The 121896-nt window shown below is 40.8% G+C and overlaps 6 protein-coding genes across 9 annotated transcripts; 3 read left to right on the top strand and 3 right to left on the bottom strand.

Annotated features, from left to right (window-relative positions):
- The first annotated feature begins 11855 nt into the window (after positions 1-11855).
- Positions 11856-48281, top strand: tsc22d2 (TSC22 domain family 2). Its single transcript, XM_041935636.1, has 3 exons — positions 11856-14127; positions 45200-45251; positions 45811-48281. The coding sequence occupies exons 1-3, from the start codon at positions 12524-12526 to the stop codon at positions 46114-46116; spliced, it is 1962 nt and encodes a 653-aa protein (XP_041791570.1). The 5' UTR covers positions 11856-12523; the 3' UTR covers positions 46117-48281.
- A 4431-nt stretch (positions 48282-52712) lies between these two features.
- rubcn (rubicon autophagy regulator) lies at positions 52713-76484 on the top strand. Of its 2 annotated transcripts, XM_041935773.1 has the most exons (21): positions 52713-52939; positions 55136-55289; positions 55910-55993; positions 56976-57135; positions 57399-57505; positions 57894-58119; positions 58665-59090; positions 61042-61134; positions 61414-61529; positions 61735-61933; positions 64407-64514; positions 65462-65536; positions 68751-68811; positions 69020-69152; positions 69336-69481; positions 69979-70043; positions 70353-70591; positions 71157-71218; positions 71343-71496; positions 71662-71755; positions 74540-76484. In XM_041935773.1, exons 1-21 carry the CDS (start codon positions 52902-52904, stop codon positions 74674-74676), a joined length of 2877 nt encoding a protein of 958 aa, XP_041791707.1. In that variant the 5' UTR covers positions 52713-52901; the 3' UTR covers positions 74677-76484. The 2 variants fall into 2 exon arrangements, with proteins under 2 accessions (XP_041791707.1, XP_041791711.1); XM_041935777.1 differs by lacking the exon at positions 65462-65536.
- On the bottom strand, positions 76013-92288 carry LOC121605432 (5-hydroxytryptamine receptor 3A-like). The gene is made up of 18 exons (XM_041935337.1): positions 92242-92288; positions 89760-89907; positions 89433-89477; positions 89202-89311; positions 88720-88889; positions 88317-88477; positions 87762-87972; positions 86675-86965; positions 85384-85594; positions 82882-82943; positions 82087-82247; positions 81955-81999; positions 81663-81769; positions 81186-81355; positions 80799-80959; positions 79684-79894; positions 78776-78985; positions 76013-78016 (listed from the first exon to the last, which is right to left on the bottom strand). Exons 1-18 carry the CDS (start codon positions 92286-92288, stop codon positions 77709-77711), a joined length of 2829 nt encoding a protein of 942 aa, XP_041791271.1. The 3' UTR covers positions 76013-77708.
- A 1786-nt stretch (positions 92289-94074) lies between these two features.
- On the bottom strand, positions 94075-105564 carry LOC121605430 (5-hydroxytryptamine receptor 3A-like). Its single transcript, XM_041935336.1, has 19 exons — positions 104796-105564; positions 104562-104616; positions 104138-104304; positions 103756-103800; positions 103522-103628; positions 103129-103298; positions 102681-102844; positions 102030-102240; positions 101286-101477; positions 100985-101169; positions 98887-98950; positions 98189-98352; positions 97915-97959; positions 97389-97495; positions 97038-97207; positions 96683-96846; positions 96093-96303; positions 94492-94701; positions 94075-94358 (listed from the first exon to the last, which is right to left on the bottom strand). The coding sequence occupies exons 1-19, from the start codon at positions 104820-104822 to the stop codon at positions 94075-94077; spliced, it is 2742 nt and encodes a 913-aa protein (XP_041791270.1). The 5' UTR covers positions 104823-105564.
- A 154-nt stretch (positions 105565-105718) lies between these two features.
- LOC121605728 (receptor-transporting protein 2-like) lies at positions 105719-107459 on the bottom strand. The gene is made up of 2 exons (XM_041935778.1): positions 107216-107459; positions 105719-106329 (listed from the first exon to the last, which is right to left on the bottom strand). Exons 1-2 carry the CDS (start codon positions 107362-107364, stop codon positions 105999-106001), a joined length of 480 nt encoding a protein of 159 aa, XP_041791712.1. The 5' UTR covers positions 107365-107459; the 3' UTR covers positions 105719-105998.
- Positions 107460-108757: 1298 nt separating this feature from the next.
- dynlt2b (dynein light chain Tctex-type 2B) lies at positions 108758-113090 on the top strand. 3 transcript variants are annotated; one of them, XM_041935800.1, is made up of 6 exons: positions 108758-108867; positions 109286-109419; positions 110124-110193; positions 110790-110853; positions 110953-111044; positions 112391-113090. In XM_041935800.1, the coding sequence occupies exons 1-5, from the start codon at positions 108821-108823 to the stop codon at positions 110998-111000; spliced, it is 363 nt and encodes a 120-aa protein (XP_041791734.1). In that variant the 5' UTR covers positions 108758-108820; the 3' UTR covers positions 111001-111044; positions 112391-113090. The 3 variants fall into 3 exon arrangements, with proteins under 3 accessions (XP_041791734.1, XP_041791732.1, XP_041791731.1); XM_041935798.1 differs by having other exon boundaries at positions 110953-111049; XM_041935797.1 differs by lacking the exon at positions 112391-113090 and having other exon boundaries at positions 110953-112376.
- Positions 113091-121896: the final 8806 nt, after the last annotated feature.

Genomic DNA, 121896 nt, shown 5'->3' with positions numbered 1-121896 from the left:
AGGATTAAGTGTGCTAACAACTCAAGAGTCTCAAAAATGATCACAGGATTTCAAACGCTTCACCTGATCCATTTATATCTCAAAACAAGACCAACTGTTTGCCTTCAGAGATCATTTTCAAAAAGCTGAGTTAGCTGTAGTGTTTAGAGGCTTAATGCAGATGCAAGAAAGGAAGAATAAATTGTTAAATTTTGCTGTACATTTGGTCTTATCTGTATGGATTTGGCCTCAAACGCTGCATTTTATTGATGCCATTTTCTCCTTAAAGGCTCTCGAGTTATGTAGTATCACACATAAAGTTGTGGGACTCACAAGACACAGATATTTAAAAAAGAAAGTCAGAATCATACCAGCAGAGGCTGAGATCTGATTTTCTATCTACAGAATGCCTCCAAAAATGCTAGATCCTATCTTCTGCCGTCACTATAATTATAGTTTCACAGCAATGCAGTGATCTTAACTCAACTTTGAAGTATTTACCGGCAGCAATTGTGAAGACAGTACTGGACAACAAATTCAATCATAATAGTTAGAACAAGCTGAGATTCTATAAAAAAGACTTACAATAAAGATGTTGTAAAAAAAAGGAGAGTTCCCACAGTAACAAGGAAAATGGATTCACAAACATATTGTCTAACTAAGTGTCAAATTGGTCACCTTGTGCTTCACATCAGGAAGAGACAAAGTACCACCAGAGAAAGATGAACATGAAGTTCTCATAGAAACTACAGCACAGTAATTATGGTAAGCATACACAGAGACCACAAGCGTAAAAGCAAAAAGGAATGAGATACATCACATCAGCACTTAACTGAACAGTAATTCAACACTTGCATAGAATGTTGCATTAGCCTCACACAGCCACGGTGATGGCCAGCTGTAATAAAAACAATACCTACAGATAATGGTCCAAGAAAGGCATGTGGGCAGTAGATAAAAGATGCTTGTTAATATTTGCCTGGTCACAGATATGACAGGATGTTGGATGAAACAAACTGCTGATGACAGACTTTCCTACGCTTCCCACAATGCCACCAATAAGGTATTTCGATCAGAGCCTCCTTGCTTTCTAAATGCCTACATTTCTCAAACCAGACACCTACAGGTTGAAAAATATCTGTTAAAAAGCCTGAAGCCCAAGTGGAGATCCCCCTAATGATGTCATCTGGGTTATTTTTTGCTAAATCTGGATAGCACCTCCCGGGGATCCGAAGACATGATACAGCTGTCTTCATAGGGTGGGTAATCCACCCTGTGATGAATGAACTGAACTCCATGTGTAAAATTGGAGGAGTGGCCCTTTAATCTAATGGCAGGCTAACTATAAGCAGTGTTGGGTCCTGCACATGCTCGCATCTATCGCACCATATGGACCAACACGACCTGTCCCATTTGCTCATGTCCAGGCTGGACACTTTGACACCCACACCACCTCTCACCCTAGACTAAGCCTCCTGATGGCCCAGCTGGCCTCATAGACTCTAAAAAGACAGCAGAATCCCCTTCAAGCCTGGCAATTAAGAAAGTAAGTCACTCAGGATTTGTAATGTAATGAGCAGATTAAAAGATGGAAGCTCACCTGCTATTGTAAACAGTAGGGGGGGATTATGGCCTGTCAGGTCAAAGGTCATAGGAAGGAGTTAAACTTATAATACTGGCAGGAGGGGAGCAAGAGAGGACGGCTACATAACAAAATGGAGATGTAAGGATATGGTTTTTGCATTGATTTTATGCTATTTTGTGATCGTAGGTCTGTATGTTTCATTGTTAAGCCCTTAAGGTCATTTAAGTTAACTATCAAAGTGTAGTACATTAAATCATTCAAAGGTCACAGCTGTAGCTGCACTACCACTTACAGTGGTTAAACACATATAATGTTAATGTTATTTTGAAATCTAGCTCGCACAGACAATATATGCATTTTGCTCCAGGCAAAACCTTTCGTCATTGTGGGCGGTGATAACCCACATAGCAAGTGCAGGCACTTTTAGGAGCAGTTAATCAAGGTGGAATGACATGAGCTTGAACGTATACTCCTTTACTTTCCCTGTTATCTCCACAAACACTGTTACTATGGCTGCTGGCAAATTCACATGAAAGGAATGACACTAAGTAAGAAAGTTAAAGGAAGGGCACAGCAGTTAACTGCTGCACAAACGAGGACGAATGGTAGCAGCAAAGCATGTTTTCATTCAGTCTGTGAGATTGTGTTTGTGCATAAGAGGATAATACAACCACATCACAAGGTCAGTGCTAACATTCTGATGTTTAACAGGTATAATGTTATCCACATTCACCGTCCGAGTTTAGCGTGTTGACATGATAAAATTAGCCAATTAGCACTAAACACAAATTACAGGCAAGTCCATCTGATAGTCCATCCAATGCAACATTGTCATCTTTAGGGCCACGCTGTTACCGTGGCAAAAAATTCAACATTAGGCTACAGGAATGTTCAATATCTACTGTGAGCGTTATTGTCAGTCAGACTTTGTTAACAAATGCAATAATAATTGAATCAATTAAAATGTTTGTGATGGATAAGTAAAAGTAAAAGTATTATTAGTTACAGTCAGAGGACACAAGCCACACAGCCCCCAGTCTTGAACTTGATGACTTCAGAAATAATAGATGATTTTTAGTTGTTTTCTTTTCTTTCTTTTCTGGGTCAGGGTTATGGTTATCTGACCCCCTGATCTGGAGTACTTGCTTTAATTTTGAACCCACTTGTCTCGTGTCATCCTAACCAGCGAGCTGGTGCCACCTCTCGCTGCAGCCCTGCAGCGTGAGCACCATATTAATGCAGGTGCTGAGTTCTTTGTAATCTGTGCTTCAGGGGAACAAGGAAATTAGCTGCTGTTTCAGTGGAGTTATTAAGTTTCACCTCTTGACCTTTTATAGTGATGATGTTTGGAGCAAACAGGCAGGGACAGGTGAAAACCAGTGGTGGAATGTAACTAAGTACATTTACTCAAGTCATGAATTTAAGTAGAAATTCGAGTTACTTGTACTCAACTTGAGCATTGCTATTTTATACAGCTTTACTTTACTACTTTTACTTTATATAGTACATCTCAAAAGCAAATATGGTATTATATTGTTTTTCTTCTCCACAGTTGTCTGACAGCTTTCGTTACTAGTTGCTTTTCATGTCACAGTTTCTCATGCCCTTCCTGTCCATTGAAAACCATGAAACTCCTTTTCATTTGTGTTTTGAGAAAGCTATCCTAAGAGTCACGCTAAACAAACGACTGGCTGGGAAATGTATTGTCACAAAGATGAAAACAGGGCTGTTTTTGAAAAGTTAACTTTTTAGAGATAAAAATAAATAATGATTTTATAGTCTATGGTGCACTGCCACAGATTAAACTACCCAACAGTACATAAAGTCGCTAAAATGAGCTCAACCTTAAACAACCCCAACCATGACCACTACTTGCCGAATGCTTACCCTAACCTTTACCCCAAAATTTATTGATTTACATTATGGGGACTTCCTTTTTGTTCCACTAAGAAAGTCAAGTTCCCACAATGTGACGGTGAAAAAAACAGATTTATCTACTCTCAACATGAGTAATACAGGTTCACACACACACATGCATGAAGGCATGCTTGTACTCACGAACACACACACACACACACACACACACACACACACACACATACACACACAAAGGTAAAACCTGTGCATGTAGGATTCAATAATCTGTTTTCTTGATGCAAATAATTTCCCAAGAATAAGATATTTTCTAAAACGATTCTGCTGAATGATTGAGATAAACATCTGACCCCAAGCACGGAGTGGGAAGTCACGTCACGTCTACGTTTCCACTGAAAACGTTTCTCCTATTTCCTCATAAATACCTCTTTATACCTACTCTCTGTTCAGACACCTGCATTACATCATGCTGTAGCTTCAATAAAATACCAGAAATCCGAAGAGGAAACAGTTCAAGTGGATTTTAGATTTGCTTCGGTGTTGTTTCGCTTCATATTCCTGTGAAAATATACATGTTCAGTTGCATGTGGGTGTGTGAACATACATTTTTGTTTCCATGCCTGGTGACACGTTTCCTCATTCATGAGTCACTATCTCTCCTTCCCACAAACACACACTTGATGTGTCTGAAGAGAGATAATCTTTTAGGCCAAGTGCTTGAACAGGGGAGATTCATTTTGTTTTCCTCTGTCGTTGCTACAGTTTCACGCAATGAATCAGAGCTCTGTCTCATTCAGGATTACAGCAAAATCTGTCCTCACCAGGAATGTTGTTTCACCTTTTCTGCATTTATTTTCCACAGTTTTCAGTGTAATTGGCATTATTCTTTGTATTGTAAGGGTTTTAAGACTCCAAGGCCCTGAACTTTGTACTCCTTGGTTTTGATAGCTTGTGATTTTGGTGATGAGGGAATTTAAACATATTCTAATGTTGCTCTCATTAGAAATTGTGCAGGATAGGATTGTTGGTGAAATGCATGAAATGTAAAAACAAAATTTGTTTTTAAGGACAGATCCATGTTCAGATCTATGTTTTTTAAAAACTCTGCTGCACACAAATTAAAGAGACAAAGGAAATTTCTGTAGGTCTGCACTTTATTTTTAAAGCAAATTTCCTTTGCAAGGGAATGATAAAAAATGCAAGGCTACACAGGTTTTAAAAACGTTTAAAAAATGTGGCACAGATTTCATACTTAGAGGAAGTTTGTTCCACAGTCTGGCAGCTAAAAGACACAAAGCACAATCCCTCTTTGTGCTAAGACTGGGCACAAGCGGTCCCTCAGCGGTCTGATGAGCATGAAAATTATATGAAACATAAGTTGTGGTCTCCACAGTCATTTAACCCATATGAAAACCCATGTATGTGAGATTTTGAACCACTGTGCTATACAGCGCTCTCCACCCCATCACCCATATTTTTGAAGACTGGAGACTTTCAGGGTCTAATCTTAACTGTTCTGGAGGCGAGTGGTGGCCGAACTTTGTTTTACTAAGATAATGATGTTTTGTCCTTTAATATGTCACCAATCTGTATCCTTCCTGACAAAGGTTTGCTGGTATATCTGGAGAAATTGAAGTTATAATCTCCAAGATTTTCATTTATATGAATAAATGTTAAATCACAATGGTGATTGAGCCCATGGCCCACTGATGAAAGTATTGCAATGTTTACATATTTGCAGTATTACAAACTTGGTGACATTCCCAGAACAAATGTGTATTGAGCAACTGCTAATGCAAACCAAACATTTCCTACTGCTGCAGCTTCACAGTAAAAGCGCTTAACTGGCAAAACATGAGTTGACTTTCATTATGATGTAATCACAGGAAATGCAATGTGTTTGCACAGATTTGCACTTACCACAATTGATGAACAATGGACAAAACTGTGCCATCTTTTTTGTCATTTATTGACAGTGGATCAGTTAGAAATATTGCAGGGGGTGATGGAACAAGAAGGAGCCACGGTGAGCTGTTTGAATGAAGAGCTGCTGGCGACAGGCTGCACACCTCCAACTTCTCAGCAAAATAACCAGCTAATTTCAGATTCATGGTGCCCTTTACAACCTTTAATGTACATTTCTCTGTGTAAACTTTAACCTTCTGTCTGACCTTCTCTCTGGTCTTCTTTGTGGCATTGAATGCCTGTATTTGTGCATATGTTTACCACATTAATTAAATTTCTTGCACTTTTCTGCATTCAGCTATTCCTAAAATACCTAAAATGACTTCATTAAAATGATAACCTTCATTGCCCAGTGAATCATCACCTCCAGGTGAAAGATCTTGTAATGTGATGGTGTTATACTGAAATACTGAGTATTTACTTTCAGTTGCAACTCCTGTGCCAAATGGATCAAAACGAAATAATGCTTTGGTGGTCTTACATTCCTCTATAAGTTTTCTACCAGTAATATACAAGTGTGTTATATATCTGCAATGTCATATGGACTAGGAGTGTAAAAAGAGTTTGCTAAGCGTCAAAATATTTTCATGTCTGTTGGAGGATGGTTCCTCTCTGCTCAACCACACGGGCAGACACTGTTTATATTACTGCACATTTGAATTAAGTCTATGTTTAACTCACATAAAGCATTATATAATCTCAGAATATTGTGTAATAACTGAAGTATGAATCCCCCAGTAGGCTACCTCTGAAGGAATTCATGAGGTAGTGTAAGATGTCAGGATGAACATGCATACCTCAGCTGAAAAATAGACCTGATGATCTCCAAAAATACACCAGACTTTAACTCAGAGTTTGTTCTGTGAATCATGTATATTTGGAACTAACAGACAGCTTATGTGGACAAAAAAAGGACAGAGCTGCACCTTGAAACACACACATGTGACGGTAATTTTACTTTATTTAACACTTACTTTTATTAGCAGTCAGACACAGGGAAATAAAAGGTCCAGGTGAAAACTAACAAGCCAGTGTGTGTTTTCTCTGGTAAAGGAGCCCAATAAACCTGACACCATGCACAAGGTTCACGTGCATATTTTAATATTTCAGTTTGAGGTTGGTCAAGCTGCCCTGAACCAACCCCTTGTACCCTTTCCTCAGGGGAAGCCCTTCTTTTAGCGAGTGCTGAGTGATGTTTGGTCAGTCTGTTTGTTGATTGTGCGCTCTCGGACCCCACAGTGCTTTGCTAAAGGCCAGAGGTCTCGCAGGTTGGGCTGCTGAAAGTGACCACTGGCTTGGACCCCAGGCCCCAAAATACAGCAGTACAACACCAGTCTTGTTACTGCGGTGGTACACTGAAAGTGGACCCAGCACGTTGGACTGTGACGCGCCGCAGCACAGCCTGGTAGTCTTCGCCCTCAGACCAGGGTAAATAAACACAACCAGCTACACAAACACTTTGGCTGGGGCTGGGAAAGCCCACGCACAGGCCGTCTAAGTATAGAGAGGGCTGTTGGAGCTGATGTTGCAACATTGTTTTTAGAGTGACTTGTTTCCAGGTCCGTTTGGAGAGGACTAAGAAGTAATGTTTGACTAATAAAAATGAAATTGAAATAATTTAAAAGCCTCTGCTATATGAGGTATGTGCCACTCAAAATCAAATTACATGTACTCATCACAGTAATTTAGTCTTCAGAAGATCTACTTTTAAGTATTTTTCCTCAGACTTAATCTTTTTTACTTATATAGTGTTCACATAAATTCAGTTTTTTGATGTTGTATTGTCTACCTCTTTAGAAAAAGTAGGAATAAAAGATCGATTGGTCTACTGTGTGTTAATTTATACTGGGTTGTTTTCCATGACTTCTGTCTTATCAGAGGACTGCATGAAATTGTTTTTGTCAGGCAGACCTTGTGAATCGGCACCCGGACATTATGTAACTTTGTAATTCAATGATTTGTCAGTCGTGCCAGGGGAATAATACAGAAAAGCTATTTTCAACCTCACTGTTCATCACCCCTGTAATAACCTTTATGAAGATACTATAGCTAATTGTATTGCCCTTTCTCACGCAGTCATGTAGTTGTCAAGATCAATAAACTGCAATGAATACAAGACAGAATGGGAAGGTGACCCGCTGGTTTCCGTGATGTAGCAGAGATGTCACAGGTTTGATCAAGGTTGTCTCCTTTCCTGACAAAGGGTCCTTGAGCAGTACACTAAACCTCACATTATTACCCTCTTCTTAGCACAGTCCTGGGTCTTTGTATTTTTACTGCCATTGTCTACAGCTGCAGTTCTGCATTGTGCTGTGGATGGTCTAAGGACAGAGGCTGTTATATGTTGTACAAATTGTAAACCCTCTGAGGCAAATTTGTGAATTTGGGCTCTAAAAATAAATCTGAACTGACTGTGTGTTGCATTCAAAACCTGGCTACACTGTACACTGTCAACTGTGGCTGTGCGAGCCAAAAATGAACCAGACATGTCGACACCTTCAGTTTTACTCTGAACATAGAAGGTCAGATTTTGTTCTGAACAATGGTGGAAGGTAATTTTCTCAAGTACTGTACTTAAGTACAACTTTAAGGTACTTTTAGATCCATGTATTGCTTCTACTCCACTACATTTATTTGACTGCTATTATCACTCATTACTCTACTTTATCCTGATGAAAACTGTTGTGCAGTTGCAGTACAAAGTAGTAAAGAGTGCAAATACATAGAGTAAGAAAGAGTACCTACTCATTGCATGTTTACTTAAATTTTTATGCAGGGCTTTTAGGCTACTTAATGGAGCCGTTTTTAAATCACGCTTTATCTGAATATTTCTTCCATCACTGGGTTTGAATGAAACAGACAGCTCCAGAAACTCCCTGTGTTTATTACAATTTCGACTTTTCCATTTTTCTTCACCTGTCATCTTTTGTGAAGCCAAATTGGGTGGACATTTTCTTTAGAGTATTTCTGACACATCTGCCTCTATTGTCACAGCAGGTACACCGTCCTTCTCCACATTCTCTGTACTCTGCATCATGTATCTGCCCAGACGAAACAACAAGACTAAAGAAAAATCAGAGAATGTATAAAAAAGTAATTTGAATAATTAAGAAAATTATTGTAAAACAAGATGAAGAATAAAACCCACTTAATCATAAAAATAAGATAAAACTGAAGATGAAAATTGAAGCATCAGAGGTCTCCAAACTCTCTTATTCCTTACAATGGCAGTCAGCAATTTGAGACTTAATAGACGAGAACTCAGGAAGTATTTTGCCTTGTGTGCACACTCCAAGGCATCTGAGGCAAACAAGTGCAACAGAGTCTCCCAATTTTCTGCTGGACACAGATTCACCACTGGTCTTGATTATCATGGTCAGTTGTATCAGATGCTGCACTTAGGTCTAAGAGAACAAAAACTGGTGGGGGCAGTGTTGAGTGACTGGTCAATAGTGGAGATGCATTGTTTTGTTGTAGACAGTCATGGCTTCTCTGTATAAATTACAGTGAACTGTGAGCCAAATTTTCCTTCATTTCTTTTCAGCTGCTCGACAGATTCAGTCAACCTCTCTTTATCCAGGATGTCCCACAGTAAAATATTTCTGCAGTTCCAGATCTGTGGTTGAATCCAAAAATGAATCGCTTGTTTTTTGGCTTATAGTCTTACTTAAAATTTTGAAATGTGTCTCTGGTTTTTCAGACACCGCTAACTAGCAGATAAACGGGTCAGAAAACATATCTTTTATGGCAAAGGTAAGTAAAAAACATCTTTACCATGATCAGCTCTCAGTCAAACATATGATAACACCATGACCCATTTATTTTTCTTTGTGTCATGTGTTGATCTTATGACAAATTGTCCTGCAGTCAAGCGCAAGCCTTGCTGGCCTTTACTGAAGCAGTAGTCACAAGTTCATTGCTAATGAGTCACCATCAGGGGATAAAGTCATTAATACAGCGTGGATGAAAACAGGTAAATGCCATTTATTTTTGACAACATTTCCTGTAATTCAAAAGGTTTCACCAGTTGTATTGGTGGTTGGGAGTCCAAATCATTTCAGCCTCTGTGGGACATTCACACCTTACATATTATGAGAGCTGCTGAAATCACGTATGAGTCATATGAATTAAGGTGTGAACAGTAAAATCACCTGGGCACTATGTCAAGATGGTTCCCTCTGACACACCTCTTATCAAGTATGTGTCACAGGACCCAACCTCCTTAACTTCCGTTTCAAACGTGTGTCATTTCTGTACAAAATATTTCTATCCTTGGATGAGAAACTCCTGTACTGCTTTTGTGTGTTTATGTATTACAAAGTGATAAGCATTCATTAAAAGGCGGGTGAGTCATTCTGGAGGAATATCTCCTCACGGTTCCCTCACTGTCTGTTCCGTGTGTACGCTGAAAAAAATAAACTTTTTTTGTACCCAGCCATGACTGTAAATAGAGAATGAAGTGGCTCAGACCAAGCCACACAACACTGTTCCAACCAATCAGCAACAGGTGGTGTTTGTGCTTGCGCACTGAACAAGAAGGGGAGGGGAGACAGGGGGAGTAAGGGACAGTAAATCTGGCATGCTAACATGTAATCACATTGTGAAGAAGGAGATTTGGCAATATCAACAATCTTTCTCCAGAATGGTTCACCCCACCTTCAAGAATTTGATGGAACAACACAATTATAGTACACTGATAATGATATATATGATAATAATGTAATGTAATGACAAATCTTGTTTCATCCTTCCAAAGCAGGACAAGGGATCAAAAGTCAAATAACAAATTCAATTGAAGGAAAGTACAGTAATCCCACATTTTAAGTCTCTGGAGCAAGTCAAACTGTGAGGATGTATATAGGAATGCACAGCTGAAATCTGTGTCGTGTATATTGGCCTCTAATGACAAAACAAATGCAAGAATCAACATTAAAGCTGGAGGGAAATGCAGTCCAAATGATGAAATGCTGCAAAGACACAGACAAGAGTGTATATGTATTAATGCTTGAATATGCCGTGTTTTGTGCCGTACCCTTAGGGGTCAACACAGTCATGGGCCATATATATGAGGCATTTCCTGCTTCCTTGACATGAATGGATATAAAGACTGGCCACCAGCCAAATATGATTATATTGTACTGGAGATTCTGTCTGTTTCACTGATTTGGCAGAAGAAAAATCTGTGGTGAAGCAATGCTTTCTGTCATCGTGTTACTGGATGGCAGGTTTGTTTTTGAATGTCTTTCAGCACTTTCAAACCAGCTGATGCTGGTGACTAACAAGCAGCTGAAAAGTTGATTTTTACTGAAGAGAAATTAGTTAGTCTGGTTTGACAGAAGTAATAACTTGTTTTAATGCTTTACGCATTACATTAAGTTTAACATCAGATTTTCATTTTCTTACAGCAACACTAATGTGAGATGATTTTGTCTATTTTGTTTGATTTGGAGTTTAGTTCCTTTTCTTGTTCTATTTTAGTTTATTATAAATTAAGCTATATGGTTGTTATTTAAATTCTTATCTAGCATCTTGAGTGTCATTATGTTTAGTTTATTAGCGTGATTTGGTAATAAAGCAGTTTGATCTATCTATCTATCTATCTATCTATCTATCTATCTATCTATCTATCTATCTATTCGTATTGCTGACCTCCATGTGTGCACAGTGATCAAACTGAAACACTATTATTAATTTCACAATATGACACAAACCTGGGCATTCATAAAGACTGCATTCATGACTGTCATGCCCGTAAGGTAGCAGTGTGCCAAGTAGGCTGTGTCTGAATAGGATACGGCCTCCAAGGTTTCCCGGAGATAAGTGATTCATTCAAAAACAATTCATGCCGTGACTCAGTTGATTTAAATCACTCGCGGCTTGTGGCTGCGATATTATAGAATGAATGTTTTAGACTTTAATCCTAGATAGAAACTGAATTTTGCAACAGAGATCAGTTAAAACGATGGACTACCTCCAAAAAAGGACAGTTACTTCTGTCAAGCAAGTTTAGACGATTTAAAGGGGCATTGCTTCACATGATGGCGGATTAAAAGCAGTAAACACAAATGTATACTTAACATTTAACTTATAGACTCTATTTGTAATTCGTGAAGTTATCTGAATGTATAATCACCAAATTATAATATTAACATCATCCAAAAACTAACATCTGTCGGCAGCTGGCGAACTCTGTACGGCTTCTGTCGGGTGGGACGTTTACCGGAAGTGACGACGAGACATAAATACTGTTTAGATGCGTAAAATTAATTTTGATAATTTGAAATTCTTCACAGTCCTAACAGCTTATCAAACAGTACACAAGATAAAGGTATGTGGTGCCGTTGATTTTTAAAATATATTTTTGAGATGACAGACAACTAGTTTGACCTCCATACCCAGGATGCACTTCGCTCTTGCCATCTTGTCGAGTGTGTCGGGTTAGAAGAGCGGCAGGCTGGAGTTAGCTGCAATATTAGCTTACTGCCGCTGTGGTAAAGTGGTTATCTGTCAGCTAGCTGCTAGTAGCAGCTGCCAAAAGTGAGCTGTCCACACAGCGAGAGGCAAAACTTCGCCAACTTCGAGACGTTTTCTCTGTCAACCGCTGGATTTTAGGTTCTATTTGACAAGCCAATGGATTTATTTACATCATGATGTCGCACATGCTGGGACCGAGGTAGGGAAAACTAGCTAACAGCAGCTAACTCAGCTAGTCGGCGAGAAATACACAATATCGCTGAGAGACAAGAGTGGGCTACGAGACCGGGCCCGCCTCAGACTAAAGTGCCGGTGGCAGCTGCTGAACAAGAACTTTGACAAGGGCCTATTTGCAACTCCGCTGTCGGGATACAAGGAGGGCCGAGCGGGTGTCAGAGAGGCCGAGTAGGAGAGCAGCAGTCCCCCGTGTGCTGTGGCCGGACACCGCGGAACGTTTCGGGAGTTTCGTAGGGTCTGGCCCCGGTTGTGACACTTTTCTCCGACGAGAGAGAGGAAGAGGAACGTTATGGAAATGTCTTGTGACGGTACGTGTCTTTGTCATATCCCTCTGCTGTGAATTACTTCGCAAGACATTAGTCCAGCACTTCGTTTCATCTGGGAGCAGACTTGACGCAGATAGTCAACATGTCGAAAATGCCAGCGAAGAAGAAAAGTTGCTTCCAGATCACGAGTGTAACGCAGGCTCAGGTGGCAGCCAGCAGCATCACCGACGACACCGAGAGCCTGGACGATCCGGACGAGTCCCGGACAGAGGACGTTTCGTCAGAAATTTTTGACGTTTCTCGGGCCGACATGGGTGTGTGTGAGAGGAGTTCATCCGAGGAAACTTTAAACAACGTTGGGGAGCCACAGGAGGGCCAGCCGCCTACCACGGCTCCTGTCAACGGGGGACTATCATATAAAAGTATTGGCACTGGTCGTGTCACCCCACATAATTTAGGAGGAAGTGTGCCTGTGCCAGCTACAGCTCAACCCTTTGTTCCAAGCTCAGCCACCCATCCGTCGACAGTCATCAATTCAGTCCCTGCTGCCACTGCCTCTGCCAATGTTGCCCACACTGCTCCTGTGAGTACCAGCTGTAGTTCCCGTTTCCGGGTCATTAAACTTGACCATGGTATTGGAGAGCCCTTCAGACGGGGCAGATGGACATGCACTGAGTTCTATGAGAGAGATTCAGATTCAAATGTTAATCGAACTGTGGATAGCATAAAGCCAACTGTAACCCTTGATCACAGTATCGACAGGGACAGTGGGCTTGGGACCACTGTTAACTCTGTGGTCACTAGCAGTGCTTTTTCTGCACAGACTTTGGAGAGCACCCTGGACAGTGGTTACTCCGTTGGGCACCTGACCCACGCCCACCCCTCAGAGCCTCTGCAGCAAGGCTACAGCTTGACTCCTCAGATAGGGAGCGGAGCAAGTGCCTTCCAGCCCACAGGGTATACAACTACAGCATCACAGCAACCACAACAGGCTCAAGTCAATATGCAGCCTGTTGCTCCCCAAACCTTCCTCTCTAACAGCCTCAATGGTGTGCACCAAGGTGCCATGCAGCAGAAGTCTCCCATTATGCCTCCTGCCACGCAGGCCCAGCAGTTTGCCTATTCTAGTCATCCCACTGGCCTCACAGCTGGCCAGCCAGACTATCGTCAGCAGCACTTTGGCTCAAGCACTCAGAACCTTCCTATGTCAGCCCTCCCTGTGGGGCCTCCGACCAGCCAGGTACCCTCGCCTCTAATTACCAGTACTGGTCCAGGAGCCCAGGGACTGGGCGGAGAGGCAGGCTCAGCACAGGGCCTCCTGCTACAAGTGGGCAGTGTATCAGCTATGGCCCCCATCCTTCCAGGAAGTGGCCAACAGCAGCATGTCAGCCAGACACAGCCTTCAGGAGGGATAGGCATTGCCCTTGCACCTTCCACGACCACCTCCCACAGCGGTGTCCAGAACGCGCTCGCCACAGTGCCCAATACCACCAACACCCCTCCGGGTGGGGGACTTGTCCAGCCACAGGGAGCCCATGGAGGAGCCACAACAGGCCTTCCATCTGGCTTCAGTAACCAGGCAGAAGATAGTAGGCAGAAGTCTGATGCCCTACCTCAGCCCAGTGTCGGTGTGGTGCCAGGGAAAGATGGTGTGAAGCCTTTCATTGGCGAGGGCCTCAACCTACCCACTCCTGCTGTCAACAGCCTGTTTGGCATCCACATTACCATGAATGTGGATGAGGACAGGTAAGAAGGCATGATACAAACAAAGCCTGGAACATGGGAAGTGTTGTTTACTGCTTTTATTTTTTGTTCGGCAGTGAGCAAACAGTAGTATTATAGTATGGATATCAGTTGGCCTGAGTCTATGATGAAAAAAAGCTAAGGTCTTCACCTGGAGGAGCACTGATAGATTGTTGGAGAAAAAAGATGTCTGGAAGTTTGTCCTCATATTGAACATACTTGTTGCATTCTACAGCAGTGTGGTCATACTTTACACTGTGGAGAATGCCTCTCCCTTCACCACTGCCAAAATTAGGCACGCTATAACTGGAAGGCTTTGGTTGTGCTTAAAGAACTGTAAAACAAAACACACATTTTTCTTAGTTCTGTTTGTAAGTGTAAAGTTGTAGATTGAGAGGAAGGAGGCATATGGGGGTAGTAAACTAGTGAAAACTGGCACTGACAGGAGGAATATTCTCTCTTTGGCATTAATAGGCAACCCACAAAACACTGGATAGTGTTGCCTCTTTTGACACCCTTAGCCCCTCCCTCAAGCCTCCATTCAACCATGCAGGCTGTTTGGGTTTAGAGGGAGTTAACAAGCACTTGGAAAAGTTACAACACATGCAATAGCTGTCTAATGTAGTTGAGAAGGGAATAACTCCCCAAACGTAGGCAATCTGTTTTTTCTCCTGTCTGCTTGGGAGAGACGGTTAGCATTCTGGCATTGTCATCCCAGTCTCGCAACTTTCAAGCTTGTAAATACCGACTCTTCACTTACCTGCAGTACTGCTCTAGTGTACACACTGTAGCTATTTTTAGGGCCTGTCTGATGGCTATCAACACAGCTTGAGCTGAAGTGTTGCCACTCTTTGCCATTCCAAGCAAGCAGTGGAGGGTTGGAGAGGTGGTGTTTGGGCCTGACACGTGCATACCCTGTTCTGTATTTACGTGGGCCTCAGCGTTTATCAGTGTTCTCTGTTTTGTTCTTCAGTGCTTAAGATGAATGGCGAAAAAAGGTGTGTGTACATGTATCTGTGCATGCTTTAGAAGGCCTGATTTTTATTGCTCATAGTCCAGGTGTTCCAGAAGCTTAACATTTTCTAGTGAGAGACTTTATCCCAGCAGCATCACATACAGTATGTGCTGAATGTGCAGAGGGCAGAAACACTGTGTGTTGTCCCTGATTTCATCAATGGAACAGCCAGTGCCCGTTACTAGCCAGTTTTGTGTGTGTATGTGTGATAGAACGGTGATAGAGTGACATCAGTGGCTGTCTGTGTAGCTATGGTGATGCTGGCAGCAGGACAGGACAGGACATGTCAGCGAGGTGGAGAGGACAGACAGACGGGTGCACAGACACACACCTACATCACACACACACCTGTGGCAGTGATAGCAGACACGTAAGCCACTGTGTCTGTGCCAGTGATGACATGGCTGGACTGAATCAGCAGTACGATTTGTGCCTTTAGCTGTGGATATCAGACTCGAATCCTTGTTAGGCTTGTCCATGTCCATGTTGACACATCAGCTCCACAAAGTGTTGACTTGTTCCAAAACTGAATAGGGGTTTAAGCTCCTCCTCCTCCTCCTCCTCGTCCTTCTTCTTCTTCTTCTTCTTCTTCTTCTTCTTCTTCTTCTTCTTCTTCTTCTCTGCACACTTCCTCATTTTTCTATGAGACTGTAGATTGTAGAGACTTGAATCTGCACATATACACTTGTCGTAAGTTAAATAAAAGCCTTTTGAAGTAGGGTGTCATTTGCCACACAGGGCTACTATAATTTAAGTGTAAAATATTATTGAATTAAATTTGATTACCACATTTTGGTCCCATTGGTTAGTCGGCATAAATGTTTTGGCGCCGGTTTTCAAACTTTTTTGAATTGAAATTGCTACATAGCCAGTAATGATTCAGTCAGTTTTTCTTTTTGGCTGCCATCCGTTAAAAAAAAACCCAACAAAGCCTGTGGTATAACATTAAACTGGCTTTAAATCCAGTGGACAACCACTCATTGGTTTGTGTTAGACAGATTATTATATTGCTCCAGTTTACTTAACACAGCCAATAGGGGACACCGCAGAGGTCCAGCTTTCATTTAAATTCAATTTTTAAAATGTTTGTCCTGATTGGTATTGGCTGTGATGTAATAACCATATAACGGCTTCTACACTGAGCTCCTTTTGGTAGATATGTATCCAATCGTCTCTAGAAAGCATTTCATGTGTGCTGAATTTCACTGAATTTGAATTTGGCCTGATCTAATACAGTGCAAGTTGATTCAGTGCCAGACTTGGTTGACTGTTTCAGCCGCCCAAGCTTTAAAAGTGTTGCATTGGAAAAGACTTTCTGTCATTATGACTATTGCTAAAAACCTACCTGATGGTTTTGCTCATTGATCAACACTCGGCATTCTTGGTAACTATAAATCAACCATACTGGACAATAGCATTTTGGAATTCAGCAAAACTTTGAACAGTCATTTAATCCAGAATGAAAACTTTACAATGAAACCTTTAATATTAAGACTGGATAAGTCCATATCTCCTATACACTTTACCTGAATAATGAATAGTAGAACTGCCTTTGTTGCTTTTCAAAACTCTACATGGTTTTTGTCTGCTGCATACATGCACATGTATACACATGCTGAATTTTGGTTAACCTCAAAACTTATGCAGTTTTTAAGTTGGGTTGTGGGGCCCAAAGGCAAGTTGGCAGTCAAAGGCATAATTTTATCTATCATCACTTGTAGTTAAAATGCCTTGTTAACTCATAATGTTCTTGTAAATCTCAGTAAGGACCAAAAAAAATTTTTTTCGAGGAACACACCCCAGTGTAACGGGACACATATTTTCAAACTTTCTCCTCTTGTCAGAGGTGCATTGTTCTGTGCGCGAGCTCAGCCTCATCGACGAATCTGTTCCAACATTCATTGTTTGGTTCTGTTTTGAATTAGAGTGCATCACAAATGTGGAACAAAGCATTGTGGGGGTGGAGCTGAGAGATTAGAATGATTTCCCCTCAGCTTGGAATGATTAGCATCACTGCTCAGCATGCTGCATGTCTGCCAAATAGAGTGATGAATCTGTGTCCCGGGACAAATCTGTCTTCTTCAATAGGGGCACTTGGTCTTTAACTCAGTTACTTCTCCATGGACAGACCACCCGCTCCCCCTCGTGCTGTCTCAATTACAAATGTTAATTATTAATCCATCATTGATTACATTTTTTCAAGCAGAAGAACGTGGTAGCTTAATTGTACAGTGGAGAGAAATGCAGTCTGCCATTGATTCTCGTGCACAATTCATCATTAGATTTTATCCAGAGGAGGAGCGCAAGAACTGACCTTAAATCAAATTGATCAATCGGATTTATAGTTTGAATGAATAGTATAGAAATGATGAATTCTGTACATCCCAAATATCTCTCTGCTTTCATTTCATGTGTTGTTGCAGGAAAGGATCAAGACGTATTATGAGTCATAGGAGGGATATGTAATATTCCCTCCTTTATTTGTTAAGTCATATTGCTCTTTTTGTTATCAGTGCAAATCACACCATGGGTGCACTGGGGTATGATAGCTATTTACTTTTTCCTTGATGGATTTGTATGGTGGTAAAAATCACATTTTACTGTGCTGTCTTGCTTTCTGTTTGACTTTTCCTCTGCTATCTGAAATGTGTACTGGAGGCGTGCACACCCTTCACCCTCCCTTGCTCTCAACAACAGCCTGACACTGTAGGCTGCTGTTTTTCTTGAAGCAGTTTCAGTGACCCAGTCTTACTGGAAAACTGTTTTTCTGGCCTAAAAATTGTAATTACTGTACCTCAGATGAATTATAGTTTTTTGTGACTTTTGATGTTGTCAGTAATGAAGGAAATGAATATTTTGCATGGGTGATGAGAAGCTAGTTTGGCTTTCAAAATTACTCTGCCTAACCTTTGTGCATATATACACATTCACACTTGAGAGTGACCTAGTTCAGCCACAGTCTGGAGTTGGCTACTGAATGAATGCTACTAAATACTGGCTGAAGGCTATTGTTCCCAATCAGTATGGGGATTTGAAACTACCACCACCCAGTCACAAGCATGGTTATACCAACTTAAGTTTGTGTCTGTCAGATTAAAAGACTGCTGCTCATATCAGCAAACAAGCTGATGAACTTGTCGGGAATGTAAGCCAGACCTGCCAAATTTACAAACGTCCTTGACTTGTCTATTAGCCGTTATATGATGTCACAGTTTCTCCTCACACACACTGAATGTCACATAAAGTTGTAATCTGATTGCAAGCTTCATGAAAGGTCAGCTGCAAAGTGTGTGCAAGGTCAACTTGTTGAATATTGTGAGTGGTTCACCTCCAACTGGGGTGGGTGCAGTCGCTCCTGCAGTTGGGAATACAATGGTTCATCTGGTTGAGAGTAATTCATAGGACAAGTCGTCAACCTTTGCTGCTGTTGGCAGCCTTTAAATCAGCCGCCTGCTAATATACGTTAATGCTGGATTGATTTAAAGCTTAGTAGGAGCTTAGCAGGTATCTAGATGGTTAGCTCTTAATGGCTCTCAGCTGACTGTTATTGCAGAACAATATTGTCTTACTTGTCAGCCGAGCAGTAGTGAATGGCCCTAAGGTATACAGAAGAAAGAAAAATTATTATTTTACTCAAAGTATGACACCATGTATGTGTATTCTGAATAGAGCAGGAGAGTGTGATCTGAGACTCAGTATATTGATAACATTTTTTTTTTATCATTGTCTAGCCCTTATTCCGAGGCAATTATGAGGATTGTAGTATTATATGTAGTAGTATAAATGTAGTAGTTTATGAGTTAGAGAATTTTGTCAATTAATTGTTTTCATGTACTTTCTTCATGTTGTCTTAATTTCTCTTAATTGTCTTTGTTGACTAGCTCTCTTAAACAGACTGTCACACTGATGATATTACTGTTTTATATTTCTTATTTGTTTTTGCCTTTATTTAGTTATTTATTTATTTTGAAAAATGGAAGTAACACTTATTCAGCACATTTGTTCAGATGGATTAGTGTTGGGAATGCTGGGCAGAGTTTTTGCCCCCACAGTTGCTCATGACTTTAAAAGCTGTGTGTTTTACAAGCCTAGAGAGACAGTGAAATGTCAGAAGTCTGTGTTGTTATTGACTGATATTCTAAAACTGATAATTTTTTGGACAGAAATATATTACAGTTTTTATATAAGTAAATAGAAAAGTCAGTTTGTTACATATGTACATATATACAACAGGGGACAAAATGTAGCTTTATTTAGTTGTACAAGAGCCTGCCTACATTGTTAGTCCAAATGTGCGCACGTTCTGTAGCGCCTCCACCCAGTTTTACCTCTTGGCAGTTTGACAGTTTAACACAAAGGGGGAGGGGGTTGAGGACAGGGTGGGATTGAGACTCAGGTTTGGGATGGGGCGTACTGTATGATTGTGTGTTTGTATGTGTTGGGGGTTGTCGTTTGGTTGCCACAGTGCCTGGAAACAAGGGAGCAGCTTATTTTCCACAGATAGCTGACCTGCCTGAACTTCCAGGGGACACATTCCAGGAGCCCTGAATGGCTGTGATTGTAGGACGTCCTGGGTTGCGGCCTGAGCAGACGGGTCTGCACCAGCTCTGTTTTTGGGCTGGACCACAGGCCCTGACCTCCTGTCTGTCTCCCTCTAATGTGGCTGCTCTGTCTCTCTGGATCTTGTTTTTTGGCTATCCCGGACTGACCTGTGAACACACTCTCCCTCTGTTCTTCCAAACTGCTGATGCAATTTTTCGCTTCTCATTCACATCATTGTCTTTTCTAGTTTTAATTAATCAAGGGAAAAGCATTCGTTCCTACACAGACCTCTCTTCTCTTCACGTTTAAATTGGGGTGAAAGTTTTGGTGTTGAGCAATCACAAGCATGTTTGTACAAGCCTAATAACTGACCAGCGTTGGCTTTTAATGATGTCTCCTGGAACTACCCTCATAGCACAGACAAAGACGTTGCTTCTTTCTTACACAGAGGCTGAGCAAAACTAATGTCCTCACGCTGTGATGATACAAGTGAATTGTGTTTGATTTAAAAACATGTCAAGTTTGTTATATTTTTCCCTTTTTATAAAATTTCAAAGATCAGAAGGGGCCAGCGGTGTGAGGCAAAGTGGTTGAATAAGTTAGCATAGCAGGACCCACCCTGTTATCTCAGCAAGATGTGGTCAGGGGATCACTTCCAATTAGAGTGGACCTGCCAAAGCAAGTAAACAACCACGCTCCTGGCGGCCTACCATAACTAACTCAGTTTGTGCTGGACGCAAGGCCATTGAATCAGCCGCAGAGTATGTTGCAGGCTGTTCCAGGAATGAGGACAGTGTGTGCGAACTGTTGGTGTTTGTTGTCTTTTCCAAAATGGTCTCACTACAGAACAGGTTAGACCCCCTCTTTTAGGCTGGTTACAGCATGTTAAGTATGCACCAACTCTTTTCTAGCCTTCTAACCAAAGAGAGAACCCGTTGACAGGTCCTTGTTACCAGTGTGTACTCTCTATGTGAAAGGGGGGCTATGTTAGTCCGTTAAACAATTTGTTGCTCAACAGAAAAGTAATGTCATTATTTTACAATCGATTGTCATTCGCTTGTTCCAGCTTCTTAGATGTTTAGAAGTTTTGCTGCTTGTCCACTATATGTTAATTACGTAATCTTAAAAAAGTTCACCTACACTAAGCACCTGTAGCTCTTGGCTGTTTTCTTTTGACATTGACATATGGATACTGTTGTTGCTGCTGACCTAAAACTGCAGCATGGAGTCTGATCTGTTAAAGGACTTCAGTTGGTTTGAACTTTCTGGCAATAAAATATTTGAATGTGTTTAAAACAATACCCTTCCTGACAAGGGTGGTATTTCACATTTTCCTCAAATGTTATCTCATGTATTTCCAATTTTGTAGTCTCTTGGCTTGTTGGTTTACAGTAAAGTGAGATATTCTGATACAAAATTGAGGAAGTGAGAGAGAGAAAAGTTCAGTCTATTTACAGCACTGTTTCTTTGCAAGCATCAGATACAATTTCTGGACAACCACTGGGCACAACTGGCCATGTCTCAAAATGTCTCTTTTTCTTGTTGTCTCTGGTACGTTGTAATGCTAATGCTAATGCTAATGCTAATGATAAGCGGCACTAAAGGGATCAGTAAAGCTGACCACAGATCAGAGCATGGTCTGTAGGAATGGAGGAGAAGATTTGACTGAAAGTCTGTGGGTTATAAATGTTTTCTGCTCAAAAAAAAAAAGCTAAGCAGTCGCTGTTGAAAATGTTGAGCTGTGTGTCGCAGCCATTCAGTCTCCCAGAGTGGAAAGCAAGGACTGAAGACTGAACAACGGGGTTTCAGTGTCTAGGGCCCCCTGGAGCCCAAGATGACTGAATAGTGAGTAATGAGGATGTGTGGAAAGCATGGCAGGCAGCTGCATTTGAGTCATCCATCCTCTCTCTCTGCTCTTGCTAGCTTTCAATTGGTGTCGTCGACCGATCTGGCTGACTGGTGCCCGCGAATGTTCATCTGCTCTCTAGTCCTGTGTGTCTCTGTGTGTGTGTTTGACAGTGACAGTGTGGGATTGGCTGAGAGACTTTAAGAGAGGCTCCAAGTTGAAGAAAGAGTGAATTAAAGATTTTAGGGGGTGCTCATGTTTGGCCTCTTCTTGGCGTCTCCAAGGTCAGGGAGCTTTTTTTTTTTTCAGTGTCTTGTTAATTTCCCAGTCACTGCCTGCACTGTTCTTTTTCCAATCCATCCCAAAACTCTTCTTTAGGGGTTGTCTGTGGATAAGTCCACACACAGTGAGGCAAATCTCTTGTGGGATGAAGTGCATAACTGAAGCAGATCTGGCGTGGCCTGTTTTGGCATAGAGAACCTTCAAGGCTAAGATCTGTCAATTCTGATTATGCAATAATCCTTTAATTCAGTTTTTACTGTCTTAAATTTATGGATGTGTCCAGTGTTTATCTCTCTCAACTGCTGAGCGAAGACTAGTAGACAGTGACACTAAAACCCAGACCAGAACTAGTGTAAGACATTAAGATGCAGTGTAGGCTACGTGCATATGCACTCTTATTTCTGCCCATTGAAGTTTTAAAAACATTTTGCTCATAAAACATATAGTAGACTGGTAACTTAGCAAAACATTCAAGCATTTCATCTGACTCTGAATACCCAATGGAGAATCTATTGGCCTAAGGTGTAAAATGCGCAGAAATGAAAGTTGTAATAAGGGCTGCAATGAACAAACAGTTTTATTATTGATCAATGTTGCCATTTTTTTTAATTATGAGAAAAATGTCAAAGAATTGTGAAAGTTTTCCAACAGAACTTCCTAAAGTCCAAGGTGACGTCATCAAATTACCAAAAGTCCCAAACAAAATTTTGTCTTACTGTCATATCGCAAACAAATGCAGCAAATTCTCTTAATTAAGAAGCTGGAACTATGGATAATATGGCTGTTTTGAAAAATAACATAAATGTATTGATTATAAATTTGGTGGCAGTATAGATACAGTATAGATACTGCCACCAAATAATTCTTAGAGAAAGACACAAACACAACTTGCTCTAAAGGCCAACTGAGGCCATATCTGTTCTAACATCCATGCTGGCAATGCATATTCTTCAGGGTGCTTTTTTTCTGTCTTCAGCTGAGAAAGACGCAGCTTTGGTAAGAACCGAGGTTTCCTGCTTTGCTTTGATGTCCGCTTTTGTATTCTGTCTAACGCTTCCGCCGTCATCTTCTTCCTCCCCTTTTCTCAAGTCAGCTTCGTCTCAAGTGTCACCTCTTGTCACCACTGAACCACTCTCTGCCCACCCCAACTTCTCTAATGTCTTACAATGAGCAGACTTTTGCAAGGAAACGGACGTGAGTCATTGTGGCTCGACGTCCTGATAACGGTTTATTCACTCATTTGAAACAGCGGTGTCGAGCAGATGGTACCTTGGCTTATCACTGAATCAGTTTGGATTTGTCAGAAGTGCCCGAACTCGTCCTCTTTTTCAGCCAGCGAGGCTGTCCAGATGATATCATTTTATCTCCTGGCTCCCAACAAAAAGCTTCCTGTAATTATGTGATTATGTTTAAGTGTGTGTGTGTAACTGCTACCACTTAGGAAATGATCATTCCTTTCATAACTCTTTGTTGAACTTATTACATCATGCTGTTGTGATCCAGTCTCTGTTCACTTGATTTATTATGTAAAAATGCTGCAATGTATACAAACAACTTGTCACTGTGATAGTCAGAGGCCTTCCTTTCTCTTATAGCTTCTTAATTGGCTCTTTTAGTATTGTCAGTCCTTTTTAGCCTCATAAGAAGCAGTCCACATCGGCCATGTTGACCTCCTGGTTAGCACTGTGGTGAAGTGTGATGACTGCTTCATTCTGAACTTTCACACTATCATGCCTCTTCATCTTAGTCAGCCTCTAAGTTTAACATGTTAAAACATTTCACGCACATTCTTATCAGTCTTACAACTGAACAGGAATGCAAGCGAAAAGTAACACATGTTAACTGAAGTGAACTGAGCTATCTTTGTAAAACAACCAAATACCTTTTTTTCTTCATATTTGTGGTTTCTCACCAAAATATCTTGCTTGTGTCCTTAAGATCCATCAACAGTATTTTTGATTTTTGCTTTCAATATCCCGTCTTTCTTTGCATGCTGCCTCTGGAGGAAGTACTCAGCTCTTTAGCTTAAGTAGAAGTGGTAATGTCGTATAAGTGTTAAAATTTGTAACAGTGAAAAAATATTCTGTAAAAATCCCATTTCAGAATAATGTATATCATATCCCTGGATTTGTAATTAGTGAATGTAGTGCATTAATGTCTAAGCATTGCTAATGTTGCAGCTGGTAGAGGTCAGGCTAATTAATAACTGATTTATGAACTGCTGGGTAGCTTAACCTATAATAGTACATTGAGATGTCTTTATTGATTTATACTTTGTACTAATAATCTCAATCTGCAAAGCAACTACTAACTAATGTCAAATAAATGTAGTGGTGGAAAAAATACTTTGGCGTCCAAAATATAGTGGAGTAGAAGTATAAAGTAAAATGGAATCACTAAGTACAAGTACCTCAAAAATATATTTAATTACTTTACTTTTTGTAAATGTACTTTGCCCCTTTGCCACACTCGGCTCTGACTCAGAATGAGGTCATCTTAAAAACTACATACCAAACAGTGGAAAATATTGTGTTACCACTTCCAGTGCTGTCCATGAATGCACCTCAGCAGATACAGCAGCTGAAACCAGGAAGGGCAGTACATTGGCATTTTATCTTGGATTGCAACAAACATGTCTGACAGTGTGGCAGTTCCTGGAGTGTTAATTTGATGGGTGTGAAAGGCCACCAAAGACAATAACACGTACGTCTTGTGGACAATGTGATATTTGATCGGATCTGCTGTGCGTGTGCTGTTGGAACACATACAAACAATACTTGGGACCTGCTCATAAACACATTCTTGCAACATGAAAATACATCACCTATAACTAAATACATCACTTTCTTTATTACCGCTTTCAATGCGACCATCAGTCATAATGGCAAATGAATACTTGATAGCGTTTTGCATTTAGAATTTACATTTACTTGAGTAATGCCTTGTATGCAGGAGCTTTACTTTTTCGAATGCATATTTCATATATTAGTATTTCTAGTTAAGTAAAAGATTTAAATATATTTTCCATGACTACGAAATATGTGCTTATGGGTTAGCATGGCAAACGTTTTTGCAGTAGTACGACATTCAACATTATGATGTACCTTTAGATAAGTGCTGAGAAATGAGATAAAAAAAAAGGAATGGAATTTTTATTTGGACTGAACTAACAAGACGCACATAGTGCAGAAAAGCACAGGAGGGGTGAAGTGTGTGTGATGAAGAAATTATGTCTGGCTCAAAGAACCACTTTTTGTCCAACCTGTCAAAGATGTAAGCCATCTTGAATTGTTATCATAAGCATAAATGCACACAAAGTAAAAGTATATTTAGTTTATAGATGTGGTTCAGAATCAAATCTAGAATGTCGTATCATATCTTCCGACATGATAGTATTGCACTACATTCAGCATCTAGGCCCTCTCTGTGTTATCCTTTTTCCTATACAAAGAGCTGTGAAAGGAATCTTGGAATTGTGTGCTTCCTGTACCAGAGAAAGCTATAGATCAAGGAAAATTTATCTTAGGGCAGTCAACGTAATGCCCACAAGACACACCCAGTGTACGGTATGTAAAAGGAGTTGGTTGTGATTTGTCGCAGGAATCTGCTAGTATTTTGTCTGTGCAGAGATATGAATTCCCAGGCAACCGGCAGCACAACAGCCGGCAAGACCCCGGATCAAAGCCAGAGTATGGTATTGAGCAGTTGCAATGACACTTCCATGTTTGGAAGCATGGCTTCTTCAGGAACCATGCCTTATAACATGCAGGAGTATATGGTAGTGTTGTAATATACAGGTTTTTTTGGATAGAAAATGATAAATGCAGACAACCTGCCCTCATGAAAGCTAGCAAGAAAGTCATGCTTGGTGTCCTGCTCTACACGTCCCTTGTACTTGTCAGATCTGTGCTCTGCAGTTGCCTGGCCTGTCCGCTCAACCCTTGGCAAAGTCACTGGAGAGTGACAGACCAGTGTTGTTACACAGCAGCTGACAAGCTGAGACAGAAAGAGACCTAAGGGCCAGCATGGCAGGGTTCACTTGGCCGCCGTCACGCTTCAGGAACCAATTCTACACTTTGTTTAACTGGCTGAGTCAATGAACTTGAGCCCTGTGAAGTGAAATTGAGCAGATAGGGTGGCTTTGTAGCTCTAGGCTGACGCTATCAGCTGCCACCCAGCTGAACGAGCCACCCCAGATCCTGAATTATACTTACTCGCATCTACTCATGGTAACAATTATGTGTAACCCGAGCAGAAATTAACACCCTCTGCTTACGAGAATGCTCATGTCAGTGTGACATATTTTCACTCATCTTTCACTGACTTTAAATGTTGGCTGGTGTTTGCTGAGGTGTTCAAGCCTGCCTTTAACATCTCCAAAGCTGGAACTGGGATCTTATTGACTGAGGTTTTTAAAGTTGAGTCATAAATACCCCAACAAACTCCTCCTCTCTGCCCTACGTGCTGTAGCGTCCCATAGGAGAGTGGGCGGGGTTGCTTGTCAGTGGTGGTTAGCTGCACAGCTGGGACTTCGCCTGACTTGGGTATGACTGCAGGCTTGGCCCCATGCAGAGGGTCACGTCCCTGTTTGCCAATGAACCTTTTCCCCTCTCTCCCACGGCATCTCCTAATCACTGCGTTATGAAAAGAACTTTTCCAACTGCTGGGTCACATCTCATCCCTCTGTCCAGTTTATTCAGCCTCCCCCCTGTATCTGGCTTCAGCCAAAGGACTTTGTAAATCTATATTGTGTGATGTGCACATGCAGAGAGTTTTGTATGCATGATATGAAGATAAAGATGTAAAGTCACTTGTGTAGGGATGAAGTCTGGCCAACGCTGTGTGCATTCAGCAACATCAAAGAATCAGTTGCAGGAAAAACAACTCCAGGAAAACAACCTGCACTTTAAAACCCACTGTTTGGTCTTTCATGTCATGTTTCCTGTCCTTACATTTTTCAGTCTATGGACTAAAGACCCCTTGTTTTAAGTTATCTTAAAGTGAGAAAAGTGTTTTTTTTCCTGCTTTATATGAAAAGCAGCCGCTCCTCAAGTGACCTGAGGGGGCATGTGTTCATTCATGTGTTCATGCAGCAGCCTTTTCGGAGGCAGCTTAAGGATTGAATGGGGTTTGCAGGCAAAATCCCACTTGAGACTCTATTCTTCATCTTGTGTATGTTGTGCCAAGATTAACCTGTCAGAGCGTAGGGATTTTTATGGGCGTACTTGTTTTCATAAGTTCCTGTTCCACAGCAGGGAGTTGGAACTTCATCAAACCATTATGGTTATGTCATTGTAGTTATATCACATGTAATAGATAGATTAGATAGTTTTTGAATAGGCATTTTATGTTCTGAAAACATTGTCATCATTAATCATATTATGTAATGTCCTAAACCTTTGATACTGCATGTTCTGTTCGTTTGAGTTGGTTTTTTAGTGTGATAAAGGGTTGTGACAGTGACATAGCTTCTCCATTGACAGAAGTCCTGGCTGCTAAATCTCTTGTCAATCACATTTCATGAGAGCAGAGAAACAGTCTCTCAGGCATGACAGCATGGTGCGACTTTACTTCAGGCAACACGCCCAAACATGGGACCCATTTTTTGGCATCTTTTGACTGGGTGGTCACTCAATTGGTCATGCACTGTGGCACAATGTTTGATTTTGCTTTTATGCAAAATATTTCACTGTGCATTGATTACATTTATGATCTGTGTGTATGACTTAAGTCATAAACAAACAAATTCATCATGCAATGTTTGTGCTCTGCTGTAGAAACTTAAGTTATCTTAACTGCATAGATATCTGTCCAGAATGCATTTTAAAAATCACACTCAAAACTAAGTAAATCCTGGAAAAAATGTGATATTGTAATTATAATACTATTCTCAGTCATTACATGACTGTTGAAGCTAGTTATTGCAGCTTTTAATAAGTCATTTATTATTATTGGAATTTTCACATGATAGCAATTTTTAAATTGACCCTGGAACGTGTAAATATTTCAGTCTGATATGTCACTCAATAATAGCTACATCTCACAGTTGTCAGCAAATAATGTCTTTGTTATATTTGTTGTTGTCATATATTTCACCAATTGTTGATTAAATAGTAGTATTATAGGGCCATATTGCCCTACTTGACTGTGACGCACATTTTACTGGCCTTCATTGGTTTAAAATGATAAAAAGGCAAGGAGAGAAAAGTATCAGAATGTTTTTGTGTTGTTTCTGTGACCTGTGCAAACTTGATCAGCAACCTGATGCAATTTCAACGGTTAATAGGATTCTATGAAATGAGTCGTGGAAAATAGACCCAGGCAACGGGTTATGCTTTGATGTTTGTGATCAGAAATGACCTCAAACACTCACCTACCATCTCTTGGATTTTAACGCTCTTTCAGGAGTCACGCAAACAGTGGACAAGGAGTTGCCTGAAGTGGAGGTGCAACAGGGTTTTTTCTACAGAAAGTCACCTTAAGGTCAAGTGCAATCATGTGCTCATCAGTCAAATTGACATGCTAGGTCCTAAATGAATGCCAAAGGGGTGCATGTAAGTTCCCGTCACGTTTTCATAGAATCACTTGGGGATATAAGTCAACCAGATAACAAGCTATGTTTATGAATTTGCAAACCTACCAAACAACATTCTGAGTTTGACCTTTTCACATACGTCTAATTTGACTGCAGTCACTTAAATATTTGCTTCCAGCACCGATGCTTGTTCCAACCGGTCAACTAGGCCAAATTTGTTAAGGTTGCCCATGTCAGAACGTGCCGGGCTGTGTAAAGATGAGTAGTTTGTTCGTCGAGGATCTGATTTATGTTTGATTAGGGCTGCCACTAATGCTCATTTTCATGAGTGATTAAGCTGCAGTTATTTTTATCAATAATCGTTTTGTCTCAGAAAAAAATCAGAAAATAGTGAAAAATTTATCAAATATCATCAAACATGACTGTGAACAGTACACAGGCCAGTATACCGAGAAAGGCCAAACAAAGACACATGGTGAGCCTTTAAAGTGGCGTTTACAGTGATGTTTAGTGTATCCTACCGTGCACTAGATACTAATAAACACACTTTTTCATTTCAGTCTGACAATTTCTGCTGAAGGGGGTCCAGGTGAGGTGACACGCCACACCTCCCTATTTTCCCTGCTTTTCCCTCAGCTTCTCTTCAGATATCTCTGCTTGTTTCCTCTCTGACTGTTGAACTCGTCATGCGTACAAAATCTTTCCCTGTCCTTATAAAAGTAGGTATATTGGCTTGTTCAGAGAGCTGAGCTCACAGCTGCTGTGTTGAAGTATGCTGTTTGTGAGCTCTTTAAACCTGCAGTGTCTAAATACCTCACTAGTGCATGAGGAAACTCAAAGGTCCTGAGCTGCTTTTTGCGGGTGTGGTGGAGATAAATCTGTCTTGGCCTCAGATATGGAAACTTGGCTGCAAGTCACTCTTGTCAGGTCACCAATACAGTAGGGGATGGTTAACCCCGCTTTTCTAAATGAATTCCTTTCTCCTGACTGCTTTTGTTTTTGGTCCTCCAGGGTCTTGTTTATAGTGAAACTGTTCACTTTACTATATTCTAGACCACCCCTGCTCTTATTGTTGGCCAAGCCTCCCTTAGAAAGTTTTACATTTAGGGTGCAGACAGAGGGGTAGACAGCAGGAGCATGCACTTGTTCAATTCGCAAACTGTTGACACGTTTCCCTATTTGTTTCTTGTTTGTGGCCATTGGTATTACCTGAAAGGTGTTTCTTGCACCCTAGTCCATGGCAATCTGTATATTTTTTAAAACATTTTTAATTTCATGGTCTCTTTGCAGTTAAATGAAAAGCTTTTAGTATCAAAGCATTAAAGGCAGATCAGAACAAACCTTACAAGTGAAAACAAATCTATGGCCTCAAAATGCACATGGTCATAAATGCTAAAAATGTTTGCAGTCATGTTGCTTAAAGGCACTTTGTTTTTGAATTGTTCACCAAGTAAAGTTTATTTGCTGCGTATAGAGTCTTTCTAGATCAGACGTCACAAAGTGCTTCACAATGAAAGACATAAGACATGAAGCAAAGACATAAATTACACACATATTAGTAATAGATAAAATAGAGATAATGCGCTTGAAGAGTCTGAAAAAAATACTTTAAACTATGGATGAGTTGTACAACGTTTATTTTCACATCTCACAAAAGAGCTGTTAATGAGAACAGGTGTTAGTTTAAAACTGAAATGTTTATGTTAAGGTCATTATTTGAGTTTATTTTGATATTATTAGATGAAGTAAGAAACTAATACAGGATAGATCTGAAAGTGACTGACAGTAATGCAACTAGTCAGAGACACTAAGGCAGGCATGTCCAAACTATTCCATAAAGGGCCGTGTGGCTGCAGGTTTTCGTTCCAACCAAGGAGGAGCGCACCAGGCCAACCAATCAACATCAAGGGATCCCTTTGTTATCAGCTAAACACTGAGATCAGCTGATTAATTGATTCCAGCCTGGTGAGCTCCTCCTTGGTTGGAACGAAAACCTGCAGCCACACGGCCCTTTATGGAATAGTTTGGACATGCCTGCACTAAGGGCTGTGACTGTAGTTAGCCTCCTGCTAACTGCTGTCAAGTGCTGTTCAGTAAAAGTCATAAAACACTCGTCACAGTCATCTCAGTTATTGAAAGAACCCAACACATGGAGTCAGGAGCACACCTAGTGTGGGCGGACAGAGCCATAGTTGCAAGAACTTTTGTTGATGCAAGGGGCAGCATGGGGGCATTAAATGTCATCCAGCTGGCATTAACTGTATGGGCATTGCCACATACAGTAAGAGAAGTGTGTTTGCAATTCAAATCTGACTCCAACTTTACATGATCTTCTTTCTTTTATGTGGCTGTATTATATATTTTAGTATATATAGTTTTAGGACTTGGAAAATACTGATATGCCCATAATGCACTTGGTTTTATGTTATCATGTCCTGAAGAGAGCTGGGGAATCTGGATTGTATCATTTCCTCTTGACCTCTCATTGTGGTTCAGGATCTTCCGCTGCTCTCATTCACATTCTCTCTCCCTCTCAAAGCACATCTCTCTCTCCTGCATGTCTCTCTCTCCCCCAGCACACATGTTTCCTTTCCTTTACTCATGTTTCTCCTGTCTCTGTTTCCTCCCATTAAAATGCAGGAACCCGTCCACTGCTTTCTACCAGGCTTTCCGGCCTGCCAGATTACGAGGGTCAAAGCCTGTCAACGATAGGTATGAGCTCGGGTGTGTTTACATGAATGTGTGTGTTGCCTGGCCTGGCTGACTAAACCAGACCCTGCACCCCTTCAGCCCTGCACACCTTGCAAGAAATTGTCCATTTTGACTTGTTGTTAGGTTTTTATGGTCATTTTTCTTAAAACGTGTCAAAAACGTGAGACGTCAGTTTCCAGAGGAGTTTAATTTGTTTTGGATTTTTTTTTAAACAAATGAAATCTTTATTCAGCTAGCATTGTTTGCAATTTAAACTCAGTGTTCAATGAGATTTCCACCTGACCTCAGCTGCTTTTAGTCTTTAGAGATCGACCGAAATGGGTTTTTCAGGACCGATACCACTTATTAGTTGTTAAGGAGGCCGATAACCGATTATTGGAGCCAATATTCATTTGCAGTGAAAGTGTAAAAATTGGCGTAAAAATGTTGAATAGTACAAACACTTAACTTTGTTTATATGCATAAAGCATGTAACAGATAGAAATTAAATAGCTCCAGTAGTGCATGGAGTTCTTAGACTCAGAAGCATCTCTTATAAAGGTGAATAAAAACTTAAATAAAAAGCTACCTGAAATGTTTCCACAGTAAATAAAGTAACATTTTAATATAACTGAAATTACTTATCTTTGTTTTAAGTTCAAACACACCAAAGTACATGGCGTTAACAAGCTCAGCAGCAACTCTTGTAGAGTTAAATAAAAACTTATTTAATTGCTCCCTGAATTTTATACACAGTAAATAAAGTAAAATGTCACAATAACTGAAATGACTTTCAGATAAATCACTCCTGAATTTAACTCCCTCACACACACTTCTGACTAGCTTTTAGCGTAATGTTATGCTAAAAGCTAGTCAGCGTTCATGTCAGCGTACTTCCCTGCAACAAAACAAGACTGAACTGAATTTCTTACTCTCTCTCACAATCACACGCACAGGCTTCTACTATCACGGACTGTTTCTACATCGATGTTGGATGTACTACGAGCTAGCAAAGCTGCCGCTCGTGTTTACTCCGCTCTTAACGTTACCTTATTGTCATAGTCGTGAGCTGTAGAGTTTTTCATGTGACTTTCACGCAAACACACACCATTCTCCACATTACATGCATTGTCCCAATTGCTAATACATCGTCTGCTGAGCGTTTACAGCCAGATCGGCGAACTAATGTCATGGTAAAAACTAATCAGCCTCCACCTTAGCGTGCTTCTCTATAATAAAACAGGTGAATTTGAGTTTGAGTTTTTTACGCGCTCTCTCTCAATCACACACACATGCTTTTACTATCACGGACTGTTTGACCTTCGATATTATCAGCAGCCTTCTTTCAAGTAGTTCACAGACATGTCAGGAGGAACTACGAGCTAGCAGAGCTGCCACTAATGTTTACTCCGCTCTTACGTTATTCTGCTGCACACTGTAACGTTAGTAGTAGTTGTGAGATGTAGAGCACTGGGATGTTTAATACAATTTCGTTAGAGTTTTCTGCGTTTACCTTCTACTCATGTGGTTGCTCTTCGGCTGCATCCTAGCCGAAATAACCCTGTTTTTAATTGATTTCTTCCGTTGGATTTAAAAAAAGGCCGATACAGATATACGTCAGAACTCCAAATATCGGCGCCAATAATCGGTCGATCACTACTTTAGACCCATATTAGACTTTTTTACACTTGCACTCTCTTTGCATGTTTTATTCATTTGTTTGACTGTGCTAAAGAACCACTAAGTCTAAAATAACTTCAGACCTGGTATAAGTGGAGAGATTCAGTAAGTGAAAATAGTTCAAATACCAAGCAAGTAAATGTAGCACACTTTCCAACAGAGGGGCAAAACAAAGAATGTGTCTGATTAGATTTTAAATGCTGTGTCATACACATTTCTACTGTTCCTCAGATTAAATGCCAGAGGACAAAAAACTGAATGTACTGAAAAATTATCACATGAAGATTTATAGGTATTGGGGAAAAATCCCTCCTATCAGTTACTTCATTGTTGTGTTCAGAAACTTGCATGAATAAATCATTATTTTGCCCTATTGGCTGAATTTCTCCCCTGTTTAAAGAAAAACAGCAGTTTGAGACCAGCTACTGAACAAAATGACTTGTCAAGCTGGACATTTCAGCCACTGCGAGTGTGTAATGCATGGAAAGAGCATTTTCTGACACTTTCTGTGACACCTTGAGTGTCCGCGATCTGCCAGTCACAAGGATGCGGTGCTCAGGTTTCGTTTGCCCCCGTCACATGTGCAGCACATTGCCAGGGGCTTTTAGCACTGCAAATAGCAGTGACAGAGGTTGTGTTATATGACATAATATTCTCTGAAGTCTGTTTTGTATGTTCAGATGAGAAGCTGGTGATTGCTGACTCAGGGAATTGTATTTTGAAATTGAGTTTTGTATTTTAAGAAGTCCTCCTAAAGCCAAAGAAATGGACAGCATAGCTGGAGCTGCACTACTACTAACTAACCTGTCATGACTGTTGCACTTCTTGTGTGAAATGCTGTCAGCTAAATTAAGTTAGCCTAACAATTCAAAGCAAAGTGCTTCCCTTCATTTACCTCGCCACAGTCAAAAATCAAGAAGTTTGACATCAGACAAAAATGGGACAAAAACGTCAAGTGAATTCACGTAGCATTTCTTCCCTTTTGTTACACATACAAATACTTCTGATGGCGTTATACTACCCTCTGTCATTTTGAGTTTTGAATAACTGAAATGGTTCATTTCTTAATGTCCTTTTTAAAATCCTCTGTTTGTCTTTGTGAACTTCACATCCTGTTGCTATCAAATGGAGTTCACTAATATTTGGACTGCATATTTGATTTCTGGCATTTGCTCATGATACAGAACATACTGTGCGTGGTTATGGAGTAAATGAATGGCTTTATTAAACATTTCTAAATCCCACAGAGGGCAGGCTGCATTATCAATGGATTGTTAATCATTATAACACATGTGAGTACCTTTCGAGTGATGTTAGTACTGTAGGAAAATGCGTACTAGGTGGGTTTGACTTGGGTTGAAATATGTCTGTGGTTTAAGTGGTTTCTATGAGTCACGACCATTTTTGTTCCCATTGTGCTCTCTTATGGAGGCTGTTTGAGGTCTTGACTCTCTGCCAAGGATATTTAATTGGCTGCCAACAAACAGCGGCAAACAAACTTTGGAGTTAAGGTGGCAGCACATTTTTCATGTCGAACATGTGGTTGGCTTGTCCATATGATAATGTCTGATCAAAGAAGTCCAAGGCAAGTCCTAGTTTGGCTCCAAAGAATTATTTCGATTATTATTATGGATTATTTGTGGAAGTCCCAGGGCATTGGCAAGGAAATTAGAGTTATTTCAATTTTGACTTTTACTTAATAAGTCAGATTTCAACACAACGGGACAGTGTGTGACGGTGTGTTCTAGCTAGAGGATTCACATGAGATCTTTCCAAGCCAATCAGTAATCAACAAACTACTACTACAGCCCATGGCTGTTCCTGGGACAAAACCTGTCTCTCATCTAAATTAATCCTTTGAAGAAATTTTATATTTGGCAGCACTTGAAATAAATATTTTTCAAAAATGTTGCTCTAAGGGAACTATGTTTGTTACTTTGTTATAGTGTCATTATCATTCATATTGAGGCAAACAGTGTAGTTTATGTGTTTGTCTCCAATTGTTATTTCACAGTTGTGATCAAAGAGATTTGTCACATGCATTATTTGATTTTGATTATCCCGGATCACTGCATGCTATGGCATGTGAATATCGTAGTTTATTTTCGCTTCCGTGATTTGCTACAGCCGTTGGCAACTAAACACAGACAATTAGTGCAGTAAGACAGATGTAACTACAGTGGAACCAGAGTTTGTGTTTGTGTGTGTGTGTGTGTGTGTGTGTGTGTGTGTGTGTGTGTGTGTGTGTGTGTGTGTGTGTGTGTGTGTGTGTGTGTGTGTGTGTGTGTGTGTGTGTGTGAGTAATGCCCTGCAGTGAGCGTGAGATGCACCAACGTCCATATGACCACGTTCCTCTTCAAAGCGAGCCGATCCAGATGAGATGCGGATGTTTTTAATAACAGTAGCAGTTATGCAAGTGTTAAGCGTTGCAGCTGGCAAAAAAAAAATCAGCACTTCTGTTTGTTCCCCGTCCAGCTCATGTTTGCCTGTGGGCTCTGTGACTAACAGTGCAGCGTTATTCAGAACTTTTCAACTAACTGCAGGGAAACCTGGAGGAGCCGCCTCATTTCGTCTCCTTTTGTCCTGAGCCTGCTCTCCTGCAAGGTCGGACTTGTTGGAAGTGAAGGGGGGATTGCGCACAAACAGTTTGAGGGCATAAAGGAGCATTCCTGAAAGTGATTGCTTTGTGAAATATGTGAAACCTCAGCTCGGCAGTGCGCCCCCACATTACTTTTTTCATAAACAGCTGTGGTGTTTTGCGCAAGTTTCTACTATGTTGTGGGCATCAAAACATGCTTGCCTGTTTATCTTTACAATGGCACATCTGCTGCTGCTCTGTGGGCTCAAATATGGGTCAAAAAGATTTAGAGCTCATGGAGTAATGGTCAGACTGAATTTCAAAACCAGGGGTTGTATATCACCCTTTGTAAAACCGTGACAACACTAAATTCAAGTTTGTAAATGTGTAGAAAAGATTTGTAGTTGTAGGGAAACATTTAGAATGTTTAAATAAGATTTGTGCAAAACTTTGTACCAACAGTGAGGTTACGCAACAACTCTGAGAATAAAAATGTTTTAGTGAACATCTGGAGACAGATTCAAAGAAGAAAGAACAAGTCTATTTTTAAAAAGTACATTTAAAGTGCAAAGAAGGACCTGAATGATTAACTTCACACACATTGTGGGAACTTCTGCTGTGAGTTTGTAACCAGATGTTTTTTTTGTATAACCTCACCGTTGATATTGGAACTGCAACAATTACATGATTCATCAATTAGTCAATGGACAGAAAATTTATTTGCAACTATTTTGATAATTTTTTAACATTTTGAGTGATTTTCTTGGGAAAAAACATCTGCAATTTTTTTCTACCCAGTTTTTTCACACTTACACGAAGGCTCATATACAACCACAGGTTTTTAAACTGTTTCTGACACTCAAAATCTTATTGACCTTTATTTGATGCCAAACAGCTCTGCTTAAATTTCCTCTTGTTAACAGCTCGCCTTTCAACGGCAACAAGCACGGGATGAATTTATTTTAGCCAAACTAAATTACAAGTTACACTCTGCATTTGTAAACATTCCAGGGAAGCGATTTGTTGGTCTGCTGAATGGAACCATTGTGAGGCTGCGATTGGTTCTGAGTAAAGCAACAGCAGCCCTTTTACTGCCCTCAGTCCACAATGATCAACTTTATGATAACGGGCCATAAAGAAAAGACTGATTTATATTCAAACCGAGCACACCTGATCAGTGGCCACATGCCTGGCCAGTGGGAGTTACTTGATCCATACCAGGTATGCAGCCACTGTTTATGACACAGAAACAAACATTTCATTATTGCGATAGGGACGAGGAGGAAAGTTGAACGTGGGAAAGCTGCAGTTTCACGCTTGATGTGCTGATAGTAAAGAACCTGCCAGTGAACTCCTTTATTAGCTTAATTGGTCATTTTTCAGCAATGTGCTGTTCTCATTCTTTTATTTTTAGAAAATATCAGTGGTTTATTCAACATCGGTTAATGGATTTTTGCCAAATACACTTCTTTTCTTGGCATAGACTCCATTGTAATCACCTTTCCTTGAAAATGCTTGAAATGAAAAGCACACACACACACAAACACACTTTGTAATTGCAAACAGGCTGTGGGGCATATCTTTAGAGGACTTGGCCCAATTCAATTTCAAGGTCTTTCTCAGAAGTGCACACAACAGTAAGTACATAATTTTGAACGGATTACTCAGCGGTTGTACAGGAGGCCGTCCCCTCCAGCAAAATCACTAACTGCAAAGCCTTGATGGACATGACGTGACTTGACATTGTGCAGAGCTCTGATCTCAAACTTAACAAGCCCTTTTCAGATGCAGGGAGGAATTGATGGATGAAGATCATAACCATCAGAGATTTTCACCGCTAAGCTAACAGACCTCGCGTCTCAAAGACGGCACTGTACGACGTGCCGTTTTCATCCTGTCAACTATCTTTGGAAACCTGAGTGACATTTGACCTTTATTTATCCAGGGAAAGTTTGCTGAGCACACATGCCTCTTTTTCAGCATCGTCTCACTTCATACTCAGTCACTTCAAGGCATTCACACCTGGGAGATACCTAATATAACCATAGGCTTCTACTGTTCGCCATTAAACAGCTACTGAAGATGGCCAAATCCTGCACTAGTAGGCACCCAAATAGTTGAGTGGGTTATGCATTTGACCTCAGTTGACCTTCTGGCCACAAATCCCTTATCTTTAAGATAATTGTATCTCTGCTATGTAATGTCAAATCATGACTGAAGCTCAAGCTTTGTGAAAGCCAGACAGACGCTAGAGAGAAAGAGAATGGCCGAGACACATATCAGGCCCAGTGTTTTTGCAGCATAGTGCCTAATGACATTAGTCTGACCCAAACCCTGCACTACAGAGAGGAAGCCCAAATGAGGCTAAGTCCTTGATCCTGTGATAAAAGCTCTGCTGAATACAGAGGCTCGTTAACAGTGAGGTGGCAGGATTTTCCCATTAAAGCCTCGGGAGTAACACTATTACTTTTAACACATTCCACTGGGGTCTTAGACCACGTTTCGGCAAACGAGTGGCTCAGGCCGAATCACTCAAAGAAAAAAAAGTAGTGAAATGTGATATCGAGGCACATGTTACATGCTGAAGATCTGGTTTAAGTTGAACACTGTTTTGGCAGTGATTATTTAAGGCTGGAGGACCCCTGACCTGGATCCCCCACTGTGTTTGCATATGGAGCTTGATGGTCACATTACACTGTGGCTCTTTGTCATTTCTACGGGAGCTGTAGGGGTGGCTTGGCATCCGTTAACAAACATCCTTGCTGGCAGTTATTTTAGCGTCTAAAATAACAAGGCCTTCCATAACACGTTGAAATGAATGTTGATGATCCGCTTTCTCAAGAATTCAGATCTTATCATTGGCTGTCTTAAATCCCAGAGGGCTTTGATTCCTTCTCATGCTCCCTGGTTTCCGGTTCATCCATTAAGCCGTCTGCCTGAGGTGTCCATGTGTTCAGGGAGGACAGGCTGGTGGGCTTTGAGTACGTCACATAGGGACATATGCGCACCGAGATGTGCACAAGTCTGGAGTTTACATAACAGGCGCTGGTGCGAGTGGGGACAGTTCATTCAGCTTGTTTACGAGGAAACTCAGTGGCAGCAGACACATCTACTCATGACTCTGATTTAGTGCTGGAAAAATAAAACGTCCATCTCCAGACGAGAGGTCGCTGAGGTCTGTCTTATTTTATTTAGTCTCCATTGTTTGAGAATGGATCACCCTTTATGAAGACGACACGTCCCACAGTACAACGTACAGCATGTTCAGAACCACATATTAACATACTTCCAGCATCCTGCAATTGTTACCATTGTTTAAAGCATTACAGTGCAGTTAGTCAAGATTCTTTGTTTTCTGAGTCTTTTTGTTCAGTATGCAAATTCAAGTCTTCAAGGGAAATGTGAAGGGTGCATCGCTAAATAGCAGTATGCCTCATGTGTAGTGTAACTTCTTTCCCTCGTGCAATACTCAGGTTTCAGGTTATTTATTTGGATTAGGACAAGCATGTTGGTGGCATGTGTGTTCCTGGTGTCACACATCTTGCTGTGCAAATTGTCATTATACTCACATGTGTTATACAAGTGAAAAAACAACAAAAAACACAAAACAAATGTTTGTTGTATGACAAACTCAGACAAACAGACTCCTATCTAACAATGTACTTGTCAGAACAGTCTCAACACAAAGTCCCTTTTGAAGCAATTTGGGGCTTTTGATCATATTGCACAATCTTCCTCTTCTTGTCATGGAATTGTACTGTGGTTCAAATTCTTTTTTTTTTTTCTGAGCACTTTAAGGAGTTGTCTATGTTTACTTAAAAGATGAGATTTTTCAGTATTTACTCTCAATTTAAAAAAAATGTTTAGTTGATGCAGTCACATAACATTTATCTAACTATTTTGATAATTCATTATTCATTGTCGGACTGTGGCTTGAATGAAACGAGCAATTTGAATGTCGGTTTGGGCTCTAGAAGATTATAATGGACACTTTTAATTCTTGTATATTTTTTACCGTGGAGGTTTCCATGGAAAACTGGACGTGAGTGCTGCCATGATCTGATTTATCTAAGCAGATAGGTAAACATGAGGGGCTCGCAGGTCCCCTGTAGAGAACGCCCTCTTGCAAAAATACCCGCCTCTTTGTTTTCAGAGAGGGTGATCATTAGTTTGAGTGCAGGGTCATACAGTTGTTTGGACCTCTTCAGCAAGTCAAATTGAGAAGCCACTTTCAGTTCTCTGAACCTGAAACTGTTACATGTCCATATTCATTTATAGAGTTTGGCAAACACTACAAAGTCATCTAGTGATGGCATCAAAAGTTTCGCTTGCTAGATCACAACTACAAACAGCAATGAAGGGTCAGAGCGATAGGGACAGCATTCCTGAGACCGCTGAGTGATTTTTGCCTCATCAACAGAAATAATGAGAGGTAATAATTTGAAACAACATGCTCATTTTTGAGCCAGCTTGTAAAATGGATGCTTCTTGTTGACTTCAGCCATGACAATGAATTCCCTGTGATCATTTAGATTTGACTACACTGCTCTTGCCTGGAGCTGCTCTTTGCATCTTCACTGACGCTTTGTGTCACAGCTAATCGGAGCCTCTGCTGACCTCATCTGGAGCAGAAGCTGAACTGCGTTTTTCAAAACGGACAACATGAGCTGGACTAAAGCAGGGATAAATGCATCCGACAGGGAACAACAGTGAGTCGTCAGTGAGCGCACTCCACTGTCGTTACAGCCCCCACCCTCCAGCTATTGTTTTGAAATGCACTTGCAAAGGGGGGGGGGGGGGTTTATCACTGAAAGGTTGAGGTCTAGTTTATTCAGCTGCCTCCCCCCCACAGTGAGTGTTTGTATGCTTTGCGACGGGGACGTGTGCCGGTGCATCTGTGCCCTTAATGGAGAGCACATTGGATTTCTGATGCTATAAAACATCATGTGATAAACCCAGATAGATGAAGGAGACCACACTTTGCTCCCGCACGTGTCTCCCGTGATGTAGAGCCACACATAAAGTCGGACTCAGTAATATTTACATTTAAGGCACTGACTTTTCGCCTTTCTCTGGAGCTGCTTGCAAGCATGTGTGAGCAGGTTGGTGAGACGTGCCCATGGCAAAGCTCACTGAATGGTATCAAACCAAACAATTGCAGTTACAGGACTGTTTTGATAGCTAGTCCTCAGTGAGGAACTTGACTGTGTGTTGTCACAGCGTGATGGTGGCTCTGACACAGATGTCTTGGTTTAGAGGAACTGGCCTCGGGGCCGGAGGGGTCCAGAGTTGGAATGCGCTGCCTTGTGGTCCTGGAGACTTTGTTGTGGGGGGGGACGAGTGCATGTGTGCGCCGCTGCAGTCTGTGGGGAAGGCCCATGTTGAGGTTAACACAGCAAGCGGTCCTTATATAAACCACCACATGTCTTCCTCCCTGAATAAAATGTACACTTCTCTTTGTTTTCCTTGGACACCGAATGGCAACAAATTAGTTTAGTTTTTGTCTCCCAAACATTTCTTAATGCATACTTGAGCTAAACTTTTGTCTTTGTGAACACCAGTGCAGTGTTACAGAACAACGTGAGAGAGAGAGAGCCACCTCCTCATGTTAGCGTAACTAGTTGCAGGAACTAATTCCTAACTTCATGGTGTTTCTCAGCTCAGTTACTAGTGGTGAAAGGTTATTAAGTACATTTACTCAAGTACTGCACTTAAGTGCAAATATGTGGTACTTGTGCTTTACTGGAGTATTTAGTTTCTGCTACTTTCTAGGCTTCTTCTACTGCACTACATCTCAGAGGCAAATATTGTACTTTTCACTCCACTACATTGCAGCTTTAATTACTGTTTACTTTGCAGATACAGATTAACAGTACAAAATGTAATCAGTAAATCATTTCTGTTATTTTTATATCAACGGGGTGTTGTTGGTCCCCAAGGGGAAATTCATCAGCTACCCAGCAGTATGTAAAGTGATGTAAAATATATATAAATACACATGTAGCAGCTGCAACATTAAAGTGGGCCATTCTGCATAATGAGCACTTTTACTTTTGGTGTTTTTAAGTATATTTTGATCCTAATACTTTTGCACTTCTCCATATTTTCAATGCAGTAGTTTACTTGTAACAAAGTATATCCACAGTCTGTTAATACTACATACAAATGTGCATGAAAAATGCTTGTTCAGGTGGAGAGGCTTAAAGAATATGAAGAACAAAAAGCATGCTCCCTCCCTCACCCCCTGTCTCTACTATCTCTCTCTCTCCACCTTCCTTAGGAAAATACCCCCGAGCCCCCCGTCTGATTGTTGGTTTGTGTCTTGTCACCTTTTTCTCAACCCTGGAGTCTGCAGGCCTGTTCTTGTAACCCCCTTCAGGAGTGATCTCCCAGTCACTGGACAAGCTAACTTGATTCAATGTGCGTGTGATAAAAACACATTCCCGGGCCAGACTTGTGGACATTCTTCTCTCTCTTTGTCCCAGATGTGTAAAAGCTTACCTCAAAGGGAGGAATGTCCTCTCCTCGTGCTGTGTATCAGCCTTTTAGCCTGGCGAATCGCTAGTTGTGAGCTGCAACTCATTGTACCCCTGCTGCAGTTTAGCCATATTTTGACACTGTATCAGATGAGGAGAGTTGGCATTAGTAAGGTTTTACTTTTCCCTCACATGTTTTGTTCTTGGCATTGCTCGGGGAAAGAGAGGGGAGCAGAGGAAGACTGTAGAAATGTGGAATGCTGCATTACAAATTTGATTACTTGCAGAGCACATTTATTCACCAATGGATGCAGTGTGACTTTCTTTGGCCTTTCATTGCACTGATATTATCTTAATGTCAGTGTGATCAATAAAAACTTCTCATATGAGCTTCTGTCACTAACATGTTGGTTTGTGAGCTCAATCAGCCTTTTGCATGTCTTTTTGATGTCTTCAAACACAGCTTTGCCAAATTTGCAGCTTGATGTTTCTTTTCCTCTACAGTCTTTACTTAGAATAATCACATTAAAATGGCCTTGGATGGTCAACATCTGGAGCAACGCGACGGAAAAACTCCTCTGGTATATGGAAACTTAATTTGGTCGCAAAAAGTGCCAACTCAAAAAGTGCCACTGTGACAGCCACACCTCTGTGCCAGAACATGCAAAACACTGTCTGCTTTTTAATTAACGTTTAGCCTTTGAATAAGTCGCCCTGTGCCTCTGGAGACGCGGTGTGTAATTTTTTTGGCAGACGGTGGCAGTGAATAATGTAATTTGTACCGGAGTCTTCCTCGGAGCAGACTGGGTGGAGGGGGAGGAGGTGGAGGCTGAACTCCACCCCCTTGTTTTCTCACCATGTGACTGCGGGTTTAAAGCAAACTCGGCTCCGGCTAACAGAGGAAGCGTCTGTGATTGAGCACTCAGAAGAGCCGGAGAGCAGAGACACACTTTGGAGAAACTTTAGAGAACCGGTAAGATGCGCTGCAAAATGAGCTACAGTCTGCCGTGCTCGCCGGGAACCTCGCCGACGTATTCAGGACGTTTGATGTCCTACAGGTCAAGATGCGCCAGGTAATGGGCTTTTATACACGATCTCTGCAGTGTGTTTTACTGTGGGACTATATAACTTTGACTGCGCCGTGCTTCATACAACCTTTTGTTGTGTGGTCCCTCCTATGCTCTGCCTATTTTGTTTTTATTCTTGCTCGTGGTGGCACGATCCCGTGTACTCCTTTGGATACACTTCAGACATTTAACTCTCAGTCATGCAGCTGAGTGTTTCGTGCCATCTTAACATGGTTGAAATCCAACCTGTTCGGTGCCCATTTGCTCTCTCCGAGTGCAAAGTGTTTTGCCATCAGCATTGTGGTATGCAGGTCACGCTCTTCTCTCTGGTTGTGGCACTCCAACATGTTTTCTCTTGAAGTGTGGCATCTGTTCGCAGTATGTGTCCCCCCCTCCGGGCCGGCCGCAGCTAGCCCTACGTGCGATCCAGCACGCAGGACGGACGCTGCCAGCTGGGAGGCTGTTGTTGCTCCATATGATGCTGTTGGCCACAGTGTGGTGATGCGTAATTCTTACTTTCATATGTGAGACTATAAATTAATGCACAGCCTGTGCACAGTCAACTGTGGTTGCTGGGGTTAGCTCATGATTTGATTTTTCCTCTGCAGTTTTCCAAGTTGGGTCTACAAGCTACGTCACATTTACGCACACGAACCCTCGCGTTTATCAAAATTCTAAATTGCGTAAACGTATTTCACACGCGACACCAGTATCTAGTCTGAAGCAACCCTCCATCACTGTAACGTTGAGTCGATCCAGGAAACGTTTTTCTCCACTTTTGAACACTTTGACCTGTTGTTGTATATCTTTTGCCGTGTTTTCTCACTGCACCTCTATCACAGGTGAGTTTAAACCGCTTCGATGCTTCCTGCACGTTCATCTCAGATTCAGGCCAGAGCTCCTTCTAGCGGCGTGAACGCGCGTCGCTCCTTTTTTGTTCTGCGTCCACATCCGAGCAGGGCGGCGATTGTGCAAGACAGCGCTTTTTCAAGAGACGGATAAAAACCCCTTTGTGTTTGTCTTTTGTCCGTGTACTAAATTCAGGAGCTTTGCGTCGCTGTTTACGAGGATCGTGCGCTCGCTTTAGTAAGTTGGTCGTCGTTTTACGTGTAGAGTAGGAGACGCTTTCCTTTCTTTCCTCAGAGCGGTACGAGAGGCGGAAAGCATGCCCTGAAGTGATTATTAACAAGGTGGGATGCACAAAGAAGCCAGAACGTGATGCAGATATGTTTTTACCGAGAGAGAGGAGAACAATGAGATTTTCCTGCTGATGAAAAGGGCTCATCAGCCGCACCCGGCGCGCAGCTCCTGCAGGAGAGGAGCCGCCCGCTCCGGCTCTGATCTCATTACAGTGGAGTCACTCATAGAAAAAAGCGGATACGACCGCGACAGGCTGATATGTCGGTGTTTAAACAGGCTCCAGGTGGATTGTTATCGGGAGATATTTGAGTGAAATGTGTCGGATAAACAGCGCTTCTTTGTGCTTTTGACTTATATTTAAATGCTTCCCTTTAGACAAATACAGTCACGTGTTGTTCCTCACCGCCTGTTTGTGTGATCATGCTCTGATTCATACATGACATATTCAGTTGGACACCTGGTTTCACTGATGAAACACGTCATGTGACCCGTCTGTATTACTGCACTCCTGATGGAAATGTACACTTCTCCGAGTGTGTGTAGCCTCATGCTGACATGTGCTCACAAACGTACCTCCAAAGTGAGATAATATCAGTTTTTAGGCTTTTTGTGTGCATCCACTGTTTTTGTGCATGGTGATGATGATGAGGGCCAAAGATATCTCAGTATATTGACATTTATTGTCCTCAATTGCAAGGATTTTGTGGCTTAATGCAGACTTACTGGAGATCATTGGAGACGTGTTTAAGGACCTTGTTCAGATCAGGAGCCGATGGCTTTTGCATGGTGGAGTGTTTAGCTTGAGACATCCGAACATCTCACCTTCTCACACCGATGCTTTTTCGTGTAAATCTCTGGTACGGCTATTAACATAGTGTTTTTACAAGCAGCAACTTTTTAACATCTCTATTTGCTTTTAATAACCTTGAACAGTGACTCTCTGTAGGTTTTCAAAGCGTTCATCAGCAACACGTTCTGTCAAGTGTGCTGAAAATAGTTTGTGGGTTTTTTTTTTTTTTTTGACTGGGTATTTTGGGTCTATCTCATATCTTGAAAGAGATCTACATATCAGAAATGTGTTTCCCGAAGTACAAGTGAAGTCGACCGGGGTCATGTTTAGCTTTGGCAGTTAAGTGGATGTGAAAGAGCCGATATCAATCTAAAGCACGTGGTTAACATGAGATGAGTATCTTGTGGTTAACTTTTGCTCTTTCTCTCCGCAGTGCATCCGGAGCCAGCGTCGTCGCCATCGATAACAAGATTGAGCAGGCGATGGTGAGTTTTCCACAGATTGGAAGTTCACAACGAATGTGGTCATGTGACACACATTCTCTGCAAGCCTGCATAGAGACTTGTTTCAAAACAAGTTGTCCCATTGCCAAAGCTGAGGGACTGTCTCTGAGACGACAAATGTGAAACTCTCTTGGAGGAACATTTTAATGTGATAATCCATGACAGTTTATCAAAATATTATCAAAATCACAGTATGACCAACATGCAACATCCAAATCACAGGACCTTCATTAAAAAAAGGTAAAATATATCAAAACATACCATTATAAATGAAGAACTGTCGTGCTACAGATATGCCCCCTGCACACAATTCATATTCTCCAGATGTAAGGGAACATGCTTGTTTGGTACAGACCCCAGCAAAGGATCACATCATCATTTCTGTTTTTTTTTTCTTTTTTTCAATGAAAATGAAATGCAAAGCGTAACATAATTAATTAAACAGTTGGGACGACACAGGTGACCTCTTGAAAATGCAGTTGATAATTTCTTTCTTATTATTTTGTGTGTTAATTGTAGTTTTCCTTTTCTTGTCTTTCAGGACTTGGTGAAGAGCCATCTGATGTATGCTGTTCGTGAGGAGGTGGAAGTATTGAAGGAGCACATCAAGGAGCTGTACGAGAGGAACTCGGTCTTGGAGAGAGAGAACGCTGTGTTGAAGTCGCTGGCCAACTCGGAGCAGCTCGGCCAGCTGTCCAGTCAGCTCACCCAGGGCAGCAGCACGCCACCACCGCCGCCGCAGCAGCAGCAACAACACCCACTCGTCACAAACAACAACACCCCTCCCTTGGCGCACCACGAGGGGAATCACAGTATCCCTCATCAGCCTAACATCACGTCGGCGTGATCCCCCTTCCCCCAGTACACACGCTCAAACACACATCACCCACGGACAGGAGTGGAAAATCCTGTCAGTAAAGACAACGACTGCTACCGTCCCCTTAGCTCCATAAAGCAAAAGGCTCGAGTCTGCGTTCAATTTGCTCCATCTGAGGAAAAATCAACAACAGCGACATCTTTGTTTGCCACCAAGAGCCATGCTTCAGTGCGTGCACGTTGCCGTCACCAGGCCTTCACATTATTAAGACATTTACCAGCCCTTGAAAAGTCTTATTCTGTCCCTGTGGTTGGCTGCAAGAAAGGTGAAAAAGGAGGGGCAGGCGGGTGCACACCATAAAACTGCTGCATGCTGTTCTTGTGCAGGAGACGGGGGTCAAAGGGCACAGAGAGCTCGATTTGTTGGGCCAACAAGTGGTGGAAGAGGGTGTTGCCATCCCTGCGAGGGCCCTGACCAAGGTCCTGTAACATCCAGCGGGGATTGTCCTCCGGCAATCCCCACCCCACATCACTCTCTGGCCCGAAAGATGCCAGAGAACCAAGGGGGGGCAGTGGGGGGAGAGCATTCGTCCCCCCTGAGCGGGGGACGACGCCAGCCAGCGGGCACCTCGGCTTGAGTTCAGCGAGTCGAGAGCTTCGGCTTGTTATATGCTGCAACAAAAGCTTGTGTTGTTTTCTCAGAGCCACCGTACTTTGACATGAATCATAATACTTTTACATTAGTTCAGTTTTAGTATTTGCATTTATTTATTTCAGGGCTGCTATTTTCATAATGTAAATGAACAATGTCATGGAGATACTTATTAAAAACAAAAAAGAAACCTTTCTCTTTGGTCTTTTGGTATTTTAGAATCTGTCAGGTATTAAATTTGGTCGTCTCTTGCAACAGGTAGATCTCAGTAAGTAGGCAATAAGTTCCACAATAGAAATTTTTCTCTTCATGAAATAGAGCTAACACTAAAGCCGAGCTTACATTAGGTGAAATCCAGGTTGAATGTATATTTTGTAAAGTGTAAAGTATTAAGAGAAAGGAGGGTTTGTACAGGAGAACACCTGTTGTTAAGATGTGATGGGATGTTTCGATAAAGAAAACTATTAATTTACTTTTTTTTTTAGACTTTCTTTGTCAAAATAAAACAAATTAATTTGGGGGTTTGGTTGGGGGATGAAAAGCTGTGAAAATTGTTCGACCTACTTTATAACCAAAGACGCAAAGCTGTGTAAGTCTTTTTTTTTTTCCATTTTTAAATGCACACTCATACTTTTTTCTACTCTCTCCTTCCCTATATATTTTTTTGTCGCTGTTTTGCATGTTCTGCATGATCTATAATCAAACCACTTTCTTACCTCATGTTTTTATCTAGCACTCTTTATTTTTCTGTCAAGTCGTCAGTCTGTGAATGATCGTGGAAGGATTAACGAAAGAGAAAGGGAACAATGGGCAGAGAGGGTGGAGGAAGTAGACGGGGGTATGAATAAAAAAAGAAAGGAAAGGTGTTTGTGGCGGATGGAGCGGAGGGCCTTGTGCACAAAACAGTAGTCAGAAAAGGAGCCATCTTTTTTTTTTTTCATGTTAATGCTGTGTTGAGTTTCATATGCAGAGAAAAGGTTTTGTTACATTTGCAGGTTTTAATGTATTTAATGAATGCAGCATTTAGATTTCGATTGTAGTGTACCAACACTTTGCTTACAAAGAGAAAAATAAAACTAGACAACATTATCCGCAGGAAAAAAAACGAAAACAATGGAAACTCTTAGACATTTCACACTTCGATTGTGTGTCAGAGCATATTATGGGATGTCCTGTCTGTGTCACGTATTTTGTGCCTCCTGTGCCGTCGTCTGCTGTCGTCAGGCGATCCGGTTTCTTTCTCTGTGGCTTAGAACCAAACCAAAATGCTTGGTAATCGTACAATCAGTCATCTTTCTACAGGATGGACTCTTTGATTTCTTTTCTTTTTGCAAATGGGCTTATTTCTTGTCTCCTTAGAGTATTTTTTTTTCCTTTGTTTTTCTTTCGTTTGAAGGAGATGCCGCGTACATGCCAAGTGTACTGTATGAAAGTGATCACTGAGCCTTGGAGAAAATATCTTAACAATGCCCTTGTAATGTGCTGTTCAGACAATTTTAGTTTTCAGTCAAAAATAAATTACTGTTTTATTAAGAAAATGTCTTCATGTTTGTTTTCTTTTATTCCCCCCAGTCCCCTTTTTGTGAACAGGAAATCCACTCATGACAATTTCATTACATTCAGCAAACAACAAGATTGACTGATCCGTTTCGTGAAATCAGGAGGGTGTTCAGATTGTGAAAGCATACATTGTCTATCACAGAATATAATTTTCAGCAACTAAAAGCTTGATGAGTTGCGAGCCTTTGACAAATTCAGAGAAAGCGGTTTGAAAAACCCCAGGATCCAGGAAGCTGGGTCATGAGATATTCCAAGTATTTCATTAATTTCCTGGACAACATCCGACCACGAGAAAGATATGCAGATAAATGCTAACCACGCCCCGTCGTTAGTGTTAGGTTTAGAACAGGATTTCGACAATTTGTGATTTATTTTATAATATTTTCACCAGTTTACATTGTATTTCAATGTAATGTATTTTCAATATCTTTCCCCCAAAACATCCTAAATGTTGCCATACATACAAATGTATACCAACATATACCACATATCAATTGAATTTTAAAAGTAAAACGGATGGGACAGGAACAGTAGAGGAGAAAAATAACGATTTACGATAAAACGAATTTTTAAAAGTGTGTACGATGTCTTTACACAAAGCGTCCGATTGTGTTTATAATGTTCAACAAAAATCTGACCAATATATCTATGATGTGAATATCTGTAGCTCTATTTTTTCCAGACTTTACCAGTAAGTGTCCACATCATTTCCCAGTCACAATCATATAAAACAGCTCAATTCCTCTTCCCGCACTTCCTCAGAACAGCAGGAGACTCTAATTACACTCCTCTGTGGAATCCGGTTGATGGTTGGAAGAATTTATTTTTCCAGCAGGGAAGTAAATAGTCTCTGCGTGTTCCTTTGAAGGACAAATAAAACAGTGTGCTTTTTCTGGAGGAGGAAAGGAAGCTGACACCTGCGCAGAGGCATGTCTGAAATCCTTAGTGACGAATCAGCTACCTGACATTTCAGGCATAACCGATGCCTCATACTTGTTGAGAAAGGTGGTAATTTTCAAAGCAACTCTGGCATGTAACCTCTCCCCAAACTCAGCTGGCCTCTCTGTGTCCCAGTTTCATTTTTCGCCAAACTGATGGAACCTGTTTCAGATCTTTAGTGTGTGTGAATTTTCAAATCATTGTGGTTTCTAAATCAGGCTTAAACCACTTAAGCTCTAAGTTGGTTTAATGGAAAAGCTTTCTATAATAAGTCCAACTATTCCCAGGCTTCTTCATCAAATGAAATCGGTGCCCATATCTTCTCTCACTGTGTCCACAGCCTGTCTGATCCTTCATCGTGCAACGTTTCTGCTCTTTTCTCTTTCCAGGTCCTGACTCATTGTTGCGTTTGGCAAAGACTCTGACACGTTTGTCACGTCCTAAATCACTCACAAACTGAGTGTCGTACTTGCTCTCCAACAAAGAGAAAATACGTGATCCAGAACAACTCCTCTGTGATCAGCTTCATCACAGATGGAGGACGTCTGAACCACGTCATTGTCCATTGTCGGCTCATTCAGCGTCTCTTTGTGCAGGTCTGCAGTGGTGAAGAGACAGGTGGGTAAACAGCGGCTTCGTACCAACAAGAAAATGTGGTGGCTTCAGAGAAAAGCACTGAGTCACCTCTGATCTTTGGTGATTTTTACCGCCCCACCTTTTTTACCTTTGAATTAGTGGCTTGTTGATACAATGACCGTCACATTTTCTAATGGGAGGGAAGTTTTGTACCAAAGCAGACTGCATATGAAAAAAAAAAAGACTTTTCAAGAGAAGGAAATATCAGCAACTCCCCAAGTAACTGAGTCACAATCCTATCATGTTCTTGCAACAACACCAAAGCCAAAGGCCCCTTTGTCACTTTTATACTCCTCATCAATTCCCAACATGGGAATAAAGTGAGAAGAAAAAGTCTTACCTGCACTTATTTGCACATTGCAGAAGAAAAAAAAGTTGGAATGGACATCCTGGCTCATTTTAACCCCAGCCTGACTGTGGATGGCCTTAGATTTTTGTTAACTCTTTTCATAGAAAGCTTCTATTATTATTATATTAGGTACTATGAAGGCGTGTGTTGTATAACATGAACAAAAGACACCGGCACACTGTTGCAAGCACAAAAACTGGATCAACCGGGCTTTGTGTCACCGTGACAGCTCTTCTTATTCACCTACTTCCCACCCACCGTATGTCTTCATGCTCCAGCAGGTCACAGCTCTGAGTCACAGCAGCTCATCCAGAGAAGCAGGGTGTGTTTTGCACGTCACTGTGCGCAAATACAGTGCAGTAAATACAAGACCATGACTGATGAGTGAATGCTATAGAAGCGCTTCCTCTTGCTGTAACGCGATTATCATCTTATCCTGACATGTTCTGACTCCTGACATGTATTGAATACGTGTCATATGAGCATGTTTGCTTGTATATATTGTGCAGTAGTTAAGGACAATTGTGAAGTAGGCTCCTTATTTCTGTATTTTCATTTTATGCTTGTTTATACTTCCATTCCAGTACATTTCAAATGGAAACAATACACTCATCTACATTTATTTGACAGGTACAGTCACTAGTTACTTTTCCAGATTTGAAATATACATACAAAATCTACAATTATGTCAATAAAATAAGCATTAATGGGCAAAAGTAGAAAAAAATAAAATGACATCAACATGTTGCTATGTTAATTATGAGTTCATTATCAGTACTTCCGTTTTAAAGACAAAACTTCTGCGCTTTTGCTTGAGTAAAATATTGAATGCAGGACTTTCACTCAGAAGTATTTTGACATCAAATGTTTCTTGAACTTGGAATTATTAAATTCATCTAGATGAAGACTTTAAAAACTTGCTATAAGGATTTATTGATGCATCGGTGTTAGAACTGGCTTGCATTATTGTTCAGAATCTCAATTCTAAGACTTCCTGTTCAAGAAATGTACAGCTGACACTCATAGGGGCCACAATATTTGAACATATTTCAGAGTGATGAAATAACATCAGATTTCCCCTCTCTCTGCAAAAAGCATTCACTCGTCATAACTGTGTAATTTTCTTGTCTCAGCATTACCGAACATTTCCAAAGAATCTCAAGTGTCACATAAGTTGACTCAGCCCAGTGGAAGGAAGTCGTATGTAACCACAGCAGTGATTTGTGCACATTGTGAACGTGCTCGTGTGTTTCGTATAGAGAGTTGCTCACCATACAGTCATCTGCAACCGCGCCTAGAAATTACTGCTGACTCGCCACTGCCATCAAGTGCTAAAACTGATTCATGTGAACTTGAGTACATGGAGTTAGCAGAAAATTCAACACTTTGGTGCCATCATGTGGGTATGATATGAAAGTGGGTGCCAAGGTGTTCCAGTACCAGGGCCCTTGTATTGTGCATGATGCTCACTGGCACATGCATGTAACAGATGGAGCCATAGTATTGTTAGTTACACTTGTCCCCATGTCCTCAATAAACCCCCCCCCCCCCCCCCCCCCCCCCCCCAATTAAAAACCAATTGCCTTAAAGATGCATATATGTGAACTGATGGACCAAACAGTTACTGAAAGACTAATTACTCATTCAGGGCAACTGAAGAGATATAACTGCAAGCTGTCGAAGTGGATTTAGAAAAGGAAGATACTGGTGTAATGTCTAGAGTTACTAAAGAAACACTAACTGCAGTGTTACCTGATGCACAAAAAATGAATGATGTGCTATGAGCAGCGTCTTATTAAGTGACACTTAATGGTGATTGGACGGGAAGTTTTTAATTAGATAATGGAGGTAAAAGTAAAAGTGGGACCTGAAATTGCAATTAAGTAGGAGTATGATATTAAGTGTGATACATCCTATATTGCTCCCAGTTGTGATGAATGACATTTTTGAAAATGTGTTATTAGAAATGGGAAGATGGTTATTTGAGAGAGGCATTCTGGGTCATAGTAAAATAATTGCAAGAAGGCATAAATAAAATGTGGGGGGAGAAAAGAGTATGTAAGTTTTCATTTGAACAAGCAAAATGAATGCTCTTCACAAGAAAGCTATTTGAGAAAATACTCATTTGAAACTGCATAGAAAGAACTTTCCCATTCTAAGGAATATATTTTGACTCTACATTATATTGATAGAGAGAACACATGAGAAATATGCAGATTTAGTGAGTGAGCTTTATAGTTATTAAGCATATGAAAATGCACTCTATGTGTAGATTTTTGCTGATGGATCAGTAGATCCACTAACAGATAATACAGGTTCTGCGGTTGCAATTCTTGCAGGTCTCGCAGGAGAGATTAAAGAGTATACCCGAGTATGATCTACATGTAGGAGCTAACTAACTCCAGAAGATGGCAGTAATGCAACACAGAGGACGCCAGGTACAGTTAAAGAAGAAGGAGAACGCCGCCGCCCACTTGCTGATCACAGCAGGTCATGCGGCCTCTACTGTTTTGATTCACAGCTCGGACAGACAGGGCAGTGATGGCGGAAAACTGGAAGTTGGGGTAACTCTTTCAAGCTGCCCTACAACTGGGGTAAAACTTCAGTGTACTAAATAAGACAGAGGTAGTTATCGGGAAAGCTGGCAGCTTTGTACGGTACTCGTTTCCGGCCCGAGGACATGGAGATCTCGGCGGAGGGAGAGGCGGAGGAGCGCAGGTAGGTGACAGCCAAGGCAGGGCTGGTTAATTTACCCGGCTAGCTGTGCGAAGAGTGACTGTGGTTATGTAATCAACAAAACTAGAAACTGTATCTCCGTGCATCTTCTCGCCAATTAAACAACGTCGTCCAATAATAGTTTTTGGAGCGGCAACTTAGTTAAACGGAGCCATTTTAATGTTGTTAGGGAGCTAGCTAGCTAAAACACTGGTGGTTAATGACGCTAAGCTGTGGCTAGGCTAACCTGACATGACATGTCAAGGTTTGACAACCTGGAGCAAACAGCATTATCTGCAACGTTTGTCAACCTGTCCAATATTAAAGGTCAACTAATTGACTAAATACTGAACGTTTGGTTGCAGTAAAGCATTTTGTACAAGTGTTTCCTAAGCGCGAGAGCATTTACTAGATAGCCTCATTGCTAGCTGTTAGCTATCTGCTAGCTAGGTTGTGCTAACAGCTAACTCTAGCTGTCACGTTAAGATGTCAACTGCGAGGTGTCGCTGGTTTTATTGTGAAGGACTTTCACACCGGTAATGGAAATTAAAAACACATAATTGGGTTCGAAATATGGGTCGATAAAATGCTTGTTTATTATTGAACTCAAGCTTACAGAAGACGTTCAGAGTTTTTATATGCATTTGTTGATACGACGAGTACTGGAGTTTGTTTAAGAGGAAATGATACTGGACAAGTTAATTAGTGTGTAGCCTATATACAACATACGCATGGATTTAATATCAGTACTTTGAGTTTTGTATTAGTAGTGCATAAATTCCTGCCTTTTCGGCACACAAATCGTGAAGGAAGTTAGATCCAGCCAATTACACTAATTGATAGATGTGCTGGGTAAACCATGGTAACGTTGGGATCCTCTGTGTTTAATATTTTAAGCTTTAAGATTGTGCAAATGAATTTGTCTGGAGGCTCCTGCAGTAGAACACACATTCACACACCTCTCTTGTTGCATGAATGCACCGCACTCCCCACAATGAGGACAATGTTCTTTAATATCCAGCCTCCCCCTTCCGATGTTACTTAATGTGATGTGATTAGTTAGCTCGGTAGCTGAACTCGTGATGCTGCCTCTAGGCACTACTGCTTTATGTGAAAAAAAGAAGGATTTGTGTTCATAGATGTGCTATTCATAACTTTCATAGTGTTTACTTCTCAACCATCCATCTACTTCTCTATATTCTCTGTCTGTGAAGGCGGTTGTGAGTGTTTTAGAGAAAGAAGATAAAATGATTAGAGACTAGGTGGGTGTTTTGTGCCCTGGAATTTATTTTTCAACCTTCATTTTAATTTGTCTTTTTTGATCCAATAAATAATGCTAACTAATAATAATAATAATATACTGTATAAGTAGCAGATGACCAGTGAAATTATCCTGTGCTTAAATAATACACCCTCAGGTGTTGGTACAGTCTGTCAGCAGACATTTTGTCCCGGTGCTGGAGTTATGTGATTCACTTTCAATAGCATTCAGTTTGATTGCTGACTTAAGGGGAAACAGAGGAAGTCCTGGATATGAGCCAGAGCTTTAAGCCCCTTAGGGAATGTGAGCTGATATGACTTTGGTTTGTTTCTGACACTTGTGGTACAATAGCTTTCCATAGCTGTATCCTAAAGATAAGGTTTGACTCAGCACGTGACTTCTAACTTGTAGTTATGGCAATCAGCGCCAAGTGGCTCCATATAAATTTATGGTTTATAATATATCAGTTGTGAACACTGAGATTTTCCTTGATAACAAGAAACAACTTTAAAGCCTCTAATGCACGCACATTAGAGCCCAGTGCTCTTCTTTAGGAAAAACATAAGCAAGGATAATGTGGGGTAACCCTTCTTCTTATGCTTTGTTAACAGGCAATCTGGACTCTTGTAAACAACTTGTTTGTAGGGAGGGAGTGGAATGATCTCGTTTGTTAAGGCTAGGATGTGGTGATATTGATAACACATTAATTGGTGCTCAGAACTCTCAGTCAGTCACTGAGTTCAGAGGAAAACTATGTTATCCTGACTAAAATGCTGAAGACTCGATTTTTAATTTCGGGAAAAGTATTTTTGTTCATGTGAGTAATGATTTAAGCCACAACACTGCAAACTCCAGCACTACTTTACCTTCTTCCTCATTCTTAAGCTTCCTCTGTTCCCCCTGTCTCACTTCTTCCTGCTGCCCTGTTTTCCTGACAGGAGGGAGCACTGGAAGCTACTGTCCAGCCTGAAGACCACAGTGGAGGGCCTTGTGTCCACAAACAACCCCAATGTGTGGTCACGCTATGGTGGCCTACAGCGTCTGCACAAGGACATGAACAACATCTTGAGCCACGGACTGAAGAATGAGCAGGTCAGAAACCAGGACATCTGATTGATACCACACTCCCTTTTGTTTTTGTTTTTTTTTTTTCTTTTTTGGTCCAATCTATAAGATGATTACTGATCACTTTCTATGTGACCTCCTTGCAGCTGTGGCAGATTTGCAAGCAAATTTAGCATTGTTGCATGTTAAACTTTGACCTGAAACTCTGTGTGGTTAGTTAATGGAAACAACTTGTGTTTGAACACAGAGGAGTCGTTGATTAAAGGTGTGTCCCATAACCCCACAATACCAAACTATCCAAAAACAAACTGCAATATTGGTGTGCTCAGTAATTCCAGATTACCCATGTTACACCTGTGACATCACATTTTGCTTTGTTTGGAAGCGGAAGGCAGTTTTGTTGAGCTGAAATGAATCTGATTACAGCTACAGATGCTAAAACATTGAAAACCATAATATAGGGTAATTCTTCTAACATTTTGATACATTATCCGACAGGTATTGCCAGTTATTATTAGTTGACTTCCTAAAATGCAGGAAAATGGTTCTCTATTGGACATACTCCCTCTCTGTACTCACCTATTGTGCTTGATGATGGTGGTACTCTCTGTAACTGGGTCATGCTAACAGCTGGTTTTGTGCTGCAGGTGTATTACAAGCAGAGAGACTACTGGCCTTTTGTGTGGTGTGTTCGCTACATCAGCCCTCACCTCGCCTCGCACGTCGAACAGGTATGGTCACATAAATGGAAAAAAAAGACTCATAGGATGTGCAAAGCTGACTGTGATAAGCCATTAATCCCATTTAGAAATGTTACCACACATGCTTCTACCCTCTTTTTTTGAGTCATGAGTCATCTTGGTGCTTGTTTTGTTTCAAAGCTTAAAACAGTGTCGGAATTTCTGAGAGCTTTTCATGTTCCATATTTACTGCAAGAGGGGGCTGGTATGTTTCAGTTCTGTAATTTATATTTCCTCATTATTAGGAGAGAATTACTGCTCATTTACTAAGCCTGCAAAATTAGCAACATGTGTTATCCATATGGTGATCAGTTTTATATCTTGGTACTGGATTTGTTTGTTTACTCCACCAACCACTGTGGCACGAAACTAACACTCAGCCGTGTTAACAGAGCAGTGCAACAACAAAGGGATTTAACGTAGTTGGAATCTAAGTATCTTCATTATGGCCTCTGTTCCTGAGCAGCAGGGATCACAGCATGCTGGGCCGTGATGTAATCATCATGTGACGATTGGTTGTTGATACCGTGTCTGTCGTCTCCTAGTTTGGTGCTGATATGTTTTTTTTCTCACTCCTCATCCCACTCACTCAGACTGCCAAGCGTCTCGTCTGCATCAGACCTGTCTCTTCACCATTCCCACGGGGGTATTTTAGACAAATAAGAGTATCATACGATCGTACAGACTGCACTGGGCTACACACAAACAGCAGTATGTTTGGAGTAAATAGGATCCCATGATACTGTCTTCCGCGCTGTTTAGCAAACAGTGTGGCCCAAAACAAACTAGTCAGGACATTTTATTACTTTCAGTGTTGTAAAAAAAACCAAACAAAAACATAAATGTCTTGTTCTTTATATTCAGATAAATAGCGTTTGTCACTCTATGTTGCCACCCTTGCCAACTTGTTTCTCATCTACGTCTCCCCTCACAACATGTTTCACATTTTTTCCCTCTCCCTGTCCGTCCTCAGTTCAGTCACCTGGAGCCAGTACTAAGTAGTGGGATGAAGAATGCTGGTGAAAGCTACAAGGCTGAGCGCTGGCTGCTCCACAGCTTACAGGTTCACATGCTGTCGGCTCAGCTGCGACCTCTGCTCCGGCATCTGGGACATACACGTAAATTCTATAATGGTGAGTCTCACATTAATGCTTCAGTTTAAGATCAACGATGTTGGTGTGAAGTGTAAACTAAAGTGAGAAGTAGCTAAAATTATTCTTTCTGCTTACTAATTCCCTCGTTGTCTGTTCTTCCCCATCTGTATGACTTTCTCTCCTCTCTTTCTTTTTTATCTCTGTGTCTTCACTCGTGTCCCACTCATTCATTTTCTCTCTCATTATCTTATCTCCTTACCCCTCTTTGTCTCTCCTCGTCTCCGGCTGTGTTTGCTTTTCAGATGATTCCTTTCTACTGAGCGAGCCCCATGTGACTGCCATGTTCCAGTGCCTGGAAGCTGTGGAGCAGAATAACCCCAAACTGCTGGCCCAAGTAGACACTGTTGGGGTGGGTCTCGTGAAGTGATTTCAATGCTTGAATACAGTTTGTCTACTTTGTAGCACTTATACGTCCTCCATGGGTCTCTACTTTATTTATTTTGTTTGCACATGTGTATTTATTACTTCCCTTTCTGTTTTTGTTTTCATGCATTATGTTTTTTCTTTGTGATTATTCTACAGATTTACAGTAATTTAAAGTAGGAAATCTGCTTTAGGACATCCAAAGAGAAGGAAAAAATATGATGGTGCTTCATATCCTCATTATCGATCTTTGAGAGGCAGTGTTGTTTTGCCCCACCTGTCGTCGCTTCCTCTTTAGAAGGCCACACAAAACTGAATTTGATTTTGAAACGCAAATGTAAGTTTTTTTTTATCTCTCTCTTGTCACCCTCCAGCTGTCGCCTCTGAAGGGCCCACCATGTCTGGGCCTGTTGAAGAGCCAGAGCCTGTGCGTGTTGCCAGGGGCTGGAGGGGCTTGGAGGAGCGCTGACTCGGCTCTCAGAGGAGAATCCCTAAATCGCAGACTGGCCACTTCCAACTGCTCCCTCCGAGAAGCAGTCGCCACTAGCCACAACTCTGGGAACACTGTGGGGGTCGCATCCCAAAACAGGAACAGCACAAGTGAGGAACAGGTGGAGGGTGACAAGTGTCGTTTTTAAAGGGGTTTTGTGATTTTTTTTTTCACATTATGCCTTTAATGTGTAGTTTCTTCTGATTCAACTGAATGCTTTAAACACTTTGGGTCATGGGGGTTCAAATCTGGAACTTTGTTGTTCCAGTATTTTGCTACATTTGGGTTCGTCTTTGATTTTCGCAACAGAAATTCAGTCAGTCCACAAGATAATGTCAGATCTCAGCACACAGTTAGGGATGGGCCAGACTTCATGTATTGGTCTCTATCTAAGTGAAGGATTTTAAGGTTGTACATTAAGTGAATCAAGTTATCAGTACATAGAGGGCTATAGGGGGTGGGGTTGGGCCACTATGAATGCACTACAGTTTGTATGTGAATAGACTGACTTACTTAACCAAACAGAGGCCTGATTGTTTGTAGATGAGGTCATATATTGAAGAATGTGTTGATGGAGCCTCCAAAACTCAATGTCCTGTATTTGGCTGTGCTTGTGTTTAAGCTCATCTCACCTCATTCACCTATTGTGTTGCAGGCACTACCTCTCCAACCAGCAGCCTGGGAGCTCCCTGGGTGTGTGTGTCCAGGCCAGGCGATAGCGAGCGGGATGTCACGCCCCCTCCGGGCCCCGTCTCAATCCCTTGCATCTCCCTCACAGAGCCCCCCTCGCCCACCTCCCTTCAGCCTGAGGCTGGGGACTCTGGGGAAGGCGACTATGACGATGGTCCGGAGTACCTGGCTATTGGAAACCTTGGCCAGCGCAGTCGCCGTGACTCCCGGAGCTCTACCCACAGCAGTGAGCAGAGCGAGACCCAGGACCAGTCCCTGCAACGGGGTTCCCTGGCTCCGCCCCCACCCAGACGCTCGTCCTTCTCAGAGGGCCAAAGGGGGCCGGGCCGAGGGTCCCGAGGGCACACACGCTCCTTTTCTGACACAGGGATCAATCAGAAACTCAGGAACGGTGAGTAAACGTGGAGGTCACTTGTATGCTAATCGCTGAGCTACTCTCAACCTATTTGTACGTCAGTCATGTTGCATTGAATTCGAAAGAAATGGAAAATTCAAAGAGAAGCGTGGTTTACTAGCAACTTTGTTTGTTAAATAAATTAATTGAAGAGTTAGTGTTTCTATAAATGTCCTCAAAAATCTGTCAACATTGTAGCATCAATATCTTCAAGTACTTACTAAGTATTTACACATTAATGCTGTAGTGCAATCCTCATGTTCATAGACAGTCCAGTTCCATACAAGTGAACACAATATTTGTTTTTTCTGGTCTGATGGAGGCTACTCCTCCTCCTATTCTTAGCCAGAAACAAATGTAGCTTTTTCATTTTTTCCGTTCCATATCTGACTCAGTGCAAACAACCACAAACACTTCTTTAAGTTTCTTGAAGTGATGAGCTCTCGTTAGTGTGCTGCATATCTCTCTCTCTCAGAGGACCTATTCAATGTAACTGTCTGTGTGTTAGAGACCACCACACAGCAGTATAGTTTCTTTCTCTTCATTTGGTTTAGGTGCTGTGGAAAAACACTTATAATTGTTGTGAAAACCCTGATATTCATAAATTGCACTCACATTTTGGCGGTGTCTGTGACAATGAGTTTGACAGTTGATTCTTGTTTGTTTGTTATCAAATTTCACAATTCCATATCTGTTTTCTGCATCATGGAAATCATAGGGCCCTAATTGCGCTGCATGTTCACTGATTATAACATATTATAGTTTGTAGTACTTGTAGTATTCTGATTTTTGGTCAAATGTTTTTGTGAAGTGGTAACTTACTTAAGTGGTAACTTAAGTAACATCCTCTTCCTGCAGGTGAAGGAACATACAGTAGCTGATAAACAGGTCCCTTTTTTGCACAATGTTTGCATTAAATGGAGGTGAGAGTTAGGTGGGAGTATACGTACCTAAACCTACAAGTGTGTATTTATATAAGATGTGGCTAGGCCACCTTCTTTCCCGGAAGTTGCTCACTTCCTGTCTGATGGTTTTAAATGTTTAACATCTCTATTCTCTTTGCTCGCTGTTTCCCCTTCTTGGCTTGAGGTAACTTTCTCTCCTTCTGCTCTATCTCTCCTCTCTCTTTTTACTGTTTGTGCAAAGGAGGGGGCCACCGAAAAATCACCATAATAATAGAAGATCCGGTAGCAGGTTGGCAGTGCAGTTCCACTGTGCTCCATCATTTGACCCCTCCCCACTCTCAGTTCTTTTTTCCCCTGCATGCTGATGAACTCTCATCCCTCTTATGTCAAGTCTTGCCTTCAGCTTATAAAATGTCTTTTGGTGTTTGACGTTCTTGTGTAAAGTGTTTTTGGTTTGTGTTACTCAGGTCAAATTGATGTGGTGAGGCCATGAATCATCTCTTTTATTGTTATGTTACTTTTTTCATGCACACATTTCTCATGACTTATCAGTGGTTTATGGAAGTTATATATAAACTGTGTATAAACATGTTCATTTCATCTCAGCAGTGCTCATGATGTCCTGAAAGGAGTGCTGGCCATTTAGAGTTTTCTCAAATACTAAACAGTCCAAGTGTAAATGTCAATGCATGTCAAGCAAAGCAGGTGTTTTCCTGTATTTGTTCAGTGCAAGATGTGGACATTGAAATACAGCTGTGCAGTGTAAAGCACGATATATCAAGCTTACTCCTGAAGTAAGAGTATATTTTCAATACTTCCCTAATTCAAGTCATTATACTGACAGAGGACAGCAGTCATGCTTTTGTTTGTGCATGCAATACAATGAACCATCTCCATAGATTTATTGACAAAAGACAATGATAAAGTCAAAACAGCCTTTAACCCTGTTTGTGTAGGAATGATGATGCATGTTAAGACTTCAGTATTTATTTGCGGACTTTTAGGTGATAAGAGGCCTTTAACATGGACTATCTGTCTTTTAGAGTCGACAGGGGACAGCTGTATGAAGGACTACAGCCCTTTCTCACCTCAGCGCAGTGATGCCAGCACCTCCAGTTCCCTCTACATGGAGTCTTGTGAGTTTTCTGATTTTCTGCTTGCGGTGCTTAAAAATGTGCTTTTAGAGTTATGCTGTAACCACTGTTGCAGTGAAAAAAATAGTGCAATGGTATAAACACTTGCAGTGATTGTCAGATGTTGAGTCAGAGAAAGTCCCCAGCAAACTTCACTATGGGAGGAAGTTGGACAGAAGATTTTAAATCCCACAGAAACACACTTAAATGCAGAAAATACAAATTTTCTTCCCTGTTTGCGTTTTGTATCATGGATTTTCTGTGAATATCAAATCCCTTCAGATGGTTCCCAGCACAGCAGCGTTTCAGATGGGATGTTCAGGAAGCCGTCAGAGGGTCAGAGCCTCATCAGCTACCTGTCAGAGCAGGACTTTGGCAGCTGTGCGGATCTTGAGAAGGTCAGGACTCAGCTCCTTTGAACTCATGACCAATTCTGACTAGTGTTGGTGCTGCTTTTTACACAAATGAGTGCAGCCCACAGTCTTTACAAATGCGCTTCTTTTTAAAGAAATCGGTACTAAAATTCTCCAAAACCTCAAACTTGAACTTATTATCTTGAACACATTATATCTTCTGATATAAACTTTTCTCTGTATTCTGTAGGAAAACGCTCATTTTAGCATTTCCGAGTCCCTGATTGCGGCCATCGAGCTGATGAAGTACAACCTGCGGCGTCAGGAGGAGGAAGGCGACGAGGAGGGAGACAGCGACTGTGAAATTCAGCAGCTCAAACAGAAGATTCGCCTGCGGAGGCAACAGATACGGCGAAACCGATTGCCGCCCTGCGCAACTTCCCATCACAGTAAGGCAGCATTATAAGCTGTTAAATGAAAAAGTTGTCACCTGTATGGATACATGATGTTGTGGTCTTTTCTTTATGTGATTCTTCATCCAAAAAATTATTAGTTGATTATTTGTGAATATGTGAATGTGCTTTCAGTTACTAGACGTTGGTTGAAAATTGTAAATGTGTGGCATTTCAGTGACGTTCACAAATATACTTAAGCACTAGATGATGAGAGTGACTCCCTCAAAAATTAGTCAAAGGAATGTGTCAACCTTTAATCCAACCACAAATGTCTTTCATTGAGGACTGCCCAACAACCATTGCAGCCACTTTTCCAGCTACCGACTTCCCAACTTTGTCTTAATGGCATCAGATATGCTTTGATATCAGTCATAAGTATTCACCCCCTTTGATGTTTTACCCTTTTATTGCTTTCATAAATCAATCATGGTCGATAAAATTTGGCTCTCGTAACACAAAAAACTATTTGAAAAAACTCTTTAATGTCAAAGTGAAAACAGATTTCTATAAAGTAATGTTAATGAAAGAAAATTATATAAATAAAAAAAATTGTTTGCATAATTATTCACCCCCTTTTAATTTAATGGTCTAATTCAATAGAGGTCCATCAAATTGTTGCCAATAGTCTCACAATTAGTGAAATGAAGATCACCTGAGTGGTGTGGGTGTGTTTCAAGTGATTGAGTTGTAAAACACCTGTGTCTGAAGGGTCCAGAGAGTGGTTGATCAGTATCCCTGGCTACCATTACACCATGAAGACAGAAGAACACTCTAAGCAACTCAGGGAAAGGGTTATTGAGAAGCACAATTCAGGGGATGGTCACAAAAAAATTTCCAAGGCACTGAGCATCCCCCGGAGTTCAGTGAAGCCAATTATCAAGAAATGGAAGGAATATGGCACTTGAGTGAATCTGCCTAGATCAGGCCACCCTCGTAATCTGAGTGACCGTGCAAGTAGGAGACTAGTGAGAGAAGCCACCAAGACCCCTACAACTACTCTGAAGGAGTTACAAGCTTCAGCTGCTGAGATGGGAGAGACTGTGCATGTAGCAACTGCTACAGAGTGAGTGAGAGTGGCAATGAGAAAGCCACTGTTGAAGAAAAGTCATATTAGATGTTGACTAGAGTTTGTCACAAAGCACGTGGAAGACTCCATGGTCAAGTGGAAAAAGATTCTTTGGTCTGATGAGACCAAAATTGAGCTTTTTGGCCATCTGAGAAGACGTCGTGTTTGGCAGAAACCAAACACTGCACATCACCAAAAACACACCATCCCCACTGTGAAGCATGGTGGTGGCAGCATCATGCTGTGGGGATGTTTCTCAGCAACTGGACCTGGAAGGCTTGTAAAGATAGAGGGCAGAATGAATGCTGCAAAATACACTGAAATCCTGGGGGGACAATCTTTTTCAGTCTGCAAGAGAACTACGACTTGGGAGAAGATTTATTTTCCAGCAAGACAATGGTCCAAAACATACTGCAAGTCAAAGCCCAGACCTCAATCCTATAGAGAATCTGTGGCTGGACTTGGAAAGGGCTGTTCATGCCCGATACCTGTTCAACCTGACAGAGCTTCAGCAGTTTTGCAAAGAAGAATGGAGCAACATTGCAGTGGGCAGATGTGCAAGACTGATTGAGACCTATCCACACAGACTCACTGCTGTGATTGCAGCCAAAGGTGCATCTACTAAATACTGACTTGAAGAGGGTGAATAATTATGCAAACAATTATTTTCATTAATTAATTTTCTTTCAATAACATTACTTTATAGAAATCTGTTTTCACTTTGACATTAAAGGGTTTTTTCCAATACATTTTTGTGTTAAAAAAGCTAAATTTTATTTATTTATGAAAGCAATAAAAGGGTACAACATCAAAGGGGCTGAATACTTATGATAGACACTGTACCTGTACTGCCAACTAGGGCTGCTTGATTATGGCAAAAATCCATAATAATAATCATCATAATCATTGACCCACTTTTCACAAATGATGCTCACTTGACCACAGTGAGCTGAAGTAAACATGCCACAGCCTGGCTGAGAGTGAGTTTGGGCTTTAGGGAGGGGCAAAAGCACACAGCTGCATACAGGAAAACGGATGCTGGATTTATATCACACAACTAAACTTGAGCAACATTGTGAAGGGGAATGCTTTAGACTTGTTTTCATAATCATAAGAGACCAAAATCATTACTGAAAATAAGATTTGATTTATCACCCAGCACATTTTTTTATTAATTGGGTTAAGGTTTCCATATATTTCTGTTCATTTTGGACATCCTGGGAATTATGATGTTCTTGCAAAAGTACACATATTAACACACAACATTTTCTGATGTGTTTTACCAATTTGGGTCTCAAGTTTTTTTGTCTTGCTCAGGAGATAAGCCTCACTGCATCACTGCGTCATTTGCTACTTTTGATTGTTCATTGTTTTGTCTCTCGTCTCCTTCCTCTCCTGCAGTTTTCCACTCCACTGACAGTGGAAGCTCCAGGAGGAGCTCTCAGGACTCCTGCCAGGGTTTGTCTGACTCCGGCTCAGCTGAGGAGGTGGAGGAGTGCGAAATACGAGGTAGAGAGAGGGAATGAGGGAACAAGGGGGAGAAAAAAAATCACAGAAGGAATTTGATATTTTTGTTTTTGGGTGTCACAATTGTATTTGTCAGTTCAGCCTGCCTCTTTTTACCTGATACTTTACCACAACTAGAGACATACAATGCAGTTAAAAGTTGAATTTCCTGCTGCTGCTAGCATTCAGAAATTTGAATATATTATATGAATATGAATAATATGAATATATTATAATATATTTACATCTACAGTGGAAAAGTATTGAGTTTTTAAATTTGAAATGTGTCGGAAGCCTCTGAGGAATTCATCATTTGTCTGTGTGAATGAGTTTGTTTCTGCTCCGGTCATAATTCATAACCTCATCATCACACTTGCTTTTGGTTGCTCACCAAGCATGTCATATTTTACCATGGACCATAAACATAGAGGTCTGAGTACAAAAGTCACAGCATGATCATCTGCAGTGCTGATGACTGTAAGATGTTTTTACTGGTGTTGCTATTTACACAGACCTTACAGTCATGTGAGTCAGCATATTTTGGATTTATATGGTCGTGATAACTTGACAGGGTGTGTTTGGTCTGGAAGAGCTTCCAGGCAGTGTTAAGTTAAATAAATAGAAGTCAGTAGCTGTTTTGTGTGACAAATAGCAACTGCAAGAGACTAATCACTAACATAGAAATATCTGAACATGGATTGCTTTGATACTATTAACATGGGTTGTGGGATTTCAATTTCAAATGTGCATGTACTTTATAACTGCACTTCTTGGTACTGTGTTGTGAGCACAGAGAGTTTGTTGTACCTTGGGGCTGTATAACTGCATGACTTCTAGATGTACTGTGTCGGTGTGGAATTACTGTGACACCGACACACGGCTCTGTGGAGTGTTGAAAATGTTTGTGCTTGTGGTGATGGATGTGCTGAGTGTTAGTTTCTGTCTCTCAGATGGCTGTGAGGGTCAGTCCCTGCTGGCGGTGTCTCAGAACGGCCTCTCCCTGTCACTCGCTTCCCTCTTCTCAGGTATCTGCAGGCTGGACGGGTGGACGAGGCTCCACCGCAACATGTAGACTGTTTACTGTGGCCCTGCTCCTCTGAGAGGATGCTGATGGCTCCACTCCAAACGGAGAGTTTCTGCCTTTTAACCCCCCCTGCTAATCTGGGTGGCACTTCAACTGTAGCTCTTGCCATTTACACTTACCATTTTTTGTCTTTGTTTAATCATACTGATTGATTCTGTACAAATCCTACAAAGACACTTTAGGACCCAAAACTATGGATTTTACATAATTATGATGTTGACTTTGGAAGAAAATGTACAAATATTCTTATTTTTCCATGTACTGACTTTCACTTTTGATTCTGCTTGAGTGTACTTGTACAGGAGGTCATGTAATACAAGCCTGAAGAAAAGGAATGAGGAATTATTACTTAAACGATAGAGGAAGTACTAAGCAAACTGTTTTTGCAAAGGCATGTCTAAAGTATTTAGCATCAGTATAGTAAATTGTAAATTTTGGGTTGATGTACTCATTTATTTTTAATTTCCAGTTTGCCCAAAAGGAGCAACTAATAAGTAGTAGTAGTTTAATTAAAATATACACAATTTTGGACAGAAGTTATCAGTATGATGGACAAAAGATGGGAACAACATGATCCAGGACAGAACTGGTGCTGTGCTAATGTACAAGCTCCACGCTGAGCACAGCAAACACACAGCAAACGTCAGAATACTTAATAAACACCTTCAATAGACCAGCTTCTTGAATTTCAGTCTATTTTACGCTGCACCAGCGTAAGAAGTTACTGCCCTTGAACTACTGTAATAATATTCGGCTCTTGAAAGAGACAAACCAGCTGTTGTACTTCAGTGGCTGTGTTATTCATATGAAAAAGACTGTTTTTCTAGTATGACTCTTCAGAACCCTACAAAAAATCTCTCTAAGCAGGGCAGTTTGGAGTCGAGCCAGCTGCCTCCTCACCTCACCTGAATTGTGCACGTGGCTGTTTGTGTTGGTGCTTGTTGCTCAGAGCTCCGGTTTTGGTGGTGCAGCAGGACGAATGTGCCTGTACCTGTTAGAGTTCAGGGAGGAGATGAGTGAGCTAACAAGTGGCTTTCTGGGGCGACTGTTTATTAATCGCTTATTCATTCATCTATCCATCCACCCCATTATTCATTACCTCCAACGTGGTTCCAGTGAGAATGAGGTGTGATTGCTGTCACATACACTTCCCTCTACCTTGTTGTTCCTTTTCAAACTTTGAAGTCAAACCAACGCTAGTCGTCTCTCTAAAAAAAACAGGCTTTTTTTGTGATGGCTGATGGCGGAGCTCAGTACAGGCAGTGATGATTTTATCAGGGGCACGCAGGCTGTTTTGTCTGTAACTTATTTTGACTATAACTGCACTTAGTTGCAGTTGAATGATATATGAATAAAATATGACATTGTGATCAGTCCAATACCAGATATTTGTTGGGATTTTGGCAATGATAATATTTTGATATTTTAAAAAATGACAATTTTTTTTCCTGCTGTGCATTAACTGATGCATTTTTCTGGTCATATTCGACTGTTTCAGCTCAGTGAAATGAACAGTGAATGCATCTGTCCAGCCTAATAACGCCAAATGATTTACAGTTAATTGCATCCCTTAATCAAAATAACCCAAATCCTTAAACCTAATCGTAATCCAAAAGATTTGAGCTAAGGTGATTACATTTTCGTACTAATTACATAAAAACAGAAATTAATAGTACTGTAACAGAAAATAGGTTATTGTTATATGAACCCAATAAAAAAAAGTCTTAAAAGTGTAGTTAATATAAAATTACACTTTTACATGAGAACCTTCTCTAACTATCAAGGAAGGAAGGAAAGAAGAAAAAGTGGTCAAGGAAAGTGGTCAGGGCTATCTTTGATATTTGACTCGGTGAGTAGTCCTCATGTCCTAAACCACAGGCATGGACACGTGTGTTTTATGGCAGAGGTGGGTCATCTCGCATGAAACAAAGCCCACACTCTACTAACAGTAAATATATACAGTTTAGAAATTAAACATTAACCATAAGGGTTAAAAATCTGAACAATCAATGTGAGATAAGTCAGGATATTGGGAGTTTGCCACCTTGCCTTAACAAATTCCTGCTTAGCGTCTATTTGCTCCTGGCAATTTTGGTTTAGGTGACACAACTTGTTATAAGGAAGAAAAAAAATGTGATCATACTTGATTATGACTGTTAATTGCATTCTTGCCTAATGCCAGTGACAAAAAGCTCCTCCTTATCTGTTAGTCTGCAATAACTGTGCTGCAATTACACCTCACTCCTCTGGAAACCAAATCACTGAAAACCAGCTGCTGTGGCCTGTCTGCTCACATGTGCTTTTTGCTGCGTGCCACTGATGAAAATTGTCCTGTGTCTGCAGTATCACTTATGTATCACAGTGGTCAGATTGCCCAAACTGTAAATCCAAATGAAGCTAGAAATTTATCAGATTACGTCAAATGAACATCACATAGAATTCAGGCCAATATGATTATTTGTCATGTAACAATGACAATTAAAACTATTTCTACACAAAGACAATAAAGGGCACGTGTTGAACTCTGCAGCTGAGGTAATTATGCAGCTCTTTAATGCTCTGTAAGAACTTTGACTGGCTGTAAATCACAAGGCTCTGAATCTAACCAGTGTTTGATTAGAGTAAACAAGAATGTTGATCTTCTGATAGAAAGAAAATGCTGCCCTCATACTAGAATTCATGCAGGCGTTCTCCTGTTCTACCAAACCTGTGCTACTTATTGTCTTTGCTTACTTTGTTGTGTGTGCAGTGTTACATGAAAACATGGCAGCAACGCTCTGCCTTTCAATCTCTCTGGCTTTCCTGCAGACTGCCTCCTATACTACATTTAAAACACGCTTGCATGTGTTGTGCCTTTCTACATATCTCTTATTTTATTCTCTCATAATTAATTTCTTCTCAAAGCGTTGAATGCTGCTGAGCTGTAGCAAATAGTGACTTGTGAGAAATGAACACCATCCACCAGTCAACTGCTACATTTTCAAATTCTAAATCATCTGACAGTTATTTCCAATTCTACAAATCATAAAATTTGCATTTTACTATAAAATGTTACTAATCTTGTACTATCTATGGCTGGTGGATTAAGTGTCTCTGTAAGACTGGTACACTGCTCCTAAGGAGTTGAATCTCTTTGATTGTACTTTGTCCTCCAGATGCAGACATAAAGCGCAGCGTGAGCTCCAGCGGCAGGTCTTTCCTCAGCTCAGAGTCCATGTAAGTAGCACAACCACTTCCTGTTTCCCTTCATCCTCTGATCATAAATACAGTGATAATGTCATATTTCAGAATCAAATTAAAAGATAATACAATTTTAGCAGTAATATGAACCTCATTGGGGATTTTAATGTTGGCTATTTGGATTAGCTGCAAACAGAAATGTGTTGTATAAGACTCTACTCTGTCTTTCTTTGTGTGTTTCCAGCTCTCCATCCTTCCTCCAGTCTAACTCAGCTGAGTCTGTAGCCATGGGTTTACTCAGGCAGTTTGAGGGCATGCAGCTTCCTGCAGCCTCGGAGCTCGACTGGCTGGTCCCAGAACATGACGCTCCACAGAAGGTATGGCATCTTACTTAGCAGAATAGCGGTTCTCCACACATGGCACTCAACATGCAATGACTACTTTATTATAGCGTAATTTAAAAACTTGACTTGCAGTGTGTAGCACTCTGAAAACAATATTCCCTGTGATTCACATAAAAGTGAACTTTGAAGTCACTCAGCTTCTCTGCTCCCTCCCAGCTGCTGCCTATCCCAGACTCTCTGCCGATCTCACCTGATGATGGCGAACACGCTGACATCTATAAGCTGAGGATCCGGGTTCGAGGCAACCTGGAGTGGGCGCCACCCCGACCGCAAATCATCTTCAACATTCATCCTGCCCCCAAGTGAGTCCACACCAGGGTTTTTCCTGCTCTCTCTCACTTTTTCACTACCTTTTTGGTCTTTTTTATTTTGCTCTGCTCTCCTGTTTTCATCTGCTGTGTTGTTGTTGTCATATTTTTCGTAAAACACATGAAGTGTGAATATTTATTTATTGGTTGGGTGAGATTAGATCATTTTAAGTGATTAAGGCGGAACATTTCTAGTTTAGAAGTGATCAAGACTGTAAACTTAATCTCTATTGTGTGACACCTCCCATAACAATTGTGTGGAGAGTCTTTCCTCCGTGGTCCTGCATCCTTGGCAAATAAAACAAAATCTTGCTTAAGAAATTGGAAATATTTATTCATATTTGGCTAAATATTCATCAGATTAATCTTTGATCCTGTTGGCCATTTCTAAATTTGTAGTGTTCATATTCCTTTCATTACAGGTCAGACCACTGTCCTTGCTCATCATCCTACACAATGTATGTTACTAACATGTTTTGTTTCCCTGTCAGGAGGAAGATAGTTGTGGCTAAACAGAACTACCGGTGCGCTGGCTGTGGCACCCGCATCGACCCAGGTATGACCAGCAGAGTTTTGACATGCAGTTTGAACGCGTTTCAAATAATCAAATGGTATCAAAACACTGAAAGTCTGTTTACATCTACAGTTTCAGTTCTTGTTTTTAATTTACTTTCACAAGTGCAACTGCAAGACTTTTTTCCAGCTTGATCAGTTGGCCTAAAACTGTCCTAAAATTCTGTAGTATTTCCCTTTATGTGTAGAAATGGTACGCAGAGATACTTTTACTTTTTGTACTCAGACACAGTGTTGTTCCCAATTCTGACCTGTGCCCTGCCTTTGCTTCTGCTGCCCATCCACACTTCAGATTACATCAAGCGACTGCGCTACTGTGAATACCTCGGGCGGTACTTCTGCCAGTGCTGCCATGAGAACGCCCAGGCGGTGGTTCCCGGCAGAGTCCTGAGGAAGTGGGACTTCAGCAAGTACTACGTCAGCAACTTTGCCCGGGACCTGCTGAGCAAGATCGCTGGAGACCCGCTGTTCAACCCTAATGATATCAACAGTGGCCTGTACAAGAAGATCAAAGCTCTGGAGTCCGTCAGGGTGAGCACAGAGGCAGCAGTGGGAGGGGAAGTTCCACATAACCCAGATGGTTGTTTTGGTTGAGTATGTTTTGTTTTAGGGAATCCCACCATAATAGCTGGTTTCAGTTCTGTTTTATTAAAAAAAAAAAGTGAATAAAATGGTGTAATTTAAACAGCACTGTGGACCAACATGCAACTGTTGTTTGCTGAGCAGGAAGTGAGCGATTTTGCTGCTTAAAATCATAAAATTATCTGGCTGGAACCCAGAATGAACTGAACAATTTATGCTATTGACAACAAACAGTGAGGTGATCGTGAAAGGGGCACTTAATGTCCCATTCCCTCAGAATTGTTGCTGGAGGGCCAGAGGTTGTACAAGGCCGTCCGATACATACACTATGTTAAATATTACAATTCAGTCATGCAGCGAAACTTTCAAAGCAGTGACGCTCTCTGTTCTTTTGGTTGTTAGTCTGTAACCACTAATTTAATCTATTATTTTTAAATAGTTCATTTAATTTCTTTAGGTGTAGCCTAAATTAATTTCATTTTGAAGATGTTTTCTCCATGTTGTGTTTGTTCAGGTCTTGAGGGTGCAGCTGTTTCACATGAAAAATCTCTTCAAGACCTGTCGCTTGGCTCAAGAGTAAGATGTCTGCTTGTGCATGTTTTTAGTTTCACAATAATTGCAAAATCTTCTGCACAAAACACTGACATCACCTGTGTGTGTGTGCGCGCTGTGTGTGTGTTTGTGTGTGTGTGCCCCTCAGGGTGCGGGACCAGTTCGACAGCCTGCCAGGTCACCTGACTGAGGACCTTCACCTCTTCTCCCTTAATGACCTCACTGCTGTGCGTAACGGTGATCTGGCTCCCCGAATGAAAGAGCTGCTTAAACTTGGTACCATGCACGTAGCTGGCTGTGTGGTAAGATGACCATTCTCTTTAACACCGAGAGTTAATGCAGCTAATTTGTAGCAGTGATAAAACATCTACTACAACTGTATCAGGAACTGTTGTAATGTAACCTGAGAGTCCATCTTAACCAAGCGTCTGTTTTTTTTTTGTCGCTTTCGCTTCGATCTCCCCCAGCTGTGCCAGGCGAAGGGCTTTGTGTGCGAGTTCTGCGGCAACGACAAAGACATCATCTTCCCATTCCAGCTGAACAAGTGCCAGCGCTGTGAAGGTGAGCCCTCTCTGCTGGTGGCAGGCCTGATCGGCTCAAGAGCCCCCTCCCCCCGCCCCTCCATTCCACTTACCTGGAGAGACTGGAAGATCTCCAAACCCCGTAGGCTGGCGAAGGCCCTCTCAAAAGACAGGAGAGAAGGCGAGGGAGGGGAGGAGGAGGATTTAGAGCTAGATGTGGGTCAGGGGCTGAAGAGCGGAGAGGAAAGGGGTGGCACAGCAGAGGAGGGACAGGGAAGAGGGGGGATATTTCAAGCTTACCCACCTGGGAAACTGGTGAAAGCCTTTTCCTGGAATAAAGGCAGTGTGGAAGAGCAGGAGATGACTGAAGGGACAGAGTCAGAGAGGGGAGAGGAGACAAAGTGTGATAAAGGAGGAGAGGAGGGAGGAAATGGTCAACACAGGGAGGCATGTAGCAAAGAGAGGGCAAAGAGAAAGGAAAGAGCAGATGTGCATGTAAGAAGAGAAAAAGTCAACTTATTAAAGGTTCTCCACATAGACAGACTGAAGAAGAGCATCTCTAAAGGAGACAGAAGGGACAGTGACAGTGAAACATGCAGCAGCATGGAGAGTCTAGATGGGGAAGGACAGGACAGGAAAGGACGTTGGAAGGTATCAGGGCTGGCGAGTTTCACCAAGAGTTTCTCAAAAAGAGAGAGAGAGGATGAAGAGAAAACGGTTGTGAAAGAGGAAGAATCTGAGGTGGACGGAAAGGCCAGGAGAGAGGCAGAGGAGGATGATGAAATTTCACACAAAGACCAAACAGCTGAAACAGACAAATCTGGTGCAGGAAACCTCGGGAAATTTACACTTTTGAAACTGATAAAACCTCGTCAGCTGTCGGCTGTTTTCTCCAGAGGGAGTTGCAGAGGAGAGGAGGATAGAAGTGGGGAGAGTGATGGAAACAGAGAGGTGGATACTGAGGAGGAAGAGCCAGCCGTCATCCCCCAGACTACTTGGCGAAGTCGCAAAACTCGCAAAGCCAGGAGAGTCACCAGAGGAAGGAAGATCAGGGAAGGGACAGAAAAAGAGAGCATGAGGGAGGGTGGAGAGGGTTCAGAGGTAGATGGTGTAAATAATTAACATGGGAAATCTGGAGGAGAAGAGTAGGAGCAATCTAAAGATATACAAGTTGCAAAGGGTAAAGAATCACAGAGAACTGGTTAATATGAGCCACATTACAGCCCACTAAAGTGCTGAAAGTTGAAAATTTGATGGATCTGCTGGATAAAACTGATCCTAATGACCGTTGACTTCAAGATTAGCTAACCTGACGATTGTTTGGCATGTTTCTAGCAGCATTTATAGGCTGTAAGGTTCAAATGCTTTCTTGTAGGGCTGCACAACAGCAAGTACATTCACAATGTTAAATGTTTTGGACTTTTTGCAATGTAATGTTTACAATAACTGGTCACCAACAACTTAGAAAAATATTCCTACAGGCAGATGAGAATATTGATGCCACTCGTGTCTTTACGCTAAATATCAAGCTACAGCCAGCAGCCGGTTACCTTAGCTTAGCATAAAGACTGGAAACAAGGCAAATGGGACTAATTGTGCAGTTATACCTCTTAACATGCTTGCCTCCATCTTTGATCAAACCTTTCAGAGCCTTTCAACCATCTGGTGGTTTGAAATGTTTTGCACACTTTTTCCTCTCCTGTCCTCATTTGGCACTGAGTTCCTTGCTCTGTAGTGGTGTTGGTGTGCTTTGGCTTCGATTTCCACAGTTGCACAGCTGGTGGTCGGCAGATATTTGGTAGCTGTTTACATTGGAAAGTGGATGTCATTGGCTTTGATTCCAGTAAAGCTTGATGACTGATGTGGAAGCTGTCTTCAGTGGTTTAATTTCCTGTCTTTGGCTCTGAGCTCTGTGCTGCTTTGGTCTTGGCCAAAGGGATGGCAAAAGATACCAAAGTGGTTTATCATCTCATCTCACAAACGTTTACATTTCAGTTTGCTTTGGTCATGAATACCAGTTCACATGTCCCCCTTTAGCCAGTGGAGTCAACTGAACACTGTGTAGTTCCTCCTCTGTGAAATCAGCAGCAGTAGTGACTCCTCCTCCAGCTGAGAGGAAGTGTTGCCTCGCAGCCTCATCTGTGATTGTTTTTTAAGTTATTTGTTTTTATTTAGATTTGTGTTGAAGGAAGATGGTCTCATTATGCGAGATGACCGACTGACATGTGTCAGCATGAATGTGTGATTTATGCTTTTTAATTGCCTTTACATCTGCCTGCTATTATTTAAGCTTCATGTGAACATGAAATAAACCATTTTTAAATTTGAGTTGCCTGTCATTTTATCCATCTTTCATTACATTTTGTTTTGGAAACAGAAGAATTTCAGACTGGGTTGCAGTCATAGCAATGTGTTGGGGCTGATTAGTCAAGACTTTGAAGAGTAAAGCACTCTGGTGGCCTCTTATGGAAGGATGGGATATGTCGGAACAGGTTTAGGGTGTGGCGTGTGTTTCCCAGGATATCAGCTTTCTCACGTACCTGCTTCCTCCTGCCCTCTGCCTCGCTGCCTGTAACTCCTGCCCCTTTTATACTCCACTCCTCACCCTCCCTCCCCCAGGTCAGACTGTGATTGGCTGTCCTGTTGAAACATCACAAACTGCAAACTGGTTTAACTTGTTAAGGTTGTGAACACTGCAGCATTGTTTAGTTTAGCAGAGGGGAACTGAGAATAGTTTTTCTCTGTTTAGGTGACACACTTGTGCTGTAAATGCTTTGAAGTGTCACATCACTCACTGTTTTTGTGATGTTTTTCCCCTTTTCAGAGTGCCACGCGTGTTACCATCGCAGCTGCTTCCGGACAGGTAAGGACTGTCCTCGATGTCATCGGCTGGCGGAGCGCAGAGAGAGGATGGCGCGCAAAAACATGGAGGAGCAAGAAGACGAGGGAGGTGGGACCTAGTGCCGGTAACAGAAGAAGCTTGGAGACGAAAGAAGATGAGCACAGTGCGACTATGATTGTAATGGCTTACCACCTCGCTTTCCGTTCCAGTCCTCTCACACCTGGGTGACAATTCTGGGTGCAAACCTTTTTCATATGCAGGTTTTACCACATCAGGGCATCGGTTGGTGCGTTGGTGTCATGTCAGTCTCCAACAGGAACATGGCTAATGTTGATTCCCAGAGGCATTTAGTGTAAGCTTAGCCTCTTTCACACGTCATATTTTTCTTTATTTTTCTTTCTCTCTGCATTTTTTGAGCAGTGCCACACCCATCAGCACTGAAAATCAACACTGAATTGCTCTGCATGAGAAACCTAAGTGTGAATGACAAAACCCTCTGTCTCACCGGGATATTTTGACACTAGCCATGTTGCAGTTACGTTAAACTTCTTGACACTTCTGTGGTAGAACTAATATTTGAGACTTAAGTAGATTAGAACAAGTTTTCGCTCAGGCTATTGTACCCAGGTTTGATATTCCTACAATTGCAGCGTCTGGCAACTGCTTCAACTCTGGTGATTTTATTGGCTGCTGGCTTAGCTGAAGTTTGTTGTTGTGATCTGAAATGGCAGGATCTATTTAAAGAAAAAAAAATCAAATAGATACTGTGTTTAATCGATCCTGCCCTTAACATTGAGGTTTTTATTTTGATTTGAAATTATTGAAGATATTTAACTTATCCTTTCCTTTCCCTGCTCCTTACTGTCCTGTTTTAAGATATTTTAGCCACGCTTATGTGCCTCTGGGACCAACTCAGACTGGTGGAGTTACATTGGAAAGTCGAATTTATAGAAGGACTTGACTTCAGAAAGGGGTTTCAGAGTCAGTGCTGCAAATATTTTAAATGAATCTGCAAATGCTCCGTGTGTGTGTCTGTGTGTCTGTGTGTCTGTTCACACGTCTACCTGCTGTACATGCAGCCATGCACTGATGGTTTGCACCAGCCTCATCAGCACTTGCCTGTTTTCTAGCGTCGTAGCTTTTGGAATGACGGAGAGAGGAAAGTAAATTGCACTGATCCTGTCTGTTGTCGTTGGAGGGGTGAGGTGGGACGTCACTTTTTGGGGATTTTTCTAATGTTCGTTTCTAAGAACATGAACCTTCACCCTGAAATGTTTCTTTCATGAAGCTCCTGTCACTTGGGTTGCACAACATTGTGAGTCCAAAATAGCCACAGTTAAGTAGATAATAGTTAACACTCCTAATGTGTAGCAAAATCATTATCAGACTCCATTACTCTCCTCTTGGACAGAAATTCTTCTAAAATTCAGAAAAAAAGTTAGAGATCAAGTGTTTTATTTCTTTTTTTCTTGCACTTTTAACCATCTGGTGACCCCTCAGATTTATGTTGGGACCCCTTAGGTCTGGAATCACTGGTCTGCTATATGTTGTAGAAACACTCTCCACTTCGCTTTCTGTGTACAATCTCTCATGAGATGCTATTTAAAGCAATAAGTGTGATATTCATGTCCCCGAGTCCTGACAGAAGTATTCAGGAGACAAACTGCGCCAGTGTCTTTAGTATTAACCAGGCTGCTTTGACGCTGAACTCACAGCTCCAGTGACCGATAGCGCTCCTCCTCCACTCAGCAGACTGTTTGTCCTTGGACTGCCTTTAACACGGAGGCGTGCAGAGGTTTAAAGTGCACTACAGATTAAAGTGTCTATTATTAAAAATGTTAATTATTGTTAATATGATGACTATTATTTGTGTTAATTTGTCTTTGTTCTTTAATTATGTTGATAATAAAAGACTGGCCAGACTGTTGATGGGGGTTATTGTTTTTGTGTGCTGATAGAAAGGTTGAGTCAACAACACTGTTTTTTGTTTTTTTTGACCAACAGTCCGATACCCAAAGAGATCGAGTCTGTTTGAATATAAATAGAGGAAAAGAGGATATTTGGCATTTTTGCTTGAAAAGTAGAAAACAATTAATTGGTAATCAAAATATTTGCAGATGAATTGGCTGCTTTTCCTTGTTTGATCAATTAATTGATTGGAAGTATAAAAGTGCAGGAAATACTCACAATTGTACTTGAATAAAGACACTTCAAATACACTTAAGCAACAGTCCATAACTGGACTACATGGAGGAGTCACGTAGCAAGTCTGACAACAAAGGAGCACAAACACACTAATCACAAATGAAATGGTTGTACCTTTGGTCACTTGTATTATAAGCTTATGGGGACTGTTTGTGATATCGAACTATATAATAGCCTACATACAATATCTAAGTCATGTGGTTAGGCTGCACAAATACTCCAACTATCAATCAATGGCACCATCTAGTGGATATAATGTGACAGTCAATATTTGAACTTCAACTGCAAAAGATCCTCTGCAAAGCACAACTGCCAAGCACCGTAAACTGCAACTGTGTGAGCACCTGAATGGTTCTAGTGATCAGATTAAAAAAAAAAGAAAACACATTACAGCATGTTTTGACAATGAAATGAACACCTTGTAGACAATGATCTGGATGATTTTGGGTTTGCAGTGTGCAGGTTATGACGAGAGACAGCATACAGGACTGTGGATTTACCTACTCCATTAAAACCATGAAGTTTGTTGGTGTATTTTAGTACAAATCCCAAACAAACTCAGGAAGTTCTTTCAATCATATCTGAAATTGCAGTCTTGCTAACACGCATTCGCACCCACACTTTTACTGCTATTGCTGTGAAGACCTTCATGAACAATTACCTGCCCTGTAATTTAGTTGTGCTTGTGCTTAGTTTAAAAAAGTCTTTAATCAGTAGTCAAATCTCAGACTTAAAGCGTAAAACACAGTTAGGCTCTACATGTTACAGGCCATGGCTCTTTTCCCCTGAAGATGCTGACTGGCCTTTTTAAAAGACATTTAAATATTTGAACCCATTGCAATTTGTGCATATTCTCTAGTGCATGATTTTGAGGTTAACTGTTTATACATAGTTCAAATATACAATAACGTATTTTGCTGTTAGCAAAACTGCTGTTGCAGTTAAATCATATTACATATGAGCTGCTCCAGACCCAAATACCCAATATGGTGATGAAGCTGACGACGATGAAGACAATGTACATGCCAAACAGGAGACGGTCGATGACTATCCCGATCATGTGCCACTCCTGCGAGGTTTTGGTCCCCTGGAAGTGTTGGTCCACCTGGAGGCGGATGGCCGTGAGATGTTTGGTCAGCTTCCTCAGCTCATCCAGCGCCGGCTCCCCAGAGGGTTTCACTGCCGGTGTGACACCAGAGACGGTCTGAAGATGACTCACTGAGGTGTTGATGACTCTGGAATTCATTGCTGGAGCTGTCAAAAACAGAAACAGCTTGTCTGAATTCTACAACATGTAAAATAGCTACTCACTAATCACATGAAACTTATACTGAAAATGTGAAATCTAAATTGCACCTTAATTAGGTTAACAAGTGGCCATGGAAAATACCTTGTACTTCTTATTGGCTAGCAGGTGTCCATTACAATTATCATCAGGGCACCGCAAACATAGTTCAACTGTCTTCCTGTTTTCCAGCCTGATATTTAATACATACAGTAATTCAGAGTTAATGAATGAGGAATTTCAGTGGGAGAATTTCATGATTGACAGTAAACAAAGCAGTATTAGTTTTCCGTAACTTAACATTTAATGCTATAAATGAGTCAACCAGTTAAATGCTTGTGCTTCAAAGGATTGCATCACCAGCTCCCTGCAAACCGGGACTCACGCTGTCCGATCAAAGTTCTCACGTGTTTTATCCTGAAGATAACACTTATAGCTTCCATGGTGTCTCCAAGGGAGTGCCCCAGGGATCGGTCCTGGGACCACTTCAATTCAGCAGCCCCGATCAATATGCTTCCGATGCTGCAAATGTTTGAATGTTTTTTTGATATTCTATGATTCTGTTATTTGTTCATTGATTTCATTTTAAATTGTTATATATGTTTTATGTCTGTAACTGTCTTGACCAGGACCCTCTTGAAAACACTATTTTTAATCTCAATGACATTTCACTCCTGGTGAAATAAAGGTTACATACAACATCAACAACAACAACAATAATAATGTACCTCTACTGGATGGGTTGAGGAAGACAGTGACTGTGGCGCTCTTTTTCTTTGGAGGGAGACAAACGATAACAGCTAGATATCGTAGCACAAGGACACTGAGCCAGTGAGGCACCGCACTGAAGTGGCTGGAGCTGAACTGGATATTTGTGATAAACACCGTCTCCAACAGGCTGGCCACCATCAGAGCGAGACTGAGGGAGAAGAAAACGTCTGCAGGAAACAACCAAAACATGGAGGATTCAGTCCACTTTTTAGTCCTGTATGCTGAACAGTTTTCAGCAGTGGTGGACGGAGCAGTCAGATCCTTTATTTAAGTAAAAGTACGAATATCACACTGCAAAAATAGTCCACTATATATAAATGCATTCAAAACCTTATTTACGTAACAATGTGTAAGTATCATCAGCAAAATGCATTAAAAGTAAGAGGAAGTGGAAGCATAAAGTTGCGTAAAATGGAAATATTCAAGCACAAGTACCTCGAATATGAACTTTAGAACAATACTTGAGTAAATGTACTTAGTTAGATTGCACCACTGGTTTTCAGTCATATCTTGTTTGTAATCCTGTCTAGGAAATGAAGTTAACAATAAAACCTGAGAAACCTGTTTTTCATCTCCCTGTATAAATACCTGTTTCCAGGATTCTGATCATCTGCACAGAGGCGTGTTTTACCATAAGAAATAGAGCATACAAGGAATCCTAATGGTCAAGTAAACACACTCATTGAAGCGTTTTTATACAAGGTAGAACCCAGTGGCACGAGGGCATTTATGCTGCTGAGGAAATTACCTATCAGCAGTTTTTCTTTGCAATGAACCCATAGATGTGGTTGCCTGCATTATTAGTGTGGTTGGTTAAATTAAAAGCCCATGTGTGGTGGTGCATTTCATGACAGGTGTCACTCACTCATGAGGGGTGTCGTCTCCCCGGTGACGGGCAGCAGGTCGTTCATGATGAGCAGGAAGACCGTGTAACCCAGGATGAGGGTCATCTTGAAGGAGGACCGGTCCACACTCTGGGGAGGCAGCATGAAGCTGAAGAGGTCCAGTGTGACGAGGAAGCAGCTGGGGATCAGCAGGTTCACCACGTACAGGATTGGCCTGCGTCTCAGAATGAGCTTGGGAGCAGACGCAGGTACAACACCTTGAGTTTTTAGTCAGACTTATGGACATTCATCTTTATCTATACTTTTCTTTGTGAGATCGGATTGGGACAGAAGGAGTCAGTATTGGTTTCTTTAGACATGGCATTTTAACTTCAGTATTATGATTGCACATGATAGAATTTCAGCCTCTCGGTGAAAACAATGACAACAAAAGGCATAGTTTGGATCACGGGAGTTGTTGTCTTCATTACTGGACAGCCACCATTACTGATGACAATCTATCTGACGTGAGATGATGAATGATGATGAATGATGAAACACACTGATACCTCAAGTAAAATTTAATATTCCTCTAAGTCTGAACGTTGTTGGAAACATTTGGGATAATGTAAATGCACAGCTCAACAAAACATAAAGCTTGAGTCTAGTCGCTTTTAGACATTTTCATGCAGAAATGTTGCACATCAAATCTTTAATATATCAACACTGAATATTGGTATGACTACTACAAAAGTTGGCAAAAATAAAAACATTCATTGCATTCATCTAACTGTTAAGGTGTGGGACAGCCTCTTTTTTTTTTTTGCATGTTCTCCCCACATCACTGCTATTGTGTGTGTAGAAGCCGTGAGTGCAGGTCCTCCCAGAAAAATAAAAACAGATGCGCTAATAAAATTATTTAGCTATTTCAGATTTTATCTACTGCTCCACGCCAACTGACAACTGTTACATCACACAGGAAATGATGTCTGACATGTATAGTTATTAGTATAAAGCAGTCTGTGTTGATTTCTTCTCTACTCACAGCAAAAACTTACTTTACTGGATGCAGTTAGCGTGTAGTGTAGAATTAGGTATGTTCAGCAATTTCAAAATCAGTGATCATAGAGTAATTAGAATAATTCAAAGTGCTTACATTGTATTTGAGCTCAGAGTAATTTCCCACAGTTAACACCAGGGTAGAAGAACTTAAAGTTATATCTGCGAGCTCCCACTCCCCGCTGGTCTCCAACACATTTCTGGACTCCTCCAGGACCGCCTCAGATGTGACGCTGTTCATAACCCTTATGTCCGTCGCTTGAAAAACATTTGACAGCACAGTTTTGTTCTGAGTTATTTTAGAGGCCCAAAGTGAAGTTTTGAACACATGTTAGAACACTTTCACACCTGAAAGGGCCTCATAGTTGATTTTGTCAAATGATCAACAGAAACACACACACACACCCACCCACACACACACTGTTGCTTATACCAGATATCAGGCACTTCAAAGGTAAGACTCTTTATAGTCAAGCAGGCTTACCGAAGTGTAGATATGATCCAAAGGTCAGAGAGCAGTTTTGAACATCAAAGGGGAAAGTGTAGATTATTAATCTGCAGGAGCTGACAACTCTGACTGGCTTATCATCATATACATGACCAGTGTTGTATAAGTAGACATAAGGAGTTTGAGGAGATTTTTCCTCATCCATGCTGGAAAAGAATACAATACAAAAAAAACAACGTTTTAATTATTGATTGATCGATTGCTTTCTTTTCATTGCATTATAATTTCAGCTAAAATTATCTAGTCTTCTCATTATTTTTTCTTTCAAAAATGCCCCAATTTGTAGCATAAAATTGAAAAAGGCGCAAAAAGTGCACAGATGTTTACCTCTTCTGTCAGGATTTACAGCATGTAAGTCTGCTCACATCATTTCAGGTGTTCACTTTACTCTAAGGCTCATTTCTCTGATTTGGAGAACACTTTGAAAAACCACTGAACTTCCTTTTAACTTACAACTCTGAGATGTGGATGTCTGGGATCCAAAGGTGTTCCCGAGGGACGGAGACTCTTGCAGCTCCACATTCCTTCTCATCCCAGCTCAGTCCCTCTATGTCCCACTCCTGTGTTAAACAACAACAACAACAACAAGCCCAGTGTGACACGCTGCTCAGAAAACGCCACCCACTTGAGCTGAGTCACTATAAATTAACCTTTCTTAATTAATTAAGAAAAATATGACGTTTCATCCAAATCGAACATATGCTCATCTTGGAGACAGACAAATTTACCTAATGATATCACTTACCAGAACTCTCCATAAGACTGACGTCAGGGTTTGGGATTTTTCATCCTATGGGTGAGACATATTATTAAATTAATTAAAGCCAATAATACAGTGACTATTAAAACTTTTGGATAGGTGTTTGCGTGGACTTACCACTCCCACAACTCCCACCACAGTGATACTGATGTTTACGGTGATTGGATCTGAAAAGCTGCTTACGGGACGCACCAGTTTGTACTCAAATACATCTTTCTGAAGTGCACTGAACAAGGCTTTTGGGGTCGGGCTGGTGCAGTTCAAAGCTGCAACAAAACCTGGGTTTAAAAGGAGAAAGTAGAAAAGAAAGTGATCATGGCCATCACATCATCATCCCTCTTCTCACTTTCTTGAATGTATAAATGCTACTGTGCCCGTTCTCGGTCCCTGTAGTGTGCTGCCAGAGAAAACACACACATTCAAGAGCTTCAGTCACTAAATTGCCTCTCGCTTGTGATACATCTAAAAAACTCAGATGCCTTTAGAGTCACATTTGTATGTCTGTCACACAAAGGATTTAATAGATGTAACTAAAGGCTTTACTAATGGTTAACAAACATCTGTCAGAGTGTTTTTCTACAACCTGACAACCCAAAAATTGTTCTTATTAATGGCTTATAATGGTCCACAAACTATTAGAAAATAATACATTTATTGTTTATTTTTATTCTATTGTTATTGATCCAGCTTTGCTGTCCCTCATTTCATGTGTATCATTTAAGTACAGTGAGAGGATGCAGTAATTATAATTTGTATTTCACTTATGATTCTAGTTTATTATTTTATGACAAAGAATTAAACACAATAATGATCTTGTATTTGAAAGAGTGCAGGACTTGTATTTGTTCAGTTGTTAACAGATCATCTCCTTTCGCTTATTTTGCAGATAGTCAAAAGATCTTCCCGCCTTACCGTGAAGCAGCATGAAACAGGCGAAAATGAGCTCCGCAAGCTTTACCGCCGTCATTATCAGTCTCAGTTAAGCCTTTGCCACGAAAAGTGCCTCAAAATACAAAACAAAAAAGTCAGTGGTCTGCTCCATCGGATCGACACGTTCTATGTTGACTCCAGAACAGTGAACCACAGCACGACTTCAGCCTTTGGGGTATTCGCAGGGATCCGCTCTTCTAATGACTGTTTACACATTGCGTGCTTGACAGGTTTTTGAATCATCTTCAGGTGGATTTTTGTTATACAGGTCAACAACTGCACTTGCTCGTGACAGCTGAGGTCAAAGCAAACACAACACTAAGGACGGGGCTGGTGGCTGTGCCAGTTTGCCTCTCAGAGGACCATGCAAAAATTATACTGCGCCTCTTTTAGTTATTTGATGGTTTAACATGGCTCAATGTTGAGGCTGACATTAGTGCTTCTGAGAGTAACAGTCCCATGAAACATTGTCTGGGAGGTTGTCTCTTAAGGATATGCACAAATTTTGTCTCGATTCTTCTGGTAGATGTCGAGATATTTCCAGGGAAAAGTGAAAACTGGGAGGTGCAAACAGAGGAAGTCAGTAGGATTCATCTTCATGAATGTCTGTACAAACGTTCATGACAATCCATCCAACAGTTGTTTAGATATTTCAGCCGGGAGAGTCTGCAGAGCTGCGGAGCCACTGACCAACAGACTGATGGTGCCATCCCTCGAGCCACACTGCTAGCATGGCTAAAAATATGGCCCGCTAATTTGGCTGTGTAAACCAATATTACTCAATAACACTGGTACTGAATTATCACTAATTAAACTGTGCAATAGCATGTAGGAAACAAGTTGTCGTCCGTTACTTTGACTTTCACTGGGTTGCAAGTTTTGTTATGTCCAGAGCATGTGGAGAAGAGTGTTTGACTCCGACTGAATGACCACCTTTATACTGCTGCATCATTTAGTCTGACTCGCTGAATGTCTCAGTGGAGATGAAATTTGGATTAACAAAACATTAGCAACTGATGTCATTTTTAATCAACACTCTCTCGGCTCTGTTAGCCGTATGTATAGCTGGCATAAGTTAATCAAGTTTAATAGAAAGCTATGCAAAGATATTAGAATACTTGTTGTCAAGTCAAGTTTATGTATACAGCACATTTCATATGACAGGCTCAATGTGCTTCAAAACATAATGCAAAAAAATTGCATACATTGCATGCAAAACATATAAGAACAAAAGAAATAACATATAAAAAGCAAGATAAAAAACAAATATAAGATAAGAAGGTATTACAATTAAAAGGGAATAAGATAAGGTGTTATTATTATGCTTATGATTATTAAAAAGGGAATAATAGTAATACTGATTTTAATATAAAATTAAATAAGAATTTTCATGTATAACTGATTTATATAGTGATTTACACAAAGATGTTTCCTTAAATAAGAAAGTGCAGTCGATGACTTCTGAGACATAAAATAAGAATTACTTCCACCAACTCCAGTGTTGTATCAGGACATCGCAGAAGGCGTCACCAATAAACAAAGGTGTGACTGCGTTTAAAAACCTTAAAACAAATAACGCAAGCAATTAAGGTTTATTTAACACAGAATGTCACGTTATTTTTATGATTCATTGGTTTATGTTCATAAATCCCATGCCTATTTGTATTTGAAACATCTCATGGTAACACCCTGTCATCCCAAACATCATCTTACATCTTGAAATAATGATGATGATCTATTTTAAGTACCACAAAATCCCACCACTCGAGAAGTGGCACTGTAAGATAACTATATGGATGGATTTGGGGTCACTGATTTTTTCAATGTTTTCCCAAGTTTATTAATCCCAAACTGGAAAGTTTGACCCATCACCCAACACACACACATGCAACATGCAGTGAAATACACAGGAGTAGTGGGCAGCTGCATCAAGCACCCGGGGGGCATATTAGGGGTTAAGTGCCTTGCTCAAGGGCACATCAGCTGGCTAATGGAGGGGAGGGGGTACTCCACCACACCTCAAATTTTTCTGCCAGTCCGGTGGGGGAATCGAACCGGCAACCTTCAGATCACAAGCCGCTTCTCGCAAACTAACTATGTTCACTAACACCGAAGAGATAAGGAGCTAGCGGTGCTGGGAGATTAGTTCTCTTATCAACAGCAGCAACATATGGGAATAGTAAACATTCTCTTTTGATGGTGATGATGATTATATAGTTATTGCCCCTAAACCATTACACTGCATTGACTTATTGGTCCATTCTCCAGGACACAAAACCTGCAGTGCTGCACATACAGTACATGATATTACAAAACAAACTTAAACAAACATTACAGAAACAATAAGAGCTTAATCTTGGCAGACTTTGTTTAAGCATCTACTTATACAGATTGACATTTTAATCTGTTATTTAGACATCCTATAAATTGTGTGTGAACTGACTCCCAGCCCTGGTTCACAGACGACCCACGTCCAGTTAGGACTGGCTGATCCAGACGCACCACATGGAGATGATGACCAGGGCGTAACAGGAGATGAGCAGCAGATAGATGCGGAAGAGCAGGAAGTCGAGGACGTATCCTACGTGGCACCACTGGTCCTGCAGCTCGCTCTCCTTCTGCAGCGACGTGAGGTGGGCACGGAGGTCGCCCAGGTGCTGACAGATCTGCTGCAGTTCAGGCAGAGCAGCTGTACCTGGCAGGAGGATAGAGATAGGAGGGGTCACGGTCTACACCCAGGGACTGCCAGCTGGAACTGTGATGCAGCCGCCTGAACCAACTGACAGAGCTAACGTTAGCCTGCCAATATGTATTGAGAGTGAAAAGTGAAAGACGTGATCTGGCACTTTGTTAAAAAATGCTGCTTAATAATATGAGAACTGGGAACACTCCACAAAAACAACATAGTATACCTCAAATTAAAAAAACAAATAATCAATAATAAGATTATGTTACTGAATGACCAAATAGCATCAGTTAGCTTAGTGTTATCAGGTACAGTATCTATATAAAACATATTTCTCCACCCAAGCATATATGAATAAAACAAAGTCAGGCTTACATTTACAAAAGACAAGCTGTTTCATATTATTTGGCCTCTCAAACTTTTTGGTCACAGCTTGTGATTGCAGAGTGACTTCCTGTTTACATAGTTGGTTGCTTTTGGTCGGTGCTACAGGCGTTTCCTAGCAACCAATTTACACATTACTAAAACACTTATTGTGTTTTAATGGTGCAAAATTGAAAGCAGGGAGTAATTACGTCCTAACTTCTTAAAAGCTGCTTATCTTTTGTTTTAGATGATTACGGCAATGGAGAATAATGAGTGAAAACAATAATGAGAAAATGGGCTAGCTAGCTTTAGTTAGCTGGAGCTAGCATCATGTTAACCTTAGCCTGACTGGGATTCGCTCTTGTAGGCTGTCACAGGGCCTTCAGTCACTTACCTGCTGCCACTCTTCATCTGTTCACCTGTCCAGCCAGTACTTTTCCACTCTTACTCCCCTTGCCAGCCACGCCCACCTGTCCACTCACCTGATCGTCACCTGATCCTCATTTCCAATCAGGCCAGTATTTAAGCTGCTCTCCCACACTCACTCAGTGCCAGATTGTTCTTTGGCTATGCCTGATAATCCTAATTATGTCACCACAATATGTTTGGATTTCTTTTTTACGAGACATTTTCCCTTTTCCTGTACATAGATGCATATTTTTTTCCTTGCTTTAATAGATGATCTAAAGTAGTCTTTATCATTTATTATGTCTGTTTGTGTACCTCCGTTGCTGGTTGGGTGCTGGGCAGGTGTCTGGCTGGTTGGTTGGATGATCCACGGGCCTGAACCCTCATTGGAACTGTCAGGTTTATCGGTCTGTGGTATAGAAGGCTGCTGGACATCCTCCGGCCATCGGTAGCAGATGAGGTTGGCTATGTGTTTGAGGACCACCACCCTCACCCAGTTTGGAACCTCTTGGTATTTCATGGAGCTGTGGTGGAGGACATTGGTAATGATGACCGTCTCCAGCAGACTGATGACCATGAGGGCCAGACACACAGAGAAATAAATACCTAGAGTGAAGGATAGGACATTAATGAGGTCATATGTAAAACCTTTTAGATCTTAAATTTTGCTCAGTAGCAAAAGTGTACATGCAGGCAGTAGCGTTGTGTCAGTGACTTCTTCTGAGCTTTTCAAAACTTATTGCATGTGGGCTTCCTTAATTGCATGATTTCTAAAAGTATGTATGGATACAGCTAAATTATACAGGTTTGAAAATGCATTACACTGTATACTCGGTCTAATTAATTTGTAGATCCCATCATCAACTTGAATTAAACACATGCTTAAAATCCACACTTAAAAGATATAAAAATTGAGTTACTGACTAGAAACTCATGGTAAAAAAAACCTGAAAAATGTCCACCAGATGTTTATTCCAACCATTGTTATTACTTATGTGTTTTAATTGGCTGTTCCAACATCAGACAGTTTTGTAATCAAAATCACTAAATCAAAGGGAAAAAACATAAAGCTGCATTAATTTTCTTGGCCACTTGGAGGCAGCTGTCAAGGGTTGTCATTGGAAATATGTTGGCATTATACAATACACATTACACATTGCACATTAACAGACATGTGTTTGAAAATACAGTCATTTGCAGCTTTAATACCGCTGGTGGTGGCGTGGACCAGTTACTGCTGATTTACACCATGGATCATTATGATGTTAGCGATGGTGGAACCTTCCATTCTGTCTTTTCTATATAAAGCACTCACTTGGCGCATACAAAAAACGTTTATTATTATAACCCAGGATATGTTAGTGCTCTGGTTATGTCACCTCTACAGGTCACTAGCTCTGACCTATAATGGGTGTGCCATTTGCTGTGCTGGGCAGCAGGTCGTTCATGATGAGCAGGAAGACGGTGTAGCCCAGAATGAGGGTCATCTTGAAGGAGGCGCGGTCGACACTATGCGGGGGCAGGTAGAAGGACAGGATGTCGATGAGCATGAGGAAGGAGCTGGGGATCAGGAGGTTCACCACATAGAGGACTGGCCGCCGCTTTATGACCACCTAGAGAACAACAGTCAGTTGGAAGAGTCTCACCACCATAACTGTATAGGCCCGCAATAACATTTATGAAAATAATTAGGCATTTTTGGAAACTTATTTGCTGTCTTGACGAGGGTTAGATGAGAAGATGATGTCATTCTTTGTCATGTTAAATATATGGACACGGCAAGCAGCTGGTGATCTTACCTCAGCACAAAGATCCACTGTAGGTTTTGTGCAGGTTAAACAAACTAAATATGATATGCTAACTCGTGAGCTTTTGCTGCACTAGTTGTCTGATAGCCAAACAGTGTTTTTACAGCTGTTGTATTTGCAGATATAAGTAGCAAGCGAGTTTCCCTCACCCAGAAGGTGATGATGTCCCACTCGTCGATGCCAAACTGGAGGATGGAGGTCTCCCCCAGTATGTCCACCAGCTCCCATTCTCCACTGGCTTCCAGGTAGCGCTTTGAGTTTTTAGACATCTCCTGAAACGTCAGGGCTGGACTGACCCTAACATCCCTGACTGCGAAAGAGGAAAACTCCATGAGAGATAGAGAACTAGCCAGGCAGTTCTACAGTACAATCTAACCTTGAGATAACTAAATGTAATAACTCATTTATTATTTTATTTCTGTATTCTTTTTTTTCCCTTTGTGTTTATTTTTATTCCCTGCAAAAGATCCCAAAGTACAGACTGCAGCTGCATTTTCTGCCCCTCTATTGAGGATTGTGCGATTGTGTAAAGGTCACGAAGCCTTTTCTTACTGGTGTGCATGTAAGAGCCAAATGTGAATGTGCAGTTCTGCACATCAAAAGGGAAACTGTAGATCTCCAGGTTGCAGGCTGAGACAAGCCGCAGCATCCTGTCCCAGCGGATGTGACCTGTGTGGTTCACGTAGACGTAAGGACACGCCTGGGAAACATCATCATCCACGCTGGGAGGGTTGGAAGGGTTGAGGGCGAGGATGAAGTAAAAGAAATAAACAGAAACACAGCGAAGAAAAAATATTTCACATTCCACAATAGAGGCCATTATTCAGAGTGCATAAACCATCCAGTACTCATGGGGTTCATTTGGTGTGAAGCATGAACCAGTGACAGTGGCACTTAACAGGATGTGAATGGTTGGTAAGTGCACCCATCTGTCTGTGGGTGCCAACTAGTATGTAATGAGCCATTTATTGTGTGTATACAAGACCCTCAGGGATCCATTAAAAAGAAAAAAAAAAAAAAGCTGGAGAACTCACAACTCATACACGATGATGTCTGGAGACCAGAGCTGCTTCACAGGCAGAGAAATCCTGGTGACGCCGTCACACTCATCAGGATCCCAGACCAGAAACTCATGGTGCCAGTACTGCAGTGAAATAAATCAGGACTAATGCACTTTGAAACTGTGAACATAGGATTAAAATGTCTGTTTACTTGTCATTGTGTCATCTGGATCATATTGCATGATGTCTTTCCATGCTTCTTACCAGTCGCAGCCACAAGAAAGTAGTGAGTATCTGGGTTTTTTCATTCTGAAACACAGTAAACAACAGATGAACCTGGTGTGAAGCTGACGGCGACTTCTTGTTGCCAGGTTACAATTAAAGCAAAAATGCCACGTTTTATAACAATACACATGATAATCAGAAATAAAGCATGCAGTAACAAATGTTTGCACCCATACAGACTGACAGTTTAATGAAAGCCCCATCTGTGGATCTGACATTCCCTCTGTCTGCTACAGTGGAAAATCTCTCAGAACTTTTTAAACTAGATCTTAGTGTTTTTCTGAGATAGCTAATTGACACACTCACCACACCCAGGACAGCATACAGGGTGAAGGAGATGTTGGCGATGGTGGGGTTGCTAAGATTCACTGCCGGCCTGAAGGGCTGTAAATCAAACACAGCCTGCATGGACTCGTAGGTTGGACCGCTGTGGCCTTCCTTACAGGTCAGTTTACTATAACAAAGAGGCACTGAAGAGAAAAAGTTCATGAAAACACTTGGCGGTCGCTTTGATTACGTCTTAATTGCACTTTCCCGTTATCTTTTTTGAGAAATCCATTTATTTTCACATCAAACTACTAACCATGTAAAACAAAATAGCGCATCTTGCATTTAGGTTTGCTTAGACGTGGATCAAATGCGAGAAAAATCATAAAAAATGTGTTAACTGCAGAGTTATTAAACATATTATTATTGCAAACTTGAATATCAGATAAACATCTGAAAATCATCAGAGAATTAGCTTTGAATAATCATTGTATAATCAAACTCGAAGCCAAACAGCCAGACACACTGAGTAACATTATGATAATGACATTGTACCGTATAGGTCACTATGACATCATTTAATTGCTTGATCATGTTCTTCTAACATAATGTAACTTAACAAATCAAATTAGATGAAAAATCCTTTATTTTGACTTCAACACTACATGATTATGACAAATGGTAGCTATAGTGGAAAGGGCTTTCTCTTCATTGTTACATTCTCATTCACAATGATAAAAGTCAATTAAAATTTGCCCGAGAAAACAGAATAGATGACATCAGTATCATTGCACTGTGAGGATTATTAAACCTGAAGCGGTCCAGATGAAGCACTACAATAATTATTACTATAATAATAACAGTACTGTACTATTTTTAAGTTAAGTTTTCAGTTGCAAGCTGAACATGCTTCAGTCTGGAAAATAAAGTGAATACATACTACAAACAATAAAGCATTGAATAGGTCACATTACCTGAAAATAAGAGTAAACCTGAGATGATGCTGATAGTCTGCTGACATGGACTCATGCTGGAAAGTTGCAGATGGACCAAATGTTCTCCACAATCATCTAAACCAGTGTAAAGCAAAGATCCTCCTGCACACACTCAAACACACACAGAAACTTGTGTTTAACACTTAGCAGGACAGTGAAAAGACTAACATTAATTCTCTGGTGACTTATGAGTGAACCCTAACCACAACCACTACATGCCAAACCCCAACCCAGAGCATAATCCCAACCAAACCCTACCTTTAAACCAAAACTCAAAACCAAGCTAAACCACTAAAATTTGTTTTATCTTGAATGAACTAGCTTTTTGTAAATGCTAAATGCATCCCCGTAATGTGACCTTGTGTTTTTTGAGTTTTGTCCCCAAAGCATGAGTAATATAAGCACTCGCACACACACACAATCACACATAGACTACATCCCTACAAATGACCCAAATACATGTGCATTTTGTTGCACCATTAATTATCAAAATTGTGCACATACTGTATTGTCTTTGAATAGAAACTTCAATATAAAAAAGAGATTTTCAAACTTTCCTATTGCAAACCAGTGCACAGAAAACACACACAGGACAACACAGGACTTGTTGTTCCACACCTCTGGAAGCCACTCACCCGTTTTATTTTTCAACACCTCTGCCTATGGGAGTTACAGTCTGTTCCATTCTCTGCTGTGCACTTTGCTCTCCAATTATGTGCTTATTTTTGTTTTTATAATGTTTTATATATCTGTGACTACATGATTGGCAGTCAACATACAGTATTTAATGTTCAGTGTTAAACTGGGCCATATCTCAAAATGAACAGCTGACATATGTCACAAGCTAGTGACTGAAAGAATGAAATTGTGGATGCAAACGGCTGAAGTAAGTTTCCTCCATAGGGTGGCTGGGCTCAGCCTTAGAGACAGGGCAAAGAGCTCTGACATCCAGAGGGAGCTCAGAGTAGAGAGTAATCAGCTGAGGCGGTTCATGCATCTGATAAGGATTCCACCTGGGCATCTTCCTTTGGAGGTTTACTGATAGGAGACCCGGGTTAGTCCCAGAACATGGTGGTGAGATTGTCCTCCAAATAGTGAAAAATACATCCCACAGATTTTCAAGTCTGTCTTAAAACAATTAAACAAAGTGCTCAAATGAACATGGAAACAATCATACTGTAATCATTTCAGTTTGTGGTGGCCAGTAAGAAATCCCTTCCCACACACAGAGTCATTACTCAGATTTAGAACATGGCACTCTTAAATAGCCTACTCGTCCTGTCTGGATTTATTTCTCCATAGGAACCTGCTCACTATACATTATCCCTTACATCGTTGAATAGTTAAAAATATTCAAGGGGATATTATGTGGGGAATTAGATTTTTTACTAACTAAATATAAAATACTATAAATACTAAATAGAAATATTAAAATCAAATGAATAAAAATTCAGAATTCTTACACAAGAAAAACAAAAAATAACAACAACAGGACCTGTTGTTGCACACCTCTGGTAACCACTCACCCATTTAATTTTTCAGCGCCTCCACCTGTGGGATTTATTAGCTCCATCTTCCAGTGCTGTGTACTGTGCTGTCGACCATTGTGCTTGGTATTAGCTGTAACTGACACAAGTTAAATCCTTCACTCTGGAATGGAAACTTCACTGACCAAATTGACCAATCACTATTACTGGGCATGGTATTGTCCTCTGCTAATGACATCATTAGTATATGCCATGGCCCCTTTCCTTGGGATTAAACTCCAAAACAAAGTTTAACAATATTCCCATGCCTGGCCATTGCTCTTAAAGGTTTTTTCCCCCCTATATTTTCTGCATGTGTCCTACTACAGCGAATGTTTGTGTTGTTGCTCCTCAATCTTTTTTTTTGTTGGTTGATTGTGGAGCAGGGTCAGTATTTCTTGACCAACGTAGTGTTGCTAGTGTACACAGCTCCAAGTCATGATCTGGCAGCCACATTGTTACCATCCTTATTGATTACCTTGTGCGCTGTCTTGTTGAGTGTAACGGAAAAACTAGCAGTCTTGTCACATCTGAGTATTTGGCTCTGCTCTTTCATCTGGGTACATATTTGATTTCCCTTTTGGCCTTTTTTGCAGATCTTTGCATGCTGTACAGAATGGGAGTAATGCTTTTATGTACTGTTGAGCAAAATGCTTCAAAAGATCTTTCGGCTTGGAACAGACCAGCTTCCTTTTTTATTATGCGAATTTATTAGATTGTCAAAATGTTTCTTCCTTAACGGGAAGCATTAAGTCTTTGTCAGCTCAGCCACTTTCACGTCTTGTCCCATCAATTTCGATGTGAAATGTCAACAGTCTGAGCAGCTGGTGCATCATGTTTCTGACTGGCTACATTCAGTCTAACCTCACACCTTTTCTCTCCAGATCATTTGCATGCATGTCTTGTTTGTTTGAGCAGCAGTGATGCAAACTCACAGAGAAACTAACAATGCTGTTTGCTGTTTACATGTCATTAGAATATTAATGCTATTGTTGTTTTAACATTATCTGATACTTTTACTTCGAAAGTGATACACAAATGTATCAGATAATTATTTAGGCGCTATGTAGTTAGCCTGTCCTCACTGTGCTATCCCTCCTTCAATGTTGGTAAATTGTATGTGACAAATTTGAAATAAATCACAGCATATCTTTATAAAACAGTGTTGTTTTTGAACTTCACATCCTCCCTTGTACCTACAGGGGAAAATTGCATGGTAAATTGGAACGAATTGAACTGTATGTTGTGGGCTGTAACTGAATGCGTTACAGCCATGTCATACATTACAAATGCATACAAGTCTAAGAACTTTGATGCATATACCCTCCGCCCAAGGCAGATGTTACTCTTTAGGCCATATTAACTATGAATAAAGTGAAGTATCATAAATATGTATCTCATCTATTGTGAATGTCATTCTGTCATCATTTCTGCATTAGGCCAAGAAGCATGTGGCAAACATCTTAAACCCCATAAATGAAAAAATAAAACACAGAAATTAAAAATACACCGTCAGTAGAGTGGCATTTCAGCCAGGAGAGATAGATATATTTGGCAGAAACAGAAACAGACAAATCAATTACACAAATCAGTTGTTAAGATGCATTTGAGAAATGAGACCTTGGATTTACACTCAGGAAAAAAGGACAGAGCCTCAGTTCACTGAAGCATAACTGCAAGATCAGTTCAAATAAAAGAAAATAAACAACACTTTAAGATTGGGTTTAGTAATAGCTTACAACAAATGCAGCAAAGCATGTTAACAAATGATGTTTCACCAAAATCTGAAAAAAAAAAACAACAACCAAAAAACCAACAAACTCAAAAACAAACTCAGGATGTGTTGTACGAGTTAATCCAGATTAAGGCGATGGTAATGAAGCTGACTGATACGAAGAGGATGTAGAGGCCGAACAGCAGGCGGTCTATGATGAAACCCACCTGGATCCACTCCTCTGAGCCCTGGCTTCCATCCAGCTGCCGTTCCACCTCAAGCTGGAGCGCCTGGACGTCCTTCCCCAGGCTCCTCAGCTCCTGCAGGGCCTTGGCATTGTCCAGCGGTCCCTTCTGTTCTGGACCATCGCTGTCCTCGGCCGCCAGAGAGGAGACTTTCATTTCTGTGGCAGAGGAGATGAGGGAGGAAATAATGGTGCCTCTGATTGCTTCTTTTTACTTTAATCATTCTGCAGCTCAACGACCGCATGACTAGTTTTGCCTGTGTTAAACCCCATTTTAGGTCAGACATCTTACCGTGTGCAGCAGGATTTCGGATGACTGTGTCCTCTGGATGTCTGGGCTTCGGTGGGAGCCACACCAGGCGGCCCAGGACGTGGAGAACAAGCACTCGGACCCAGCGAGGGACTGGAGAGTAGTGAGCGGAGCCACACAGCAGGTTGGTGATGAGGATTGTCTCCACCAGACTAGCCATCATCATAGCCAGGCACAGAGACAAGAACACATCTGAGAGAATAATGATGATAATAACACGTCAAACACTAGTTAAATGAAGGCAGAAAAAACAATAATTTAAAGGCTGAAACCTGTATTTAGATGTTTTTTGGCCAACAGTGGCTTACAGTATATCCCCTATGGTGAATGTGGCAACAAAAAAATGTTGTTTTACACATCAGGCAGCTGTGGAGTAACATTACCACTCATTTAGAGTTGTGTTTATGTCCTTCTGTTGAATATAAGCACCATATAACACCCCTGTGTTCAGCTCTGCTTTGATCTCCACTAACTTCTCAGGCTTTTTAGCTGCAAACTGCTCCAGTATGTTCACCAGCTAGTCGCTAGCTTTGTCTGCTGCAAAACAAAGAACTGAAAGATGCTAAAACGCTCAATAGAGGTCCTTTAAAGGAAATAAAACAAACATACAATGGGGGAAATAAGTTTACAACACATCAACTTTTTTTTTTTCATTAAATGTGTTTCCAATTGACTTAATAAATCTGCACAGATAAAAAAAAAATTATGATGATGCTACCTGTGTGAATGCAAGTGAACCAAATCGTGTGTTACCAAGCTCATGATGGGTAGAGGCAAAGAGCTTTCCCAGAGGCCTTAGCAACAACAGTGCTGAACGACATAACAGTGGCACTGGTCACCAACTGGTTTCTAAACTCCTAAATGTTGCTATAAGCACCATCAACTGACCACACGCAGGAGATTTCCAACCTGGCAGTTGGAGAGTTAGCCAGAAGGGCAAATTTTCTGCTAAGTGCATTTCTAAAAAGAGAAGTTTAAAAAAGGTAAGCATTTTGGGAAATAAACATAATGAGGGGCAATGCTTTACTTTCTTCAGTAGGTTATTAAGGACACCTGGAGGCTTATTGGTCCTCATGGCTTGACACATTTGAAATGTTGCACTTTCACATCCTCTGGCGAAGCCTCTCCTTCAGCCGGATTTATGATCATATTACGTTAAAAACTCAGATATACAAACAGGAAGCAGTCCAGAATGCTCTTATGTAGTTTGAACTAAATCAATATGAAACGCCACAGAGAAGGCTAGACGGATGCTATGAAACCATGAATGATTCACTTTCCTTGCACTTGTATTTCATGTTTAGGTGGAATGATGTGATAGCTGCATTCTGTCTTTTAAGGCATGCTTCCTTTGGGAGGATACTCTAAATATACACCCAAACTAAGATTGGGAGCCCTATTACAGCTACTCAGTTTTGAGACCCAAGAAAACATTCTTCAGTGTCTTTTTTCACATGTATGTATTGGCCAGATTTCAAACTGGATTCATATACTGATGCTGGAGCTGGTCCAACAACAGTACCAGTAACAGTAGTGGGTGCGAGAGCCACAATGGCTACTAGTAGAGGACATTGTGAACTGACTCATGAGAGGTATGGTGTTTCCAGAGACAGGCAGCAGGTCGTTCATGAGGAGCAGGAAGACCGTGTAGCCCAGGATGAGGGTCATCTTGAACAAGGACCGGTTGACGCTCTTAGGGGGCAGCAGGAAGCTGAAGAGGTCCACTGTGATGAGGAAGCAGCTGGGGATCAGCAGGTTCACCACGTACAGGGTGGCCCTACGCCTCACTGAGACCTGCAGCAGTGCCGACAGATACACAGCAGCTGGTAAACCTCACAGAATTAGAAAATGCTGCAACAGAATTGAGACCATGCAGCATGTGACAGTTCAGCATCAGCTCACATCAAGCCGAGAACACAGACTTGACATTTTAACACAATTTGGAGTGTTTAATGCCTAAAGTTTAATGGTGACTCTGTAAGATGACAGCCATACATCCTCACAATCAACTAATTTCTTTATGTACAAATTATAGAGCAAAATATTTGGTGACACAGACTCCATTTGTTCTCGGATCACTTTTTAATCCTCTTCAACCCTCTGTCATTTTTCCTGATGTGTGAATAAATAAAACTGAAAAACATGAGACTTTCAGTCAGAAGTATTTCCTTACAAAGAAGCGAATCTCTTGGTAAGGTTCTCCATCTCCAGCTGGCAGTTCTTTTTTCTCCGCTGTGAGTCCAACCAGTTCCCACTCACCCATAGTTTTCATCGCTTTTTTCGAGTATCTAAATATTTCCTCTGAAGATAATGCCTGGTCAATCTGCACAGCACGCACTGGAAAAAAAATGTAACATCATCAGAGCTTTTGTTAGATTTAATCAATTTATAACTACGTTACAAACGCTGCATTGAATTAACATAATTCATGTTAAAAGAGATGCAACAAATAAATCAGTCTGTATGTCTCCAGTACTGTTGAAGTAACATTAACAAGAGAAAATACGACTTGGCCCCATTTTACGTACCACGGTGTAAGTAGGAGTTGAAGCTTAAAGTGCAGTTCTGGATGTCAAATGGAAAGTTGTAGATGTTGAGGCTGCAGGAGCTGACCAGCCTGACAGGCTGTTTATCAATCACGGAGCCATCAGAAAAGAGATAACTGTAAGGGACGAACGGAGCTGAGTTCTTGCCCATACTGCAGGATGAGAAAAGACAGAAAACCCAGTGGATGTGATTGGTAATCTTTCTGTGTAAGCATACGAATGCCTGTATTTGTAAAATATAAACCTTCATAAGATTTAAATCATGACCTTCACAAGAGTGTTTGTGTTGATTCATTAACCTGTTAATGAATCTGTGACTGCCAAGAAACTCACAATTCATTGATGACCACATCCGGTATCCAGAGCAGTTTCCTTGGAATTGTGATCCATGAAGAACCACACTGTTCTGGGTCCCACTCGACAAACTCATTTCTCCATTTCTGCAACACACATCAGACAGATACAACACAGACAGCATGTACCTGTCGCTACTACACAACTGGAGTTTCCAGGTGATGCCTGGTGGGCGCACTAGCTCTGTAGCTCAAGCAGTCACAGGTGTGACGGCTGCACTCTGAAATGTCAGATGATCCCATTTCAACAGAACTGAGCAACAGCCAAACAGCCTTTATTCTTTCTGACTGGACGTTTTTACTTTGGAACAATAAGTAACACTATCTGATTAGTTCTTTGGTAGATCACATCATGTTCTATCAATACAGTAGGATCAGCCCAAAAGCTTACTCTATGATCCAGACCGACAACTTCTGTCTTTTTCTAAATTCTCAAGGCTGGAGAGAGATGATCAGTTTTATTATTGCTAGGCAGGTGTGAAGTTGACTGTAAAGGAAGTACTTACCAAAGATTGCTTGATAAACGTCGTCAGGACTTGGGCCTTTTCATCCTGAAATAGAACCAACATATGGACGTGTGCATTCCTTCTTTTAATTTTATGGAGAGTTGTTTTGACCATATAGAAACTAAAAAAGAAGTAATGTTCCTGTTGGCTGACATAACCACAGAGAAGTTGTATGCAAGTTGTTGAACTTTAAAAAATCAAACAGTTAATCAGTTGATATAGGTTAACATGACCTAATATTGAAGTGGTTGTAGGCTAGTGTAAATTCCCTTACCACTCCCAAAATGCCAAACAGGATGAATTCAATGTCGACGGTGGTGGGGGTTGACATGTTCGTGACAGGCCGGATGGCGCTCAGATTGAAGACCGGTCTGAGAGCCTCCAGCAGGGAGGGTGTGTCAGGTTTAGAGCAGTTCAGCATGATGCCGCTGCACGGAGCTGCAGAGGACAGAAGAAGTGTGCCATTAAAGCAGACCTTCAACTGGCTGCAGCAACCAGCAGCAGTTTAAGGTGTTTCCAAACTGTATGCATATCCATCCTGAGGAAGGAACACACGCATGTAGCTGAATTAGCTAATGTTTCTCATGTCTTTAACAAATGAATTCCTCCAGGCAAAGTCAGAAGGACTGCAGACTGAAAAGGATCCAAACTGTGACACAGTCCCCAAGCATTTGCTATACATTACAGTGGACAAACAAAACCCAGAGACCCTTTTAACAGGAATTAAAATCTGTGGCTGTGGCTTTCCACTTTGCTACCAATCATTTGAATCAACAGGGATTTAACATGGCACTTTTGTCTGTTCCACCACATACAGGGTGGTATGTTGATAACACTGCTGTATTTTTCATAAAAATCTCTGTTTTTCCTCAGTTTGCTATACCATTATAGAGCTTCTGACTTGCTTGGATCCTGGACATGTTGGCAGACTACAGCTGACTTGAATAACTGTATCGAAGGAGCTGTACTTACCACACATGAGCACAGAGATGAAGATGAATAGAACCTTAGAAGGCTTGACTTTCGGCAGGCGGCACTAAAAACCAGTGGTGGAAGAAGTGTTCAGATCCTTTACTTAAGTACTAATACCACACTGTAAAAAATACTCTAATACTATTTACTTGAGTAAATAGTAGTATAGGTTCTCATTGAAATGGTCGCTGTCGGTGTTTTACTGTTAGATATGAAGTTTAGCATTAGGCCTGTTTTCAGCTTTGTGATGATGCATTTTCCAGCTAATCCAAACTGGATTTTAAATAGTTAACTTATCTTAAGCAGGGGGAAAATTCATAAAGCAGCACTTAATCAGTTTATCAGAAAACTTAAAAATCAATGAAAATACATGGTTTTCAGTGTAAAGGATGGATATGAAAAATGGTAATCTGAAAAGTAATTAGTGAATAAAACAGTGTAGAAAGGACAGTGTTTTCTTCTGAGATGTAGTGGAGTAGAAGTATAAAGTTGCACAATATGGAAATACTTAAGTAAAGCACAAGCACATTGAACGTGCACCTGAGTACGATGCTTGAGTAAATGCATCTACTTACATTCGACCACAGTTACAAACATTAACATTAGGTCAAAGCGGGTGAACCACACATGATGCAGTTTAAGACCGACATCTAGAGGTGAGTTTGTGTAAAAAGAATCAGCCGCAGGAGACCATAATATGATATCCAGATAGAAAAGGATTATTTTCAGATTGTTGTTTTACAATGCACTGCGAACGTGCACACTGTGATCCGATGCTATTTCTGTAAATAATTTTACCCTCCTGCTTGCATCCTCACGGTGGCCGTGAGGGTCGAAACAAAACAACTTTTCAGCATTGATTATGCTTTGTGAAATGTTATTGCGTTTTGACCCTCAGGGCCACCGTACAGCCTGGTGAGTTCAGCGCATAGTTAAATGCAAGATGTTTACTTGAAAACTAATCACATATAGCATTTTAAGCACAGAGTTATCTTATTACGTTATTGCACGTGGTTACAGAGTTTGGGTAGAAGATACACTCAGCCGAAAGTATGGAGCTGTATCTTGGGCTTGGTTCTGTTTAGGTGACATCTTTATGTAACAGCATTCAATGATATTTTAGACAACTATGTGTTTCCAGCTTTGTGGTGCAGAGCTCTGACCTCAAACCCACCCAGAACCCTTAGGATGAATTGAAAGGTGAGCCAGCCCACAGGTTTAGTCTAATCAGTCTAACGACTGAATGTCCACACACTTTTGGCCATGTAGTCTACCCTTTTTAGTGCACAGAAATAACATTCTCAAAAGGCATTAGCTACACATAATCAAAACATGCATCATTAAACATGTAGCTAGTTTGCAAATTAGTTATTTCTTGATTATATTGTGATTATATCTTTCAGTATGTATGATGTACTTATTGTAGGAACCTTTTGTTGGGAGCTTTGTTAAAATTCTGATCAGATGACAGCTGCTATTTATCCTATTCTGATCAGATGACAGCTGCTATTTATCCTCCGTGATTTATTTCATTGTTATATTTTGGTCTTGGGGAGCCATTGCTAGCAGACAACTACGTTTTCTACTCATGTTGACTGTTGATTGTGGATGTTAGGCCTCAATTCTGGCATTAAAACGAGTAAATGAATAGAAAAACATTGATACATGATTATTATGTTTGAAATGAATGTCAATCAAAAACTGAATGAAATTTTTTCAAGTAATTTTATTTTGTGTACAATGGTTTCCTCAATTTTAAAATGGCACAGTATAACACAGAAGGCTTAAAACTACATCTAGCTAATGTAGTAAAGCTAATTTAATTTCCAATAGCGATAATATGAGCATTTGTTATTATTAACAATAATACACTAGGAATAAAGTAGGAATAAAGGTCTTGGCTCCAAAACAAATCAATATATTGATCAAACTTTAACAAACATTTGAGTCTGTAGCTACATAAATGGAGCCCCTTTAAAGAGATAGCACTTGTCTACTGAATGTATGAGTTCACCCAGATTATTATGATGGTAATGAAGCTGACTGATATGAAGATGATGTAGAGGCCGAACAGCAGGCGGTCTATGATGAAACCCACCTGGATCCACTCCTCCGTGCTCTTGCTCACACCCAGCTGCTGCTCCACCCGGAGGCGGATGGCCCGGAGGTCCCTGCCCAGGCTCCTCAGCTCCCGAAGGGCCTTGCTCTCTGCCGCCGTCCCCATCTCTGGAGGCTCCTCATCAGCTTTTGTCTGTGCCACCGCATCACTGCGTTTCATGTCCGCTTTTTGAGCAATCATGAAAAACAATATTTAACAAGCTGATCTACTCCGAATATCTTACATTTCTAAATTTCTTACATGTATTTAACCACTGTAAGACCCTATAAAAACCGTATACCTGAGCCTATACCTGAAGATTCTTGAGTCTTCATTGGCAGGCAAACAAGGTAGCCCAGAATTTGCAGAACGAACACCTGGATCCAGCGAGGGATGGGAGAGAAGTTAGTGGAGCCGCTCAGCAGATTGGTGATGAGGATAGTTTCCAGAAGACTGGCAACCATCAGAGCCAGACACAGAGAGAAGAACACATCTGGAAGAGATGGGGGAGAGAGTGAGGCTGTCAGTGGACGTCAGAATGTATATTCACTGTATATTCAGCAAGGGGACAGCTGCCTATGATGGTCAAAAATGAGAACCTCTCTGCAGCCCTTTTGGGAAATGCAAATGTAAATTCTATGTAAATCTAAATACAGTTTGCCCACAGCATCTGTTTATGGAACATCAAGATTACAGCTAGTTTTAACACTTATTTACACCACCTGTCCCAAATGTCCATGAGTATCTTTGGAAGCATGTGCTTTCTGCAATGAAAACCTGTTAGCTCTTTAATGATGATGGCAAAAAGGTCCACTGAGGACCACAGATCCACATCTCACCTGCAGGCTGGAATTACGAACAGGTGAAATTAATGACACAGTAAATACCAATATGGTTTAGATTAATGCAGATGCTCTACATTGACTTCACTCAACTTAGTTCTCTCAGTCATTGATTTGTGTGTAAGGAGAGAAGGTTCATCATTCTTTAAACCTGATGCAGATGTAATAGGTTTCAGTTAATAATACTAGTAAGCAACACTGACTTATGAGAGGTATAGAGTTTCCAGTGATGGGGAGCAGGTCGTTCATGATGAGCAGGAAGACCGTGTAGCCCAGGATGAGAGTCATCTTAAAGGAGGATCGGTCCACAGTCTGGGGAGGCAGCAGGAAGCTGAAGAGGTCCACTGTGATGAGGAAGCAGCTGGGGATCAGCAGGTTCACCACATACAGGGTGGCCCGGCGCCTCACTCTGATCTGCAGAGGGAAAATTTGACATTTGACACTTAAATAAAGTTGCTCATTCCTCTGAAAGACTGCCACAAGGCGTGTAAAATAGCTATTTTAACTCATTTTTCCAACTTTAGATTATTGAGCACAACATGAAAATACGGATCAGCATGTAGAAACTGTGCATTAGTAAAATAAGCTGGACAATGCTCATAGTACAGGTAAGTGTTTCAAGCTTACTGATAATTAAACAGACACCAAATGTTATTATTCAGGATTTGAATGGGACTGATATATTTAAGTATGCTGGATTTATGCAAGTCAAATGTGTCAGACGGAATAAAGAAGTAAATAAAGAAGCAGTTTAACAAACAGCAGGTCTGCTGGCTCTCAACACAAATATACACTCTGCAATGCAATGTTTAATGTCCATTTAGTCCAATTTACAGACATTACCGTCAACATACATGAAATGCAAGCTGATCGACCTGTTGACCATCAACAAATCCCTGGCTGAATGTGTGGGCGCTGATATCCAGCAGCTCCCACTCCCCCATGGTGGTCATCACCCTCTTTGAGAAGTTTGTGATGTTTTCTGCAGACTTCCCCAGCAAAATCTTTATGTCCACCACTGGGGAGAGAAGAATCGAGAAATATATTAAAATCAAGGCCAGTCAAAGCTCATATCCACATTACAGAGCAAAAGGAATTCATAGTGTCATTACATTCGTGCTGATTTTTTCGATGTTTAACTCAAGCTAGAAGAATCTGATATCAGGACAGTTTGTATTATTGCTTACAGAAGGGACAAAAACGAAAGCTGCCTCTTTTCATTTACATTTCTTATGCTTTTGTCCAAACCAGCATACACAAGTGTTGAGGAAAGGAAATGAGACGTTTGGTGGAGTGTCTTACCCAAGTGGATGTAAGAGCTGAAAGATAAAGTGCAGTTCTGTATGTCGAAGGGGAAGGTGTAGATGTCGAGGTTACAGGAGCTGACAACTTTGACCGGTTGAGCGTCGTGCACCATCCCATTGCTGAACACATACACATACGGGACGGAGGGCGCTGTGTTTTCATCCATGCTGCAAGACAGGACGTAAGCAGAGGAGTTATGAGTGTAATGTCTGTAAAATGAGCACATGGCACCTTTAATTTAGCCTTTTAACGACTTTTTATGATGTTCATATAGTTTTGGCTCCATTTTCCTGTTTCTTCACTTTTTCCTGAGACACGGACTAATTAATTGTTTGTTTTGGTCTTTTCACATGTTCATATGTCTAAATGGTAAAGTATGATGGGACTCACAATTCATTGATTACAATATCTGGCACCCAGAATTTGTCTCTGGGAAGAGAAATCCTGTCGGTCCCACACTGGACTGGATCCCAGATGAGAAACTCGTTCATCCACCACTAAAGCAATAAAAGCTGGTGTCAGTGCACGAAGCAGGTAAGCCATAATAATCACAACATTCACAGAAAAGAATCCCACAATCATCCCTCCATCGCTAACAATTAAGATGATGATTGCAGTACTTACATAATCTAGCCAAATGTAAGTGATCAAGAGTTGAGACTTTTCATCCTGGAAGAGACGAAAAGCTGTGTTATTTAATGTGTGTTTTGATGACACGAATCCATGAAGGGTGTCTCAGTGAAGCACAGCCACATAAAGAGGTGGTTTCATTCAGGTTTCGTTTGGTTGAATAGCAGTATATATGGTGTTACTCTTCTGGAAACAATATTAAATAAAAGATATTAAATCATATATTTAAAGCTCATCCTGGTACAGATATTGCTTGTTAGGGATTTGAGTTTTGTTTCCAATAGTCTCATACTAATGCAAAATAATTGATCCTATAATACACACTCATTGCACTGTATAATGCTACTCATACTTATCTACTGAGGGCTGAACATACCACTCCAAGGATCCCATACAAGATGAAGTAGGTGCTGACGTTGGTGCGGGTTGACATGTTCATGACGGGTCGTATGGCGCTCAGGTTGAAGACTGGAGTCAGAGCCTTGAGCAAGGAGGGCTGGTCCGGCTCAGAGCAGTTCACCTCAACGGCACTGCAGAGAGCTGCTGAGAGGGTTCAAAGATATAAAGTCCAGTCATGAACACGCCTCGGCTTGTTTGATTTTCAACAGAACAGCACACCTGTAACTAACAAATATGAAGACCGTCTCAGCATTTGTTTCCAGTAATCGCTGGGATTTCAACTAACTTCTTTTCAATTTAAGGCACAATAAACAGCTGTGTAAATTTCCCTGCATTTGGCTTACTATCAGAGTTTCTTGAGAAGAACTGGAGATGCAACACCTTATGCCTGATGCTCTTACCTGGTACAAGAATGACAAAAATGACCAGACTGTGCTGGGCTGATGGAGGGAGACACTAGAATAAAACAACAATTGTTTTAATTTAAGCAACTAAAATATTCAAACCATTTAGTTTGAGGGATTCATTTTTAAAGAAAAGGTTAAAATAATTAATAATAATCAACTGATTTTTATTTGGCCTTGGACACAACACTTAATAAAACATAGAATATGCACGAAAAGAAGATACTTTACCTTCAGCAAAGTATCCTCGGATGTCATGATGTCAAGAAGTGAATATCTTCCTCTAGTTATCTGTCGAAAGCAGTTTCTCCAGTATCACATACCTGCAGAGCACACAGAATAATCGTCACGCTGCTTTATGGAAACATTTGTTTTAGTTGTCAGTTGAATGAAAAGCAGAGACTTCTAAATAGACTGCTGAGCTTATCCATAAATAACCGCTGCCACACAGGAGAGGCATACCTCCACTTACCTGGCAGTCTAACTCTTGCAAGACAAATTCAGCTTTAGTGGCCAAGATATACATAGTGCCACTGTAAACCGAGCGTGCTGTGGGCAAACCCCTGCCAAATGATGTGGGAAATGTAAAACTCTGCAAGGCAGCTACTTTCCCTGCAAGTGGTTTCATACAAAACAAAGATAAACTGCAGTTATTGAGTTGCGCCGTGGCGTGTGACTTGCAGATGGCCAAGACTGACCACAGCGGCATCAGCGTCGCACCTGCTGGTCGTACGCAAATACACAGTGGATGGCCCGTGAGAACCAGGTGTCCTCTGGTGTCACCGCAAGCCCATCCTTTCCATCAGAATTAAACAGGTTGCATAAGTCTGTTCCAATAAAAAAATGCTTTAATCCCCAAACCTCCTGCAAACCAACCTTTCTTTATGTTAACTGCTGTTCAACAAGAAATGCTGTATGTCACTTTCTGTGTGTCTTAGACTCTTAACTTCCGAATATTATTTAAATATTCTACTCTTTACAGATCCTAGTGACTCCTTTATATATGCTTCGAGTGTCAAAGTTCATTGACAGGCCTTCGTTCCCTCATTTAGTTCTATATTTAGACATAAATTAATAAATGAAACCTATATGAAATATTTAAAAACACAGAAAAAAACCCACACTACAACTCACACACATTCAGTTTATTGCGTGTAAAAGCTTCATTTATCTGATATTTCTGTTTGTTTAATGCATTTGAACAGACAAATAAATATGTTAAAGGAAACTGACTGTCAATAAGAATAGAAATGAAAGCTTTAGATATGATAGAGTGGGTAATGCAACAGAGTGACAAGAGAGAAAGTCTAATAGGATTGATGCTTTGTTAATATGAGCTTCAGCATAAGACATCATTAAAACTCTTGAGTTTCTCAGAGTAAAATATATATATATTTTAAATTAACATAAGTCTGACTTAAAAGCAACACAAGCTCAATTCCTTGTACAGATGCCGTGAGAACAGGCCTCACAATGAGCAGGCTCATGGGGACTTCTGACGTCCAGGTTCACAAACGGTCTGTTCCCTCTGCCCAGGTCTTCGTGGTAGCATTTAATTCTTATCTTGTCCACCAGATTCTCCAGAAGGATGTCGATGTTCTCGGAGGTGATGCTGGGCTCCTCCTTGGGAGCTGCTGCGCACATCTTGCAGTTCTGACGGAAGCGCCTCACCTTGACCTGGCCCTGCCCGTGTGTCAGGCGCATATGGAAGACCACCTTCACCCAGTTGGAAGGCCAGGCTCTGCCACACTTGGTGCATTTGAACCTTGAAAATGACAGAGGTTAAAGGAGTTAAGGAGTTAACTTCCAAGTTAAAGGAAGTCTAAACTGGCCCTTTAACAAAAAGACAGTTATAGACACACCTCGTGGAAGTCACAATGCTCTGGAAGACGAGATTAATGCATAAAAGGGTCTAAAAGTCAGTTGACCGACTCAAAATAGTGACTAAATAATGTTGTTAGACTGAAGCTAGTGAAGATTTGATGGTTCAAACTCCACAGCACAGTGACATCTGGTGGTTTGCAAAACTTGCAGCAGCCCTTCAAGACTGGGGCTGAAGCACAACACCTCCCTGATTTTAATTGTTTTAGACTTAGATTTGTGTGCAATAAAAGTCCAAGAAGCCTGCGCCTTATTATTAAATCTAATACTTTTGTGCAGAAGTGCTGCATTAAATTCAGATGTTATTGTGCAAGGGAAGTAATGTGTGAATTGTCCATAAAGCATATATATAAAACCTTGTTGCTGACATGTACCTTATTGGTGTATTTTGTGCTCACTGTGAGCTCATGCATTTAAACTTCGTGGCTGACATTTATGTGACATAATGTATGAGTCGAAACAAGCTTCGAAGCTTCTGTATCTTCCGGCCATCCTGCTTCCATAATAAAACCACATTTCCTTTGCTGCCATTCAAGTGCTGCCAGTCTGAAACTGGTGGTCATTTGGCACCATCAGCTGATGTTAGATGTTCTGTCCTCTCTCAGGATATATTTAAGTCTAAAATAACCCATCTTTGCTCACACTGGACATGGCATTATCTACATTCACTCCCTTAACTCTAACCAAAAAATGCCATTACCTGCTGCCTGTAATACCCGAATTTCCCCTGCTGGGGATTAATAAAGTCTTATGGACAGCAGTCCACTGACCTTGCACTTGTGTTCCTGATGTACTGCACCCAGCCCGGGTCTGGGCTGTTAGGCACAATTCTGTCATCAAACTCCAGACTCCAGGAGTCTCCCTGTGGAAGGCTATCTGCTTTGTTCTGGAAGATGCTTTTCCACTCCTGCTGTGCCATCCTGACGGTGTCAGTGGAGCTGGCGGCTGAGGATGAGACAAAACTCTGACAGCTGATCTGTACAGTACACAAACAGCTTGTCAGAGTGACTCAGGCTGAACTTTCTAGAGGGAGTTTGGGGAAAGTGAAACTGAAAGGCTGATAAGTGGTTTCCTTAAGTTTTGTAATATGAAGGGGATGGAGGATAAATTTATTTTTGCTAGGGTAGTCAGATGATATGCATTTATAAAACAGACGGCTAAATGGCTAAAAGCCTGCTTATACAGAGACATAACAAAAGTGGGGATAGACCTTGTAATGAAACTGTACCCTAACTGCTTTGTGTGTGTTTGGGTAGTTATGGTGCCTTTATGGTTATCATTGACATCACTTTTCAATTATGAATAAGCAGCAGCACTCAGACACGTTGAGCACTTTTCAGAGCAGGTTTCATGACAGCTCTGGAATGAGCATTTGCTTGATCTGTTGGTCAGACAACAGCCAATGTGTTGATGCTTAACTTGGAGAGTTGGGGACTTTCCAGAACAGATTTTGTGTCTCAATGTAAAACAATAGTCGTAAGTAAGTTGCTGCTTTGAGGTTTTATTCTCACATGGGAGCTGAGCCACCCGTAACCAACAAAAAGAAACTTATCACATTCTAAATGGTAAAAGAATCATAAATGAAAAATCTTAAATGTAAAAATGAATAAATGAAGATTATAAATGGTAAAATGAATGAAACTATAACATAGTAACCCCACATAATGGTATAAAAAAACAAGTGAATCAACCAACACATGAGGAAATGATTAAGGGCGTTAACCCCCAACTGCTCCAGCTGCCAAGAAATCAGTCCGTGGTTTTACAAGATGGCTTCACATGTGAACATATGTAACTGTGTGTAAAGTGATCATTTATATCTTCTTTTCTAAGTGTGACAAAATGATCTCAAATTCTAATTACTGGCCTCTCACATCAATTGAATTTTTCTATGCAAAAGCAATGACAGAACTTCTTATTTCCAACACATTTCAAAATAAGACAGTTGGGGAAAACCACCACGGAAGCACTGGAGCCGGAAGCTGGAAAATGAATTTGTTAAATAAAAATAAAAATGAGGAAGCAGATCCCCAACATTTTCCGGAGCTTTAAATAGAATATGATAATGTTTTTCAGCAGGAGGAGGAATAACACAACAACTAAAATGCGAATTAATAAAACAAAGGCAAGATCTTTACAAGACTCTGGCATAACTAAATGTAAAAACCTAAAAAAAAAGTACCCCCACGTATTACCGATTACATAGTTTTAATCTTTACTGTTCAATTAATACGTCTTTACCAAACTCTTATTTTGAAACAGGAAAATGGAAAAAGACGTCGCTATGGCAACGGCTAAAACGCTACAAACGTTAGCTTGTTACCGTCTTTGCGTCCTCTCTCTTGTTGTAGCTAGCGTAATGTTATTGGCATGCGATGGAGGGCACAGATACATATCTCATACGACCTAATCACCAGCACAAGTGAGTTGGTCAAAGTGGTTAGTGGTTATTAGCATTTCTACCAAGTGGAGTTAGCTTTCAGACGGCGTGTTCAATGCTATCGATGTGTTTTTATCGCTAGGTTAGCCACTTTTTAAGCTAAGCTAGCTACGTGTTTTCTAGCGTGACTAAACTTGTAATGCCATTAACGTTAAGAGTGGCGTTAGTCTTAATAACATGGTTGCGTTTTCAAGTGACAGTAGTTCAAGAAGTAGTAAAAACTGTAGTTAGCTAGCTACGGAGCGTGTGTCAGTTAACCTAACAATAGCTGTGAGGCCAGTGTGAGGAAAAGTGACATTTTGCAGCAGTCACCAGTCCAGTGTTGGTAAACTGAGTTGTGGCCACCTGTGGAAGCTGACTGTTAGTTTCCTGCCCTGTTGCTCACTGTTAAATCATCCAGGTTTAAGCCAGCCATTGTGAAGGAGTGTATTCGTGAAATTGTGAGAGAGCGACTGTCTGGGTTGCGGTACGACGCAGAGGAAGTCCCGGAGCTGTCCCGTTCACTGGCAGACTGCATTAAGGACAAAGTGAAGAGTGAGCGATGTTTTCTCACTTCCTTGTTTTATAACCCAGAAGATCAGAATATCTAAGTACTGTTGTAAGTTTGAAATATTGTCCAGAAATAATTACTTAATGTAAGTTGTCATCCAAATACCTATTTGAATGACAGTGTTACTTCTCAGACTGATTTAATATTCTGAATACCAGTCAAATAACTACAGATCTGCAGATTTAGCCTGATGTTAGCGAAATACACAGCTAAATAAAATGTAAACAAAACTAGATTGTGAAAAACTGACATGATTCTTGGTTGAACATGTACTTTTGGGTTAAACTAGGTTACTTATGAAATGTTGTACAGAAGGTTTTATACATTCACTATCATTGTGATTGTAAAGGGAACAGACCACAGATCTTCTGTCATTTATGAAATGAACCATTGCTTTTGATTGATGTGGCTGGCTGTACAGAACCAGGCTAAATTGCTAGGAAAGCAAAACAAGTACAATGTGAACTGAATAAATAATGTAGAAAGAAGAATGAAGCTGAATAACATGCTATAAAAGTAGATTTTTGTCCGAACAAATATAGTCAACAGTAAAATATCTCAAAAGTAAAACAAATCCTTCTAATAAAATACTTTACTGATGAACATGCTACACAGTCAATGTAGGATATAAGCACCCACCCCTGTATTGTCCCCACACAATGTTTTCACAATTCATTTTCCTCAACAGATGCTGGGTTTGACAGATACAAGCTTGTCGTGCAGGTGGTCATCGGAGAACAACGAGGACAAGGAGTTAAGTGAGTGAATATTTGGTACTGGTGAACAAAACATAGCTATTACAATTTGTAAACCTACTTTATTTTAGTTGGATACTCTGTTGACTGTGGAAAGCAGGTGTAAAACTTGTTGTACTGCCGAAGACTATTTTATAGGGAACAGAGACTGAGAGGCAGCCAGAGATGAGATAATTTTGGCCCTTACTTTACCATCAACCTTTCAGTGATAACTAAGTAACACCAGAACTTCTACTGCAATGTATTTAAAAGTAATAACAAAAATATTTTAAGAATTCCAGCAAAAAAAAAAAAAAAAATCATTTTTATGACATTGGGATGATAGCATTATTTCATTTATAATAGCTTTCGTAGCCTTTTTTTCCTGCAGCGGGATTAGGATTTCAAAATAGCATCATTCAAGCGATGTTTCAGTAGTAGTAGCAGCTAGTAGCTGATATTGACTCAGCTCTGCTCTTCACATATACATAATCAGTACCATTGAATTAAAAATGCAGTTTTGTAAAATTGGTATTACATAGCATTGTACAAGGTTTTTCAGAAATGAATCCATGACCTTAGTGACACGATCTCATCTGTCTTGTTTTGTGTTGTACCAGGATGTCCTCAAGGTGTTTGTGGGATGCTGACACAGACAACTATGCAGAAGATATTTTCATGAATGTAGGTACCTTTGTTCTGGTCAGTAAGATGTAAGAGTGGAAAAACAGACTCAATGACAGTTTTTTTTTTAAAACAATGAAATGTGTTTTACCTTTGCAGGACAGCTTGTTTTGTGTGGTGGCAGTTTTCGGAAGCTATTACTACTGAAGACAAGAGGACGAATGACAGGGAATTCTTTCAGATGAAAAGATGTGAGGTGAACATCCAAATGAGACTGCTTTCGGTCAGCATTTCCAGCTTATGGTGCGGTGACCTAAAGCAACTGTATGTAATTTCTGCATTTAGAGATCAACGCAGATGAGATACAGTGAAGTGATGGATATCTGTGCTAATACTGTACTGATTTTAAAGTGAAGGATTTCAGGAGGATTTCCTGACTCGGCTAGATGTTTATTATTAAGACTGATGCCTCATTTATGGATCATAAAATGATGATACTTTGACAAGTATCATTTCTTACCTCAAAACAAGCAAATATTAATGACAGCAGCAGTCATTGTATCCAGTGCTTGGGAGTACTTCTGGCTGCATTTGTAGTACACTTTTTGTGCTTGACTTTGCACAGCTCCTACAGTAGAGGTCAGTATTTGTCTGATTGACAACATCCTGACAGGGATAATTACTGTAGGCCAGCTCCTGTAATTGAACAGGAAAAACTTACTACAGTTTGAGCCACTGTCAAGTACCACCTTTATCACCACCTTTATAAGTGGTGACACTGCTGCCTCTCTGTTTTGCTATGACTGAACTAACTCAATATTAAATCAAGTTAGTTTGACTTTGACACTGTTTTCTGTTAATGTGGGCGTTCTATCCAGCAGTAAACAAATATCTAACACGGAAGTTATTTAGCTTTGCATTTTGATGACAGTGACAACATTTAAAAAAGTTTAAAAAACTGAAATATCACAACTTTTGATCAAATGTCAATGATCAAAATGCTACAAATGGCACCTCGAAAAAGCGAGTGATTAAAACATAAAACTGCCAACTTACGCATTTCTAGTCAAACATAATTTCTTGGTTTGAGTTGTATTTGTGATTTTAGGTATGTGGTATTTCTATGGTCACATGGCAAGTATCTGCATGAGATACCATACCTGAAGTGACCGAGATTGGATTTTGTGTCTTGTTGCCATTATATTTCAACAGTCATAATGTGCTGAAAGACAAAACAAGACAAGCAAGAAAGTGAGGACAAATGTCTGTCACACAAACACAGAACATGTTAAAAAAACCCCAAAACATTTCCCTCAAATTGTAATTAAAAATAATATTAATTTTGAAGCAGTAGTTTGAGATGGTAGCAGCTTTTTTGAAATAAACTCTATAACTTTTACAATTTTAATACAATAGTGTGCTTTTACACATGGGGGTGGGTTTGCTTCATGCATATATTATATATTATATTATTTCCACAAATACATTTGACATTAAGTATTGTGACTTTGAATGAAATGACCAATGAAATGGCAGTTCTGTGGAGAATCATCTTTGCACTTCTCATAAACATTCTGGTCATTGCTTTGGTTCACAGGTAAACCACTGGCAGACATATAGACATACCAGCCCACTGTGAAATGGTCTAAATGAGTGGCTGGTGAAACATCAACTGCGCTCAACTGTCCTAATATTTTTTCCTGGGGAGCTGGTGTACCAAACCAGGGATACAATGAGGGAATATTGGTCCAGAAACAACTCGATGTGGTAATGTTGCTCTGGGTCTTGACATGTAAACACATACTGTACTAGTCCCCTAAAATGCCAAGACACATGATAAGGTGACAATAAAAGCCTAAACCTATAATAACTTGTAATTCATGTGCACAGCTAGATGTTAAACTATAAACCAGTTCAAATGAACACTGTAGAAACATATGTCATCAGTAAAATCTATTTAAAAAGTACTGTCCTCTCACAGTGCATCATAAGAGATGAGGGCCAGCGATGAGCTGGTTGCATGTCACTGGCTCTTAGTTGCCCTCATCCTGGAGTCCTCTTGGTGAAGGCAGGCTCAAGATTTGGTTGAATTGTGCCTATCAAAGGTTTGTTGTGTTGATGCAGTACACTGTACTGTAAGAGTGGATGAGGGGGTCATGATGGAGGAAGCAGCTTCCTCCCAAGTTCCTCTGCCTGGCTGCTCAACTGGGCCTGTCCACCTTCTGCAATCATGAAGGTTTTTAGCAGGAATTAGCAAAACACAACCACTCTCCAGACAAAAGATTATTGAGTCAAAACCCAACAAATGCAATAATCAAGTTTCAGTCTATATAGTGCAAATTTTAACAAATTTTCCTGAAAATCTGCTAAATAAAATGCATATGTTTCAATTCAGTACTGTTATTCAAATGCTAATGTGCAGCCGGTAGCAGTAATTGTCCACTCGCATGCCATTAAACCATTGCAGAAGAAGTGCGTGCAACAAAATAAAATGCAATAAAGAGTGCCAGTCTGATCTCAAATGGAGAATATTGCAGAAAACATGGTAGAAATATGGCATTTTGTTTCATGTGGTAATTTGAGGAACGTCAAAGGACAAGTGTATAAGATTTAAGGGATCTATTGAAGTGGATTTTCTGATGCCTCGCCACGGACCAGATTCTGACTGGATCAGGTTCAGATTAAGTTTCTCTGCCTTATTTTTAGGTCCGATTTTCTTCAGGAGAAGCACAGAGTCTGAAATGAATGTCGGAGTCCAGAAGAGTTGGGTCCGGAGAGCTTTATGCTCTTTACCAATCACAAAGCCCGAGTATGCTCTGCAGAACAAATTGATTTTCTTTGTGGAAACATCACCTTTTATACTATTATTGGGGCCGTGGATACATGGTTAAGATACGTCCCCATAATCCCTCTTTTAGCTTTTTGGTTTTGTTTATACTGGTGTCTTGTCAGCTGTTGTTTTTCCCATAATGTTCTTTTACCTCTTTGGCCTTGTTTGTACTGGAATCTGATGACTCTCAAAACACCTCCAGTATATGAGGCACCTAAGGACACGATGTACCCAAGTACACCTCCCTAGATTGACACTATACTATTTGCCAAAAAATGGCAGAGATAGAATATAATATTTTTATAAGTATATGTTTTTCATGAGTGTATAATTACCTGAAAATAACGTTCTTGTTACCTTAGAATGAACTCTTTATATCTACAGAGGAAACAGGGTGTCTTCCATGGAATACGCCATGTTGCACCACCATGTTTCTACAGTTGCCCAGAAAGGACGAACCAAACATTGGCTCCAGATAACACTTTCTAGTTTTTCTGGGGCTTTGTAGCCACTGTGAGTTCTCCTACACACATGGAAAACGCGGGGTAATGCGATGGGTTGCAATCTACAACCTCACTGCTAGTTGCCACAAAATCGTAGGCACTGGACCTTTAAAGTCAGCTCATCAGGTCGCACAGATCTGATGTTTTTTTCTGCCCCTATTTTAGTCAGTGGAGCAGAAGCTTGAGTGACTTTTAGGCAATGCATCATGGTCATCATGATTAGTTTGCTAAGTCTGTTTCCATCACACATTGTTGCTGTTTGTTTTCATTGATACATTAACTTTTCCACCTTGGTCAAGCCTCAAAACCTTTATCCATTGTTTCGACTGTTTTCTGAATTATGCACGTAAATTGGTGGATGCAGACACACTTATTGTTTGCTGTGCAACACCCTCAAGTGATGGTGTCTTTGAGGCGGCAGCAGCACAACCTGTTATCTGATTTGTCAGTACATGATTTGCAAGACCAAATGAAATAGCTTGTACTCATTTTACAGGAGAGTCTTAAAATAAGACTGCAGTGCCTGGCCAAGCCAACCTGAAATTGGGTGCTCAGTCTAAATCAGACATCAGGCCATGAGAAGTAGACATGGTAGAGAGGTTTAATTCCATTTTGAACTGTTGTAAGAGATGTTTTGTGGCATGCTATTTTGCTCAGTTCACTTCAGATGTATGAATCCTCAAAGGCTGACTCTAAACCTCAATATTATTTTCACACCACACACAGCAACAGTACTTTTCAGCAACAGTACAACTGTTGCCAGTTATCTGCCTAGCAATGATAATTGAGTCCATTACTGAAATGTTTGCCAACTCTTCTTCCCTGTAATTTGCAGGTGAAATTGAGACATCTTCAATTAGACGCAAGGTCATTTTCAGACATTCTTATGTTTTTGTAACTGCCATTAATTTCAGCAAGTGAGCCCCTCAGATGGAAAATTAGATGTTTTCCAGATGATATATAAGGACTAATGAGACAGAAGTGAGCCGTTGAAGTGATCAAGCTTAGCTGAATCAATTAGTCAAATGACTCATCCTCTGATTACATATACATGCCAAGGTAGAGTTTAGCTTCTCTATTTCTGGTTACAAAGTACAGCTGAGTTGTGAATGAACTTCTAGAAGCTCAAGTGCATCACAAATATGCTCTTGCCATGATAATCTCTTCTCAAATTATAGAGGAATTTGCATTTTGTAGTAAATCAGTGATAGTGTGTCGTAGATATTGCTAAATATGATCAGCTAATGTAAAACCATATGCCACATTTTTTCCCCAAATCAGTCATAAAACACCTTCCTGAGTAGCCTTATCTAAAGCATGTGATCTTCTTAATCAAAAATGATAACAGGTGGTTCTTCTATTCCCATTTCCTTCCCCTTTCTCAAAGCAAAACATTTTTTAATGTTCTTGCTCCCTGTTTTCAGTGTCTTTAATTTAATCTCGATCTGTTTAATTTCAATCTTGGGTAATTTTGCAGCCTGACCATTTCGGCGAAAAGTTCCTCTTGAGGGGCTTGAGATGCAATTAAGATTAAATACAGCAAAAATCGGACTGACATCCCTTTTAGAAGCTTTCCAATCTCACCTTCCCCAGCTGTCTTGACGATTGCGCAAACTGTGTGTGAAGTGGCTGTGAATATAGTATTTGAAGGCAACGCTATCCACAGTATGCATCATTCAGTATTTATGTTCCTTTTACGCTGTGTGACCATAAAGTATTAGTATGTGACTAAGACTAGGCATACTGTACAGTTGTATCTTAAGAATGTCAGTTGATATGGTAATTGATTATTACATTCAGAAAACTGTGCACGTTTTTAATTAACATTACACTTAGAAGTATACTGCAGCCTCACATTGCTTTTCCTGTCTTTCAGCAGTTTATAATAGATCTGAATCTATTTGTGCAGCCTCATGCACAGCACTTCTTTACGATTTAAGCAGTGGTTTTGATGTTGTTTTTCCATGTGAATGACAGATGACTGCTGGGTGTTCGCTGCTCTGGGAGCAGTGATTGTGGCGACTTCTGCATATCCTTTTCTTATACTCTGCTCTCTGCTCCCTTTCTGCCTGTTGTATTGGAAGAAATGCTGCGGTGTTTGAGACAGGGGAATACTGTGACTGGCTTGATTTGCTTAAGTGGCTTGAGTAGATTAGATGCTACACTCAAAGTGGATTTTGTTTTATTGGCTGAATTTTAAGTTATTGCTTTTACAAAAATCCTTCCTTTTTTTTTTTTCTACAAGATTTAGACTTGCTTCACTGAACACATCATTTTGTGGCATTATTGACACAGATTGTAGAATTTAAACTGAAATCTCTCCATTCAGCACATTCAAGTCAATTCAGAATCTGGTGTCGTTGTCCAAATGGAAGAATGGAACAGCGCCTTAAGATCGAGTGTTCGAACTTTTTATTTGAACAAAAAATTGGCAGACATCCCCAAATGGCCTGATAAGCTTCTTCTATTCTCTTTCCCCTCTTTAAAGCACAGCATTCACCTGTGCCTTTGACCTGGTCTGAACAGGCAGACAGTCATCCATCATGGACATGCCTGTGCTTTTTCCCCACTTATCGGCAATCAAGCTCTCTGCCTAAAAAGCTTTTTTCTCAGAGGTGAGAAAAATATATATGCTCAGCAAAAATGTAACCTTGCTGGCGGAAAATGCAGCCATGTAGCGCACAAAATTCTCTTTAACAAATAAAATATACTTTTAAAACATCATTAATTTTTTACGTCAGCTATACAATTTATAAGAGGAAAAAAGCCAATAAAAACAAATCAGTATGGGACCTTTACACTCACAAAACACACATTCAGCCGTAGATGGACGTCATAAGTCGATGGCTTGTTTTCTAATATTTGTAAAGTTTATAGACAGGTCATCCCTCCTCACCATTTATGTCATGCTGTGTTATTTAAACCTTCCATTTTAGTCCACAGTTGTCTGTTGCTTTATTCCCATGAGCCTGTGAGGTGATTAAGCAGGTCTATTGATTTTTCTGAGTAAACGCTCATCTCCTTATCCTTAATTGCTTTTCCGGCTAAAAGCCAACAGATGTACCTAAATACCTGTCCTTCACAGCGTTATTCAGAACTGCTCTGGTTGGAGATGCAGAAAGCAGGAGACGACTCCGGTAACAATCTAAATGTGTGAATAAACATATATACTAACATTCATCTCAGCCCACAATGACTAAATTAATTTCATGGATGAGCTGCTTAAAAAATGAAGAGACATTGTCAGTTTTCATGATTTTATTTAATGTTTTTAATGTTTTTGACTTTCATCACTTTAAAACCCTACACCTCTGCACCAGAGTGTCACATTACTCACACAGGACCCTCTTGGATGCACTCACAGCTACCTTTTCTAGTCGACTCCCACTGAGATTGAACATCAGATCGTTATCAAAGACGGTTATTTATTTTTATAACCGTTAAAGGGATTTTCTTCTGGCTATATGGCATTTAAGTAATTGTTCACTTGGTGGAAGGAATAAACTGCTAAGATATGATAAGATCAACTTTATTAATCCCACAGGCGGCATCAAACAGGCAGCATCAATAAAATTAGCAAATAGCCAGGGCAATAGAAAATAAAAAATACAGAATACAAAATAAGAAGCTGACTATATATACATTTTATACAAAAGACTTTAGAAATATATTGCCAATGGAAAGTACTTGAGAAAGAACTGCACGGGGATTGAAACAGAAATTGCATGTGGTTATGGATAAATTAAGTACAGTATTTGCTCTATCCCAGGTTATTGCATGTATGAGGTAGAAGGATGTTTTACAGCAGTGCAAAGAAAAAGCAGTATGTGTGTGACCTCAGTGCTACATTGAACAGTGCTTGAGCTGAATAACCTGACAGCTGTTGGTATGAAGGACCTGCGCTAGCATTCCTTTTAACACAGTGGATGCAGCAGTCTGTTGCTGAAGGAGCTGCTGAGGGCCCCCATAGTGTCATGCAGGGGGTGAGAGGGGTTGCCAACCAGTCAATCAAGTTGGTGATGTCTTCCTTGTATTCCAGCTCGTTCCACTGTGATACACATCCAACCATGGCTGTCATCTGAGAACTTTTGGCGGTGGCAAAACTTTTGGTGTGTCTGAAGTCAGATGTGTTGAGAGTGAAGTGAGCAGTTAGTTGCTAAAGTCATTAAAGGTTTGACGTGATGTTAGAGTGTTAGAGTCTAATTTAGAGGCTTTTATGGCTTCTTTTTGTGCCTCTTACATATAGTCCAGCACCACTCATTCCAGCCTCAAGGTTATTGTGTCTTATCTGCCATATTTTTTTTCCAGAGTTATTAAAATTAATAACCAGGTTTTCATTCATGAACATGGATCATTTGCATCACAGTTTTCATGTTATGGGGCTTTCATTCACAGCTGCCTTTCCTTTTGAGGATTTGCATATTACAAAGATTATTCATCAAAGGAAACTGCAGCAGAAGAAAGATATCCGCCGCTTTATTGCCCACTTTTTTTTTTTTTTAAGTACTAGAAATGTAAACAAGATTCAGTTTTTATTTATTTGTATGTATTTTTTCCATGTGTCACTGGCAATATCGGTCATAGGATTCTGACCTTGCTTTTGGTGAGCTGATGTTTGCTATATTGCATCAACAACAAAAACCAGGCTGCTAATGTGGCTAATGTTTGTTTCCACCAAATGTAAGTGCAGTTTTCTGTCTGAAGATTAGACCTTTCAGCTGTTGTACATTCAGGTTTTGAACTTGAACTAAACCAAGTGCAAAAAGTGCTTGCTCTCCAGTGGTAGTGTGTTTAAGGTAAATGTTAGAAATACAAATTGTCACCTGTTCATCAAGAGTGGTCCCTGCAAGTGTCCTCTCAGGTTGTCTACAACCCCAAGAAGCTCCATTGTTAAATAACCTGGAAGGATCTCAGTGGCAAATTTTGTAAATTCTAAGGAAAAGGGCTGCAATGCTTCCTGTCTTATCTCCTATAGCATAAAAGAACACTGAACCATCCCTGATGAAGAGAAAGGAGGTGTTGCCATCCCATACCTCCACGCAACATTTCACCGTTCATGAAAGCAAACAATCTACATGCACATTACACATCCACAGCTTGTGTCAGCCAGAACAGCTTCAAAGCACAATCGAGTCAACATTTCAAGTTGTTTGCTGAGCTGTGGTTCTTAAGATATTACATGCATAGGCTCATAATCAGATCATACAAAGCAAGTTAACCATAACACAGTCTGACTTTCAAGGAAAACCAAGGTGCTTTCAGCCAGACGATGTTTCTAATTCAACGTGGTTGAAACTTTTGAGTGATGATATGTTCAGGAGTGGATTTGTAGACACGTTACGCCAACCTTGCATAAATGTAACAATTTCATACAATCATGCTAATCGGAGAACGCGTTACACTACTGCAAACAGCAAACCTGAACACCGACATAGTGTGTGTAAGAGCAGCCTCAGCAACTACACGACTAAACTAATACACGACTGCAAGGAGATGAAAAGGAAGAGACAGCGCCTGGACGTGGGTGAGGGATGTGTCCTGTGACCACCTACTCATAGTTCAACTCTGTTTCTCTCGTGTGAATTTTGCAGCAGGACAATAAGACACGCAGTTTAGACTGATTTGGGTGAGTAAATGCAGGTGAGAACAGCTAAATCAGGTCTAACTAACTGAAGGGTGCAGTCAGTGCAGTGGTTAGCATCGTTTTCAGTCGGCTATTAAGAACGGGTGGTTGGTATAACTAAGGATGCTTACCAAGGTAAAAACACTGATTGGTTGCAGGTTGGATGCTCTCCTTTTAGTCCTTATAGAGCACTCCTTTTTCCCAGCAATAAAAAAATGATAATCTTACCTGTATTCTCAGGACTGTTGTATTTTAGATGAATAAAAAATACTCTTACTTATTGTCACTCACTGATTGCTGAAAGCCTAAAGGTGAAATTGTACTTATGATGCACAAGTGCAACAGTCGTAGGGGCCTCAAGGTCATAGTTCATTATGAGATTTTATCTGTGGATAGCACCACCACAACACTTCATGGATGTTGTGCTTTAATTAGATACCACAACGCAACTGTGTTTGCACACACCCAATTTGTGATATAGAGCTGCTGCTGAATAGGAGAACATTGTGGTGCATTCAGTCATGGTCGGAGTAAATGTGTTCACATCCATTCACTTAGCCCCCGATAATGGAAACTGTGGTGAGACCATTTATGGTGGAAATTGCTTTGATTTGTGTTACTGAGAAGAATGTTATTGAGCATTTCCTCATCCTTTTTTTATGCTCTCTCCACTCTCAACAATCTCTGGGTAGAAAACTCAAGCCCACCAAATCACAGTTATTGTGGTCTTCACCTGGCAACATTGTACCAACTGTAGGATCAACGTGTAGGCATTACAAGCCCCTCATGCGCAAGTATACATCTGGCTTAAGTGTGGAGGGAACTCTGAAAGAATGGCACCTTCTAAGTGAGTTCAGTACAATGAACACATTTTCATTTGAAAAAGGAAAGCAATGAGAAAAGGAGTGGAACGCCTGATCACGTGATGATGCACAACATGAACGCCAGAACCATTAAAGCAAGTTCCGCAGACCAGACCCGAACTGGTTTTCATTACTGCATGAAAATATATTTTCTAAATGTAGTGTGATCTATAACAGAAGTCATGCACAGCCATAATTGATCGTACTGTTTGTTTTTCATCATCTTGAGATTGGAACTTCCTTATTCAATTAGCTATGACATTGCTTTGTCTTCTGCATTGGTAGCCGTACCAACTAATCATCTTACTGCGTATCTATATATATATTGCTATGTTGTTATTCAGTGTTTTTAACATGGATATCTAGAGAATTTATTTTGTTATCTCAAGACAAGAATTTTGTGTTAATGACTTAAATATTGAGATATTAAAGTTGAGAAAACTTGAAATAGCTAAAGAATGAAATTACTTGCGGCTAGCTTCAAAATAATGTACTTACATAATAATAAGTGAATATAATTAAGTTGGGATCATTACACATGAACTCACCACGTTACCTGTTGGTGTGTGTGTGTGTGTGTGTGTGTGTGTGTGTGAATGTGACATGCGTTGTAAAACGCTTTGAGTGGTGGGTGGGCCAGAAAAGCACCACATAAATGCGGTCCATTTTCAATTTCTGCAAATGATTCTCCCAACAAAAGGCCACTCAGGAACAATCCTGAATTGGTTGCGACAGACAAAAAGCCCTGAAAAAAAAAAAAAAAAACGGAAATTGCCAATTCACTTAACATTCTCTCAGAGCACAGTGTGAGGCAGAAACATCATCTCACAGAACAATTGGACTCTTTGTTGCTACAGTCTGACCTGTGAAGGACACAGGGGACAGCGCGTGTTTGCCTTCACCTTTGACTTCATTGAGACATTATCCAGTTTCTATAGCAACATCATCTGTTGACTGTGAGTGTCCAGAGACGAGAGCCACGTAGTGTAAACTAGCAAGCTCTCCAGTAATAGGATGACTGCTCGGCTGCAGGGTAGTTGATAACGTGAAGATGAAAGAAAAATCGTTTCAAATTTCGTTAGATGTGAAAACAGCTGATGTGTGTTTCGTTGTCCCTGCAGATTACTGACTAAGCTTTTGTCATTATCATTTTTAGTGCAGATATAAATGTCTGGCTTTTCTGAAATAATATTCGAGACAAATCCACATTGTTTGCATCTATTTAGCATCTAAGTGGTACCAAAGTGAGCCACCACAGAGAATTTGGGTCCAATCTCTGACGAG

The sequence above is a fragment of the Chelmon rostratus genome, chromosome 4 (genome assembly GCF_017976325.1).
Source record: "Chelmon rostratus isolate fCheRos1 chromosome 4, fCheRos1.pri, whole genome shotgun sequence".
NCBI lineage: Eukaryota > Metazoa > Chordata > Actinopteri > Chaetodontiformes > Chaetodontidae > Chelmon > Chelmon rostratus.
The sequence above is the reverse complement of the archived record's forward strand: the minus strand, read 5'-3'. Positions and strand labels throughout refer to the sequence as shown.

Bases quoted from the DNA above. Each gene is read 5' to 3' on its own strand.
- tsc22d2 (XM_041935636.1), top strand. From the start codon at position 12,524: ATGTCGAAAATGCCAGCGAAGAAGAAAAGTTGCTTCCAGATCACGAGT. The intron at 14,128-45,199 runs GTAAGAAGGCAT...TTCTCTCCGCAG, and splicing joins ATGAATGTGGATGAGGACAG to TGCATCCGGAGCCAGCGTCG. The intron at 45,252-45,810 runs GTGAGTTTTCCA...CTTGTCTTTCAG, and splicing joins ACAAGATTGAGCAGGCGATG to GACTTGGTGAAGAGCCATCT.
- LOC121605432 (XM_041935337.1), bottom strand. From the start codon at position 92,288: ATGGAGCTAATAAATCCCACAGGTGGAGGCGCTGAAAAATTAAATGG. The intron at 82,248-82,881 runs GTAAGGCGGGAA...TTTTAAACCCAG, and splicing joins CTGTTTCATGCTGCTTCACG to GTTTTGTTGCAGCTTTGAAC. The intron at 82,000-82,086 runs GTAAGTCCACGC...TCTCACCCATAG, and splicing joins TGGTGGGAGTTGTGGGAGTG to GATGAAAAATCCCAAACCCT.
- LOC121605430 (XM_041935336.1), bottom strand. From the start codon at position 104,822: ATGACATCCGAGGATACTTTGCTGAAG. The intron at 98,951-100,984 runs GTGGGTTTCATC...ACTGGTTTTTAG, and splicing joins GCACGGAGGAGTGGATCCAG to TGCCGCCTGCCGAAAGTCAA. The intron at 94,359-94,491 runs GTAAGATGTCTG...CCTCTGCCACAG, and splicing joins CCGAAATCCTGCTGCACACG to AAATGAAAGTCTCCTCTCTG.
- LOC121605728 (XM_041935778.1), bottom strand. From the start codon at position 107,364: ATGGCACAGCAGGAGTGGAAAAGCATCTTCCAGAACAAAGCAGATAGC. The intron at 106,330-107,215 runs GTCAGTGGACTG...GTCATTTTCAAG, and splicing joins ATCAGGAACACAAGTGCAAG to GTTCAAATGCACCAAGTGTG.
- dynlt2b (XM_041935800.1), top strand. From the start codon at position 108,821: ATGGAGGGCACAGATACATATCTCATACGACCTAATCACCAGCACAA. The intron at 109,420-110,123 runs GTGAGCGATGTT...TTTCCTCAACAG, and splicing joins CATTAAGGACAAAGTGAAGA to ATGCTGGGTTTGACAGATAC. The intron at 110,854-110,952 runs GTAGGTACCTTT...TTACCTTTGCAG, and splicing joins CAGAAGATATTTTCATGAAT to GACAGCTTGTTTTGTGTGGT.
- rubcn (XM_041935773.1), top strand. From the start codon at position 52,902: ATGGAGATCTCGGCGGAGGGAGAGGCGGAGGAGCGCAG. The intron at 65,537-68,750 runs GTATCTGCAGGC...TTTGTCCTCCAG, and splicing joins ACTCGCTTCCCTCTTCTCAG to ATGCAGACATAAAGCGCAGC. The intron at 69,482-69,978 runs GTGAGTCCACAC...TTTCCCTGTCAG, and splicing joins AACATTCATCCTGCCCCCAA to GAGGAAGATAGTTGTGGCTA.